At 38.4% G+C, this 144,179-nt stretch overlaps 4 protein-coding genes and 1 long non-coding RNA gene across 7 annotated transcripts in view; 3 read left to right on the top strand and 2 right to left on the bottom strand.

Moving 5' to 3' along the window:
• Nucleotides 1-7,115, bottom strand: part of slc35f6 (solute carrier family 35 member F6) — an 18,292-nt gene extending 11,177 nt beyond the window's left edge. The window contains exons 1-2 of the mRNA XM_042503418.1: nucleotides 7,052-7,115; nucleotides 5,370-5,481 (exon numbers count right to left, since the gene is read on the bottom strand). The gene's annotated coding sequence lies outside the window, so the exon portion shown is untranslated. The remainder of the gene's footprint in view (nucleotides 1-5,369; nucleotides 5,482-7,051) is intronic.
• Nucleotides 7,116-25,993: 18,878 nt separating this feature from the next.
• On the bottom strand, nucleotides 25,994-69,177 carry kcnk3a (potassium channel, subfamily K, member 3a). The gene is made up of 2 exons (XM_042503775.1): nucleotides 68,820-69,177; nucleotides 25,994-27,486 (listed from the first exon to the last, which is right to left on the bottom strand). Exons 1-2 carry the CDS (start codon nucleotides 69,100-69,102, stop codon nucleotides 26,567-26,569), a joined length of 1,203 nt encoding a protein of 400 aa, XP_042359709.1. The 5' UTR covers nucleotides 69,103-69,177; the 3' UTR covers nucleotides 25,994-26,566.
• Nucleotides 69,178-73,337: 4,160 nt separating this feature from the next.
• On the top strand, nucleotides 73,338-74,995 carry LOC121955142. The gene is made up of 3 exons (XR_006106605.1): nucleotides 73,338-73,560; nucleotides 74,387-74,739; nucleotides 74,831-74,995. It is a non-coding gene; the product is annotated as an uncharacterized LOC121955142 (long non-coding RNA).
• Nucleotides 74,996-86,080: 11,085 nt separating this feature from the next.
• On the top strand, nucleotides 86,081-119,866 carry enpp1 (ectonucleotide pyrophosphatase/phosphodiesterase 1). The gene is made up of 23 exons (XM_042502944.1): nucleotides 86,081-86,302; nucleotides 92,213-92,285; nucleotides 96,266-96,326; nucleotides 97,857-97,954; nucleotides 98,035-98,114; nucleotides 100,101-100,220; nucleotides 101,140-101,249; nucleotides 101,359-101,424; nucleotides 101,526-101,598; nucleotides 102,934-103,042; nucleotides 104,021-104,152; nucleotides 104,248-104,279; nucleotides 104,417-104,544; nucleotides 106,743-106,812; nucleotides 108,793-108,880; nucleotides 110,728-110,912; nucleotides 111,283-111,322; nucleotides 111,407-111,567; nucleotides 113,597-113,732; nucleotides 115,210-115,284; nucleotides 117,235-117,367; nucleotides 118,909-119,053; nucleotides 119,210-119,866. Exons 1-23 carry the CDS (start codon nucleotides 86,168-86,170, stop codon nucleotides 119,360-119,362), a joined length of 2,403 nt encoding a protein of 800 aa, XP_042358878.1. The 5' UTR covers nucleotides 86,081-86,167; the 3' UTR covers nucleotides 119,363-119,866.
• A 1,821-nt stretch (nucleotides 119,867-121,687) lies between these two features.
• Nucleotides 121,688-133,647, top strand: sytl3 (synaptotagmin-like 3). 3 transcript variants are annotated; one of them, XR_006106602.1, is made up of 14 exons: nucleotides 121,688-124,925; nucleotides 125,579-125,794; nucleotides 126,519-126,586; nucleotides 126,922-126,973; nucleotides 127,069-127,135; nucleotides 127,226-127,298; nucleotides 127,581-127,708; nucleotides 127,980-128,102; nucleotides 128,694-128,866; nucleotides 128,972-129,068; nucleotides 129,160-129,330; nucleotides 130,003-130,069; nucleotides 131,823-131,972; nucleotides 133,251-133,647. XR_006106602.1 is itself a non-coding variant. In XM_042502946.1 (13 exons), exons 1-13 carry the CDS (start codon nucleotides 124,804-124,806, stop codon nucleotides 131,828-131,830), a joined length of 1,365 nt encoding a protein of 454 aa, XP_042358880.1. In that variant the 5' UTR covers nucleotides 121,688-124,803; the 3' UTR covers nucleotides 131,831-133,237. The 3 variants fall into 3 exon arrangements, 2 of the variants coding, with proteins under 2 accessions (XP_042358880.1, XP_042358879.1); XM_042502946.1 differs by lacking the exon at nucleotides 133,251-133,647 and having other exon boundaries at nucleotides 131,823-133,237; XM_042502945.1 differs by lacking the exons at nucleotides 131,823-131,972; nucleotides 133,251-133,647 and having other exon boundaries at nucleotides 122,656-124,925; nucleotides 130,003-130,422.
• Nucleotides 133,648-144,179: the final 10,532 nt, after the last annotated feature.

Here is a 144,179-nt window from a genome sequence, read left to right as displayed (position 1 = left end):
ACAACTCATCCTCAACAATGACTTTGCCGTCCACAGTTTTGTATATATCTGGTTTTAAATGAGGGCGGCTGAAAGCTCGAGTCGCCGCTCCTGCTGAATCCGCCATCTTATTAATTATTTATTATTAAAGAACAATGGGATTTCTTTTTAAAACTTTTTTAATGACACTTGTAGACCAGTTTTATATCAGCCAAAATTGAAGGAAGATAGATCATAAACTGATATTAATTACTTAAAATACAGGAGAATTTAGCCTAACATCTGTTGTAACGTACTACATGACTTTTTGGTGACGTTAGTGCAAGAGGCATTCTGTAAATTATCAGGGGTCGATATTTGGCATTTTTTATTTCTGTTTTGGTGTTTTATTTTAATGATCGCTGATAAAATTAATCAATTAAAAAGTGCAAAGAAAGTGGCAGCATGGGAGGAACTTTTTCTTTGTAAAACCTCAGGGAGCTATTTCTATTTATTTATTTAGTTTTTGTTTAAATGTTCACTTGACTTTATGAAAAAAATGCTGGGAACTTGCTGTATATGATGTCTAAGGTTTCAGTTTTGATTAAACATTTGCTAAAGGAATTTAAACAAAGTTTTGTGTTGGAGTTTGTTATATTCCAAATTCTAAATATTTTGGTATAAAGATTTTCATTTTTATTGTAAATGCTTATCGGTTCCAAATAAAGATCATGGGTCTTATTAACTTCTAATAATCTGTATTGCCCTTGAGAAACCAGTATTGGTCGATTTTATTATTTTTTCAGTTAGCAATAATTTTGAGCTTTTACAATGCAACATCAGAAAAACAATTCCTAAAAATCCTACTTACCATGTCTTAGCAGTTTTAAGACTTTTGAAAGACTGATTTAAAATATTATAATACCATTTAAGGCCTTAGTTTTAAATAAATAGATTCAATGTCTTTTTATGGATCCGCATAAACCCTGTACAATACAAGGCAGCTTTTAATGACAACTCAAAAAGTCTCTTTTGAATATAGCTTGTAAGTAGTGGCTGTCTGTTTTATCTTATAATTTCTCTAATGTTTCTGTTGAATGAGTGTTGTATAGTTGTATGACTTTTAATTGATCTATTTGCTGTTTGTTTCTGCTTCTGATTTGCAATTCTGTGCATGCAACTGCAATGCATTGCAAATTGCAATCTTGCAATTGTAGTTCATATTTTCTGATTTTGTCTGTAAAGCACTTTTTAAACTTACTTTTGAAAAGTGCTTTATAAGTAATATTGATTATTATGATTAAATAAAAAATAGTGAAACTATTGGGAAAAAATAATGATGTTATAAAACTAATATTGTTACAACTGTATTGTCAACATCACTGGCTCAACAAAGACAATATAAGGCTACTATGAACTTGTGTGTGTATTGTGTGCACGATTTTTAGCTAAAGTACAAAGTTTGACTCATGCAGTCAGCAACAGTTAAGAAAACATTTCAGCACAAGGTCCATCCAGTGGATGTTCTCGTGCTTTTAATCACATCACATGATCACCAGAAGTACTTGACTTTTGCTCAGTTGTTGGATTTTTTAGATGTTAACTTGAATTTCAACTAATTCCATTAATTTCCGAAAGTGCTCATAAAAATGGAAACTTAAACATACAACTTCATGACAAACACCATCCGTGATTATGATCAAAAGTTCCACAGGGGTTACTGAATTGATTTAAAAAAAAAAACTCAACCAGGTATTGTTAGTGTACAATCTGTGATATATGATAAGTTGTATGGAGTAAACTGATTTATTATACAAAAAAAAAAAAAAAAAAATCATGTATTGTGACGCATGACATATTGGATCAGGACCAGATTCTTAAAGCGACCTTAGCACATTTAATCCACTGTATATAGGCTATAACCATATTTAAGTCCAAAACAGTGGCTCTAAAATCCAACTAAAAAACTGATGTGAGAAACTGCTGCAGTAGTGCACTACATGATGCACCAACCAATGCATTTAAACACAAGCTAAGTCTGCAGATAAATTAAAAGCAGTATGATATGCACGACCAATAAACAGCAGGGGGCATCACAGACCGCGCAGACCATGTTGGATTTGAAAGTGGGACCACAATAAATTTTCCCCTCAGTGGCCTCACATTGCTTAAAATTAGAACACGCACTCTAGTTTCCATGAGGATGCCGTCCCTCAGCGCTTATGATGCCAATGTTAGGCTTTTAAAAACCTAAAAATGAAGGGTCAATATAATCCAAATTAGGGATGTGCAAGTTAAATCATGGAAGAACCCCCAAATATGACATTAGAATGAACTGAAATACTCTGACACCTGCACTGCAATTAGGCTTAATCCTCTGTGGAACTGCACACAGCAAACTGGAGGAAATTAATATATCACACTGATTTTTCTTTGCTGAAGAGAGAGGCTTATTAGGAGCTATTCTCTTTCTGCCTTGTTGCAGGATGCTGCACTGCGTCCCAGACAGCAGATGAGATCAAGGAATCGTCTGTTCTGTGACTCTTTGTGAGACGTGTCATCTCTCCTCTCACTGCAGACACCAGTAAGACCACTTAACATTTACCCATCATACCTCTGTTCAACTGCTGGTATGAATGCAAAAAAAAAACAAAACAGGGCTGTCTGACTGCAGCAGATTTTCTGCACATGTATCTGACAGAATTTGTTAATGAGGATATCTGGGAATCAGACTGGTTACTGCTGTTACTGGTTTACTGCAGAAGGACAGTGACAACACAGACAAAACCCAAAACATCCATACTGCAAGGAATGCAAAAGTATTTAAAGTATGTAAAAGTATTTATGTCAGGGGATCAGTAAAGTCTGCAGGCTTAATATATCTGTAATATATCTAAATAATATCTATTATTTACTTAGAGTATAATAATAGATATCTGTTCCAACTTTGATGGCAATCCATCGTACCAAAACATTTAAGTAAAATTCACAAATGTCAACCTGCCTGCAGCGTTGGGTTAAAAGTCAGGAGATCACCAAAAACATTAAGATACATCCTTCAGGGACCATGATTGTCTTTCAAAATATTACAGCAATGAAGCCAAAGGTTGGGATAATTTAGTCTGGACCAAAGATTTGGACCAACCAACCAGCAGAGCATTTGCCATTTCTTAACAAAATATATGAAGGGTTTCTCCTCTTGGGAGCATGAAAAAGGACAGAAAATTCAAATCAGATTGAGTTATTGTTGCTGCAAAGTTGACATTTTGACTGCTGCCCTCTTGTCACACAACAATGAGATCACAGAGCCTATTTGCCAAACAAGTCATTGTGTCCTTCTTATCATTAGTTAATACTCTGTGGTTGCTAGTATGGAGTCCAGTTTTTTCATCCTGTGCAAGATTGATGTGAAACAACGGAAAACATCGGCCACTGCCGTCGGTGAATGTTGTCTTACTCACTGATAGACTGATGACGGTAGTTAACAAGGCGCTTATTGTCGGACACCAATGTTCAGCCGATAAATCCTTGCATCCCTAGTTAATACAGCCTTTAAAACCAGGAAAAGACAAAACTCAGATGTTACGATACCCAAAATCCAAGCTGATGTCTAGTTTAACATCACAGTATCGATATGTCAGTATATTTCCCTGCTCCTAGTGTCAACAGAGTTTTTAATGCATGTGAGTGATTCACAGAGAATAGTAAAAAGAAAGGTCGAATGTTTGGTAAATCATTTAGTGGTGATGAAAATGTATTCATTAGGCCATTTATGATACATTTTTCTAAAAGCATGACTCTACCCTGCATGTGTTAGGTGCTACAAAAAGTATCAGCATCGATGCTTTTGTGGTATCATCCACCCCTAAAGGTGCCATAGCAGACAAAACTAAGGTAAGAAGCAGCTCCATGCTACAAAATCAAGTCGTTATATAAATGTACTGAAGGAAATGTGCTAAACATATCATCCGAAGTGAGCCTGTAATTCTTTAAATGTGCCCTTGAAGAGTGACAACATCTGTGGCAGCCATGAAAAAAATATGAGTGCCCAGCAGCGTTATCATTTCACGCTGAATGGCCTGGAAACATCTGATTGACAGACAACCTCCAGTAGTGTGAGGTTGGACCTGCGGGAGGGGAAAAGGTGACGGGGAAGCACTTTATGAACACGCAGCTCAGCCGAGGCCACCGAAATGTCACACGACGGGGTCAGCTGACCAGACTGAGGCGGGTCACAGCGTGTTGGAAAGCTTCATGTGAAAACTGTCCACCTTTCTGACTGCAGAATTATTCATGATCAGCGCTCAGCGATGCTCACCTGTGCATACTTTACATAGACATCACAGGTGACCCTGTGACTCCGTGCTGTTATGTAACATGTACATCTGCTCCGTGCAGAACAAAGGCAGGACTGCTCAGATCAAAGATCAGCTGCAGACAAACGTACTCGGCAATTTTACTCAGCGGGAGGCTTAAATCTCTGTCGTAAGCTACTTACCTTTGATTATGTCTGGTTTGACGTTTACAAGATTTGGATCTTTGTTCCCTGTTGTAAAATGTTGTGTTATATGAGTAACAACGCTATATACTCTACAATATTGTATATAATTTTTATTATTGTGAGGCAAACTAGTTTTTACTTCTTAAAACTGAATCTAATCTGATTTTTAAATGAAGGTGTAAGGTAGCTTTAATACTATTAGGTACTTTTTGTTTTTTCTTAAAAAAACATCTTAATTCATTCACATAATTCATGAATCATACCTTATTAGAAAAGTAAGATCAGCTCAAAATACAAGACAGAGGAAACTAAAATCTTTGACAATTGAAATCCACAATATAAATCATTCCATTGATCTATTCATTGAGTAATCTCCGTCTTAATCGGAGGTCCTTCAAGGTACTAGGTACGAATCAGGGTACTGTTATCTTTAAAAATATACTTTAATCCATTTTTAATTAAGGCCAAAGTTGTAGGGTGTTACATTTTTAGGGATTTTTAACCATTAAAATGTGCCCATTTTAACTGAAACCATGCAGATGAATTATTAAGAAGCCTCAATAAGTCAAGTTTACTGTATAATATGTAATATGCAGGTGAAGGTCATATGATCAGTTAAACAGCCGGTATATTTAAATATTATCTATAATGTAAGGTGGTGACAAAAAAAGCCCAAATGGCTGTCAAGTAAGCTGGCATGCTGAGATAGTCTGACCCACCTGGGCACGATTGGACTTATTTGTTCTTTGTTTCCTGCTTGTTGGTCGACGCTGGAATTTTGGAAATTTGCAAGATGAAACTGATAAAATATGGACGTCTTTTTGTGATCAAAGCATTTTCAATGTTTAGTTTTTTGGAGCATATTGATAAAACCACACACACATTTATCACACACTCCCATGTGGCATACCTCAGGTGGGGGTTGAACCCGTGTTTAAAGTTCCTCCGGCATCGTTAAACACAAAGAACCAGAGATGGAAACGAGGTCAGACTGAAGCTCCAGAAACTTCTTCTGCATCAACCTGCAGAAACAAAGTTTGCAAACTGATTTTTTTTTCAAATTGACACTCTGACAAAGTCTAATATCTGACTGAGTCCTTATCGCTAAGTTGCCAGCAAAGGAGCTTTTTAGTCTGAATATTTTGAGTATAAATCCCTTGTTTATTGTTTGTGTTTTCCTTCTGTTAACCATCTTTGTTTTCCTTCTGTTAACCAAAAGGTGTCTCTTATTGTGAAAAGCCTGTCTGGAATGCACCTAATGAATAACTGTTTCAGAGCTGATCAGAGCCCGAATTCATGAAACATCTCAGAGCAGAAAATCAGTCAAAAATGGGACAAAAGCTGTCAGAGTAACACACGTTTGGTTCTTCTTTTGGGATGAATGGCAAAAACATTTTATAAACTTTCCTGTAGCAATTACAGGAAACAAAATGAAAGTCGCTGAGAGGCTGAGGCTGGGCCTGGTCTATTGTCTGACACGCCAACAACAGATTCACTGAGATCCAAAAATACATTCACAAAACATATTAATGGAAAGATATCAACTTATTTTATGGTGCACAAAGTTCGAGTCAAAACTATCACAGCAAGCAAAGGAAAAGTGCGGTCAACAAAATATACGGCGACCCACCCGCATCACTTTCTAAAGATACAGAAGCATTTTGCCTAATATCAATTGTGACAAACTATGTGACTATTTGGTGATGTCTGTAAATTATTATTATAATTATTTTTCAAAGTTATCAGTTATTTTGAGGTTTTACAATGCAACGCCAGGAAAAACAAATTCCAAAAAATCCTACTTACCATGTCTTAGCTTTTTTAAGATTTTTGAAAGTCTGATTTGCCCCACTAACGCCAAACATAGGCATCTTTAGGTCTGAAAAATTCTCACTTTGAGTGATTATTGTCACTAAAGCATGGCTACTCAACTTGCCCATACAAGTTTCTAGGATTTAGAATCATTTCTAGGATTTTAGGATGTTTCCGGGATTTTAGGACATTGCTCTGATTTAAGGACACTGGGGACAATCTCTATTTTAATGCTGTTTTATGCACCAACATCTCTCACTGCTCTCACATTCAACGCAGACTAGAAACAGACCTGTTTGGGTTAAAAGCAGAACACCTTCTATGTATTTATCCATAAACAACTTTGAGTCATCATATTTCCACATCACCAGCCACAGGGAGAAATATCAGAAGGTGAAGCTTCACCTTCATCAGCCTGCAGAGAAACAACAGTTTACTGCAGAGGCCCTAAAGTGCAAAACACAACTACAAATCACAAAACACAACTGTAAAAAAACAAAAAAACAACTGCAAATCAGAAAACACAACTGCACATACATAAACACAACCACAAATAAGAAAACACAACTGCAAATCAGAAAACACAACAGTAATTAAGTTAATGTTGTGTTATGTTTTATGATTTGTTGTTGTGTTTTGCACTTTAGGGCCACTATAGTTTACAATGAAACTTCTTCACGCTGCGAAACGTTTTCTGTGTGAGACTTTCAGACAGCTTTGTGTCATAACACTGTGAGCAATATGCATTAGTAAAGCGTGGTAAATTTCTGTCCATCTTACCAGCGCCCAAATCTTTCCGCTCCTCTCTCAGCTCAGACTGCAGGTTTCTCCAGGTGCTGCTGTTTGGACCGCTGATTGTACTTCCGCATTTTCGTATTCCCCCTCAACACAAAGAGTATGAGCGGGTCGAGAGGGACACCCGCCTCTCCCTTAAATTTACCTCAAACTCAGACCAAACGGTAAAAGTAGGCAGTGCGAATGAAATATAGCCGAAAACAAGATACTGCGACTGCATTGCCTACGCATCACCTAAAGTGTCCCCAGAAACATATTTCAGCGCACTTTTTGGCTGCAACACGAAAATTTACGAACCGCACCATACAGTTCCCTGTATTGCAGATACAGATAGATTGATCATATGGTTTGCTTATTAATATGTAGGACAAATTGAATGTTCCTTAAAACCTGAACTTTGCTAATGATGTTCACTCTGTAAAATTATAAAAATATTTGGACATATATATGGGTGTGTGTGTGTGTAGCCTATGTGTGTGCGTGTGTATACAGTTAGCCTGTTGAACCTGCCCATACAGCTACCATTTGAAACTGAAAGAAACATATAATAGAAACATAGATTTTCAATTATTAATTTCATTTGAGGGTTTTCACTCATAAAGTGACTGTTGATGGAACTGCGGAAAATGTATTTTTGTCTTCCAAACAGACAGTCCTAATTTTACAGTTTATTGGTTATTGGTATTTTGGTTACTGTTTTACTGTTTAAATTACAGTCTGTAATGATCCAGGCGGCGCAAAGCGTTCTGGTGCTTGTAGGTTATTACAGCCCCTTTCCCTCTGTTTTCATAACACACTGATTTTAAAAGCATTTCTGTCTATTTACTGCATAGACATCTTAATTTTCTGTAATAATAACAACCATAGACTGATGAAAGATCTATTTTTTAATGTACAGTCTATGGGAGTAAGAAAACAAGTTAACCTAATTGCCCTACAAGGCTTGCTGAAAGTTACCAACACTAGGCTAATTGAAGGAACCCTAAACACCAGTCAAAACAGACAAAGTCAGATTAAAAGAGATGTCTCATGATTTTAAAAAACAAACAACCCAGCTGCACCACCCCAACAGCTCTTCTTCTTCTCATGAGTTTGCAGGCTGTAAACTAACAAAGAATAATGCTGCCCTCCACAGACAAATGTAGGCCCTACTGATCAGCCAACAATTTTTAACAGGCCTACAGGCCAGAAGAATCAATATCAAAATAGGCTGACGTTCAGGAGTAGGTGATTCACTCAGATAGGGGAGTGACTTACCTGAAACTACAGCCTTAAAGTCAGTGGATGTTACAGAACAGAAGATGCTTTATAGCCCTTTAGTTGTGTTTTAAAATCTCACCTGAACCTTTTATGGTTTCTTTCTGACAGCTCTCAGAGGATTGTTTCCTAAAGGTATCTTTTATTTAAAAAACAAACAAACAAAAAACCTGTTTAGATATATAACTTGACTGTCAAATTATGTGACCATGCAGATTAAATGCAGGTTTGTCGCTGATGATGCGCCATAAGGTTTTTGTGAAGTTTTATGAGATTTATTGTGGAAAACAGTCTGCACTGAAGTATTGACGGGAGCCTGGTACAGTCGGGGCAGGGACTGCTGCTGGATGTGGAAAATAAGCGGCTGGTGGCTGTTTAAAATAACTTTATAGGTCATTTTCATATTGGCAAATGATCTCAACTTTTTTTTTTAACATTTGGCAGAAAGACAAGCCTCAAGCTGATAGAAAACACAGGAAAAAATGCTTTGTGTCTGTCCTAGTACTGCTGCTGAACATCAATGCCACACAAAGGCACTAAAGCACAACAAAGATTTACATTCAAGATTTTTAAAGATTTACATTCAAGCCGATATGTCAATATGATATGATTCTGGTGTTCTTATATAATGTAATTATCATCTCACCCCTCTGGCACTGAGGTCACCAGAGACCTGGAGACATATTGATAAAGAGCAAACAAGTTAATTAACTACCAGAATCACAGGATCAGCGGTTATGCAACATTATCAGATTGTTATTTTATTTTATTATTTTTTAAAAAGATGTTTTGCCAGGATGTGCTTTCTAAGTCACTTTTTTTTTTAAACCTGTCATTACAGACGAATGTTTTGGCAGGTGAAATTTTAGTTTGTCAGCATCATCATATTTTTTATGTTTTTGTTGTTGTAATACTTATTTTGTCCACAAGAGGCTGAAGTGCACCACCACCAGATGTTCTAAATGGGACTAAAAGCAGAAATGTTTTCCTTCGGATGAGTTTTAATATCTCCATGCACTCTTAACTAGCAGATCCCAGTTTTTTTTTCTATAACTGACGACCTCTGAATAACTGACATATTTTATGGCTATTTCATATTGCATTCAATGCAAAACAATAACAATTTCAGAGTTCATTTTTCTCCCTGACTCTTGGTTATTGTTCAGCTCTTTGGCTGTTTTAACTGTGTATTTTTCTTATTCAGCGAGGCTGTTTGTTTTCAGGTCTTCAGAAGTTTTCTCAAGAAGTTTTTATCTTGAATGATAATATAAACTTAAAAATAATAAATTAATTTGCAGTAATTTTCCTCATTCAAATAAATGAAATGCAGAGATATATGTCAAGTGTATGTCTTTTTTTTTTTTTTTTTATATACTTTTTTTCTACACCCCTCAAAATCAAGAAGGCCTCATGTCCCCTATGGAGCATTAGCGACCCCTAGTGGGGATTGGAACCCCCATATTGGGAACCACTGCTCTGAACACAAGGTAGCCTACATATTGTGTGTTAGAAAGTTATGTAACATCACTGTCATGAATAACAGCTAACATCAGTGTGGCAAACGTTTATGGCAAATTGGTGCTGATTAAAATACATTTGGACAAAAAGAAATACATGACAGTAATGTTAAAAAAGAAGTAAGAAACAAAGAAAGATTATTCTGGCAAAACCTTGAATTCTAACCTGTTCTTAAGTCATAAACAAATGACAAAAAACCCCCAAAACATTTAAATCATACCTAAAAACGGGTCAAAAGATTCTCCTCTCACTTGACTTTTCGGGCTTATGTATTTCTCTCATATAAAAGCCAAAAAATTGACCTATTATTGAAGTAATAGCTGAATAGATGATTGTCCGTTAAGAAATCAAATCATAGCAATGGAGAAACAGGTAATACAATATCTGAAATATTTACTCTCTGCAATTCATCCGAGGCTTCTCATCGTTAACATAAATATGCAAATTGCTTTTTCTTATTAAACCAGAATTTTATTTATTTATTTTTGTTAGGTGAGCTTTCCATGGACCCCTTGGTAACTGCAGAAGCACCCCTGCTTGTGGATCACTGTTGAGGCGTGGCTGCACCATAATTTATGAAAAATCAGTCAGTTATTCAGTGCGTTTACTCTCAGATGCTTACTGTCATCCTGTAACAGCAGCATGAACTTCCCTGTTGAAAAAAAAGTGTCTCACCATTGCTGGCTTTGTTTATATTTTGATTTACTATGCTGAAATTTATTGCATGAATGTTTAATACCAGAACAGAATAAACAACAGCTTCCATAAACTCTGCAGACACAAAGCAAAGACTTCCAGGCAGAGCTATTGTTTAAATATCAGTCTTTCCATTCAGGAAATTCTTATGTGTCAGTGAAAGTTGAGCTCCTAACAGGAGGTGAGGTAATTCAGGGATGGGGGTCAGACTAGGATTGCACACTGGTTAACTGACTGATTTTTCATATTTTTTTTTTTTTTTTTTTTTTTTTTTTTTTTTTTTTTTTTTTAATCTGTAGGGAAGCTATATATATATATATATATATATATATATGTATATATATATTTTTTTTTTAAAGGATGTTTTGAAATTTAAATAATTGAGATATTATTCACCATTGTTCCATGACAGATGAGGGCTCGTAGCAAACCAAGAGAGGTCAGGAGCTCGAGTCCATATTTGGCCTCACTAACACAAGGACAGATTCTCTTTGTGTGGGGGCGAGATGCAACTGTAGCTGCTGGACTGTAAATCTGTCTCTATAACCCCACACTACTTGGATTAAAAAAAAAAAACACAAAAACTTTCTTTTTATGTTTTTGATTAAATACACACAAAAACATTCCAACACACAAATCCCACCCTCCTCAGATACCCGAAAAGTGAATGATTAAAAAAAACATAAAAACTCAAAAATATCAAAATACTAACAATAGTGATAATAGTTCAAATATTAAAAAATACATATAAATAAAATAAAAGTTAATTATACATTTTGTGAAAACAAAGGAGCATTGGAATGCTGTCACAATTCGAACCAAACTAAACCAACTAAACCAACCAACTAAATAATTTACCTCGTATGAAAAAAAACTCCATATAAACATACATACATATGTACACACGCAAGCAGCATACACACATTTAAAGAAATGTACATGTCCAAATATATTAAATACTGAAAGATGTCTTCTCTCAGCAAGTGTAAAAACAGGTTCATCGACAATACCACATAAGTAAGGTACTTATTCCAGTCAGAATATCTTAAGTTATTAACAGGCACATCACTTGTTCTCAGTCCAGAAAGTCAGAAGAGATTTTAGTCAGAGGGAAGTGATTTTACTATTAAACTATAGCATTTATGAGAAAGAGTTACAGTGAATTTTATAGAGGAGAACCAGGTATCTATATTTCTGACAGGACGACTTCTTGGACACAATGATGGATAACAGCTTCTTTAATTCATAATAACTGCAAAACCTGAACAGAAACTAGTGTGTTCAATGTTAAATAGATAAAAAACAACAACTAGAGAATACTTCCTAAAGCATTCTCTAATGAGAATACTTGCAGGAAGGGCATCACAATCATTCTCTGTGGCAAGAAACTAAATTAAAATCTCGCCTAATTGCATGTTTTTTCATGTGTGACTCAAACTGCAGGCTGTGACCTTTCATCTCTTATAGTACAGCAACTTAACTGTCGGCTTTGCACAACGTTAATAAAACAAATTTGATTTGCTGTGTATTTTAAAATATGACGCAGACACGCGTGACCTGTGACCCCCTGTCTCCCCTGTCCACTTCTCTTCTCTCTAACCATTATCTACTGTATCAGCAACACACCAGGACAGTTGTCGTGATTATGCATCAGCCGCTGAGGGCTGTCATTGGTTACGCAATCACTCTCCAGTGGTGCACAGTGTGCCAGAGCCGGTGCTCTCCTAAGTCCCTGCCTGGCTTGAAGAGGCCTTCAGACACTGGCTTTTGGAGGAATTGTTAAGTAGTTCGTGTCTTTGAGAGATTTCAGACTAACATTGATAGGAAAAGCATTCTTGAGACAGAAAAGTTGTTAGTTTTTCACTTTTCTTCCACGTTGAGCCCACTCAATTATTTAATGAAAGACTTCAGAAGTGTAGTGACAGAAAGTTTGCATTAATCAAATACAGACATTATGGTTGTCCTTTTCTGTGAGAGAACAGCAAAACTCTGGAAATAAATCCTTTCAAAATGAAACTCTAAGCCATACTTCACCCACAAAATCATCATTTGTATTTCATTTACTCACCCCTCATTATGTTGAAATCTTGAAGAAAATTTTCTATTTCTCGCATGCCTTCAGTCAGCTAAGAATCCCAAACATGGAGGAAATAATTAATTAATTGAAGGGGGCCACATTTAACAACAGCGAAACTAAATTAAAACATCCATTTACAAACTCTCACACAACTTGTGCAGTAAAATCCAAGTCTCATTTTTTCAGTCGTATGCTCAGTACAGCACATGCATTTTTTGCTCAAAGTGTGCAGTGAGCTTTTTATTGAGTTCTCACACCTTGCTTTAAATAGTAAGAATGTAGTCAAAATGCATACATTTGGTGAGTAGTCAGCATATGACTGGATACATGAGACAAATTGCTTGGGTGTTTGTCAATGGATGCCTGTTTTGCTGTTGCATGCAGCCGCATTAATGAATCACGTGGCACAGGGGCCCTACGAGCCGCCATCTACAAAATTTTACTCAGATTAGCACATAAGCACATTGTTTTTGGATTCTGCGTTCACTGTGCAGGCGTAAGGGAAAACCAGGTTTTATTGCTTTAAAATGTGGTCAAAATTATTCTCATGACTAGACATTTTTTATACGTAAGGTTAATCAAAAGTAAAGATACAAACTTGTGCACATCATTTCTACCAGGCAAACAGACAACCAATGGAGGAAAGAAACATATAACCTCTGCACCTGAGAGAGGCGGCTCCTTCCTCGTCAGGAGCGCTTGTTTAATCTTCCTTGCCTCAGGTGGGTCAGGTGACTTTAGGGAGACTTTTAACAACTACGTTACTTTAAAAACCATTGACGTGATATGCACGACACATGCACATGTAACATATTAGTAGTTTTTTAGAATCATACAATGTGAACATTTCCTCCTGGTGACTGGGCTTTTAATGAGGGGACTCTGAGTGCAACTTTGCTGTTAACCTAATTCCAGCAGATATACATTTTAAAATGTAACTGTTGATTAATTAGCATTTTTTCCTTGTAAAGAAACAAATAAACAACATGATTTGAAGAAATCTTTCCAATTACAGAAAACATTTTTGTGCTACATAATATGATGATGTCCCTGTCTCTAATAGAGAGATCTTAAAGAAAACTTGAACGAGTATCAAGTTTGTGTGTTTTATCTGTTGTCAGAGTTGAGAAACCTCTGAGAAGCCTAAGAGCACAGCAGAAGAACTCCTGCTGATTTATTCTTTTGCTCTTTATTTCTCCTAAGGAGGGTTTAGGATAAACAGATCAGAATTTAGTAAGCTCCAAGAAGAAAGACGATTTATTTCTCAGAGACAAAGAAAAGGCTATTGCAGCCAAATTTTAAATGTACATTTATCACTGAGTTTCCTTAATGAAGCCTTTGTTATATCAGTGCTCTGTATGATTTAGCTGCTGCATAATGAAGATTTTTATTACAATCCAGAGATGATTATTGGTAGGCCAAGTGTTAATATCATCATTAATACTGCCACATTTCACTGTCTACAGTATCACATTCCTTGTTGCGTATGAATTTCACAACAATCACTTCAGCTCATATCTGAGCTGATTATCTAACCAACGGGGAGCTCTGCGACATGGCCTGGGTGTGTGGGGTACGGGGGGGCCTGGCAAATTTTGCCGCAGATCTTCTTGGAGGACACCTAATCACAAGTGACATGGGAGCAGCATTGCAGATTTGATGTTAATCCAAGCTGAAGTCAGAAACATTTCCAAGGCTCTCAGCAGTTCTTTCTAGATAAAAGGGCACAATTGAAATTGTGCCATGAAGGCTGTGATGTGATACCTATTTCAATCATTCACACACACCTTAGGCAAAGTGCAAGAAAAAAAAAACTGGACTATATGCATCCAAGTGATTTACAGTCAAGATCTGAAATGTGCCACAACACACAGCAGCTTGTGTCAGCGCAGGGTTTCCCTGTGGCTCTACTTGGCATTGACTATATGCATGTTACGATATAAGTTGTCAGTACGACCTCATGATGCACTTTCTGAAATTTGCAGGCACATTATAGTAATGAAACAGGTGGAAAGGATGATGGAAAAAAATGATGAAACGAAAACACATGACCTTTTTTTTGGGGGGGGGGGGGGTGGGATGGGTGCTGTCAGAAGCAGAGTTGGGGCTTCAAGGTTGACGTATGACAGAGCCTTCCTGAAGCTCTGTCTGCTCTGGTAAAAGAGGGTGTTACTCTGTCAGTTTTGAACTCAGTGCACTGTGATGCGGCATAAAGAAAAGGTTTAAAGGAATAGGTAAGAAGAATATTAAATAAAATATAGAAAAGAAAGATATTTGGTGATATAAAAAAACAGTGAACCACTTGAATTCTTCCTTCAAAGACTCAGTCCTGAATAGAGATATTGAATAACTGAGTGATTGTAAGGCTTCTGAACTTTAATGCGAGATTTAGTTAATGCAGGATGTACGTGTTTTTTGGTGCGTGTTGGCTGTGACGCGCTCCTTTGATTGTCCCTCTGCAGTGCAGCTCTATCAAATCAACCTGGCAAACCTCCCCATTAGTCACTTATTATGTCTGATTACACACAGACCAAGTGATGGTCCGACACCCTCATCAGCAAAAGTCTCGCATGAAGACCTGCATGTATCTTTTTCCACAGCTTTTCTTCACCTTTTTGTTCTGCTGAGACAAAGAAAGTCTTACTTGGCAGAACATTTACAGACAGAAAAAAGCCAGCAGTTTATAGTTTAAATAAAATATTGAACAAGGAGAAAAGGGATCAGCAGCACAGACACTCCTTTAAGAGCTTAATTGTTGTTCCCTGGTGTGTACACATTTTTAGTCTTTTAAGAGATTTAAATAATTTGCAGTTTCATTCATTTTGCAAGACTTTCTTGGACTGCTTCACTGACACTGTAGGGTAGAGCTTTGATCAAACCCAACACCACATAAAAACCAAACCTGATTCAAGCCTGTTGAGAAACTATGGCTGGCCCAAACTGTTAGGTTGGGTCATCAGGTTTGGACAGAGAATAAAAACTCTTTTGTATGGTAATGTTGCTATAAACAGAAAGCCAGTTATGAATTCAATTAACCATAAAAAATAGAGTTCAGCTGACCTCATACTGTAAAAAAGAGCATTAGCTGGAAACATCACGTACAAATATGCTGATAATTTGCACTCGGACCTTTCTTCATGTTGTTTAGAAAAAGAAAGAGCCAATCTTGGATACTTCTCAGAGATTAAAACTCACAAATGTACTGCCAGAAAGTCAGGTTATAAGAACAACACAGTCCATGGGGCTAGTAAGTCTTGCTGGATGCATGGGCTCACCTCACTGAGGTCTCGGTCCTGTTTGAGTCATTGTAGGCTCATTACTCTTAGACGTATTTATTATTTTCAGTTTTTATGATGTATTAAAGCTGCTGAATGCACACTGTTTTTTACATAAACTCTATTGAATAGCCATATAAAGGGTTAAAGTCATATGTCAGTGGTGCTAAAATGCCCAGGAATACACACGCAGGTGTAAAATAGCCACATTCACCATTTATACCTCAGATGCAAACAGCATTGTTGGCTATAGACACCTGGGTGCTAATAGAGCTAGCTAAAAAAAAAAAAAGAAATAGACCACTGACAGCAAAAGTGAAACGAATCATTTGATTTGATTTCTTTCAAAAACATGGGGAGAAGGCAATGAGCAACTTGACAAGACATGTCCCAAAAATTAACAAAAATTTAATGGAGAAGTGAAAAAAAAGAAAAGTGCTGCATATGTACATATATATATACATATATATATATATATATATGTATATATATCCTTTTTTTCCCCCATTTTTTTCTTTTGTTACTTCCCTCTTCTTTTAAACAAATTTTAGGGTAATTTTCTTGTCATGTTTTGTAATTTCCTGCAATTTGTGGGACATTTCTAGCCAAGTTAGTCATTGCCCCCCCTCCATGTTTTCTAAAGAAATCAAACTACTTTGCTCAGGTTTAAAAGGTTCCAATAGCTCGTGAAAGGTGTCCAAACGCAGCACAAGAAAACTGATATCAATCCAGGTTTCAAAGGGTTAATCATTCCGTAGGCTATTTTCTGTGCCAAACATCAACTCAAAATCAAACAAAATAAAATTGTCTTCTGTATAATTGTAGCTGCTTCACGTTGGCCACAGACCGGAGACACTGGCACACTGTCGTCCTCCCAGCTCTTGCTGCAGCGTATCAGTCACAGAGAAATCAGTAACATGGCTCCCGGTCTGATTCTGCATGTTCTCGCAAGTGTTCCCGCCCGTCCTCGTCTCAGCTGACGGCATCAACTGATCAGAAGAACATCTCGCCAAGTGCCAACAGCCTGTTTGGCCACAAAGCTGGGTTCATGTCTGCAGCCATGCGAGCACAATGATTACAGAGGAGACGGGAGGTGGGGTCGAAGGGGGAAGGAGTCGGCGACTGGAGAGCCGGAGGTCACAGTTATGTAACACCACTAATGTCAGACCATCACATAAGATGAAACCCTCCCCAGCGACCCTGTTGCTGGGTGCCATTTTCTCTTTACATCAGTTAAAATAATCACATTACAGCTGATCTGAAACGTGGAGGCTAGCGGCTTCAAACCAGTATGTCCAGCTGATTCAGGTGTAAAATGAAGATGAAACAGGGTCAATGTGTTTTGACTTCTATGGACAGTATTTTTTCTTTCTTTTTTCAGTCTTTTTTCTTTTTTTTTTTAAGTGTGCTGCTGAATCTTATCTCTCATCTCTGCACAGGGCATGTAAAGCATCTGCATGTTGATGTCTGTGAAATAATACAAAATCTGCTGACAGAGAGAAAAGAGCTGCAGGTGCTACTGGGAGAAAATGAAACACATTTCAGTCTTTCTCAAATTTGGGTCTTTAAATGTCACCAACTATGACAAAAATTATCCCCACTGAGAATAGGAGTGCAGATTTTGTCTGATTTTTGTCTTATTATAAAAAACACCACCCATATCTCCTCTAACACCACATACTGTTGATTTCAGATGTAATGCATGTTGTCCAACACCTGAAAGTCCATTGACGGCTTTATTTAGGGCACATTATCATTTCGTTCTAAGAAATCATGTTAATCATGTTATCAAACATCAAACTTTGCAACAAAATCACCTCAACTTAAATTCAACAAAGCACATAGCTTGACAAAGTAGGCAAGTTTTAAATATTTGGACCATGGTCTGACGAGTAGTTTCCTGGGGTAATGACGAGGGATATGTCGGGTTAACATATGAGACATATGTTGGTCATTTTGCTGACAATGAGATAGCCCCCCCCCTCGTGTCACCTACACGCTTGACCAAAAAAACTCTTGATGCAAGACCCAACTTACTGTTTTCAAAACTTTCATTCAAATTGTGTGTTCCTCGTCCGCAGGTGGAGTTCCCAGTTGTTATGAAGATGGTTTCATGTGATCTGAGTGTGGAATTTCATCAAGCTGCTGTTTCCAATGTTAAGGATAAATCTTCAAGCAAAATAAATAAATAAAAATGTAAATGTAAACAAGGACCTGCCTCATGCTCTGAGGAAGGCCTGTGGCTGAAACATGTCAGCGACGATATTTCAAAATGCCGAAGCTCTGCAGGCATCAACTGCTTTGATAGTGTTTCAAGCTTTTCTACTTTTGAGCTGGTTTAGCAGCATCTCATAAATGCTGTAATGTTCATGTGCGGCAGTGAAGAATGGTAAGAAAGAAGCACAATAAAGAGAATAAAACATTTTTTTCAGCATAAAACTTTTCAGCAAAGATGAAATAATAGTTAGACAAAGAAACAGAGAAAGAGAAATGCCCATGTCACAGTTTAGGATGGATGCGTTACATTTTGTTTGACAGCTGACATCCTGAGTTTTTCTTTCATGAGTGGCAACAATTAGAGTGACATGTTAGTGTTTCTTCGCTGTCAATCTCAAGAAAGCAAATAGAGTGACTTGAAAGATTGAGAAAGTGTGCAATTTGGAAATTTGCTGCGTCAGTAATACACAACATCTTGTTGCATTCCTCAGGAAAGATGGTTTTCAGCTCAAAAAAAGACATTTCTTCTCAATGTGATTAAAGGCAGACAGTGGAGCAGGCCATTAATGGCATTCTCTGCTTGTGAGATAAAGGTCTTGGCAGTATGTTCAGTTTCCTGTGAAAAATGAGTTGGTTTAATGCAACGCAATGGGACTAAGTTGTGAGAAAAAGTGTACACTGGACACTCAGGAGGAGGCTCTGGGGAGATTAGAAACCCATCACCCTCTAAACAACCGCCGTCCTCCGCTCCACTTTCATTTCTTCCTGTGAATATGCTCTGCTGCCTCTGAAAAGGACTCATCCAGAGATTATTCTGTGGAATAATGTTGGCATATTTTATAAGCTGCCAATCTTTGGAGACAAAAGAGTGAGAGGAAAAGCCTGAAGGAAATGAAGGAGGAGGTTTTTGCAAATGCTAAAGAAAAAAATACAAGAATTCATAGTTTCAGCACAGATTCCTCCGATTTGACAAATGGCAAATCCACTGTAAAAGGTAAAGATTACCCTTTTCAGCTGGTCTCTTGGTGATAGAAATGGCGTTTAACATGTTATTAGCAGCCACGCTGTAGCAAAAAATTGTCCCATATACTGTAACTACTGTCTAATTACACATTACAATACACAAACATTAGGTCTACATGTCATCTTGCATATTATTTTTCCACTCATCTGTGACCTCTAAGAATCTTGACTTTCATCTGAAGAGAGGAAAGCCTTATATAAGAAGATAGACCAAATACGTCAACCTAATCACCAGAATAAAAGTTGGCACTGAACGCTTCTGCAAACCACCGATATGTCATGTTTGTATGTTATTATGTAGCCGATAAACTAAAAATAAACATTTCAACAATGTTGTAGTTAACATGTAGTTCGGTTTGATCAATAAAACCACATTATTATTAATTATTATTGTCAGGAAAAGATCATGTTTATGTTTATGTTTCATGTTGGTTAAGAATACCACCTTTGGAGGGAAAAATCCCAACAAGAAAAGCAGCAATGTGTCAGTGAAACAAGCCATCAGGTTTTCATGGCACTAACGCCTCTAACACTGCAAAACATCCATGTTTGGAGCCTAAAAAGCTGATGGAAAAACTGACAGGATGTTATGAAATGTCCATTGTAGGAGCCTAAAATGCTGATCAAAACTGGTTTAACGTAAGCGTCACTCCAGATTGAATTTTTCCTCAGTTCATTTTGTAATGCCTGGCTGTCCAAGCATGAAGAACTGCAGCCTGTCAGATGTCATTTGTGTCCTCAAACTCAAAGATCCATGCATTTTCTGGTTTGCTCAGCTTCAGCTTTGAAGAGGTGCTCATCAGCAGTTTTGAAACAAGACTGAGACATTTTTGGCATTGCAATACTTGGAAAAATGCATCAGAGATTAAATAAACTGACAAAAACATGCCAATGATCGGGGCTGCAGCTACAGAGGACATGGAGGACCAGATGTTCTAAGTCCTGTTTCAAGGAATTTGGCAAAGAAATAGTTGACTCACACAAAAGTACTCATGATATTTTTAAGCCTGTTTCTTACAATTTGTTCGAGTTAGTGTTATTAAAGTTGTCTGTTTTGGTTCCTACACCAGGATTATATGATGATTATTATGACTTTTTGGTGGCTATCAGAAAGGTTTGGGTAGTTTTGCACTGGGGGACTGTAAACCTTTTACCTCAGCATTTCCAAAATCCTTGACACAGTCCTGCTTTTGACACTTCATTAATGAAATACAATAGTGATGGCAACCATCGTGTTTGATCTATTAACACTAAAGGATGAGATAATAAAACGAAAATCAGGCCTGCATCCTTTCTTGCTGTTGGAAACCAAGGTATTTGGTAACTGGCGCAACTCAGAGGTAAATCCCGGTGACCAGTGGTGAAAGGAAATATTTTACAGCACCAGTTTACATTTACATCCAGATCACAGATTTTTCCTTGAAAATGAAATAAGGATTCAGATTCAGGTTCGATGCATTCAGGAGTGTCTCCTTTGATCATGTGTTCACACTTCGAATCTGAATCTGAACATGGAAATGTAACAGTTTTTTTTTGTTGTTAATATTTTTTTAGGCTCAGATTCCCAATCACAATAAAAACAGTGAAGAGGACCCAATGTCTATATAAAAATAACACTTTTTATTCATAAAATTAGTTAAAATCACACGTGCCCATTAATTAAATTTTTCAGATTATATATAACTGTTGGTCATCTGCATAATGGTGGTAATTAAAAATGTGGTGCATTATGTTGCTGACAAGATTGAGAATGCACTGTACAAGCAAGACATGAACAAAATTAAAGGTAATCAAAAAATATTTTACAGTTACACTCTTACAATGTTCAAACATTTATATTGTTCTTTACTCTAACCGCTATATTACATTACTGTATTATTTTATATGGGATACTTTGTTGTTTGTCATCAGTGCTGTGGTGAAGGTGCTGGGAAACACAGCGATGTGCTGTTAAAAGACAACTGTTGCTGGTTTCCAACAGTGTCTGCAGCTTGGGGTTTTTCTTGCCTAGGTGACACGCCATCCACAACTCTCTCCACCTCCCCATGACAAAGTCAGCTCGTACTATGTAACTTCAGAAATGTGGATGATATGAATGTACAAATGTACAATTCGAACATTTTCCTCAGGCGACTTGGCTGTATTTGTGCTTTGAAAAAAAATCCTACATCTCTAAAGATTGTTACTCCTCTATGGTTACAGTATATACGCATAGCTGTGGTATAAATCAAAGCGACAGGTGATGTAAAGCTAAAGACGGGCTGTACAGGAACACTGTGTTTTTGTGTCAGGCCTCACTTGGTGAACGATGAAAGGTAGGACATTGAGATCTTAGCTGATCATTTCTCCTTAGAAGCGGAACGGAAGGGTTTATGCTTTGCAGCTATAAAGGTGCGAATGTGACAGTTATATAATAAATATCATAACAGGGGTGAGTAAACTTAGAGTCACCGCGTCCTAACTTTGGTTATGTAATAGGGGCTTCACTGAAAAGTTAGCCATGATGAAAGCAGTGGTGACACATCCATCCGAAAATTTGCTGCAGCAGTGTTCGAACGGGCCATGCCAAATGGTACAGTAGGTATGTGTTTCAGTTCATATAACTTTAAAGATTCATTGATACACCATATTTTCTAAATTAGAAATCAAGTTCTTGTGTTTTACCGGAGCATAAAGCAAAAAACAAGAAAAGAGACTGACAACAGGAATTAGAAACAAAAGCAGGAACATGTCCAGCAGAAAAAAGAAGATAAAAAGAAAAAAAGACAAAAATAGTGAAAAACACTGATATTAGTAAAACGATGACTTAATGTAAACAGGGCCAAAAATGTTTTTTGAAAAACATTCAAAATGCACATTTTTTGAAAGCAATTCTGCACTAGAGCACCTTTAGTCTGTAGCACAGAAATAAAGAAATCTTTCTTCAGTTTATGAAAGGTGGTTTTCTTCTGTTATGAATTACAACGAGCTCCAATCTTCAGCCGAATGAATGTCGGCTCTGTGATTGCTGTTGAAGTCATCTCCATTTGTCCAATAATGCCCTGATGGAACAAAAGGCTGTGATTGCCTATTTACCTGCAACCTGTGCAGAATTGAACATTAAATGTATAAAGAATGACATATGACACACAGCACAATCAGCTGTCTGTAATACTGTAAGCAATTACTGAACCACTGGACCACATAAATGCTGCATTAGGTGTGAAGCTAAGAACAGTCTCTTCTTGCAGTTACTGCAATGGCTGAATTCCAACTTTTCCATCTATGATGTAAACATTTATAGTTGTGTATGTCACAAATGAAGGAAAGAGTCTCTTTATTGGTAAAGCCAAAGGAGAGCTATACAAAGCCAGAATTCTGTTTATAATTTTGAACACCTTTTGTATCTAAATGCTCACTGCTATGTCAGTTTTGAGCCTCATTCTGAATTTTTTTCTTATTCAGGACACAATATTTTCATGGGACAAGAGGAACCTGGTTACTCAAATCCCTGTTCATGTGCACAGTCATCTGTTTGCAGGTGTGTGAGAAATCACTCACGAACTGATGCACTATGTTCTGAAACCTGCATCAGGTGTTTACATGCCACAGTATCCTGGATTTTATTTGAGTATTCCAGGTAGCATACCCACATTTCCTCGAAACTGGGATGAGGCCCTAATGGAATACTTTGCCTCCCAAAATAATCATTTGTATATCAATCATCCACTCTATCTTATGTTGAAATCCTGAAGAAAACACAGTTTTTTATTGCGTACCTCAATAAGCTATTTTACCTCGCCAAACACAGAGCTGCTGGTCTACCAGAGCCTCAGTCATTTACTTTGTTTGTGGAATTGTGTTTTAAAGGTTAAGTTTCGATTCATTGTGGTTTCTGAAACTACTTGTGAGATTTGGTGTGACTATCACCCAAAAAATGGGGTCAAAACCATAGGGTGACCAGATGTCCTACTTTATGCGAGAATGAACTGCAGTTTTATCCCTTGTCCTGTATCCCACATATTAAGACGATGTCCCACATTTCTAGTTTTCAAAAGTCCAACAACTGCAGGACAGAGGCCTTTCTGAAATCTAGCCTTTAACCAATAACTGTGAAGATGCAGGGAAGGCTGCCATCACGGGGCTGTGTTTGATGTCAGTCTAGCTGTGCACATGTGGATCAAGTGCAGGTGACAGCGCTGTCTTTGCTACACTACACCCAATGGGAAAAACTGCAAATCACCGTGCAGTCACAGCGTTATGTTGTACATGATGGGAACTACTACAAGGAAAAGGCAGCTACAACAAAGATTGGGTAAAGCAGGTGGAAGGTGTCTTAGTTTTTTGGGTTTTTTTGTGAAATTTGTGAAGTCATTATTAAATCCCTCAGCCCTCAGTTTGTTAGTAGATTGCATGTTAACCCAGCAGTCAGCACCATTATTACTGCTATTGTGTGATTATAGCATCAATGTTTTCTTGTGGCATAAGTTTGTACTTGTAGAAAAATTAGATAATAGTGGGAGAAATGTACACAAAATTACCGATAATTAAGCTGTCTTTTTATTAAAAAAATAGAATAAAATTAACCAGCAAATGAATGAACGGTAAATTATTTATATTGAATTAATGAATATTAAAATGAATACAAAATGACTTAATGCATATGTCATTCCAGTGAATTATTCAGTTATCTGTTATATTTTTCATGTACTTCTCAGCAGGCCTTGGCTCTACTGAACTCCAACTAAAGTAGATTTCTCAGCAGAGTTAATGAACAATAAGCCTTAATGAAAATGCTTCACTAATTATATCAAATAACAATTGTCAAAATTAAATGAATGTATATTTCACCAGTCATAAAACAGTTATTAGATAAGTTCACACTTAAATGAACAAACAGTTGTTTTAAATTAAATCATATTTTATTATGACTGAAGAAAAAAAAAAACATACTGTTAATGTATAGCCACACACAGAGCCAACTGCAGTCCCTCCTTCAGTTCATGACAGATGCTGAACAACATTATTAAGAATGTTTCAGTAGAAAAAGAAAGTGTGACTGAAATTAATATATGAGACACTGTAATGTAAAACTACAAAAAAATCATTATGTAAGAAAAGGACTTAGAACAAAAATGAACACTGCATAAAGACCTCAGTTGGCTGAATCAAGTGTGTTTAGGAGGGGCCGGAGCAAAGACCCTCTAAGTGCATGAGGTGCAAACTCTGAGGCCATTTATTAGTAAGGTAAACTGCTATTATTTTCAATCATTAATAACACAGAGTCAAACATCTCAGACTTATAACACAAGAGAGAATTATTTAGGGCGTATCATTGTCATAACAAAACACAATGTGATTCCATTAAATAAAAAAACAAAATAAAGTAGTGCACTGAATTCCAGCGCCCTGAAGCGTATACACCAACCAGTCTTCTAAGGTGCAGCAGTGAATAAGATATGACTCTTTACTACGCACAAAGTGAGCTTACATGCTCTGAGTTAAACTATTAGAATATAGTTGTGTTACATGAAAACATATGATGATAAAATAGTTTTATGCACAGAAAGAAACTATGAAAAAAAACTTCATAGTCATGAGGTCTGAAAGGGTCGGCAGGGAGGCCTAGTGGTTGGTAGGGGTGTTAGGACACATGAGGCGATATGTTGGTTCACTGGTCAACGATCCTATATCATTGATGCAGAGTGACAATACATCACCATCTATAGGGTACGCCTTTTATTTTGAAATTCTGTGTCACCATCAAACAGTGGCAGGCAGATGATGGCAAGCATCTAAGACGTTATTCATTTGGAAATAAATCAGGATTGTGGAAATATTTTGGATTTGGGGAAAATATTTTCCAACAGACAGAGCACATGCTGAAAACAATGTCTGATGAGATAAAATACTCAAGAAACAAGACATACCTGCCTCCTAACTCATCGCTTCAACAGTATCAAGCTGAAGACACATGCATGCAGGCAGAAATGCAACCAAGCTGTCCTGTCTGGAAATGCAGTGACTTTAACCAATGCTGATTACGAAAAAGTATAAATAATACATGTAATTTGTCAGCATATCCTCAGACAATCGTGCAATATCCTTTTAATTAGTGCCCCCCAATGACGTTACGCACGTTCATAGAGTTATGCTCCCAATGTAAAATTTTGTACTTAACATAAAGTTATGGAGGTTTGGATTAGCAGAAGAAACATGGTGATGACACACTTTGAAATGACTCAGAGTTCATATGGTTTCAAACACCAGTCTAATGTAATAGAGCCAAATTTTATACCTCTGTTAAATTATTTTATTATTAATCCTTGTTTCATGGCTGTTGGGACAAGTTTGCCTTCAGGGTTTGAGTGTCAATTTGAAGAACTTAAGTGTACTTAATCGATATAAAATCATATCGTGATGAAAGTAGTGATTAAACCCTTTGTGGTTAGAGGAACTGTGCGTAACGTAACGTAAAGAAACATATGCTATGGCATGGCATCATATCGCATTGCATCATATCGTATTGTATCATATTGTAGCAGACTTTGTGACAATAACAAATAAAGTATCCTTGTCCAAAAAATCAATATAACGTTATATCCTGAAGAAAGTAGTGATTTACACCCCTAGTGGTTAGAGGCAGTGTCACGGGTTTGATCCCCACAACAGTGACAAGTGTCCTTCAGAAAGATATTTAGGCCAAACCTGCTCAATCATTCACCATTGTCATTTAAATGCCATCATTATGAGTTTTCTCATGGAAGAAAAAAAAATAAACAGACCAAAATGTGGCTTGAACCTGAACTTCAGTTACAGACACACAGGATAAGACACAGAAAATATTTTTTGAAACCTTTCACTGAAAAAATAAGCTTTCCCTTGTTGACACCTATGAGTGAAGTGTCCAGATATGTACACCTTTTTAATTTCACCACGGTGAGTATAATACAACCAAAGATTCCTTTTGGAGAGTCTTTTTGGAAAAAAAGTGGATCTAAGATTATTCAATAAAATATCTCTCAGTGGGGCATTATGTACAATCCCTCTTAAAAACAGGTCTCACAGTGTGCTCTGTCCCTTTTCATATTAGAACATGAAATTCTGTCTAACAAAGAAAATACTGAATTCAATATTGTGATAATTAATTTTAGAGAGAGCTGCAAGTTTTTTCCCCGTCCTCAAACAGCAACAGTTTGTGTAACAAATGCTTCTTAAACAACCATTAGCATCATTTCTCAGTGACATCAGTAACGATGTTAGTCCAGAATGGTTTGTGCTTCGCTAATGGAAGTTAAATACACAGAGTCTGGAGCCTCTTCAGTGCCAGAAACCTCAGAAGGACTGCGTCTCTTTAAGACAGGAGCTATGTCCCCTTGGTGTCCTCAGATGATATCCTACTACAGTAGACGGGCCCTCCTGTGTGGACTTGACCTTAAACCATGAAGTCCTCGGAGTTTAGATGGAGCTTCTGCGTTTATTGAGTCTTCTGTAGGTGTTGATGCTGTGCAGGCCAGTGGAAACTGAGCTGATGCCCGAGTAGCGTTGCAGGCTGCACACGCAGCCGTTAGAGTGCAGCAGGTTGGAAAACGCCTCCCCCTGCTCCATGTAGGTGTCTGAGGTGGAGAGGTCACGTGGGATGATCATGGGGATGGAGTATTGCAGCTTCTCTCTACTCTTGTACCAAAGACAGGAGCACATGGATTGGAAGTGGAGCACTTCAGCGTAAACGTTACGTAGACCCCGACTCGCCGCCCCTCCCCCACTACCTCCCACTGCACTTCCTCCGCCGCAACCGGACGGTGTGGACGAGGAGGAACCCGGGTCTATGGAACAGTTGATGTGTCCACCTGCCTGGCCATTGTGAGCAAGGAGAGCCCTTTGCTCAGCATCCCGCTTCTCATCCTCAGCGTTCATGGTCATGAACCGCAGCACCGCTAAATTGAGGAAGGCTCCGATCACGGCCAGGCCCGTCAGGATGTAGATGAAGCTGAAGGCCACATACTCTGGCTTGGTTTGCAATGCCTGCTCATTCTGCAGTGCCACATAGTCCCCGAAGCCGATGGTGGTGAGCGTGATGAAGCAGTAGTAGTAAGCATGAAAGAAACTCCATCCCTCAAAGTGTGAGAAGGCCAGCGCCCCAACGCACAGTGTGCTCATGCACGATATGAAGCCTATGATCACCATGTTGGCCATGGAAACCTCGGTGCGCCTCATGCCAAGGCACTTCTTCAGGCGGTGGAGCAGGTACCTTACGAAGGTGTTGATCCGCTCACCCACGCTCTGGAACATGACCAAGGTGAGCGGGATGCCCAGGAGGGCGTAAAGCATGCAGAACACCTTCCCTCCATATGTGCTGGGGGCTGCATGGCCGTATCCTGAGGGAGAGACGGAGAAAGGAGCAGGGTTACTGGGGCAGAACTAATTAAATCTACAGTGCAGAGGACAGGGGTCTGAGAAAAGAAGGCTGCAGGCTGGGAAAGATAGTCAAACCCGAAGTAGACAGATATAAATGATTTGTATTCTTTGAGCAGCACTCCTTATAAATTCAGAGACTCTTCATTTCACAGTGGCAATTGAAGATGAGAATGCACGGCAGTGTGGCGCGAATGGCCAAGTATTGATGTCGTGCATGGGAGAGAGAGCCTGAATAATTCATTGACAATCGGTCTCCGCAGAGTGACTTCACCTAATGAGTATATTTGCACCTAATTACTCTTCTACATTTTTTTCCCAGAACAAATAAACAGGACAGTACAGGGCAAATAGCAAATATTGGTCCTTTTTTTGTTTATGCAATAAAAAACACTCTTTGTCCTGCAGTCCTTTGCATTGTGGGATTACAATTCCCCCACAGCAGAACAGAATAAGGCAGCAGTGTGGTTTGTGTGCGCTCCAGTGAGTCTTCTGAACAGTGACGCAGCACTGAAAAAAGGAGACAAACTCCCCACAAATACTCTGAGTTCATTTACCCTTTTGACCCTGGATCGACAGCAGTTTTCTTGTGCTTTGTTCACAAGCATTTAAACCTTTGAAACATGAGCAAACTTGGTTTAATATCTTTCAAAAAGACAAGTGACAACTTTGCATGAAATGACCAGCAAACTGCAAAAAAATAGTAAAAGGTGACAAAAAATGACCTGAACATAAAAAAATACAGAGCAAGAGAATTACACTGCAAAATTAAATAACAAGGGGAAAAGTATCAAGAAAACTATATTTATATCCATTATAGTTATATATTTAAAATGAGGTTACAATAAAACATATATTATTAATTTATACTTAATATTTTACTTCAGCGCTTTTTCAGGTAATTTTCTTGTAACTTTTTACTCATTTCTTCATATTTACTGGGCCATTTTTTGTTATGTTGCTCATTGCCTTCTTTCCATGTTTTTGAAAAAGAATGTTTATCAGGTTTAAAAGGGTTAAGCAGCTCTGTGGCACAGAACATGCCACATCAAAGTTTGAAAAAAAGAGATTTTCACTAATTAATTTCCCATAAACAGATCTGCTAAACCATTTACTGGATGAGCATATTGTAATGTCAATGTCTGAAATGGCCAAACTGAGAATACCAGTGAGCACTCGCCACCAGCCTGTTTCAGATATGACTCATACTGAGTGATTCTGCCTGCACTCACACTGTAGAGCTCATGAATTTCAGCATGGATTTGAGCCTCCTTCCGGCACATTTCAGGTTAAGCGCTAACCTTTTGCTTGATCACGTCATCCTCTCACTCATATTGTCCCACAGGATACGGCGCCCTCGCATGCAACATCATTACCACCTGAGATTTAACCCCCAACATGCGGACCTGCTGCGCACGGGAGCCGAGAGATGATGTCCCTGATAACAATGTGATCAGCAAATGGAAAAGGTTGACCAATAGTTTGAATTTAATTACTCTCGCGGTTGATTTAATTCTTTGGGCTCTGGTTTTATTATCACACTGATCGGTGCGGTTGAGCCATCTGTCTGTCTGGTGCCAAATCTGTTTAAAGCTTTCTCAGTTGGGCTGCCACAATGACAGCCATTACAACTGATGTATCTCCTCGTGGAAGGAAAAACCTGACCCCTGCACCGAGGAAAGAGACATTTTGCTACTTAGCAGCATTGTCTATTTTTAATCTCACCCACACAAGACATTTATCCCATTTTCTGATGACAGAGAGATGACTGATGAGTACTCTGTTTTGATGAGTAGCTAATTTATTACATCCACTTTACCAGAGAGACTGATTCTCTGGGCAAATAAAGACATTAAAGATGTTCCTAATTTGTTACACTGATTTTTAACTGGATGATATTTCTCAAAAGTGTGTTAAATTGTTTCTCCCATTTAAAAAAAAAAAAAACAGTTTAACTCCCGATTTGTTTCAGGTCACTCCAGCTTTCTGTTTTAACTGCATGTGAAACAGCTAAAAGTTTTTACTTTTCTAGTTAGTTATTTCAACAATTTCAGCAGAATCACTATCAGAACTACTTTACTGAGCCTCATGGGGGAACCATGATACACCAGTAACACGTTACACTCACTCTGATATATTGTATCGAAAATAAAAGGAAGTAGAGATAAAAAGTATGAGTAAATAAAATATTAAAGCTATGTGCATTATGCTACATTGTTTAACACTAGTATGTAAAATATTTAACATTATAAAAACGTTATGTTGTTATGCTTTATATGTACAGGATGTAAAAACATAAAAATTAATTATATATATTATGCTACAATGTACATCACTATATACATTGGCCATTGTATATTAAATACACATTCAAGAGTTTTGTAAGTAAGAATAAATTAGGATGCTGAAAAGAATATTGCATAGTGAATAATTATTTGGAGTATGCGGCAGTTAAAGTATTGCACCAATTACATCAACAATATATCTGTTACTTCTTTCCGTTTAAACTATAATTTTATGACTTTTAGCAATCTATTTCAACCATTTAATTGCTTTTACTGACCATTTATTAATTGCTTTAGCTATTTAATTTCAGCTGTTTATTCATTACACTCGGCAGTCTATTTCAACCCTTTATAATGAGCTAATTGCAGTGGCGGTCCTGGACTCTGGGGGCTCTTGGCAAAGAAATCCATCAAGGTCCTAACTAACAACATCCACCCATCATACAATAATAAGAAGGTCTAGGGACAACAGCTTTGCATTGTATAGTTCCTTTATGAGAAGTTTTTTTCAAGGGTGACGTTGGTTAAGGACCCAAATGCAGAACAAAATGAGCAGCCATATGTACAAACAAAAAGTGAGCTTTAATGCTGATTAAGTCCACACAAAAAAACGGCAAACAAACAAACAAAAAAAAATCAAGCAGGTATGCAAAACATAAAGTACAAATTAAACACAAAACTGAAGTGAAACCAACCAGGATAACAGGGAAGCAGTGATGACAGGAGCAAACAACACAGAGTATCACAGGGAGGATCGAATCACAGCAGAATAACAGCAACATAACAGACAAACTGACCAGGAACAAAGGGAACGTACACACGTATTTATACACAGGGAACTAATCAAGACAACAGCACACAGCTGGGGTAGGTGGACACAGGGAACAGGAGGGAAACACAGGGATTGGCCAACAAATGAAGGTGTGGCAGGGAACACACAGCATATACACATAAAGACAATGGGTAAAACCAAACATGACACACGCGGAGTAATAACACAAAATAAATAGGATAGGAACTTGAGTAACAAGAAACAAGGAAAACATAAACAGAAAAACCCCCCACAACAGTATAACTCAAAACCTAAAATCATGACAGGTTTAAGGGGGTTTATAATGGTCATGGCAATATGTGCTATATGAGTGCCCAGTGGGGGCCCTTTTCTCAAAACATTTGCTTGTCCTGATGGTACACCACTGGATAATTGTCAACCGTGTGTAGGCTGACTTTTTAGCCAAAAGAGTGTAATCTTAATTAATACTTCATTTTCTGCATTTTGGTGATTTGTTTTTCACCAATTTATGGTGAATTGTCATGGTACTTCCTGCTTCAACCCTGCACAGTTCCTTTTTTCTCTGTCTGCTTTATGACAGATTGAAAATGCATGTGTTCTAAATTTTGAGGGGGGGGACTTGTCCATTGTTTTCTTTCTTTTTTTCCAGATTAGTTGAGCTAATCCACAATTTTTCCACCCTGTGCTGCAACATCAGAAGCACCTCCTCCTGGGGTCCCAGTGCCTCTGAATCACAATATGCCCAATTCTTAAAGTAATACAACAAAAACATGAATCACATTTCTTTGGCATTTATTTAAAAAGACGACTGGCTGCTTTTCCTCCAGCGGATACCGCCAATCAGAAATGCATAAGTCTATATGGTCAGTCTGTTCCCTCACATTTCAGCACAGGTTTGTGAATATAAATGTGTTCTATTGATCCATCATGAATATATATTAAAATCACTACTCTCTGAAGAAAATTTGCATTATTACTTTCATTTGAAGGTACAACTCTCCCCTCAAGCACTGCATCAGAAAAATATTATAATCCTAAATTGCATTTACTTCAGCCTTGGAGAAGTATTTACTTCTGACTGAACTCCAGGCTGAATCCATCGGAAAAACTGCTTCACATGAAAACAAATTTTCCGTGTCTTGATTTGTCTTCCGTCATTTGCCTCTGATTAGGAAACTGATCACAACATTTGATATCAATGAAAGTTCTAATAGTGTTAACCAGCAGCCAAAGGTTCCCATAATTAACAACTAATATAGGAAGTACTACAAAAAAACTTACATTCATCCATAACAAAACAATAATCATTTTCATATCATATCCTCCAAAACATAATTATAGTTCACGTTTGGTGTAAAGGTTATAGTGTAAGTTTGTGTACATCGTGGTTAAGGTCAGGGCATATTTGGGTTCTGTTTAGCAGAGGTATGACCAAGTTATTGGTCATACCTCTGCTGCTAAGTCTGACACAAGTCAGTCCTAAGTCTTTGCACTCAGGTCCCCAAGTCTTTAGGCTTAAACTGAATTCCGAGTCCTAAACAAGTCAAAGTGGATCCTTTCACAAATGTAATGCCATTTTAACGATTAGAGTAATAAAATAATTTTTACAAAAATCATGCATACTTTTTAAATTTGTATGTTTTCAAAACAGGTTTGTTGGAAGTTGTATCTCTGTAATATCTGTCCTTCACGCTTTGCATATTGCAACTTGTTTCTTGTCTTTAGTATAATTTATTTTCCCCAACTGGCAGCCTGTAACTTCAGGTTAGTTCTTCAAGGTTCTCCCCTTGATTGGATGTTGTGAGATTGGTTCAAACAAAGTGGATTTGGGTTAATTAAGTGCCAATTTGAATGGGAGTGAATAGCATTAATGTTGATTCAGGAGACAACGGCACACTTCAATAAGTAAAGTGATGAGTAATTTGCGTTAAAGTCCAAGTTATGTCACAAGTCTTGACTTAAGTTGAAGTCATGAAACGCGAGTCCACACCTCTTTGGTTAAGATATAGTCCTTTTTTAAAAAAAACAAAAAAACAAATCACATACAAACATGCTTCTTCTTTGTAAGATGGATGAAAAAAAATACAGAAAAAGGTCCTGCACGCTGTTGATCATTAGTACTCGTATATTACATATATAGGTATTTCTGATTTGTCCATCTGTCTATTTGTTTGGAAAAGAAACCTATTTTTAAATGTCATGCTAAAACAAAGCACAAGTACATAAGAGTTATTGAATTATGTAATGTCAGTTACACAGCAATATCAGTGTAACATTGGTTGACCCGAGCCAACATAAGCTGCTGGTCATATCAGACTAAGTGAGGTTGTAAGAGCAAAAACCCCAGAGTGCATTCAGTTGAACATGAGTGAGTTTTATTGCCTTTGAATAAGACATTTACATTCTAAGAGGAAGATTGTGTTAATTAAAGGGATACTCGAGAAGTATATTCGATGTCCATAATGCACTTATTGACTGTTCATTACAGAGAGAGCAGGACAGTGTGTTCAGGTGAGCACACAGGCCGAGCTGCAGGCCTGTCACGAGCTGTCAGCAGCAGGGAGCAGCTTATCGAGACACGGGGACGACTGGAGTGACAGCGGCGCTCGTCAACAGCAGATGCAGGAACTGGAGGCGACAGGGCCAGCAGTCCCGCCGCCGCGTGAGAGAGTGGAGAGACCCGCATGACAAGCTCATCCTCCCCTCTCCTCCCCGAGCCTCGCTCGCTCCCCCTTAGCAGTGACAAAGTTATCATGAGACAGGACGTCTCCGCGGCTTGTCCTGGCACGCAGGGGGAAAGCCACCAGGGCCACTCGTACTGTTTACATGGATTACAGTCATTGCCACTGGCAGAGCAAAAAATGCAGCCTCACCGCTCTGAAAGGTAAAAAAAACAATCGGCCAATGAGGTTTGACTGACGTCTGAGGAACCCTTGACTCTTGCACCAGCTGAAGTATTTATACTAAACACATTTAGACTGCCACTATTTCAGTCATTTCTCCCTCCGAAGTATTCAAACACCAACGCGTTCTCATCCCAAATTATTACATTGTCATCTGCGTCTATTTATCACGTTTTAGGTATCCTTCTGTGTCTACTGTTTACCCTCCAGGATGGCGCTAAAGTGGTCAACAAATGCTCATGTTGGAACGACGCTACACGTGGTTATGTTTGGACAATATGAGCACGTGGCAACAAACGCACATGCTGGCATGGATGGTTAGGATTAGACAACAAAGTCAGAGATGATTAAATTTAGGCATGAGAGGAACATGGTAAGGTGTAGAAAAAAACCTTCACATTCAGACAGAAAGCAAACACCGGACTCCTGCATCAAAGTCTGGGTATGTTTGACCCATCCACCTTTCCTCTCGCCAGCCTTATAAGCAGACTTGTTCTCCTTATATTTCGTCGTTAAAAGTCAACATTTCAAACTGATGCTGTCCTTCTGCGTTGCATGCACATGTGACTGGTTCCATCCAGCTGTGTGTCTGTGTGCCGTCTGGCCATCCTCTAGCGTGTAATAACAACTTTGTCCAGCTGCGTTCTGAGCTGATACCCTCCAGCGCTTCCATGTGGACGCGCATGGTGCTTTTTGGCATCACACACTTGTACGGTAAGCACTGACAAAGCAGAGATATTGGTCAACTTCTGCTTCGACAGTGCTTTGCGTAAGATCCAGACACCGAGAGCCATCTTTTGCATCTGCATGATACAGCCCTGGACAGTGTTAGCTGAGAAGACGGTTTGGCAGAGCCAGTCACAATGTTATTATATGCTGTCAGACAGCATCTACCACAGCAGCCTGATACACAAACGGACTGCATCACTTGAGAAAGCATGAGGATGGAACCTACCGTGTCTGCATGACACGCCACAGAATGGCATCAGGTTGAAATGCTGTAATATAATATACAGAGTGTGTGGGCACTTATAGGGTGTGTGGGAGGGACTGTGGATGGATCCAACAAACCCCAGACTTTCATGCGGGAGTCCAGTGTTAGCTTCCCGTCTGAATGTGATGTTGTTGTTTTTTTACACCTTTTCCTTTCCCTAAATCTTACCATCCCTGACTTTGTTGCCTAACCCTTGCCATCCGTGCCATCGTGTGCATTTGTTGACATTCTTGCGTTGGTTGCCATGTGCTTTTGTTGCCCAAACATAACCTGGTATAGTGTAATCCCACCATGTGACGCAGCAGGATACTTAGAGCATACTATGCAGATGTGGAAGTCCACACCAAAGAAGTAACATGTGATGGCTATGTGTGCATATTACATTGATAAACAGGGAAAATCACAGAGCAGACATCTGGGAAGGGAAAGTTTTTTCCTGTAATTCCCTTTAAAATAAGCGAAGAGTCTGAATGTGTGTGAGGATTGTTTCAACATTTAAAAGCAGAATCACAGACTTTCCCACAACCTGGGGCTAATTGTCTCATAACCTTATTTCTGTAATTATCACGTAAAAAAAATATGGAAATTGCATAACATTTACAGGGGATAAGAGCTTTTTAAAGACTTATTAGGCAAAACTAACAAGCAGGGGAGGCTTGGGCGTATAAATGCCAGCAGAACACAGGTGCACCATATTATAAACTCTCATCCCCGCCTTGCTGCTGCCTCTCATTACAGAAGTGTAATTTACAGCCAATCATTTATGTTAAAGCCTTCAGCAAAAGGCTAATTTCAGTGCCTCAAAACACATAATTTCACAGAGAGGAGACATATTCCCCAGTGATATCTTTGCCATTCTCAAACACTGTTAATGTAATTTGGAGATTTATTTTCAAGTCATTTTTTTACCCTGTAATTCAATTCACAATTTTCTCATTCAATTTAGCAGATGGGCCATATTAACCTTCACACAGATTTTCTAATTAAACGTTATCTGTCAACACTGCTTATCTGTAGCAATGCAAATAATATCACTGGTGCTTATTTCACTCTTTGGTCTTGTGATTGCTAGTTTGCCTCCAAAGATGACAGCTTAGTTCCTTCCTCGTAATACTTGCTTCTGAAACACAGCATCACACACTGCACTCAAAGTCTTCATTACACTGATTAATTAGGCGGGAATTAAAAAAACAGGCTTTGAAAATACATCAAAGAATAGCATAATGTCCCTGCTAGGGCTCCAGTTCTCTGTCACTCAATTAAATTTTCATTGATTACCAGGCACAATTTGTTCTCCGCAACGAGACAAGGAGCGCAACCTATTCATCAAGCACATCACCTCAGCTAATGGGGCAGGACACTCAAAGAGACGGGGCATTTATCAGAGGCTAATGATAAAAAGAGAAGCTGTTGAAACCCATGTGTGAGTAAACAAAAAGAAACACTATGCAAATAAAAAAAATACACAAAGAAAGAAAACATATATAACATGAAAAACAAATATGTGCACACCACTGGAGCACAAGTCATGTTTTGAAACATGGCATGTTACCCACACATATAGCCAATGCAAAGTCTCTGCAGGGTCTCTGGAGAGGAGACTTCAGGATGTGGACTCTGTAACAGAAATGCTGGTGGCAGCGTTGCTCTCTGGGGTTCAGTGGTGACTGATAATGTCCTCAGACATCTCTGCACCCTGGAGACCAACCAGTGCCACACTCTATAATACACTCATCAGTGTGTGTGTGTGTGTGTGTGGCGTGCAGAGTTTCATTCTAGACTGAGAGGCAAAGGTGAAAACAGAAGCCAGCTGGATATTGTTGTCTTTGTGCACGTGTAAAATAAACAGAGAGCATCTTGATAAAGTGTTTGCTGTTCTGCAAAAAAGGGACAGGGCTGTTTTTTTTAAGGGGCTCTAACTAGATTGTTATTGCTGTAAAACAAATAATTTCTACGTGAGGTATTCTGATATGATCTTTTTGATAACTCTCGTGTAAATTTTTCTTTAGTCTTCTGCATTTAACCCCTTGGAAATTCATGCTGTCCATCTAAACATTATTCAAACCTAAAGCACTTTATTTCAAGCTTTAGAAGAATTTAAATCTCTCCAAAGACACCAAATAGATCAAGGTGAATTTTAAAGAAATTTGCATAAATGATGAGCAATTAATATAGATTCTGTATAACATTGTTGCAGACAACCCATGGCTCCGGAGCCACATCCACCTCTTTTGCCCCCTTCCAGTGGCTCTCTATGGCTTTTACAAAAAAATCATTTATTTAAATACCCAGTTTGAGAGGTGCAATTATGTCAGTGTGTATCACTGTAGTGTTCAGTAAACAAATTCCTTCTGCAATGCCAAAGTCCGCTCAGAGGTGTTATACACAATCACAATATTATACCATAAATGGCTAACCCAGGGCTTCACCGTACAGGTGGCCTGAGCAGCCAACCCAGTGTGACGTCACTCTTATCTGGGTTTACGCCATCCCTAAACTGCTGCTTAGATCGGGGAACGTTCTGTACAACCATCTAAATAAACACAGATCACGTCGTGTGTTTTGATACAAGCTGTGTTTGAGCAGCAGCCCACTCGTCTTCCCAGCATGCCTTCTCCACAGCCCGCTTTCATCTCCAGCTGCGTCTTATCATTACACGACCTCACAAACTGTAACTCTTGTCCACTTGTGAGCATCAAGCATTTCCACAAATGACACCCAAAGATGTTACATCAAAAAGTCACCATTTATCCTGTATTTCCCATGAATGATGTCCGCTCTGTATCTTAAGAGTTGGACCTGCAGAACCCTATCAATTCTCAGTCACAGACACCTCAAACTCCAGACGACCCCATCATTGTTTATTCAGGCACTAAAACACAAGCTCTGGTCCTCCCACCTCCCTCCATTACTCCGTCCGGCTTTTGACCCACAAGGCCTTGCTGACAGCTGCTGTGTAATGTCCATGTGTGTGAAAGAGAAGAATTTCTAGGAATACATTTTATCGAGAAAAAACTCAATATTTAAAGTCAATGTGTGCAACCATGAATCTTGAATGAAAGAAGCATACTGTAGTTGCCTCATTTATGGAGTTATGGATTAGAAAAGGAAGCATTTTGTGCTGTTTTAATGACTTGATGTGCAGTATTAGCACAATACTACAATAATACTGAATGCCTACATGTAAAAATGAAAAAGAAGTGGCACAGACAAAGTGAATGTCAGACTAAAGAAACAAGGGAGGCAGTGTAATGAGGGACAGGTGAAATCAGGGCGAGGGACGGTAATCAGGTGAGCTGAAACACAAAAAAAGAAAAGGTGAACAAAACTGAAATTAAGAACATTCAGTCTTAACAACTGAACCAACGCAAGACATCTGTGGGGTAGAAGATAATGATTGCAACCACTTTAGTGCGACTTCTACCTCCAAGATCCCAGTAACAAACAGGACCAATGTTGCACATTTTCTTCTTTTTCAGAGGATTTTGCTGCACTAAAACATCATGTTTCTTCCACTTTCTCTACTGACATCAGAATCTTCACCTAGATATCAGTCATTATTCACATTAACACAATGCTCCTAAAAGATAAACCAAGGATACTCAACGTGTTTTGCTCAGGGGCCACTTTTACAAAATGACAGGAGGCCAGGGGGTACTTGCAGCAGCCCCATACATGTTTCTATGATTATTAGACATTTCTGTGATTTCAGGATATTTCTAGGATTTTAGAACGTTCTGGGGATTTTGGGACATTTCTAGGATTTTGGGATGTCGCTTGGACTTTCAGACATTTTTTGTATTTCAGGACGTTTCAAGGATTTCAGGACATTTCTCAGATTTTGGGTTGTTTCTTGGAGGGGTCCTCCACTGGTACTTTTTTGGATCAATAAGCTCTATTTTGTTGCTGTTTTATGCAACCAGGCATCTTAAAAGTACAAAAGTAATTCCCAATGTGAAACACTTTATTTTGATGTAAACCTATTATACTATTATGAAGTATCATTGCATCTTGTCGCTTAAGGAGCTGAAATTATCGTGTTTATCCAGGTGTTGTATTCCCATCAATGCTGATTGGAGCCGGAGGCGATAAGAACCCATGTCTGTGCAAAGTCATTTGACCCGGGTGTGAATGCCGATCGTATGCATTCCCATTGCATTTAAAAGCCAGATATTAGCTGGTTTTTGTCTTGTGGGAATAAGACTTTATTTTGTCATGTCTCTCGACCACAATCTTTATATCTTACCTAACCAAGTAGATTTGTTGCCTAATGCAAAAGGCTTCTGCTCAGGCATCAAAATATGAGAAGAAATAATAATGATAAGAAAAAAGAAAAAATGAAATCATGTTGGTGTGAACAAATGACCAGTCCTGCTCTTAGACAGTTTCTAACCAAGTGTAGATTATTATTTAACAGTGTTTTTAAAATTGGCATGAATTAAAACACGCATGTAATGGATGAACCAGCCCATTCCCATTCAGAAATCTGAAAATAGTGTCACTTTGTCAGTGCTTTTGGAGAAAATGCACAACGCTGAGGTTCAAAAGTTTAAATACTTGTGAAAGGTGCCTGAACACAGCACAAGAAAACAGATGTTGATCCAGGTTTCAAAGGGTTAAATGACATTACACATCAGTTATTTTGGCACTCTGTATGACACACAGTATGTATATTAGCTTTTCAACTTAGATCACATTATTTGTTATATTCAATATTTGTAATGATGTCAGCTGTGTCAACATCGACATTACTGTGTTGTTTCTGTCAGCAGATTGTAAAATAGTAAGAATAATGTCTCTAATCAAACTTTCATTATCAGCCCCGACAGTGAACAACGAGCCTGTCCAGCCAGTACAAGTGAGAGAGAAAGTAAAGGGATACGGGATGTATTCATCACAAGCAATCTGATGCAACGCCAAAGGAGACAGCACATTGGCAAAGCGTCTGTCTGGGTTCACTTTAACTCGGTTACCCTTGTGTGGGCTCCAAATCGGGCCTGGGAGCATGAGCTCTCGTCCAGCTCACAGCTGAGGCCCAAACATTAAAGCATCACAAGCCTGAAGACCAAAGCGACCAGCAGTTAGATCAGAGAGCTATGAGTCTGCTCCCCGAATGCACCTAACCCTGTCATCATTATGCAACATGCACATGTTATCTGTAGAAGTCCTTCCATCAAAAGCCCCAATCTGTGTCTGCGTGTGTCCAACCATCCTGGTCCTATGTTTTGCTTTCACTGTGAAAAAAAAAAAAATCCCTATCAGGGTCTATTTCCAAAAGTACTCCGTAGGTTCCTTTTTAGGGGATATGAGAGGAAACCTTGGCAGGCCGCATTTTTCCATGAGGTCAGTAAGCAAGGCATTCCAAGCAGAGTGTGAGATCTCTGGGAGGGTTAGCTAATTAAATAAATCACGTGATTTATGTACCTGATACACAGTTGATATGGACTTGTTTTAAAACTCACAACACAGCTGCACTAAAATGGGGTTCACATACACAGAAACTGTACACAATGGGGGTTAAGAGGGGGGTGGGGGAAAGGGTAGGAGGGGACATGAGGGATGAAAATATTTGGGAAATAAAGCAAGATGAAAGGATAAGAATTAAAGCTGAAGGGAAACAGATTTCGGATACATAACTAAGGCTCTACACGATTTACCGCCGGGGGGGAAACTCGGCCCCCCACGGGGGGGCCCGCCCCCCCCCCCCCCCCCCCCCCCAACCATTTCTTAATTCACAATGAAAATAAAGTGATCCAAATCTTTTTCTACTTTTTGTATACATAAGATGCATAAAACAGCATTAAATTAATGTTTGTTTTTCAAAAAAAACTGCCAGTGGAGGGTCCCCTGCACCCCTGACATAGGTTCTAGCAAAGCCCCTTATGTCCTAAAAATGTCCTAGAAACGTTGTAAATTCCTTGAAACATCCTTAAATCCTAGACATGTCCTAACATCCTAAAGACACCCTAAAATCCTAGAAATGTCCGAAAATTTTGGAAAAGCCCTAAAAGAAACTTAGAAATGTCCTAGAAACATGTATGGAGCTGCTTCGACTGGCCCCTGGTCTCTTGTCATTTTGCTAAAGTGGCCCCTGAGCAAAGCAAACTGAGCATCCCTGCTTTACACTGTTGTAAATTTGTAAAAAGATCTACTAAAGAAGGCACATCCAAGGCTTTAAAACTTAATTTAGATGTTAGGAAGTCTTTAATTTGTAGTCACTACTGATGTAAGATGTCTTTCCAGGCGCTTAGGAGGTCAACTCAAATAACAGATGTATCTGTTTCAAGTGCTCCATTTGGGCTTTAAAAGTGTGCCTGTGTGGGCACTGCGGGAGAAAGAGTGAAGAGAAAGCCATGTTGTTTAATATGATGCTGGAATTTGAAATAGTTTCTTCAGGGAATAGATATTAAAACCCTGTGGTAAACAGCTGGCAGGAGCGCAGACATGCTTTCCTTTCACTGCCAAGAATAATAACAAATTAAGTCAAAACAAGCAGAGATACACAGAATAATGACGTGATTGCTGAGCCAATGAGTCCTATTATCTGACCACTATCTCCATAGTGTGCCTGGACTGGTGATTCCCAACCACAGACACTGCAACCCCTGAAAACACTGTGGAGCAGCTCAGCTACTTAAAAACAAAATAGCTAAGCAAAATAAAATTACGATAAATAGGCCTACTGAGCTGAACACCATGTTTTGCAAAAGAAAATTTGAGCTACAGAGAGCAGAGAAGTTGAAACGGTTAACTAAAGAAGGCTAAACAATGAGTGGTTGACACAGAAAGCTAAAAGTAAAGGAAAAACAGTACAAATAAGTAGCCCATTTAAACCAAACAACAACCTCTGAGGTTGAAAAATGAAACCAACATCGGAGCGCCAAAAAAACTGCTGCAGTTTTACTAATGACCACTTGAGGCTGGCTCAAAATGGAGTAAATCATCATAAAGAACCTCAGTAATGAGTCCTAAAACTCAAAAATCCGCAATTCAGCACCTTTTTGAATGGGTTTTTGGTTAGAAACTTTTAATAAGGTCTGTTGTCAACGCAAGCTGAAGAGACTGTCATGTTTTGTTCAATGGCATAAAATACATCAGCAAATACTCGACGTGCAAACTCTGAAGCTTTTATGTGTCTTAAAAAAGACGGTTGCTAAGAAGTGGCTAAATGAGACTACAGATCGTCATGAACATGGCGTTATAGTCTGATGGCGGTGGTGACGCAACTGTAGTATAGTTTGTTCATTGCCAGATGTTATCTTTTTACTTCTGGCAATTACATTTAGGCTTCAAAAAAATTCGGAATTTGTGAAGACTATCTTGCTGAACTAAACATGTCAGTATTATAAAGTTTGTTTACCACAGAGCTCATTTTCTGTAAATTCGAAGTAGATAGCTGAAAGCAATTAATTCCAAAAGTAACATAAATAGATGGCTGACATAGCTTAAAGAAACTGTTAAAATAGTTGGTTAATGGTAATAGATTAAACTGTTGAAATCACCAATGGATAAGGGGTTAAAACTAGAAACATTAAAAAAAAGTTTTAAATTAAATTACTCTCTTTTAAATTAGGCTAATAGTTGAAATAGCTATAAGTAAAGGATTTCTAAGGGATAAGAGGTTGAAATTGTTTGCTAGCAGTAGGCTAATGGGTAAATGTTTGAAATAGCTAATGGATAGACAGTTTAAAACAGCTAAAGTTAATGGTGAAATTAGTGTAATAAGTGAAATAGAAAGTATAGGCTAATGGATAAACAGAAGATCTTAAAAGTAATGACACATCAGCATGCCACTCTAAGTCATACCACCGATACAAAAGAAACCAAACTGAGCAAAATATTGAGAGTTCAGTTGTTAGTAACAACATTAACTTTTGATGATTGGTTTTGTTAAATATCATCCAGTTTGAAATCAGTTCAAAAGAACAAACTGGGAACATGAGTGTCGATGAAGGACTTCATCTGTCGGGGCTGTGGGGGTGCGTCAGACTAAAATGTTTGGGAAGCACTTGCCTAGACTACACTGTGCATAATTAGTCACAGATGTCACTGCTGATGATGGTGGTGAGGATGACGGAGATAATTTTCGGCAGAATATAAAAAGAGCCGAGACACACTTACATCTAGGCTAGGAACTGGGCCAAGTGTGAATCAGGAGACGATTGCTAAAATTCACACACTATTAACCGCCTCTGATCCATTCGCACTTTGAACAAGTGTTTTGTTTTTGCGCACACGTGACAGTGGCGAGACAGCTGATACTGTGGGGCATAAACATTTCATGGTTGTTAATCCTGACATACTGGGGGGGGGTCTCAGCAGTCCGGCGTATGAGAAATTGCATGAGAAAATAGTCCAGCTTGGTGCCATTAAAAAACAAAATGTATGTGACAAGCTTGCTATAATGTGACATGCTTATTTCGTGCCTGCCTTCTGATTTCTGGTAATTTGGACTGCAGCCGGATAATGTTTTATTCAGTTGGATGCTTGTTTTAAAAATAGCTGCATGTCTTGCTATTTCTTTTCCCTCACCCACATTTATTTTCCTTCCAGTTCTGACTTCCCACCGTCCTCTCTCTATATATTTCTCCGTCCCATCCAACTGAGATATGTATTTGCTCTGCAGCCTGTGCAGCACAGTCACCTGCCTCTGTCACCTGATGCCTCTGATATATGCATACATGCTCTGGCCCCAGTTCAGCTCGTTCAGCTGCTTTCAGCGAGCAGATGCTGTCCTAAACTGACGTGTGCTGGCGAAAAGGGACGCACCACGTAACACACACACACACACACACACACACAGACACACAGATCGGTTTACAAAGCAAAAAGGAAGACAATGTGGAAAAACCCCGGATTAAATGAGAGAGCAGAGGAACACACGTAGGCACGATGATAAACATCAGTGCCTGGTTACACTGAGAATTTTAATTGGAAAAAATATGTACAGAAATTACATCCTGTACATAATGCAAGGTACATAATGTCCTTGTTGTCCTTATGATTCATTTTTTAATTAGAGCCCAAACGTTAATCAGCACAATTGATAAATAACAAGTACAGCAATGCCAAATATGTTTGAAGAAATTTAGAAACAGTACACGGTTTGTCCACCAAAGACAACTGACTTTTTCTTGCTTGTTTTATTTTTCTTTTTCAACTGTATATTTAGAAATATCTTGGCTCCAATTATTTAATGACAGCATGTAATAGGACTTTTTTAAGAACATTTGATGAGAGGAGTGAGAAAGGAGTGAGATGAGGTGCAAACTTATTAATCCCTTCCCTTCTCCATAACACATTGATTTATAATTAACCAGCTTCCTTATTGATACTCTAATTCCTTTTCCTAAACTTTTCTAAATATAATAACTATCACATTTTGTCTGTTTTAAACATATAAAGTCAGTACTGATACAATGTCCATATCAAAGATATACATTAATTATTTTCATATTTATATCAATCCAAAATACAAATTAAGTACATATTGATATATTCATAATAGGCTAAGCTGATATTGGTATCAGTATATTGTTCTTAAATATGCAGCATTGGCAAGGTTATATTAATAACCCATGGGTGGCCACTTGAAAGGAATACCCAGAGTTGGATGAAAAGGTCAATACCGTTCTCTTGTCATGTGTATGGACAGTATGGACTGGAACTGGAAACCTAAACGTAAAACCACAACTTGTCATTTTAACACTTGAGTTTTCTATGGATAATAAAACAGGATGTAACATGTTGTCCTACAGTAACAGCCTCCCACAGGCAGCGTCATATATCATTTATAATAAAGAATTTTGTGCGTGTAATCAGTCTTGTCATCTAAAGCTAGCCATACAGAAAACTGTTGTTTAATTCCAATGATGCTGTGCGAATAAATCATTTGCAATCTAAAGGCAAAGGTCATAATTTATGTGCTCATACTGTGCAGTCCGATCGTCAGGCCATGACCCCACATTACACATCTAAAATAGACAATTGAACAGCCTGTTAACAGACGGTTTTGGCAACTAACAGTTGTTATCAAAGACTCGTTTGAGAGCTCCGAGGCAGGTAGGTGTTACCGGAGGTCTGTAACATTACACTAGTACGGTTCACACACATACATTATACATTATTTCTCTTATCAATATCTGTCATGATAGGAAGAAATATCTAGGAGGCCAACATGGCCGACACTCTGCAACTTTGCTCAGGCGGAGTGAGAAAAAAAAAGGAAATGACCTTTGGGAATCAACTCCTGACACTGCTTCAACTTTGTGAGAGCCTGACGACACATGCCAGAAATTCATCTGCGGTCGGGAGCAGGTGATCAGGCCATGATAGGTCCTCATCCACACCCCGTATACTGCATCGCGAACAACGCCCGACAAAATGAAATGAACAGTTTCTAACAGTACTGTTAGAAACTTAATTGGCTAAGATCTAAATAAATCCTCAGAATAAAATGAAATTATTGAATATTAATACATTTAAAGTGTATTTCTTTTTTTCTTTTCTTTTTTTTTTTAACTCATAGGGTTATGTTCCAGCTTGCCAATAGCTGATTTCCTCAAATTAAGAAAATATAACCATTGAAATATGTAAAAGAAGCATATTTTTTTATTGAAGCTAACTACATATGTGGAAGGAAACATCTTATTTCTTTACTCCATGCATAAAATTTCCAGATTAACTAAAATAATTTGTTTAACTATTATTTTAACTTGAAGTCTAAACAAGTTGAGTCAAATGCTTTAACATAAATACTTGATCACAGAAGACGAGTCCAATCAAACTTATTTGACATACGCACATGGCTACAAACCCATATGTGGAAATGTTTGTGTGCTTTGCAAAACACACAGTGCACACATGAACACTCTCACAAAGAGTGTGTGTGGTCCTATAACAATGGCTCTCTACTGCAGACATGAGTGCCCATCACTGCCCTGGCTGGGCTGTCTGCCTCGGCTTGTTGCCACATTGTAAAGCTATCATATGTCATGTCATGTGATGCATGAGGGTAATGCTGGCACCTGGCTTAATGACTTAATGCAATTAAATCAAGTAACGGATCTTATTAATGTGTTATATGAGCCCCCTAACTGCACTGCCTGCCGCGCCTGATCCTCCTGTGTACGGAACAAAATGTTCAACTTCTGATTATTTATTTTTTCTGCTGCAAAACTGACAAAAATAGAAAACTTTCTGACTTAATGTTGATTCATGAAGAAGCTTCTAGAGTCTTTCACAGCAATGCCTTGATTGAAATGGAGCCCCGAGGTGCTTAAATTGCAAAAAATATTTTCTTTTTCAAGCACAAAATTATTTGATTTTCTGCTCTTTTGATCCTTTTTCCTTAAACTTGCACATATTCTTAAAATTAAGAGTCTTTGGTGTATCTGAACAACCAACACGTTCTCATTTCAACTCATCACATACTGCCTGCTCTTTCAGTGGACTTGTGCCTCTACATTTTATGCTCTAGATATCCTCCCGCGTCTGTTGTTGATGTTCCGGGATGCTGCTACTAATGCCAGGATGTCAGCCAAATCTCATGGTTAGGATGAGGCTACAATGGCATGAGTGGTTAGGCTCAGGAAAAAACCTAATTGTTTGGCTCTACATTCATACGGTAATCACACACCTGGCTCCTAGATGAAAGTCTGGGGTTTGTTGGACCAATCCACTGCCCCTCCCGCCCTCCTTCTTGGGACCCTTATGCTTTTTATATTATGTCTTTACTGGCAGTGTTTCAACCTGACGCTGTCCAGCAGTGTATCATAACAGCGCCACAAAGGTGTCTTGTGGTGTCAGTATCTTATGCCGAAATCACTGACAAAGCAGCAGTATTTGAAGACTTCGGAATGAGAATGGTCACATTGTCACTTCCAACTTATCAAATAGTGACACATAATCTGTGGGCTGTTATATCAAAATATGATGACCTGGATATCGCTTCTGCGCCTGTTTTGGATGTTCAGTTGTGTCAATGTGTGCTTTTTACTTATATTCTCTCTTCAAAATTAAACTTCTGTTTTCACAATAAATACAGTTTTTGTACAGTACAGTTTTTGGTTGATAAACACATCTAGTCCTTTTTAAAATAAACTTTAAAAAAAACCCTTTACTTTTAGGTTTAATTTCTTCAGTTTAGGCAACAAAAGCTTATGGCTGGGCTTAGCAAAAACTCCATGGTTTGGCTTAAAATAAGTACATTTATTATGAATGTCATGTAAATCACATGATATACATCACTAGCATAGTATGCAGCACTTACTAGCACACTATGCTCTTACTAAAATAAATCAATTGAGTTTTGGTTTGACACCAGACATGGACAGCAGGCTCCCAGGTGAAAGTTTGGAGTTAGTTTGACCTATCCGACATCCTGACCCCAGGTTTTCCTCATAGTTTCTTCCCTGATTTATTCTGAAGCTCACGCTCCTCATGTGTCACGTCTTGTCTTACGTCCTACTTTTATCTGTTTCCTGCCTGTTTCCTGCACTCCTGCTTTGAATCAGTCTTGTTAGTCCCTCCCTATTGTAGCGTTTTCCCCGCACACCTGTCTTGTATTCATCTTGTTGCTCCACCCCAGTTTTTCCTACCACAACCTTGTTGCCTTCATCGTAAGCCAAACCCTGTGTTTCCCTCCATTTTCCATTATTCCAGCTGCGTCTTGTTCTTGTGATTAGTTCTCTGTGTATAAATGTACCCGTGTCTTTCCTCCAGCTAGTGTTGTTCTCTTGTGTTCATCATGGTTTGTTCTCAGTTTTGTTTTGGTGTTTCTTTCTTTGGCACTTTGAGTTACTTCAGTTTTGTTGCCTGCCTGTTTTAGAAGTATTAAAGCTTTAAAGTTTTCTTTTTGTTTGTCAGCCCTGCCTCCTCAGTGTTTTGCACTTTAGCTCTCTCTTGAACTTTTGTGAAATGTGACATCCACCTCCCCTTCCTATGGCAGTTGCCCACTAAAGGTTTGTAGTGATTTGTTTATAACAGTCCTTAAAATATCCATATGAACTGGCTTCAGCAGTTACACTGCATTGTCTAAAGTGCCGTTAGCACTTGCACTGGTGTTGTGTCAGCATGCTGGGTAATTTAAACTGAGTGACGCTGCCTGTTACAAAAGTGAAAGGCACTCAAATTCAAGTTCACAAGATGCAAACTGATGCGTTCAGTTCACCAGAAATTAACCCTGTCGCCTATAAATTATGTTTATTTAGGGGCGACATGTCTGTAATGTCACAGCCTTAATCTCCATAACAATCAGAGAGTGAGTGTTTGTCCTTGCTGAAGTGACCTTGAAGCTGTTTCTGTTCTTTAGCACATAATATCACATGTAAACATGTGTCAAACACGTGGACGGCTCCCTCATCAAATCATGCAATCTTATGACTTTGTCCAAACTATTGCTGAATGACCATCCAGTTTTAACTGTGTGTCGGATCTCCTTGTCACCTTGGTGAGGTAACCACTGCCTCGGGCTGCCCATATGGCGGGAGCAGACAGACAGCGAGCATCAGCTCCACCTCCGCTCAATCTGCAGGTTCACCTCAGCAAACCTGGGTCACACAGTATCTGCAAACCCATCCGTAGCATTTGTTTTAACCTACTTGGAGAAGTGGATGGATGAGGTTTTTCTTTGAAACCTGACCAAACTGTCCAGATTTATTTCAAAAACATTGGAAGAAGACAATGAGCAAGAAGAAATGACTCCCCCGAAATTAGCAAGAAATTAGTGAAAAGTACAAGAAAATTATCTGAAAAATAGTCAAATAAATAAGCTCATTTAAGAAAAAACAACAAAGAAACTTAAAAACAATCATGGAAGTGACCTGGGGCAGTGCTTAAAAATTATAATAATCCTGTAACCTAATTTCAAATTTGTAGCTATGATAATTATAAATATAGTTTTTCTCTAGCTTTTTTCTTTTTTCCCCCCCGACATTTTTCTGTAGCATTTAAAAAATAATTTTCTAAATCTACTAATGTCTTGCAATTTGTGGAACATTTCATACCAAATTTCTCAGTTTTTATTGCCCAGGATTCAAGGTTTAAATACTTATGAAAGGCGTCTGCAAGCAGCACTACAAATAGTGATGCTGCACCAGGTTTCAAATGACTAATACAAAAACCACTGTTTATTACAATGAGTCTTGTCTGGAAAATGTTTATAAATGGCTTCTTCTGTTTGGAGGGATGTCTTTATCTCTGTTATTTGGTGATATTTCTTATGTGGCAAACTGACAGTCTAGAGGATAAAACCGCTATAATAAGGACATGCAAATGTCACTTCACTCAAGTTTATATTTCATTAGGAGCCAAAAGAGCCAAAGTGTCCCACTGATTCATTAGATCAGGACACAGTAACAATCTCTCTAACATGAATTCAAGAAATGACAGTGATGAAACTCATCCTGTGGCACACTACAGTTATTTGCAATTTTCTGTTTCTGTGGGGCAAAAACACAAGCTTGTATAGGGGACACATGAAGGGTACAGTGGGATGGCATCTCCTTCCACTCTAAGACTAGACTACCTCTATGTTTTTTTCTGAAGGGTGACGCAGCACAGTAACCAAAGACTATAAACATCACTAACCATTACTTTTTAATGCTGCAATGATAGCCGGCAGGTTTACTGGCAAGCTAAACGTCTTTTTGTTCGAGCACCAAAGAAGGAGTTCAAAAGCTCCCTGCTTTGTATTTGGATCTCTTCAAAGTGGGAGGTGCTGCCTCATTAGTGTGGTGTAGTAAAACAAACAGAAGGATTACTCAGAGCTTTATCAATCGAATCTGACCAAAATTGGACCGAGGAAAAAAATATCCTCTGACTGTAACTTTTTCACAGTAAAAAGCCTTATTTTTAGAATGCATCCATTAAGTGATCTACAGTTTACTGGAACATACTGCGTGAACCAACACTGGGCAGAGATGAGTCAACTTCCTGTACTTAAGAGGACATTTTTCACTGAACTGATGAAGAGTAGTAAACCCACAATCAAATCAGTGCAACAACATATAAAATAGTTGCTGCCATGATAAGAGTTGTGAAATTCTTTGGAATAATATTATAAACCTATGTGCAGCGCCTGATATGCCTTCAAACGCTTGGATCTGTTCCTCAAACTGGACTCTGACGGGCATCCAGTGTCATTGTTCAGCCCAGAAGTTGTAAAATGCTGCTGCTTTGGCAGTGAATTTAGCGTAAGATCCCCACGCCAAAAGCCACCTTTCCCATCTACAAGATACGCCACTGAATGGCGTCAGTTGAGAATGCAGCCAGACAGAACCGTTTGCAATGTCATTATAAGCTCATCTCTGACTGTTAGTATAACAATATGAGCACTTTTGATGGACGAACCTTTGCCGTATGTAATAACCCCACAGGATTACGTTAAAACTGCTGGAAGATGTGTCGCGGCTCAGCTGATCTACTGGAGTGATTCCAAGACCTGTGGAAAGTATGAATTCCCCTTTAAATGCATCTTTAACATCTCAGATTGCTTCAGCACTGATCAGTGCAAACTGTCATGAAAGATAAACACTCCAGCACTGTTTCCCACCACACAACCAGCATGTGAATGAGGAGCCGACACGTCACCACTGACAGCTGCAATATTGGGATTATTCCACAGAAAATAGGTTAGCAGCCTGCTGTTTTAGCCCAAGGTTGTCACAGGGTGCTTGTGTTTTTTTATATGGATATTAAATGTGTACTCATAAGCTCACACTCCGATAGCAGCCCTCTGGGGTAAACACAACTCACCTATCACTGTTATTGTTATTATCATTAGGCGTCGGTGTGTGACAGTCCACTTCATCCAGGTTGGCTTGTTGAGAGATTAAGCAGATGCTGGAAACAAATTGGAAGACAAATTCCCCTTGGAGACAGTATATATGCCAGGCGAGCTCCAGTTGCTTGGCGCTGTCTGACCGAATCATTCCACTGCTCTGAGCCAGTTGGAGTAGCGTAAAGTTAATACAACACCCGGGTTACCAAAGCATTCAGCGCGGGGAGAAGGTTGGAGCCGTCAGGAGCCAGTGAGTTGTGAGAAAATCACTTCAGGTTGTTATGATAAGGACGGCAATGAAAGGGGTCCGCTTTGTCTGTGAACCATAAACATACAGGATTAGCTTCTCACCCCTCACCTCAGTGTTTAGACGCCTTCCACGCTGCCGAGGAGCCTACCATGCTTGATGTGGAAAGATTTTTTTTTTTTGGCACATGTATGTATTGAGGCAGAAAAGGCTCTTCCAGCATCTCTGGGCACTGGGGAGATAGCTCGCTGCTTTGGGCACATAATCAACACTCCTGTATAAATCGCACTCTCTCCCGTCTGAGAGAAATGTGTGTGAGTTTCATGACATTGTGAGTTCCTCAGGGAGAGTTTCTCTAGCGTGGTTGTTTGACTAGCTGTGTATTGGCATTTTATTGCAGTTGTGATTTTGTTTTTTCGTTCCCCTGTGATGCAGCTTCAACTGGTATTTGGTTAACACCTGGATCAACCACAGAAGCCTTTCACAAGCATTTAAACCTCTGAAAACTGAGAAAATTGGTTTAAATTCTTTGATGATTCTGGTATCATATGAACTAGACCTGAAGAATCCAGTGGTACCAACCATGTCATGCCAGCTTCTCAGTATGGGGGTGGAATAATATTCCAAAGTTAGGCTTAATTTTGGCAATGGAAAAATGACATGACCATTCGACAGGGGTCCCTTGATCTCTGATGTCAAGATATAGTGAAAATGGGCTCTGTTGGTACCCATGAGTCTCCCCTTTACAGGCATGCCCATGTTATGCTAGTCTCATGCAGTTTTAAACTATGTCTCTACTGTGGCTCTATACAGTAGCTTATGGAAGGGTTAAAAAGAGCTCAAACTGAAAAACATACATGGAAACACAGATACACACACCACTGGCATAACAATGTACACATAATGAGCTCCTCGGTGCAGATTTCCCATCAGCATTAAGACATTTCTCCAAGAAATAACGCAGACAATTTGCAGCTCAGAGTGGGCTATAACGGTCTGTCTCTTAAGCATCATTGTGAAAAAGATGCTTTTGTCTGTGCCGTCTCCCACACTTCTGCATAATTTGCCAAACACAATGCACATCACTTCATATGAAATGGCCTGCATGGATTGTTGAGATTAATGCTTTCATAGCCTATGATCTGCAGGAGTGTCGGAAAACAAATGCGTTTAATTTCTGAGTGACTGAATCTCTGGGGAGACATGTTGAACATGAGTGTGAGTTTGACAAGTGACCTGCAGGCAGTGTTTCCAGGTTTGACTGACACAAACCTGCCCAAATGTGGTGACAGTATTCCAAGTCTGTAGTCAGATATGATAATATTTTATTGAACTTATGCAGCTTGGATGCAAACATGCCTTTATGTAGACCTCAGTAAGATCAGTGCGAATACTTCCTTAACTTATGTTTGTTCTGGGGTGCTGGAAGGGAATTTGACCTGCGGTTACAATAATGCAAAATTTTGAATAGAGTTTCTTTTGAGCCCAATAATTATATCTAGATAAAGAAAAAAATTGTTCCGACTGTTTCAAAGCATAGACTGTATGAATAATGGACGTAGCTACTGTGACATCATGCATTGGTTTATGGACTGCTGTTTTGAAGCCTCAAATTTGGCATTTCTGCCATGGTCAACTTGTGTTTTGGGAGACAGAAGTGACCTTATTTGGGCGAGAAGCTGGAGCTGTGGAGGAGCGAGAAATGGATCTGACTTAGAAGTCGAGGACACTATCAGCAGACAGCCTGTCACTGAAGCAGCTAGGGGGTCTGTGGGGATTTACTCTGTTTTTGTGCCGGCTTAAAGTGGCCACTGAAGGAACTGCAGTTTTTGGCACTTCTGTATCGGGAGAAATAAATCACACTTGTATCAAGTCAAAGTCAGAGGTTGTTTTTTTTTTGTATTCATTTTTTTCCAAACGTTGATAGGTTTAGGAAACAAAAGCACGTGGTTAGGTTTAGAAAAAAAAAAAAAAAAACATCACGGTCTGACTAAACATTTATGGAAGCAAACAGCTGGCTTTGACGTTTCTTCTTAACTCCCGTCAGCACATTGGTTAGCTACATGATTGCAGCCTTCCAAAATATGTGGGTTTTGCACAGATTACCTGCTCATAATTAGACCTACATAGGATATGTATGAATTTCAGTACATTACTTTTGCAGTAAAAATGTACAAACAGATAAACGTACAAGGGCTTGATCATAGGGGAGGAGGGGCCGTCAATAGCCTTTCTTTAAATGGTGATAAAAATCACCAAAAGGCACAAAAAGTATCCCAAGCTGCAAGATCGAACGATCCCATTTGATGGAAAATCTTCCTATCTGACAACACTGACTGTTGAGAAGATTAATATTAAATACCAAATTTCACCCATACAGCTTTTGTCTCTGCGGTGTACTCCACTGCAAAGAGCCACAATAGCCACAGCCTTGTTACCAGCATTGTTCCTGGAATCACTTCCCGACTGAACTGTCTGCACACCGAGCAAGTTTCCAATACCTTTCCTTTTCAGGTCAAGAGAGGAGAAACACAGTGACACAGCCGCACTCGAGAGACAGTCCAATGACACTTTCACAGCCGTCTCAGTCTGCTCTGCACAGAGGTGCACGCTACATATCTCATTTTCCTTTTGTCCCAGTCAGTCAGTGGATACTCATGATCTGTCTTACTGATCACAGAAAAAGAAATAGATTGAGCTCATCGAAATGACATATCATCCGTACAAATGTAGACCAATGAAATACTCAAAGACATCCCAGCATGAAATATTATTCAATAATAAAGGATCAGTCAGGTAAAAAAACAACAACAAAAATAACAGTGAACTTAGCTCCCTCGTTGTCCAAACACTATTAAAAAATGTTACTATAAACATGGGCACTGTACTTTTAATGGGAGTTAATGTCTTATAAACCAACCCGCTGCTGTGAATATTCACTAATATTCACAAGAGCACCAAACATGTGTTAATCCACTGCTTAAAATAGTCCCCAAACAAAACCTCTGTTTATTCCAGTTTTAGTCATGTTTGCCAAAAACTCCAGTGCCCAGCTGTTTATGTATTAGCTATTTAAAATAACTAAACCACATGTTTATGACTTATTTTTTAAAGATTTACTTCTTCACCAAATGTTGCATGTCTTGCAACCGAGTACCTTAGTTAATGTAGGGAAGACAGAAAGTATTGGGACATGGAGTAACACGTTTTTGGTTTTGCTCTTCACAAGGGATTTGCTGACAACATGCAAAACATTGAATAACACCTCAAGCATCATTTAAAAAGGTCTAATTTTAACAAATCTATCCCATGTAAATTAGCAATGTTGGTGTCTTACCTGAACAAAAAAAAAAAAAATTATTACACTACCTGTTATATTACTTTTGTGTTATTTCACAACATCGCCTGAGATGTGTGCTTACATAATGTATGTATTTGCCAGTTAACAATACAAAATTGAACCCTACATATGCCCAAATAAAAAATACATGTTATCCTAATAAGGATAAGACATTTATTTGATGGTCTTTATAAAAATAAAACCACACAAGTGAAAAGGTGAAAGCAAAATTGGTGAAAACCAGCCCAAAAACCACTTCACAGAAACATTTTGAATAAGCCCAAAAGAAGAATAAAAACAACTCTGCAGTATGCCAACTGCCCCCTCCTAACACCATGACATGATTATGGTGTTATGTTTTCTAGTTACTCATGCTCTGTTTCCTGTTTTATTTTGTGGTGCCACTCCTCATGTGTCATGTCTGGTTTTACTTCCTTTCTTTGTGTGTTTCCCTGATTAGTTTCATTTGTCTTTTATTGTGGTTTGCTCCACCCTTGTCTTATCCATGCTGTTATCCTCTTTATTTTTGCAGGTTTCTTCCCTGCGATCCTGGTTGGTTTCAGTTTAGTTTTTTATTTGTGCTTCATTTGTACTTTGTATTTTGGATACCTGCTTGTTCTTTCTGACATTTTATCAGCATTAAAGCTCGCTTTCTGTTTGTACAATTGACTGCTTGTTTTTGTTCTGCGTTTGATACAACTTCACCTGTGACATTTTTAGCACTAAAGCAGCAGTTACACCTCATGAGGAGATGTTTCTCAGATTGTTTGTCAAATAACCTAATCCTTCTTGGAGTCAGCACAAGACTGACCAGGGAGAGGAGCCTCTCCATGGGTGAACTGATCAGTCAGTCTGTACTCAGTCCCAGTGTATCAAAAGATGCCGTTATGTCGGTGTGCCTCAGTGTCAGATACAGACGTACAATGCACCCTTTAATGTCTGTATGAGACGCAACAGGCTTTCAACCAACTCCAATGTAAACCCATTCACATCATTATTAAAAATTCAGAGAAACAGAAGTAGTTTCAACAAAACAAAAGTTCTCTTAGGAAGGGCTGAAGCGGCAATGGATGGGTCCAGCAAACACAGGACTTAAACCCAGAGGGCCGCTGTTTGTGTCCTGTGTGAAACTAAAAGTGGGCTTTGAGACATTTTGTCGTATGAGACATTAGTCAGTTGTAGGTTGCATGAGACGTTAGTCATGTGAGTAGACATCAACCACAATCTTTTCCCAACCCTAAATTAGTAGTTTTGTTGCCTAAACCTAATCACAACCTCCTGCCTCAAGATGCAACGCAAAAGGCTGACACCCGTGTCATTATACTAATGCTGAGGGCCTCTGCTCCAGTGTCAAAATATGATGAGCTTCACTGTTGTTGTCACGTTTGATTTTTTCACTTATGAACTTATGTAACATGAGTAAAGACTAAACTTTGATTAGTAATTGTAAGGTGTTTGCTGAATTAAGGAACAGTAACACATTAGATTAGCATTTTAGAGACAAATGTAATACAGTTCCAATGCTGAAACTGTAGCTGTATGTTTTCTTCACACGATTTCACTGATGACAGAGTTGTTTCATATATTTAGTGTCTGGAGTGCTGGGACACATCTCAGTTCAAATTTCCGACTGAAGAATTAGGGCATTAACAGAGCAGCTGTGTCCAGTGCTCCACACTAAAAGCTCTGGGTTGTAGAGAGACACATAATTCAATATTCCAGGACATGAGACTATAGGCACTTTCCCATTCAGAGAAAAAATATAGAAAAGAGTTTTGATCTAATAAAGCTCTCAGGAGTCAGTTTGCCACAGTATAGCAGAGACTTTACACGTCATGCAGTGTATATTTATACTCTGGAAGAGAATCAGTAGGAAACTTCAAGTGAGGGAGATTCAGATCTCACTACTGTGTACTATTTTATTTGGTTAAACTCCAGTCAGCCCCCACTGGATTATGAAGTCTAACAAATACAAAGTCATGTTATGTTTAGTGAGTCAGGCGAGCACTCAACTTTCCATTGAGGCAGTGGAGCATAAAGCAGACGTACAATAATAGGTAAACATTCGCTGGTCATGTGAACGGAGCAGCAGCAGCAATGAGAGTCACTTCTGTCAACTTTCTCAGACGTTACTCCTTCAGATCCAGAACAGCAACAAGCTCCCTCAGCCAATAATAGCTGTAGATGTTTCTCTCTGTACACGTACTTTGGACCCACCACTCAGTGAAATTGGGGCCTTTGATACTAAAAAATGTAAGCATTATTGTTAACGTGTTTTTAATTAAGGAGAGTGAACGCTGCAAGTGCTAGAAATAGCATGCAAAATCCATTAAACACTTTGACACAGGGATTTGTTTGCTTTGAGTCTAATTATTTACACAGCTGTTGATGTATGGAGGTGTCGGTGTGTTTTACTTTCCCTGGTGGCTCTGTAATATTTACCCTATTCAATAACTTCAGTGTAATAATTATGATTACAAAACAAAGATCCCATTAAAATCCACTTTATTGGAGCACTGCCGTCTTCATTAAAGTTTGTAGCTCATTCAGGTCTACTTAGTGAACTAGGGAACTTTAGTGAACTTTTAACAAACAAATACAGTTAAAAACCAAGGAACTTCACAAAATTTCTTTTTTAAAAGTTGCATAAGCCAAAAATGTCCTTTATAATTATAGTCTGTACAGCAGATCTGAGCTCCTCCTCAAATTGTTTCATGAAACATGAAAAAACAAGAATTTCCGGGAACAGTCAAATGAAAAGAACATCAAACCAAGTCAGGAGTTATACAAGTGCTGGCTCACACAGGTGGGTTTTTCAAAAGCGTTTTGTCCAAAAAATGTCTGGTTTCCGGTGTTACAAAAAACAACATCCAGTGTCTGTTATTGGGTCAGTTTTTGGCTTTTACATGTATTAAATAGGACAGGTTAAGCAAGAAAGGCAGAAAGACAGATGACATCCTGCAAAAGGCTGCAGGTTGAGGTAACCTGCAGCTGCTGCAGTACTCTTCATACACAGGGCCCCTGCTCTACCAGGTGAACAACTCAGCACCCCACCTCAGCCAATACATGAGTGGACAGGCATCACATTTATCTCTTTGCCACTGCTAGTAACATCTTTGAGCATTGTGCAATCACAAATAATTATCATTCACCACAGTGTGACGATAGTGTTGAAAATGGTGTGTCTGTTTCTTTCTATAAAGTCTGGTCATGGTACAGCCCAATCACTGGAGGAAAATGTTTGCATTGTATGTTTCTGCAAATAACAAATATGTTGCATTTGCTTGTTTTGTATATATCATATCAACATTGCTAAACTGAGATATATATTACCTAACTTTAGTCACCAGGAGACAGTGGATGGTGTCTGAGCTTGGCGAGACACCTACCTTTTTTTTATCGCACCCAGGTGTTTAAAAGGCACACCATGACGTTTCTTAATGTTGTTTGAGCTACAGAACCTGGTTGGCTCTGGAGATGGAGGGGATGGTGGATGGTGTGTCAGCTAGGCAAGACGCCTGCCAAGCTGTAGACCACTTTTCAAAAACAACAACACTGGTTGTTTTCGGGCAACCCTTTGTGACATTTTTCAACAGTGTTTGAGCTGTCAAACCTGGGTGCTTTTCACAGCACATCGCAGCATTTACCAGTGGTGTTTTAGCCACCGTGCCTGAGTGCTTTTCATCAACACATGGCGGCGATTCTCAGCAGCATTTTAGCCACTGCACTTGTTTTGTTTTCTTCCACTTACCAGACCCTGCTTTTCTAGCAGCATTTGAGCAACAACACATTGGGGTTTTAAGCCAAAACAATACCTTTCCCTGCCGTAACCAAGTGTTTTTTTTGCCAAAAAACTGACCACATCTTCCTTCACCACAGTGTTGATGAAAAACATAAAGTTTCAATGTATCCACCTCAATATAATTTACAAATGTTAACGCATTCATGGTTTGCAAAAACATAATCTGAACATTTCTTTGGCATCTGTGTTGCATGTTATGTAAATCCAATAAAAAAAGATGTGTCTTTTTGTTATAGGCCACCTTCTCTCTCTCTCTCTCTCTCACACACACACACACACACACACACACACACACACACACACACACACTTGACCTCCATGCCAAATTTCAACCTCCTAAGGCAAAAACTGTGCCATGAAAGGGCTCACCAACATGTAAGCAACTTATTGAGCTGCTGGTTGCAGCTAAAAACCCAGCATTGTGTGCTTGTTTGAAATGGAAAATTATTCAAAGTAAACAAGAGAATCCTATTTGTCACTTTAAGTGCTCACATCTTGTAGAAATACTGCGTGTGACCTTTAACGAGGGGTTATGAGTCGACTGTGTTTCATTTTAAAGGGTCAGAAACCAAAAAGGTTGGGAACAGCTGTCCTGAACAGCAGCGCTCCATCCAGCCAGAAGCTGACTTATCGACCCACCTGGACCTCTCACCTCAACCGTCCCCTCTATATGTGCCTGTTGTGTGCAGTGACATTTACTGTCATCACAGTACATTTCGTAGTTAGTTTTTCAGGCCTGAAGCGGATGAATACCTCCTTCTCTGACCTCTTCCTACAGTCAGCAGTGTGTCTCTCTCTGCTGCACACTTACAGCTGTCTTTGTTTTGAGGTTTGTGATCTTCTGGTAACCTTAGTGACACAGACACCAAAGGGGCAAATCAAACAAAGAGTCAATCAAACATTAGTCATCCCTTCAGCTCTTTAACGTTGCAGTGACAGTCCTGAGGCAGCACTACTGTGCAGCGCTCCGTCTTAATTAACATATGGCTAACATGGACGTATATGTCATGACCAGTTTGTCCTCAGGCCTCTGAAATCTAAAAACCTGCTCACACTGTTGTGTTCTCAAAGATTACATCTCAGTGTGTCTGCATGATGAGTGAGGTGGGCAGAGACTCACTGATGCAGAGCACAACTCCAGGTTATGCAAGGTCATTTTAGGGCCCTTTTTTTTGCCAGCAACAGGGAAAGGTACAGTTACCTTATCTCCCAAATCACTTTAAATGCAGCAGCAGCTCTGCAGCAGGGCTCGGATCAATTCTCCCTAATTCAATTAAACCGTAAACTGAAACGGCTCCGGTTGATTATATCCTATTAATTCTCAATTGATCCATTAAAGATAGGCTGTGTGAAGAATTTTGCTATTTTTAATAGTTTTTTGTGCAATTTTAAACATTGAGTTTTGAGAGGTGTCACTGTGAGAGCGCTGCTGATATTGAAGAAGTTTCATCGAAGACAAAACAATCCAAAGCCTCTGCAGTATTTCTTGGCTGGTTCAATTGAACATAACAGCCTCAATGAGCAGCAGAGCTCTGGTCTTCATCACAGAAATCCAAAACAAACTGCACAGAGAACTTAAAAAAACAAGGAAAGAGTCTAAAGTTGTTTTAGTAGCTCTGTGAAGCTGTATCCAGGCGCACACTCTTAGAAATACAGGTGCTAACTAGAACCATGGGGTTCTTTGAGATGCCTCCATGAGAACACTTTTTTCATTCCTAGTAGAACCTTTTAGAAAGGTTCGACCTGGTAGGACTTTGGTGGCTCCTTCCACCTGGTATGACCTTTTATAAATGTGTCACCTGTTTTTCAAAAAAAGGGTTCTTCGGAAGCAAATGGTTCCAGGTAGAACCACAGCTGTTTAGAGACAGCCCTTTTGGAACCTTTATTCTAAGTGTGCACTGTACACTGTACAGTATACAAGGCATGTGAATAGAAATCATATTTATGAATATTAAACAACTGCAACAGTTAGAAATTTGACATTCAAGCTTTAATTGGGCCTTATTATTGATCACAGACAGCAGCAAATCAGAAAGCCGTAATGTGGAGCCAAACATGCAGCATCTTATTATTGTTCCTAAGGAGAACAAGAGCAGCCTACCCAGAAAAAAAAGACTGAGGACAGTTGGAAAAAAAAAGCAGAAGAATGTGTAGGCTATACTGCATTATCGGTCTATTTATCTTAACTCTCAAAGGAAATGAGCTAAATTGCTCTGAAAGTTTGTGGGAGCCCTGTGCATGATGGTTCTCTGCCAGAAAAGTGGAGAAATTAGTCTCAGCCTTAGAGGGACTCTTGTAGTAGGGTGTAGGTTCAATGTTCGGGGAGGCATGTATTAAAGATATTTGTGGTCCTCCTCAGGAAAGCCTGAATGTTGAACACTTCATTTCCGCATTCAGGTGAATTTTATGCAGCAATTTATGTTGATAATGCTTATCTATGAAAAGGAAAACACAAAACTCAGGCTGCAGATTACAATTGAAAATATAAAACTATAGTGGAACATAAAGAAGTAAGGCTCTCAGGCATTCTGTACTGCTTTACTACATATATTTGTCTGATTTCATGTTGACTAAACACAGGCATGATTTACTCATATGCTCACTTTTGTTTGGGTAAGTAACCTCTTTAAAACTCCCAGGTTTCGTGCCCCAAACACTGGTGAAAATGCTGTAAATAGTTGCCAAAAAACAACCGGTGTTGTTGGTTTTGAACAGCGGTCTTTAGCTTGGCAGGCGGTTTCCCTAAGTGACTTGCCATTCATCATCATTGATCATTGATGACGAAAGTGTAAATGAGATGTATTTGAGGTTTGCAGAAATGTACAATACAAACATTTTCTTCTGGAAACCAAGCTCATTAAAAAGACCTCTTTGTCTTCACTGACATGCACTAGGGTCAGATCTGTAATATCTCAGGCAAAACCAGGTTACAGAAAGATAATAAAAGTCTTCGAAAGCTTGTAATATTGTTTGATGTTATTATAACCGATGCATGTTTGAGTTGTTTTTTATGTGTTATATATGTTGTGTCCGATGGGGGAAAACACGCTGCAACTTAAGAAAACACATGCAAATAGAAAAAACACAGACAAATTATGAAAACATTAGCATCAAGTCGAAGACACGTGCAACATTTGGAGAATGCGCTGCAAATTCCACAGCATTATACACTAAGAAAATGCACTACAATACATCACAACACATCAGACAAATCTGGTCTGGTCTTTATTGTTAGTGAGAACAATGATTAACAAAGAGTGCTGTTTTTGTCCGAAATCCTGGTTTCAGGCAGTGTCACGTCCTGTCCTGTTGGATAGTTTTTTTCTCTGTTTCCTAGTGTTTCAAGTCTTGTCTTTCCTGTTTTATTTTGATACTCACATGTTGTCTCGTTCCAGGTCTCTTTACTTCCTGCCCTACTGTGTTTCCCGCCTGACTCACCCTTAAGTGCAGCACCTGTGAGTTGTTGTCTAGAGTATTTAGTCTGTGTCTTCACCTCCCTTCCTTGCCAGTTCATCTTGTAGTCTTAAGTCTTTGTAGTTTTTGATCAGTTTAAAATTTTTGACCTTGCCTTTTGCCCCGTGGACTTTGTACTTTTGCCTGAGTGGACAGATCTTTCGTGTACCGACCCTTTGTCTGATTGAACGACTGCTTTGCTGATTTGAGTTGAGCCTGCATTCTTGGGTCTTCCCTGTGGCTGAGGCTGGCTTGACTGCAGTAAACACCTTCATTTAAGCTCATTTTCCAACACCACCGATGGCTCGCCGACTCGAGTAACAAAAGTCACAAACCGTGGCCAAAATAAGTGCGTCCAGATGTGTGCATCGCTATTAAATGTCCACTTTTGTTGTGTTGTGATGTATTGTAGTGTGTTTTCTTAGTGTGTTGTGTTATTGCATTTACAGGGTGTTCTCCAATGCATCCCACATGTCTTTAAACTGATGGAGATGTTTTCGTGATTTGCTTGTGTTTTATCTATTTGTATGTGTTTTCTATTTGCAGTGCTATCATCTCACTACTGATATCAGCAGGTGACTCAGTGCAACGCAGCTTTATATCTAAAGTAGTCACCTTCACGACGCTCCACCAGCTCTCCTGCCGAAGGATCCATCTCCCTCCGTCTGTGTGACAACAGAAGGAGCCCATGTGGAACAGCAGGTAAGAGTTATATTCTGTGTGCACTCAACCACTTACTGCATTCACCTCTTAAGCAGCCTGAATAATAATGATGATACTAATGTAAGTAATTACCATTAATAATTCACAATCTGACCTCTAAGTATGCAGCGACTGACGATGGAGTCATGCCTGATGCCAAATCAAAGTCCACGTCGGCAATGAAAATAAAAAAATTATCACATATTTTATTCATATTGAGTCTACATATAGAAACATTAGATCCACTGACCCAGAGAGGATTTGCTGCTCCCTTTTCTCTGCTTTGCATTCACACACTAATGTGCTTCCACACGCTGTAGCTTCCCAGTTCATCAACAACTGATGCGCTGCTGGTGGCGGAGCAACTAAACCAGAGCTGGAAGGGCTTCAGCTCTCTGATCCAAGACACTTTTAATATGATGGAGTGTCTGTCTGCAAACCAACCAGCAGAATTTCCTCACAAAGCTGAAGTGCTTTAACACTGACTGGATGCTATCTGTCGGGATTATCGTGACTCGTATAGATTGCATGCCCTGAATGCTTTTGTTTTAACATCCTCTATACAATTATAAAGTCGCAGACTAAAAACAATAAGCTCCTCTATCGAAAAACTTAGTTCATGTCTACTGAATCAGCAAGAGAAAAAACAACCAAATGAACTTTGAACAAAATCTATTTAACAAGAGTGATTCACAATAATAAAAATCCAGGAATGAATGTTTTCTAACTACAACCATATGGCGACTTTAAACGATCCTTTAAAAAAAAAAAACTATATTTATGAGCCTAAGCGGACGGTTAACAACTTTAGAGATTAGATATTAGACAAAAGGTCAGAAGTTAAAATGTATTCCCTTGCAAAGTTAATTATCCTCAACTTTAAAGAACAAGATCAGTTCATAGATAGTGGGGCAGTTCCCCCAAATTAGTAAAAAAAACATTTTCTCTCACTTACATTTGGTGATATCTGGTTTTAGTTTTATTTGCCCAGGTTTTTTGACATATCACTCTGAGATTTCTGCCTCCACACCAAAAGAATTTTCTTTAAAAAATTGTATGTCATTAAAAAAAAAAGATCAACTTCAACATGTTTTCCCACTAAAAGGTTCCTCCTTAATCTTGATAATCCACAGAACACACATTTTGTAAGAGACTATTTTTCTGGTTGAAAGTCAATCCAATGAAACTGCACCGCAAACAAAATTCTCTTCACTGCAATTTAATTGGGGTGAAGGCAAAAATGTCAGATATCCAAAAATGTGGACAAATAATGACAAATATATATAAATGACTGACACAGTTTTTTATTAGGGTGAACTAGTCCTTTAAATTTGCTGTTGTGCAGGTATTGCACAAATCAAATTGTCCGGTATGTCTGTTTTTACTGTGTGAATGGCCATCTGGCGTACTGGGCACTTTTTCGGTGGCACAAAATACTTTTTTGGCTGATTTGCCCATCAAACAGGTAGATTTTCCAACTATTTGTTTGTTTTTTATTTAATCGGCACTGGGTTAGCCCAATCACATCTTTAGGCCCCCAGACCTCACTTAATATGTGTCCCTCCCAAAAGTTGAAAAAAACCCCCCAAAAAACAAAACTTAAGCCCTTGTGCAATCTATAATACTCACGTTTTTGTGATCAATATTGGTGAGCTGGTCTGGTATGGGGCTGATTATTTTTTTCCCAGTTTAGCCTGAATAATACACCTTTACCTTGACCTTGACCTTTAACCACCAAATTCTAATCGGTTTATCGTTGAGTCCAAGTGGGCGTTTGTGTCACATTTGTAGAAATTCCTAAGGCCTTCTTGAGAAATCATATTTACTAGAATGAGACAGATGAATGGACGGACACACCTGTCGCTGGTGCGGAGGCATAATAAAATAAAACTTAATACATGACTTGATACAACCACAAGTAAGTGAGAAAATACTTGTGTGTGTGTTTGTGTTTCGATTTAATTTAGCTCGTGTAAACACACTGCAATATCATAATGTGTGTTACACAAAGACTTCTGTATGTCAACATGTAATTTAAAAAAAAGCCAGCTGCCAGAGAAGAACAACATGTCCCTGCAGTTATCAGATGTCACACAGCACATCAGATAACACACAGAGGATATGAGCCATTTCTGATTCGTACAACGCTGTTTTGATGTTGTGTACTTGTCCTCTGCATGGTCCAAATGACCTTGAACTGTAGTCTGGGTGAGCAGTGAGTGCTGCAGTCACACACGCTGCCGTGGCAGTGACGAGATGTGCACCCCCGGAGGAGGGTGACTGTTTGGAGACCCCCTGAGCGGTTTTCCAGTGGCAGCTGTGCAGTATAGAAATATGCAAAGCTCTCCAAGAAATGATGTGTTCTCATAGAATCGACAGCTTACATGTTATATACAATATGCCCACACATGGCGAGTAAATGGACACCCTGCCCTCTGCCTCCCCTTTCCTCTGTGGAAAGTGATGACTGATTACAGATTGCGGCTTCTCCTCCCTTCTTCACTTATGTTAAATTATTAGTAGAGCATGCTGGGGCCAGATCTTGCCATGTGTTAGAGGTTTTCCAGTGGCAGCTGTGCAGTATAGAAATATGCAAAGCTCTCCAAGAAATGATGTGTTCTCATAGAATCGACAGCTTACATGTTATATACAATATGAATTTGAAAATACTCCGCTTCAGACTGATTTTTTTTCCTATTTTCCTTGAATTTTAATGCAGAGGACATCATGTTTTCATATCAATTCTAGGTCCTCATGTTTGTTATGTTAAATCTGAATGTCCTGAGGCCTTCTCTCTACATTGACTTAACCCTTTTAACCCTGGATCAACATTAGTTTTCTCGTGCTTCATTCAGATGACTTTCACAAGCATTTAACCCTTTGAAACCAAAGCAAATTTGGTATATTTCCTTTCAGAAACATGGAAATAAAGGCAATGAGATGAAAGGCATGAAAAGGCATGAAATGTCCCACAGAATGCAAAAAATAGTAAAAGGTGACAAGAAAATGATCTCAATGATCTATCTTTAAAAGAGAATGGCGGGAGAATTATTATGACATTATAAAATAACTAGGCACAAATACCAAAAAATAATATTTATAATTATTATAATTTTATATTTAAAATGAGATTACAGTGAAATATATTATTATGTATTCGTATTTATTTTTTTGGTCATTACCCCTTTTTTTTCTTTACTTTTGCTGATGTAAAATTCTAGCCTCTCTTTTATTATCAGAAATGTTTAAATAAATCACAACCTTAGCATCAAATAAAAGCTTAACAAATTAGATATTTCACCTTCGTACTGTGGCTCAGTGGTCGGACTTCACTGTAAGTCATGGCTACTTGATATTGCGTGTACAGTACAGTATCTACAGTGTTAACATCGTGTGCCAAGAGGCCAGCGGAACAGCGAGGGTCTGGTGTTGTCATTAATACTTAATGGCAGGCTGCAACGCCAATCACTGTGTTTGTAGCAGCCGCAGGGCTCACAATTACAGAATGCAGTTACAGACACCTGGGGTTGGGTTAGTGTGCAATTAGTCGCCTGCATCTGATAGGGTTACAGAGTCACAGGTCACCACTGACAACTGCCGCGGTCCCTAAACACAGGCTCAGAGAGGAGGTTGCGAGAAGGACGGCTTCTTGGGAGATGGAAAGAAGATGGTAAAGGGAGACTGTGTCTTCTATGAGAGTAAAAAAAAGTCCCTCTCTTACAAATATAAAGTTGAATTAATAAGCAGTAAAATGCAATATTTTTCAAATACAACTACTCAGCCCGTGACAGCCTTAAATGGTCTGATATGACCTGTAGATTGTGGTGGCTAATGTTAGCTTATGCATGCAAACTTAGGGGGGATGCTGACCTTATGATCCTTTTTCTCCTGTGCTCCTGTTGAACCATGTTTTAGCATATTGCAGATTACCACAGCCTCTTCAAAGCAACTGAGACTCCATTTTCCAATGTTTTGGAGTCTAATACCCATTTGAAAATGGGTAAACCAAAATGATTGCTTGTATGCAAAACCCAGGGGATAGACTGCTTTCCCATTGCCAGTAGACTGGTGCCATGTACACGGCTCTGCAGTGTACATGGCACAATGGGCAGTGAAACAGGTTACATTAGAAAGCAAAATGGAAGTCATTGAAAATGTTGTGGTGGTTATTTCTTTTTCACACCTGTTACTTATTTAGTCTAAATCTTAAACTTGGTGTGGACTAAATTTGGAACATTGTTTGAGTGCTACTTGCCCAGAGACTTCAGCCCATTATTATTTTGAAGCTGTCAAATACCGCTGCTTTTTCAGTGATTTCAATGTAAGATACAGACACTGAAAGCCACCTTTCAGGGTGTTATGATACGTCGCCAGTCAGGTGGACGGCACCTGGCGTGACAGTTTAATACGCTGCTGTGTAGCATCTGGTTGAAACGCTGCTGGTGACAATGTAATATAAGAACTAGGAGGGTCTCTATAAGGCGGGGAGGAGAGGTGGTGGATGGGTCCAGTAAACCCCAGACTTCAACCAGGAGCCCGATGTTCACTTCCTATACGAATGTTGAGCCAAACTATAAGGTTTTTTTCCTAAGCCTAATAGTGGCCTAATCCTAATAATGGGCTTCTGTTGACATCCCATCATTGGTTGAAACATTTTGGAGCGTCAACAGCAGACACAGGAGGTACATAGAGAGTTACGTGTCGATGCAAAAGTCCACCAACAAAACTGTGATGTGTGACGAGTTGGGATGAGAACATGTTGGAGGCCTATACTATTTTGTGGCAGCCTGTCATTGCAACATGTCGGCAAAGCAGCAAAAATTACCAGGTCCACCCAGGTGTCGTATTTTTATGACTGCTGATCAAAACCAGTTGGAGCTGGAGCTATTAAATACCCATGTCTACTGCAGAATCATTTGACTGGGAGTGAATACCGACTACAACCTCCCCCAATAAATAGTAAAAAAAGTATTTCTTTAGGTAAAATCCATTGACTGTAATTACCACTTTTGGCCACAGTTGCCACTGGTAGACAAAAGTTTCATAGAGGTGCTTTAAAACTACAGCCTTAAAAGTGACAAAATTATAAGACAAATGTAAACAATGCATTCTTTCTTTTTGGTCATATTTTCCAATATTTAAAAAACCTAACTAGGTTTGGCTTGGAGTTATAGCTACAAGCAGAGTGTTATGCAAGGAGCTGGGTGAAGTTAAAATTAAATAACAAGCGGGCTCATGATGAAGGCTGTGTGATAAAGTTAGCAAAGAGCTGAGAGCCTTGTGGTGTTGCAGGGTCTTTTGGAGCAGGAATAATGAGTAAGAGCACAAGAGAGGAGGCAAATTAATGTCTCATAACTTCAGTTTCCCCGAGCACTCTCTCTTAAAAAAACAACCTTTATTTATAAGCATAACAATTTCATTTGACGAGAAGTTTGTCCTTCATACTCCTTCACTTGGCGGCTGCAGATTTGACTTTGATGCGACCCCATTTTCTATGCTGTGATTCAGAAAAAAGCTCAAGCACAAAAGGTTCTGATGATAACCTGTCTGTCCGAGTTCTGAATCAGTGGTGATCATTATTTACACTATGTAAAATAATCTAATTTATCTTATTTTTTTGCTGTCACTCTAATAATCACATAATCATACTGTAAACAGGATGTTAAAGATGTTAGATAACTTTGAGGTGTCATCTATTTTTATGACATAAGGATCATATTATTAAAATACAGCTGCAGGGGATTTGTGGTGCACCTGTTGTACTTAATATTGAGTTTAAAAATAAAATGACATTTGTTGGTATTTCCTCCATCTGTGGTATCCTTTTAGCATGTCATACGGTGACACGTACTTATACACATGTTTGTTTCTTTGTCTACAGCTGCTGGGGGAGAACAGTGCTGGTTATCACACTCATTCTGTGATACTGAAATATCAAGTAAATAAAGACACTAATTTCTCTCTCTCTCTCTCTCTCTCTCTCTCTCTCTGTGTGTGTGTGTGTGTGTGTGTGTGTAATTATCAGAAGTATGAAGGAAGAGCCATAGTTTAGAGTAAGATTAGTTTTTTTTTAGCTTGGCTGTGGTTGTTAGCTTGTTTGTCTTTGTATTGTTACCTAAGGATGAAAAACTCACAAAAACAAATTATTTTTTGCTTATGTACTATCGATGCATGAGCTGGTTAGGGTGTTGCATTTCAATGAAAAAAAAATTAAAATGTAACTTTGTAAATGTATTTTTAAGATTCCTTCAATTTTTCCATTCCGTGTTTGAGATGGTCATGACAAGTTCCCAAAATGTTTTTTACCAGTCCACATCTCAGAATAGATGTGGACAGAATAGGCTTAAGGTGAGTAAGGTTGCACATTCCTACCTGACATTTTATGATTCATTTGAAAGGGAATCTGTGAGGGATACAGGTTTGAGGGAATTAAAATGAAAATAATATTGCTACTAACCCTGCTCTCCCCTACATTTGTAAGTATTTGAAGTACTTGTACTTAATACTTCTACTCTTTCTACTCTACAGGTGCTAGTTATTTACACAAAACAAATGGTGATTTTACAAAATAAGATGCATTGTAAGCCATCCAGTAGATACAACTGCAAGAGGAAGAAACACCAAAATGCTACACATGCAGTAGCACTAAACAATATAATATATATTGATAAAACACTCACTTCTGCCATTTTTCTGCATTATGAGTCATTTTATATATCTAAAGTTGTTTTTTTTTATGCTTCCACAAGTAGGACTCTTACTTGTAATGGCGTATTTGATATTGCAGTTTTGCTACTTTTGCACTGGTGAGTATGTGTAGTATGAGACTTTTCACCACCTGACACTTGCTGTGACGTTAATGTCAAAACAGCATGCTTGGCTGTCACTGCAGTTAGCCTAAATTTGGGTTTACAGTCATGGATCTGTTAGACAAAAACTTACGTTAACCCAGTATGTCAACTTAAAGCCAAAGTTCAGACATGATCTGTCTCTTACCTATGGTAGTGATCACAGTGATGGCGAAGTAAAACGAGCCGGCGAATTTCCACTGCACCCCGGCTTTGTGCGGCTTCAGGTCCAGCACCACCTTCTCCAGCACGTCAAAGTCCTCCGCGGTCAGGTTGAAGGTCCTCAGCAGCTGCTTTTTCCGCATGTCCAGCTCCACCCTCCGGCTCGTCTCCTCCCGGGACTCCAGCGCGTCGAAGATCGCGGCACCGACTATCAGGTAGGTGAAGGTGCAGATGATGAGGGCGAGGGTCCGCACGTTTTGCCTCTTCATGGTGGTGTGGTGCGTGTCAGGGGGACGGGCGGAGAGTGAGCTCGGGTCTGGAGGACGGGGAGCTCGGCTGGCTCATGGCTGTGCGCTGCTCTGACGGAGCAGAGAGGAGCTCTCTGATTACTTTATGAGGAGCAGAGGAGCTGTTCATTCAGCACCACGCCTCCCTCCCCTTACCTCCCTCCCTCCCACTACAGGAATCCTCCCTCTCCGCCCTCACACCCACCCACCCCTGTCTGCCCCCACCTCTCCCTCCCATCTTACAGAAAATATCTGTGAATCCCAGTTACACCCTCTCTGCAAAAAAATACTGCGTGGCCCAGTGGTGGGGTGTAACTAAGTCTTACAATTTTAAGTTGCTTGTTCTTTATTTAAATATATTTTCATGCATCTTTATAGTTCTATTCCTCTAGATTTTGGAGGCAAATATTGTACTTTTTTAATTCACTGGGTACATTTCTTTGACAACGTCAGTTGCTTTGCAGATTTAGATGGATTTTTTTCCCTCAGTAAAGGGTTTTTCTTTATCTGCAGTGAGGGTCTAAGGACAGAGGGATGGGCGAATGTTGCACTCGCTAGTGTTGGGTTATTGTGTTAAGCTTTTCATTGTGTTTTTGATATGATGTGCTTTTTGTGTAGTTTTGTGTTGGTGTCTTCTTTTTATCATGTGCTATTGTGTGTGTTATTTGTGTGAATTATTTGTCTTGTGTGTGTCTTTTATTCTCTCTTTCTCATGTGCAACTTTGTATTGTTATGTCATTGTGCTGTGTTTTTGTTCTGACTTGCCAAGGTACTGCAGATGTGAATTAGCTCTAAACTATAATCTGGTACAGTACATCATATGGTACAATGGTTTAAACTGTACATGATCCCTTTTGAATGAAACTAATTTTGATTGGTGACATTGGACTTCAAAGACCAAATTTAAATTGCATTTGAATTGAAATTACTATTTGTACAGCCCTATGGGGCATGCTTTGTGTTTTGGCAATAATAAACTTTGACTTGATCAATCTGTAAGCACTTTGGATTGCCTTTGGTTATTAGATGTGCTCTATAAATACATTTTCCTTTGCCTTTTGCCATTTTTAATACCAAATATACATTTAAACTGTGATGCAATATTAAGCTACACAGCAGTAAATTAACATAATTACAGTTAGCCCCGCCTTAACCCATTCACCAGAAAAAAGAAGGTGTTGGCATTGTATGTTTTTGCAAATCCATGGATATGTTACATTTGTAGTTATTTCATGTATACATTGGGACACTATTGTAGCATATTGTAGCAATGCTGTGGTTAACGTGGTTAGGTTTAGGCATTAAAATCACTTGGTTATGGTAGGGATACGGAAAAGTCATGTCATGTTTTGGCTTAAAATACCCAGTATGAGAGGTAATATGCTGGCATGAAAAAGCAAAAGAGCAACAGTGTCTCATTAAAAATCAGCTGCTTTATCCCAACAGAAAAAGCAGGGAATGCAACTATGTACGCATGAAAGCACTGATCAATTATAATCCAATAATGTAATATACAGTATGTGAGTCTTCTGCATGATGACTACTTTTACACTTTTGTATGTACTTTTACTCAAGAGTTGCAGGTGCTTTACTTGTAACATCAATCTAAATATTCTGAACTCCATTCATCATTTTGAAAAAAGAACACAAATGTAATTGTGTTTTGTGAAACCAACATTAAAGGACCTGTACACATGTACACATGCATTCATGGAGAGATGTCAAAGCGAGGTGGGGCGGGCCATGGACAGGCATCCCGAGCAGCTGGTGTGCCTTGTTTAAGGGCACCTCTGCTGTGCTGAGTAGCATGAACTAGCACAACACAGCTATGAGTCTTAACTCTGTATTTAGTCTGTATGGGGACTTGAACCTGTGACCCTCCACTTCCAAAGCCATGTCCCCATGGACGGAGCTATTGGAATAAAGCCCACAAGAAGTTGAGTGACCCCTCTGCCTTGACCATAAGAAATATGAATTAACTTGATCTAAAACAGTAAGTTGATTTAAAAAAAAAACCAAAAAAACAATTTGCAGCCATTTTGATTATTAATAGATCACTTAAATCTTTGTTTTTCTTTTTTTAGATTTTGTGAGAGGGTTTTATCCTTAAATGGAATGGACAGTTCATGAAAGAGGGAGAGAAAGGGGGTGACAAGCAGCAAAGGGCCAAGGCCAGAATCGAACCTGCAGCAGCTGCAACAAAAAAAAAAAAAAAAGCCTCTGTACATGGGGTGCCCACTCTACCAACTGAGCATCCCACTTAAATCGTTTTAATGCCACACATTCTTCTTTTGTAGTTTCTCAAATGTGTGGATCTGCTGTTTTTTAGTTATTGATCTCTCTTATCTATGAAAACAAGTAATGTCAGGTATTTCCTTGAGCTTTAGGACATTCTAGGGGATATTTATCTCTTCTGTTCAATTAAAATGACTTTTAACTAACTGCAACTCCCTTAAACTTGGCCAATAAAATATCACATCACAGAGAGGTCACGTTTCAGTGGCCATAACATAAACTTTTTGGAGGAAATCATATAAATTCCTGTGGGACTCTGTTGGATTTGGTGACCACTGAGCTGCTTGAGTCGAGCAGCTGGGGGTAAAAAGACACGTTATTCATTCACATTCACTGCTGTGAGAGGTCGTTTTTTTTTTCAAATGAAAGGAAACTTCTCCATCTATGAGTGATGCTCTCAACATGACTCACTGCTAAAAAAAATTTACAGAATCCAGCTGTTTTCTTGGTTCAGAGGAACTCTCAACCGTCTGCTCTTTGACCTTATCTTCCCCCGATGCATCGAGGCAAGACTACATGCAATTCTTCAAACTTGAGAGTAAATAAAAAGTCACATAAAAGTTCCCTATCATGTTTAAATTCTGTGTGTTTATGTTTGTTTTAAGTGTTGAGTGAATTAAATGTGTATTTAAGCTGAAAGGGAAACACATGATGATGATGATGATTTGACGCAAAGAGACAAAATGTCAAGTGAAAGTCCAACTGGGGCCAAATCTAGTGACCTTAAGTGTCACTGGTTTCCAGTCGGTGGTTCCCTGATGCGTTGTACGTCAGTGAGAGACAGAGACACTGTTTGCCAAGGACATCGTGGGGAGGTCAAGGCAATCCCAATCAGATTTCACTGCCTTTAAGTATAGTATTTTACAGTATTTTAACTCAGAATTTCACACATCTAAACATCTCTATAACCGTACCTTTACCAACCTGTGACAGGTGCTGACATCTGCACTGCAGCTCACCTGCTCTATCTTTGACTGATAGATCCTGGCCAATCTATCCAATGATTCCACACTGTGAGCCAGGCCAAAAATAGCCTTGGCTTTAATAACCAGGTCAGTCAAGTCAACTGTGACTGAGCCTGCATAAATCCTCCCTTCACTAACTGGAGTGCTGCAGTCCTCGGTCCGATCAATATGTCAATTAATCTGTGAAACGTTGCTAAAAAATGTGACCTTTCATAAAATGCTCTTTGGCAAGGTAAAGATTGAGGACATTATAAATAGCATCTCAACCCATTCTCCAGCCCATAACTGCCTTTTGATTTTGCACAATATATGTATTCCTTAAAATCATCCTTATGAAAAAAAGAGTTTTAAATAGTTATTTGCTTGATCAAGATACAATACAGAAAGATTATGTCTCTATTATCAGCCCGTACTCATTCTCAGGGTGTCAAATACATCAGCTTGATCAGTGGCTGTTTGTGTCTGAGTCTGATGCACAAGGCACCCTTTAGTATCTGTGTGAGACCTACGAGGCTTTCACATAGCTCCAGTATAAATCTGCTACAGTGATGTAATATAGAGAGTGAGAAAATCTGAGTATGGTTTGACAGAGTGATGATGGATGGATCAAACAAACACAGGACTTTCAACCCCAAGACCAGTATTTGTGTACCATGTAAATAAATCAAGAATGAATAGAAACAGTAGCAAATAGGCATGCGTTTGTATGGGAAATGACTATTTATATTCTATATTTTTGGTCTCGTCAAAAAAACTGTCATATTCTGCTCCTGTCTTCACCTGCTGTGTTTTAGTAGTTTTCCACTCACACTGCCTCACCAGTGGTCAGTCTCTCCTACCTAATCAGCTCATTACTCTCACCTGAGCTCCCAGCTGCATCTCATCACCAATCAAGCGGGTATATAAGCCTCTCCTGTCCGCTCACTCACCGTCAGATTGTTACTCACTGTCCCCAGCACTCACCTTCAGACTGATCTCCCATTGCTGACCTCGCATGACTCTGACCTACCTGCCTTGTTGTAATCCTGGAAGTCACCTTAGCCCTCTGTCCCTGCAAAGAAAGTCTACTGCCTGGTTTCTGTTGGCCTCCCACATGGGCTGTTTGGTGTCTTCCAACGACGTCTCCACAGTGTCCTTCCTGCTCCCCTTGCAGTCTCTCTGCCTCCCATTAAACTGCAGTGTGAGTATGTGTGTGAACTTGCATGAACTGTATTCACCTGTGCCCTGGTTTGGCCTGTCCGGGTCGAGCCCACGAACCAGCCCAAAGACTCTTGAATCTTCTTAGCGTGATACTGGAACTGAAAGGTGTTATTACTTACCTGTTTACACTGGTTCTTGTGAAGACTGAAAATAAATGTCATTACCTGCCTGTAATTTTGATGCATTTGGGTCCATGCACCACCTGTTACATTACTTGGATTCTACTGAAGATGCAAGTATTTAAAAACAGCTCAGTATATGTACTTTAATTTTTTAAAAGGCCTCATTAATTTCCTGAGCACTTTTAGCAAATGTTACTCAAATTTGTTTGTAGCTATTTTCAGCTATGGATTAATACACGTTTGGGGCTCTGAAGCAGTTCATCAAGACTGCATATGTGAAATAAACTACAGCGCCCATGTCTATCATAATGAAGGAATATGTCACCCAGCACAACAGTGTGTCTCAGTGTTTTTTAAATAGTTTTTAGACAACAATGGAGCTCTGTGGCACTGAAGAAAGGGATACGTCAGTCTAAAGATACACAGGCAGTGCTTATTACTGAAATTGTTTATGGTATTTTCGTTGGTTGACAGCAATGTATCAACCCCACACATCTTTTAATTGTGATAGTCAAAATCTGCTAACTGCGGTGACATCCAACAGGTTTTAATGTCATTAGAAACAAGCCATCCTGCATGTCAAGGAGGTCAAAGACAAAGGAGGATACACAAAACATCAAAAATGTTTTTAATATCATATTAAAAACATTTTTCATTTTTCATGCTGTGTTCCCTGTTTTTCAGGTTGCTCCTGAAATGAAAGTGTTGGTCTCAGCTGTGGAGTCCTGCAGACCTGTGGGGCTTCAGCTTCAGGCCGCTCAGTTCTCTGCGTATCCTCCACTGCGTGATCACCAATACATCCTCATGAGCTTGAGCACTTCCTGCAGCCACTGACCCATCAGACAAAATTTTCCAGTGGCAGGTTCTGACCCGCGGCGGTTGGAGCTGGGTGTCGTGCCTGGACCCTCATTACTGCGATTTTTGAGAAGCTGCAAAGTCCACACTGAAGTCAGAGCTTTGATGTACTTTGAACCTAGTGGGGGTTCAGATTGGAAACCTCCAAAAAGTACACTGCTGCATAACTAAAGTTCCCAATGGTGAGTATCCTCTCAGGACAAATGATAAATAAGGGGGTTAGATAGTCTATTGACTTTATTGTTTTATTCATGTCCTGGTGCTTTAAAATAGGTGGCGGAAACCAGTCATCAGTTTTTAATGACTCAGGTGAGAGGGAATCTCCACAGTGCACACTGTAAATCACTGAAAAAATGGCATTCATTAACTGTAATGGTAAATCCCTTTGCAATATGTATTTGTGACTTTTATCTGAGACCACACAAAAACAAGAAAACCCAGCAGACATAATAAGTGTCACAGTGTATTTGTTGTGCATCTCTAAACTGTGATTCTAGTGGTGATTCATCGCCTCTCACATGAACAGGCCTTCGGTTTGATGACATACTCTTCTGAATGTGTCCTCTGTGATATGCGGACATCAGGTAATAAAGCACTCAGTGGAAAAAGTTTAAGCAGGAGAAACAACAGATACAGGCAGGTCACCGGTCACCACATGTGACTCAAAATGAGCCAGAGGAAAAAGTGAAAAAACAGAGGCGTGTCCACAAAGAGTGTTGGTTTTTTTCAACACGGGAGGGTACATACGAGAAACGGCGGATTTAGGGGTTCTCCGCCATAAAATTTAGAGCATCAAGTACTTAATTTTCTGCATTCTGGTTAATTTTTAATGCACCAATTTGTGTTGTTTTTGCATGAATTTAGAGTGACAGGTAGAGGCTTGAAGTGGCTTATGCTGTTTTGTAGCAATTTTAACAAAATGTCATAAGCCACTGAATCAAAAGTGGTAGATCGATAAAATACTGGAGCGGTGAAAAATTATACAACCTGGGCCCTTGATAAAATGCAAGTGTAGAATTAAATGGAGAAACAAATTTCACAACTTCATTCACCATTCATTCATTATCTGTAACTCCTACTCAGGGTCATCGGGGGGCTGGATTCTATATCTTAGCTGATACTGAGAGAGACGCAGGGCACACCCAGGACAGGTCGCCAGACTATCACAGGGCATTTTACAAGCTCCTCGATAAAATAATGAAGACTGGAGCCTATTGAGATTGTTTGAAGCTGCTGGGTTAGTGGCTGTTAACAGCTATGAATGAGAGTATTGACAGTGAGCTCCAGGCTGCTGATACATTATCTGCAGACTCTAGCCACTGTTGAAATGTACAATAAAACTAAATTATTCTACATCATAAACATCATAGTGAGAAAATATTTCAACATCCATCATATCTAAATTATGCTCGTAGAGAATCAAAAGCAGCTGTAAAAGTAATGCACACTGATTTTGAGACAATCCAGGTGAAAATAACCTAAAATCTGTAACCAACATACGTATATATGCTTACACACACACACACACACACAAATACTTAAAAACAATTAAAATGAAATCAATAATATACATATACACACAGTTTCATGTTATCTCTTGCACTCGTCGGCAGGGCTGAGGGTGTTTAAGGTTGACTAAACATTACTGGAGAGCATATTACATAATGCAATGATATGAGGACATCATTAAGGCAATGCCAGGGAGATAGGAGCCATCCCAAACCCACCCCAGTCTGCACCCCCGCCTCTTTCCTACCAGCGAAACATCCATAGAGGGGTGCCCTTTAGCTGCCTACATCTCATTATGTGAGGTTCAACGTGGCCTGCAGATTCCCGCTGGCATTCAATTAAAGTCTTTCATTTTTCCATCATTTGCTCTGCCTACGTGACTCTGATGCTGCTCCTGCTGTCTCTTGATAATTATTCCAAACATCCCTCCAATTAGAGAATTTATTCTTTAGCCTCGGCACCCCGGTGAGTGCAACATACCTGCGATGCTCCTCAGGATGAGAGGATGGCAGTCAGTGACGGAAAGTATAATGTAGATATGACAGGGAAGCAGGATAAAGTGGTAACCTGACTAATTCGGGTTCATGTGTCTTCACCTCTAACCTGCAGACCTTTGGATATTTTGTTATGGTTGAGTTGTGCCACCGCAACATGTGACATCGGGTCAATCCTAAAATCATTGTGCATGAAATTGGCTAATTTCAGAATTGATTGCTTCATCTGAAAGGTTACAAATTCTGTCTGTCTAATTTTGTCAAACTGTAGATGCTTCACTTAGTATCACAGCCCACACTGTCTTAAACAGTTGCTGACTTGTTTCCTGTCAACATCCACTACTCCTTTGCTGCTTTAAGGACACACTTGTTTTATATACAATTATCCTTTAACCTGTCATCCCAACATCCTGTCACCCCTGCTTCCTGCATTAACTCCGTCCACTCTAATCAACACTGTCACATCGTTGTTGTGATATTACATAACACCCATCTCTCTATATCAATATTTCAGCAATGATAACTCACCCTGTCACCAGCTTTTCTTCACATAGATCCACAATAAACATTGACAGCATGACCCTCATTAAACCTAAAGTGAGAAAGGTCATGTATCGGCTATGAGTTATTGATTTAACTCGAAAATAAAATGGATCAATGGCACATAAAATACCAAAGATACATGAATAAATCATTAGCAAATGATGAGACCTTTAGGAGACCTAAAAATACACTTGTGTAGTAAAAGAAAAAAAAACTAAAATTAACATAGCTTGTTATGCAATGAGGTATAACTGATGACAATGTAAATTAAAATGAGCTTGATTACTCACTATTACCTTAGATGCCTTGAAATAGAAAATATACTTAAACATAATCAGATGTTGAAAGTACTAATATTAGCAAAACTTGATCATTTTATATGTGTGACGAAGCCATCATCTTCCACTAACTATTCCTTCAAACGTTTTGTCACTTAAGGTCTGGATTTTGAAACACTACTCTAGATATTCTCTACATTCAAAATGTAAGTCTCATATAGCTCAGTTTAATAATAAATAACAAAGCAAAAAAGATTGAGTGACAAATGTATCACCGTCTCAGAAGGTAGTCTGAGGTTACAGTGTTTGATCTGCTGGTCCTGAAATATTGATGGATGCTAATGATTAAGAGAGTAAATTTGGGGTTCTTGCTGCAGTTCAGCGTCCCATTGAGTGACGCATCTGACACCCGGTAATGAGACAATTAACAGTTCCCTTGATTCCAGCTGCGTTTCCTGTGGACTGGACATGAGGCTGTCTGAGGTTATCGCCCCAATTTACGTAAGGTGTCAGATAAAGCGAATAACAGAGCATTTCTCAGTAAGGGATGACCTAAAGAGTTTGTCTTGTATTCAAATCACAAGTGTTGTTGTTGAGAACTTGGTGAAGTGTGGGTAAACATCAAAAGCTGTTGAATGGAAGTTGTCTTCGCCATCCTGTTTTTTCTGTCCATTAAAGACATAACGCAATAAATAACACTTATTTAAACAAGCTCTTATCCTGTGTGTGTGTGTGTGTGCGCGCGCATGTGTGTGCGCGTGTGTGATATTGTTCAGTCTTATGCACCCACTGTAAATGTTATCACCTAATTTAATGGGTCTTATTAGTGGTTATCGGCCATATGGTCATATGGGTTAGCAAATGAATGACACCAACTAATAGTTTGAGAACACTGTTATCAGCCTGTTAAAGAAGTATTTCACCGATATACAGAGAGCCCTCACATAAAACTAGGCCATCTTTGCAGTAGAAAGAAGCAAATACTTTTGAAATTGGCGCTTCATGACCAGTGAAAACAGAGAAAAAGGACTCTTTTGCTCAAGGAGTAGAAAACCTCCAACTACCAGACGCTTCCGCTGGTGGGTGACGTAATGTGTAATGTTCTGTGTGAAACAATAGCAACCGGCGATACAGCCGGCAACTCAGTAACAGAATTTTAGTTACAATAAAAAGTTGGTTCTCGGATTTATTCATGTTTCCAACTTTGAGCTGAATTTCAGAAAGCTCTGCACAATCAGCTGTTTTCATTGAAATTGTCATTTCAACATATTTCACAATTCAAGGTGTCAACATTTTTCCTCATGATGCATTGCATCAGTCTCTTAAAATCCAACAGAAAAAATACTTAAGAATCTGCGTTTTTCCAGCGAATATGACATTAAAAAGGAGGAAGTGGGTAGTATCATTCATCAGCATGATAAGCAAAAAGCATCATTATGGCCAAACTGACAAAAATGGGATGTCTGGTACATGTAGTGCAAAAATGTCAACAAACTAAATTACATCAAACCGCAAGTTTCCTTGATAAAATCTGTATAAATCAAGTTTAATACTCCTTTCACTGATCTTACCTTTTTCTTTTTGCCTGAGCTGACCTCTGTTCTTGTATGTTCTTTACTTTACTAAGTCCCACATGCACTGGTCACAGGGGGCTGTGAGTGAGTCACACTTGTTGGTGTGATCACTGTCTGCACATGATTGCACTGTTGTCCTGTTCCCCCCTCATGGCAAACAAGTTCAACACCTCACTTTTTTTTAGCATCACCTAATGTTCAGAGGTCACATATAACAACAATACTGTTGCATTTCAGGCAGTAAACCCTCATGTAACCTTAATGCCACTGCTGCTCTCAGGAAAGCAGATGAGATGGAAGAAGTTTTCTCATACCAGGTTCAGGTTCAGAAGAAAGAGGACTGAGGAGGATGTACCAAGAAAAAGAACTATGACTGCAAGGTGTAAATAAAAGAAGGTTCTGTGTTGCTCATGATCAGGGTTGGCAGGCCGCGTGATTGAATTTGAAATCCTTGGCTGAAAATCTTTGCAGCTGCAGAAAACTGACCAGAACTCTTCCACAGATACATTTATATGTGGAGAGATGGGACCACTGTCTGTCAGTACATGTCCCACAATGTCTCTGTGCAATGTATGGCTGTAGAGTCCTGCTGTTCTCTCTGGACTAGGGAACATTTCCCAAAACAGATAGAAAAATAAATACTTCTTTTTCCAAAAGAGAAGGGTTCAGTTTATTCTTTCATAAAAACAATATATATGTAACATACACTGAAAATATTCACACTAGACGAGAGGCATTACAAAAAAACATGGCTATCCTTATAAAAATCACAATATGCAGGACACATGCTTGCATATTGCATGCATGTTACATAGGTTAGGCTTAGACAAGTAACGTTATTTAGGTCAGGTTAAAGAAAAGAAACTTGGTTGAGCATTGTAACTTGATGCACATAATTTTGAGTTACTTACTTAACATTAAATTGCGTTGGTAAGATTTAAGCAAGTAAAGTTAAGACAAGTAAAGTTACGTAGGTTAGATTTAGGCAGGTAAAGTTATGTCGGTTGTGTTTTGGAAAAGTAACATGGTTGGGCATTGTAACATTATGCACTTAACGTGAATTTATGTGGGTTGGGTTTAGGAAAGTAAAGTTACATATGTTAGGCTTGGGTAACGACACATGGTGATGTAGTACCTTAAAATAACTCAAAGTTCACTTGTTTGCACACGGGACACAAACAGCAGTCTCCTGGGGAAAAGTCCTGTGTTTGTCTGACCCATCCACCATGCCAACCTACCTGCCTCCACAGACTTTAACTATTTGTAGTACTTGCTTCTTTACTCTTCTCTTCGCAATGGTCACATTATCACAGCCTTCATGATTACGTGGGTCATACACAAATATTGCTACATTACTTTCATAGGTATTCATGCCAACATTGCATGAGAACAGTTTTCAGCCACACTGGCAGGATTGTTCAGAACCAATGTTTTTGCAAAGTTAATGATGTTTGCATCAGCCTCAGTAATACTGTGTGCTTAGAGCTGACTCCCTAAACTAAGCTGTTGAACATCGCTGCTCAACATCAGTTGGCATTGACAGTGTGTGCATCTTGACCTTAGCATCTAGCTGTAAAATGTGTCAGTAAATAACATGAAACAGAAACAAGTAAAGTGCACAAAAGTGAAGCATGATAAAGGATCAAAACATACAAATTATATCTCATTTTGGAGCTAACTTATTCAGTCATATTCCAATTAAATATAAAAGTAAGGGCAAAGTTTTAAAGGACTCCTACGGTCTCTCACAGCCATTAAAGAGCAACTTTGGCAACATCCACAGCTTTGTCTTATTTTAACTGTCAAATGCCACCTCAGCATATTCACAGCATCATTAGAAGGAATAAAGTTTCCTCCTAAAGCTGTAAACCGCATGCACCCGAATTCACTCCCACATTACATTCTTGAGAAGAGTGATGTAGGTGTGAATAGGCTTTTTTGGGACTTCCTTTCCCATTATACAGAGCAGTAACTACATTTGTGCTGATCTTAACAAATACAAGAAATGTCAAACAAATCTTGCACAAGTCAAAAACGTATCTTTACTTTTACAGTTACTACTATGCTATGAATTTTTATTAAGAGCTCAATACATGTCAAAAACTGAAAAAAAAAACCCACACATACATATCACACAAATTCAGTAGGTGGGCAGCACTATTTTATTTGGGTGAGTGTATATTAGAAACTTTGAAAGGTGCTCATTATTTCAGGACAACAACAAAAGCAAACAGACCAAAGATGCTCAGCGCTACAGTAAATCCTGGTTGACAGGTAGTCAGTGACAGATATGTCCAAGGAAACAGAAGCTTTCAATATAATGTGCTGAGGGTTGTGACATGTTGAATGAATAATTCAAGGCAGAGTTACAAGCGCCTACAGTAAATCTCATGGGGAAGATGTGCCTATAACTGTCACCCGAATTCTTTAAGCACACCTACTGCTGCTTTTCTCTGATGTGTTATTCATAAGTCGTGGCTCGGTCTGGGTTCAAGCCACTTCAAGTGTTGCTTTGAGGGCTTTGAATTGTTCCAGCAGTGACTGATTTAATTGATTTTACTCCAGCAGACTCAGACAGCAGAGACTGTAAAATTAATAAAAAATGCAAAACTTGTTGACGTCACTTGTTGCTGATGGAAAACATCTCAATACTATGTGTTAATTATGGGTCTCAGAATTAATAACGGACTCACTCTGGACTATAAATAAACAAACACATGTTGAATTGCAATAGAAAATCTACATGCAAATGTTTCAAGAATAAATAAACTGCACAAAAAAATATAAAAACCTGCCTGTTAAAGTGTGGGTCTTCAAAGGTGGGTTTGCAACCTCTTAGAAGTCTTCAGAGTTACAGAAGGGGAACTACTGAGTTATTGTTTGGTACTTAAAGTTTTAATTTAGTTTTAATTTAATTTTTTTTGTTTGTTTGTTTGCTTTTGTTTTTTATGTATCAGAGTGGGGATGGCTGGGTTTGACTTTGGTTTTTTTTTAATATATATTTTTTAAACGTTTAAAATGTTATGACCCTCCCTGATGCAACAAACATTTTTACTTGAGCATCCCTAATGGTGTTATGTTGAAGATTTTCAAAGAAAGCATGCCTTTCAACCCAACTTGCCAATTTTGGGATTCTGATGGTAAATAAAGTTGAAAGTCCCTCCTCTAAGCCAAACTGAAAGCATAACTCCCACCCCTATCTTATGTGCCTCCTCCATTGTGCACCATCTCCTCATCTCTCACAAGTAACAAACAGTCCCTTAGCTAAAATAAATACTGGATACTATATTTCTTGGAAAAAAATGTGTTTGCTGATTTGCCCTGCCTATCCTCATTGCTTAAAATGTAATTTTTACTTCCCTTTTGCTGTCTGTTTTGATATTTAATGTAAATGAAGTGCTGTATGGGCCTCTTGCCCACAACCAATAACATGGTGTGTCTATTTGGATATGATGACTATCATAATACCTGGCAATGTTTTTTATTCTGTTTTCTTGAAAAAGGGAACCAAATTAAATCTATGTATCAAAAAAATGTAGTCTGCCAATGACAAAACTAACGCAGTTTGTAACCTAGCATTGTTTAAACTCACTTCACTGCACAGCAAACTGCATTCAAGGCCATAAAATGTATCTTCTTCTGGGGCAGAATGTGTCAAAATTATGCATAACACATCTTCATATTATGCAGAAGTGCAAACATAAAACCTGTATATTTTAAGGTTTTCCTGGATATGCATGTAAGCATCATGTAGTAGCTTCAATGAAGTGTTGGAACAAGCAGATACAGGGTATACAGTATGTATAACACTGCTCCTTGGGGGAAACTGTGCAGGGGCAGTCAGGGTTCATGTTGAATACAGCAGCTTTAAAGTTTTATAAATGTGTATTTCCTGTGCACTGTATGAAAAAGTTGCATAGTATATTATTTTTCTTCTTCTTTTGGGGATTTTTTTGAAGTAATGCACATACTCCACTGAGTAAAATGAGAAAAACAGAATGATCTTTTCCCCTAAGTGTCATGATTTGGACTAAAATTTAGAGTTAACTTCTGTATGTCTGAAAAATGCTTTGAAGCTCAACGTGACGTTTGTGCATTTGGCGATATCTCCAGGCCAAGGATTAGTGATATCCTCGTGAAGTGTTTCTTTAAAAGACTTAAAGAAGTCTGGAGGAACATGTGATGAGGACAGTAAGTGCTACATGTGTAGGCCAACATTAAAGGTCATATTTTGAAGTCCAGCTGGGTTGAGGACAGCTGTAGGGAGACACACCGCTGGGAGACATCAGTTCACTGAGCAGCACACACACACAGTGTCCTGCAGTCACAGTAACCACAGCCAGACACGAAAACACACACAAAGAATGCATCACCCTTGTAGCTTAAAATGACAACACAAAACAAGGTTTATTTTCATATACGGACCCACAAACCCATGCAGACATGCACACACATTTGGGGAGACAAAGACAAGTTAACCCTGGGCTGTTTTTGAGTGCAGGACAAGGAAGAGGTCAGAGGTCAGCAGCTCCAGCCACATGTGATCTCCATTATCACACCACATGACACAACTGCATCTGAGGGGAACCTGGACCTCACAGAGCTAGAATATGCCTGTGTTGAAGCTGTTGGGGATCAGGAGCAGTTTTATTAATAGCTTCATGAAAATATCTCCACAGCTAAGTAAATTTAGTGTTACTTTCACAGTGTCACAACACCACCATCTTGTGGATGCTTTTATGTTGTATTTAACTGAATTACTACAGTGGATGCTGTTTTTTTTTAACAATAACTGTAATGTACTGAGTTCATTTTACATAATGGATGCTTTCTGATACAAACATCTGTCATGAAGAAAGCAGCAACTGACTGTAGAATACAATAGAAATGCATGCAAAGTTTCATTGTGTAGCAGACAAAAAGAGGGTAAAAGGTGCAAAATTCAAGGACTGGCTAACAGGCCCTTGTCATTGGGTAAAAGTGACTTCCACAGAGAATTTGAGATGAAAATTTGCCTTAGGCCAATTTAATTACAGTTGTTCTCAGCACCGTTATTACTGGGATGAAAAATAATGGAGAGGACCCAAAGAAAATCCAGCAGGATTACTTTGATAAAAGAAGTCCTGGTGCTTTCTTCCGTGGCATCCAGCAACAAGGCTGCTCGAGAGGGCACAGAGAGCCAGAACTTATTTAATTTAAATATTCATCGGCTGAACTAGTCAGAGAGCAGGTAAAATTTTAATTTCTTGACAGTGTTTGGCATGATAATCTTTTGTTAAGGAGTTGCACGTTCAACAGATGATGATGGATACATTCTTAAAACATTCTGAAACAGCTAAATATAATAATATGATATAATAGTTTTAAAATGATCTCAGTCATATTTTTATTGGAGCCTAATTATTTCTACTTTATATCAGTGTCCATGTCTGTTGTAGTACTTTGCTTTTTTCCCTATTGCTCTTAATATGTTTAATGTACGCAGCAAAAAGCCAGAGCAAATTTCTAGTGAGTGAAAATCATCTTGGCAGTAAATCCTTCTCTGATTCTGATGCTTGTACATGAAACTCAACAGCAAAGAACTGCAGAACTGGCTAGGCATTAAAATATTACTGTCATAAGAGCTGGCAGGAAACAAAACAACTTCATACATATTAATGACTGTTGTTATGTGCCATTCAGGGAATAATGTCACTTTCACTGCAGTGTTCCTAATGTTTATCATGACAACTTGACATTTAGCCTACTGGGAACAAATAATCTGTTGTAAAAATGGCACAGGAAGCTCAAACTGGGTGTGTAAAAATAAACTGTCACATGGTTGATATGTTTAGTGGTAAGGTTTGGAAGCATAGTGGAGATATTATTACTAGTATGAGCAAAGCGTTTGTTAAACCACATATATTAAAATAGGCCTTTCCAGACCTTACTTTCAGAAACGTATATATAAAAAAAGTCATACAAACTGACACCAGACGACAGTATGTATATGACATCCTTTATATCTGGAAGTAAGTAAAATATTTGTGTTTTGGACAGCTGGTTGGAGAAATCAAACGTGACTTCCGCTTGTTTGGAGCGCGGGGTAAATTAGCGGAAGACGGTGTTCTCAACATCCGGTTTGCGATCGCTTGTTTATCGTCCATTTTCACTGTTTTCTGACCGTTTACGAGCCAAAGGAATAGAGCCGCATTGGGCGAAATGTTCTTATAAGCTTTCTGGAAGAGAGTTAGATGAGACAACTTACACCACTTTCGTGTCTGTACAGTGAGTGTAAAGAAACGGCCGATCAGCTCCGCTTAGCTTATTTTAGCTTAGCTTAGCGCAGTGACTGGAGACGGTAAATGGCTAGCAGGAGCAGTAGAATTGGTTGCCTGGCAACTAAGGGCCGAGAAACAGTATGGCGCATAACACCAACAACACGATTTATTTCAGATACGCAAACAAGTTATATCCTCTCAAGTTGTGAGCGTTACAGATGGGGAAAGTATTTTTGTCTCCTGTTTGAGTGAACCAGGCTAACGTTAGCTGTGTAAGCTAACCAACTGCTGGCTGTAACTTTAGCAAGACGGGTTTTTAATGGGACTTCATTTTCCCAGACGCCAAAATAGACTTATAGGAGAAGTTTGTTTGATTTTATGGTCGAAAGCTCTCTATGAAAACCTCCTCAAACTAAACCGACCTCCATGGAAATGATCAGGAATACAGCGCACCTCTTTAGTCTGACCACAGGATGGCGGCACCACTCAGTCACTGAACAGTAAGTTTTTATTCAAGCTCTTTATCAGCTGTTTGCTCTTCAAACGCAGCCCAGAAATGCAATGTGAATGAGATTTTGGAGGCACGTGTAAGCATAAATACCCTGAAACTGTATATTTTTTTTAATTGTTAGATTTCAACTATTTGCTAAAAAGTCCCAGCATCAGATTTATTGGTGAATAGACTTCAGTGGAAAATGACACTTGAGCCAAAATAGCAGAGTGTTGAGGTCGGCTCTGCTTTTCGTTAATCAGCCTCCAACTCTCTCAGATCAATCACACACTGCTGCGGCTGCTTTGTTGACTTGGACACGTCAAGAAACGAGGCGGTGCTACACTTGAGCAGAGGGTCATATCCCACACAACAGTATATACTCCTCAGCCAGGGTGAAGCTCAGCCTGCCACTCAGTCCCTCCTGGAAAACACTGCCAGGAGTTTGCAGCGTTCAGCAGCATGGACGTAACCAAAGGCGAGGACCGCTCGGCTGAACAGGCTGCGTCTTTGTTTGGGACACCAGAAGTGGAAAGTCAAAGGAGAAACACTGAGCGAGGAAAGAAGAGGAAAAACCACTGTAAAATCATCACTGCGGTATGTTTAATACAACTAATAGCTGCACACCTCCACGTCTGACCTCTTACCTACCTCTACACTACAAGAAGTGTTTGAAAGCCCACATTCCTATGGTAAAATTTCACAACTGTTTTTTAAAGTGCTTTTTATGATTATTACTGAAACAAATTTGGTTTTGCTGCACCTTTTAAAACATTTCGTCAAAACCAACTGTAAAATACATTATAGTGTGTATATGGTGCTTAATAGACTTTGTATAGTCACTTAAATACACTTTTAAAAGGTTTTATTGTGTTACTGTAGTGCCATAACATGTGTCCGTAAACTCGGTGAGATTCAGAGTTTATAGTGACAATTAGAGTCAGGAAAAAAGCTTTTTAGATAATGAATTAACTGCTTCAGTCGTTTTTCAAGCAAAAAGAGTGAAAAGTGTCAAACATTCTCTGGTTCCAGTCGCTAAAATTTGAGGATTTGCTGCTTTTCTTTTTTTAAATATTATTGTAAACTGCATGTATGTGGAGTTTGGACCTTTCTTCAAGCAATACAAGACTTTTCCACAGTTTTTTGACATTTAATAACTAAATTATTGCTAATTCAATAAAATGTTAATGTAATTGGCAGATTTCTTCATAATGAAAATAATTGTTAGTTGCAGGCTGAGTGACTATATGATTTTATTATGAGGCAAAGGCATTAATCACAGGATGCAAAAACACACAGCCTCCAGTCTACGTTTCTACACTGTTTACTCCCGGTGTAATTAATCCCATGCTGTCAAACAGCCCAGACTGTCAGTGATGCCAGTGTGAATGTGCGAACCAAATGTTTTCACTCCAGTGCAAAAAGACAGAGGCCAGAAGTGTCTCTGCAGGTGAAGATGATCCACTGTTATTTGTGTAAAGCAGGAAGGGACCTTTAAGACCACAGCGCCGATTGTGATCCAAAAGAGTCAAGTTTCAGCTGAAAGTTTGGGGCAGTCGAAAAGGTAGAAAGGGCACAGAATAGTTAACTATTTCAGATGAATTCTGGATGTTTGGGGTGTTGCAGGTGTTATGCTGTTTGTTTGTTTTTATTAAAGATGGTCACCAGAAGTTAGTTTTCAGAGCTGCAACTTACTATTATTTTCGCTATCAACTAATGTATTGATTATTTTCAAGATTAATAAACTGATCCTCTAATTGGTTGGTCTGCAAAATGTCAAAAAATGAAAAATGGCAATCATAATGTTCCTAGAGCACAAGATGTTTCTTTCTTTCTTTAAATAACTTGATTTGTGCAGTGAACAATCAGAAACCGAAATATCTAGTTTATTTTAGTGTAATACCAAGAAAAGCAACAAATTCTCGCATTTAATTCATCAAATATGTGCCCTTTATGCTTGAAAAATAACAAACAATTAATCAATTATAATAATACGTTGATGAGACAATCAGTTAAACATTGCAGTTTTAGGTTTATTCATACAGTAGGCGTGTCCCCTTTCACTGAACTATTGTGTTTGTCTTGTAGTTAGTAGGATTTTAAAAGCAAACACTGTATTAGCTGAGTCATTAATCTGTGCTACTTTAAAACCAAACAACAAACCAACTGCCTTTCACCTTCTGCCTCTTTCAGACTTTTTACCTGGGTCAGACTCTGCGTGGACATTAGAATGACTATTTTGTTTGTCTTCTGCAGAATTTTATTCTTGTCACAAAAGAAGAGCATAATAAACTACAACAGCCCTGTTTGTGTCCTCAAGGCATTTAGGCAAACCGCACATACGCTGCAGAGAAACTAAATCTGGAATGCATTTGAGCCTTTACATGAAGACTAAAACCATAATTAAAAAGAAAAATGTGATTAAATGCATTAGATACTGCGTTAATGTAGCTTTGGTTTGGACTATATCAGAAAAGTATGAGTATAATGCAGAGAATGCAAAGAAAGACATTTATTGATATATTAGACCAAATTGCACATTTTAAGTGAAATACTGTGCTGTATGTAGCTGTGTACCCACCAGTCTACCTCATCACTGAATTCTGAACTGAACAGTCAAAAATCATCTGACAGTAAACACCTTTCAAACTGTTTACTGGCAAACTTCAGCCAAAACCAAAGGTACTTCTAATCTGCTGTCTGATTTATACTGATTTTATCCAGAAGTGGCAAAGTCTAGACGATAATATATGCTGTCTGTCCTACCATACATCAGCCACCAGCCAGCTGTTAGTAATTGTGATTTTGCTACTTTTACACTGCAGTGATATTTAAGGTTCTGCAAAAGGATGATTGCAACATCTTGGCAATGAAGCCATAAAGCAGGGCTATTTTACTCTAACTACAGGGTTACTTGTTCTGTCTTTTCGAGTCTTAGAAGACTTTTCGTGTCTTGATGTGGACTTTTTTGTGTTGTCACAGTTGTGTTTTGACTCCTAACAGTTTAATCAGGTCTTTGCTGTGTAGACAATAGAGACAAAACTGAAGGTAGTACTGGGTTTCAGTGTCCCACAAGTAGGATTCCACCAGACAGACTGTTTACTTTCACAACCCACAAAGACCACGTCTTTCCCAAGGAGCTTGCACTATTCAGGTCTCTCTCATTCTTCACCTATAGCTGGAGAAAATAAGTGCACATACCCAGACACCACACACACACAGCAACATATTTTCATACCCGTCTAGGAATTCTCGCGTATGTGAATCACACTAAATGGATTACTTGTGGGTTGATGATTCGCACAATCCTGCTTTTAAGACTTACTGCGCACTACTACAGCTTTTATTGTGATTAAATTAAAGGGCATGAATGAGTACGGCATGAAAATTTATAATCTAGTTTTGAGTCAGAGGGTTGTGTTTGTCGTAAAAACCAGTAGAATATCAGCCACAGCCTAATTTGTTCCCTGTGTATGTCAACATGTTATAAACATCCTCCTACAAGTGAGCTTCTGTTGATTTATGTGTTATATCTATCTTCACTTTTGAAAACAGAACAGAGATATGTTTGTCTGCATTGGAAACAATGGGGATTTATATTCCACACATTAGGTGAAAGGAAATATGCCACTACTACAGATAAGATAAAGAAAGAAAATATAAATAAGCTTCACTACTATAAATAAACTCCTCTACATTGTTTAGATACAGTGAGATAAGATAACAATTTTTATGACTGATGTGAAGAAGTGGGATTCTTGAAGCAGGGCAAGATGAGTTTATTTATGTAGCACATTTTGGCAACAAGGTTACTCACAGTGCTTTACATGAAAACATTAAAAGCATTAAGACAAAGTGCACCAGAAACACATTATAAGAGGACATCTAAACACAATGAAAAGCTAGTGAATAGAATATAAAAGCAAGCTAAAGCATACCAAGGCAGTTATGAAATAAAGGTAACTGTGCAGTGTAAGAAATTAATAGGCAGTGGTAAACAAGCCTTATTTAGCCTTTATTAAAAATAAGTCAGGGTTGCAACAGGCCAGCAGTTTGGGGGAGTTTGTTCCAGGAATGTGGTGCAACTAAATGCTGCTTCCCCATGTTTAGTCTTTACTCTGGGGACATAAAACAGACCTGTCCTAGATGACCTTAGAGGTCTCGATAGTTCATAGTGTAGCAGAGGGTCAGAAATGTATTTGGGCCTTAAACCATTCAGTGCTTTATAAACCTAGAATAGTATTTTGAAATTGATTCTCTGATGGACAGGAAGCCAGTGGAAAGACCTCAGAACTGGAGCGATGTGATCCACTTTGTTGGTCATAGTGAGGACTCGAGCAGCAACACTGAATGCTGCAGATATCTGATTTTCAACAGCAGTCAGTAGTTAACATTAACAATAGTCAAGTTTTATGAAAGAGAAAATGCGTGGACAGATTTTTCCAGAGCCTGCAGAGACAGGCTGCTTATGTTCTTAAGGTGATAGTAGGCTGACTGTGTAATTGTCTTAAAGCATCTCTTGAAATTCAGGTCTGAGTCCATGACTACACCAAGGTTTCTGGCTTGGCCTGTGATTTTGAACATGACCAAATTAAGCTGAGTACTGACTTTGATCGTTCCACCTTGGCTCCAAAAACAGTTGCCTCAGAAAAAGGTTACGACACAGAAAAGATGTCATGGAATATTTTTTGCTGAACGAGATAATTTTTTGTTTTTTCGGAGAAAGAAAGGAGGAGGATGTCATCACCATATGACGAGGAAGCATTTACAGTTCTGCTTCCAGCAGTAGCTCATAGCCCTCTGATCAGGCTCCTGCAACTGGCACCAAGATAGATCTGAGGGGTCACAAGATGGTTAAAGGGAAGATGGTTATTTAAGGTGCCGCATGCTAAACAGTTTGAAAACAGTTAACTTAAAGGACAAGAGAGATGTTTCAAACAGGCTGGGCACTTTTTTCAACTTCACTACTTAAACACCCACTGCAATAACTGCTGCAGGCCCGATGTGGGTGTTACAGGGCTTCAAAACAGGTGGCAATGATTGCTTAACGCCCACCTCAGTAAATAAACTAATTCAGAATTCTTTGAAACGCTCCCTTTGAAACACCCCTTTAATTTAAAACCCCAAGTGAGCAGAAATTTCTGGGCAAATATGAGCTGAGCAGCTGATAAAGAAGCAGCTTGTCCTTTGACTTTTCAATTATAGACAACCAAGACCAACATTTGGACAGTTGGAGATGGTGTATGGCTGAAACTGGGAATGATAAGATCACACTGGGCAGCCTTAAAGAAAAAATAACAGGCCTACCTCCACTCAGCGCTGCTAAACTCTTATTCCATCGAAAGTAAGGATTGATTAAGGATCACAAAAAAACAACAAAAAATATTAAATGAATTAAAGAATGGATGATTGAACAAAATTAAAAATAAATAAATAAAAACAAATATAAAAGAATACATCTATTTTCTTCGAGGCTGTGAGCCGCAGTGCTGCTGTAAGTTAGCGTCAGCATGACAAAATGCTCACAATGGCAACATGCTGATGTTAAGAGGATAATGCTATTTAATAAAGGCTGGATCACACTCTTTTGACCTCATGGGTGCTAAGGGCAGTTACACATGCACGGTGTTACTGGCACTGCAGTGTGTTCGCTCATGTTTTTTTTGGGTGTGTGTGGGCTGACAAGAACATTTTGGGTACGCTTGAATGGATGGCGATCGTATACAAGAATGTTTTCACATAGAAAGCATTTGGTAATGTTTTTCTTCATTAAAGATCTTCAGAATGATTGCTCTATTATAATTATTACTGACATCTTTATTTTTTAAATAAGATATATTCTGGCCCACAGACAATATGGACACCTCACTGAAACGAATCAATCCCCATATCTCATTATAGTGTGTGAGCTATAGGGCCTTTCGGCATGCGTACACCAGGATTTACTGTGCACATGTTGTACCCCGATTAAAAGACATGATATGACACCATGTCCCAGCCTTCGTTTAATAGACCTAGGTAATGATTACCATTCTCACTATCTTTGTTTAGCTTGTTTACATTTGCTAATCAGCCCTTAAGCACAAAGTTCAGCTGATTATTATGTAAATTATATAATTCATTTTAGGTATTTAGTCATAAACTAAAGTATTGGACAAATCAAATTTCTGATGCTACACAAAAAGTCAGGGGATCACAGAACCTATTAAAAATCCTCCTGAGGGAAACATGTATGTCTGAATCAACTTTCATGGCAATCCATCCAATAGTTTTAGAATGATTTCACAAAAAACCACAGTTGTAACCTCATGAATTATTTGTAACAAGAATGCACACACAGAGTGTTTGACTTTGTGGAGTCTTAACTGTTGTTACTTTAAACTTCTTATCAGTGGTAGGAGTTCAACCAAACATTTTTGGTCAAGTTTTTGACAGCTGCATGTGATTCATGAATCGTTATCTTCAGTAACTTTAACAAACATCCTGACATTTGTTCTCTGTCTTTAGGTTCTGCTGCTGCTTGTACTGGTGGTCGTCCTCGCTGTGGTATTTTCCCTAACACAGAGCAATAATGGGAAAGGTAGGCACTGATAACCTTTTTATTGTCTTCATGTTACAGCTAAAGCATGTTTCTAATGGTGTTTCCATACTTATCCAACAGCACAGTCTACAGCAGCAGGAAGGATTTTCAGTGGGTGACATGATTTAGTTACAATATAGTTAGGCTGCAATTTAAATGTAACCAGTGGTGTTTTTGACCACTAGAATCACAATAGAGCAATGTTTTGTATCTCATGCACACACACAAGGACACTCATGAATGTAACATGAATGTGAACAACAGTGATCCAAAAATGTCACTGTTTTGATACATTTCACGGTATTCCAGTGACTGACAGGTGTTAGTAACCACCTTATTCAAATAAAAATATACAAATATGTACTTTAATTCAGAAAATCTGTGCAGTGCTGCTCTGGGAAATGGGAAACTGCACTATATATTGCAATGCCAATTCTTTCCTTCTAATTTTAGATTTCATTCTCAAATGTAACAACGTTGATCTCTTGCTTTCATTCGTCTGTGAATATTAAAGATACCATTATTATATTTTTTGGCTGAGCTCTTTGTGAGCCATAGTCTTCACTCTGCAACACAGAGAGTGTATGGGGATACTTTGGTTGCAAAAAGAGAGATGGACAGAAATAACCATCTCAGGTTACATTTTGGAGCAGTTATTCAGTTAAGGCTGGTGAAAACACATACTACAAGTTGTTAGACGGCAGAGGAACAACTGCATCCTCCCACTGTGAGGCTACAAATTTGCTGTTTGTGCTACCAGAAAGTGTACTTAATGTAGAACCTGCTAACTGTAGCTCCCTTAAAAAACTCTAAACAGGAAGTATTTAAACCAGCAGTGAAGGAGGGTCAGGTTACCAACCAGCCAGCTGGTGAAGAGCAAAACAGAGGCGAATGTTCCCTCTTGGGACTGCATGTGATTTATATCACAGGATATGTTTCTGTCTGGGTGGTGGTGTCAAAACTTCTTTTTTTTGCCCCCATGTTACAAAACACGTTGTAAATGCACATTCAAGTGAGACAGGAATGCTCACCCGAGGTTGGCATGTTTTCTGCAGTTATAGATTCCCTCTGGTTAGACGTGGGCAGCAGCGTCAGTATGCTCTTTGTTGCAAACCGCTGTGCCAAAACACCCCTCTTCCATTTCGGAGGCAGTGGTGGTGACTGTGGGCAACTGTCCCCAGCCCTGGGCGGGGTGCTCTCTCTCCTGTGGCATTTCCCTTTAACTTATATTTCCCACCCAGCTAACATGAAAGCCATATGGGAAGAATAAATCTTGACTTTGCACTCACCCAGACTCTTTTTTTGGCTTTTTTTTGCATCTATGGAGCTTTGTTGGAACTTCTTTCAAAATGCTGCTTTCTTGGTAAGGCCTTTGGAAGAAGATAAAAAGAAATAAAAATAACCTCAGGACTCTACTTCTTCCTAGAGGCTGACAGTATGTAGTATGAAATTCTGAAAGCGGGTTTTCCTGTGGATTACAGACCACAGCAACTTGTCTCCTGAGACATAGCATCCCCGTGTTCGGTCCAAACCACACTGCTGGCGTCGAGAGGCAGTGAAGAGGGGCTTTCTCACCGTCATGCTAACCCTCCCTCTGTCATGTGTCCAGTCAGCAACAGGCTTGACAAATGTTATTGGGAAGGCAGTTGCTTGAAAGGTGAAAGAGGTGGAAAAACACTTCCTGCTTTTGAGACACCTTGTCTGTGGGAATGTCCTCATGCAAGACAAGTTTGTTTTCAAATGCTGGGGGAGCTGCTTGGGAGAGAACACTAGAGTATATATTGTATGCTTGTTAGGTTTATGTTAGAGTGCTTGAAATCACATGTCATTGCAACACCAAAATGAGACACACTCGTTTCTTCCTGGACATTTATTTATGTGACCCCCTCTCTCTAATTTTCTTATCCAAAAACTGAGCCTGGTTCTCTGCTAACATCCCTCATTTTGTGTTTTTAGTGCATTGTCACACAGAGCTGACATCTGTTGAACTTCACCCACACCTCTCACACCTACCTCCTCAGATATGAAGGAGAAAGGAGTGAAAAGGTTAATGACTAATTTAGACCTCATCTATATTCTTCTAAAAGCAGACTAAATATTAGATTTACCTTTGTTAGATAGTCAGAAACAGGACTTCAAGTGAATTAATGACATGCAATATTGGATTTTTTGCCAATATCCAATATGCTGATATGAAATAACAAACTAATGAAGTTTCTTCTGTAGCTGAATTAAGATCATATTATGCATACTGTTATCATGGCAGTATGTGTAATATTCATACACCGTTACAAAATAAGTGAAATACTAAGGGTCGACAGAATTTCGGACTGGCAGATTATTGGGGCGACATTTGGCATTTTGTTGATTATCTGTATCGGTGTTTTAGTTAAATGATCGCCAATAAAATAGATCAATTAAAAAGTGCAAAGAAAGTGTCAGCAAGGGAGGAACTTTTACTTTGTAAAATTGCATGTTCATGAATGGTCTCAGTGGTGATGATGTGGTCACAAGTTAAATGATCACCCCTCTTTAAGTAAAGCTGTGTTTTCTATTGTTTTCTTTTATTTCCATGAGAACAAAGTCCAGATGGTTTCGATTGTTTGAGAACACATCCTGTCCGGCACAGAATCTGTTTCAAAAATATGACGTATTTTGTCTTTGTTCATGGAGTCTGTCTGTGCTGTTATTCATTTATGCTTTTATGCAACATGTTCATGTGGTTTACAGAGTTGTGCTCTCTCTCTTTGCTCTGAAAAATAGTGCAAAGAGTTCACAGGCCAAGAGGCAAAGGAAACCCTCAGCCTTCTTCTGTCATCTCATGAATCTGTGGATGACAGTATGGCATTTCTGCACTTTCACTTCCTCCTGTATGCCACTGAAATGACTTAATAATCCTATTTAATTTAAATATTTAAAAACCCCAGAAAACATATTTCTCAGACCATATCTTACTATGACATGTAGACAAGATCTTCTGCTAAAGTTTAAACAGTATTGGATGTTTTACATAAGAAATGTCTGTATCTCTGTTTTTGTCTTTGCTTTTCTCACTGGTTTTACGTGAGCAGGGCTCAGCTGGACGGCTGAATTACTGAACATTACTGTACCAGGCACAGGCTCAGAGATCCAAAGTGTCAGTGGCCATGGCTTTCACCTCTCTCAAATTAACACGTACTGACCTGGAAGAGACACAAAAAGACCACAAACAGATGCAAAACCATTACAAAGTCTTTGTCTTGCTCCTATGAAGGAGAGATGTGTTTGGGCCTAGGGGGCCATTGCCTCTTATCTGACCCATGCTCAGTTGGAAAAATATGATGTCATGTACTTGTATGGGTCATACCACGCCCACACAGGCTGTGAAACAGATTAAGTTCCTTTTTCAGTATCAAACTCTTTGCACAGCACAGATAATATCTGGTATTTGTCTTGGCATATGGTATTTACACAGAGGATTCTTCCAACAAAAACAATACTGAAAAAAAAGCTGAAATTAGCTTCTATTTTTCTGCTTGGTTTTGAAAGTTTTGGGCCCGTCTAATCATAGTGAAATGGGCAAGACTCTGAGATTCATCCCATAAAATGACCCCCTGACTGATAGCTGACATGCCAAGTATAAAAAGCAGGGAGACACGGGTTAACCATAGTCCCAGGTTGTAACGCACAGAAAGATGTTATCATACATGGACATAAATGATATCCTTTACAATTCATTGTTGCTCATTTAGTCTTGAATATTTAATGTTTGAAAGATACATTAAAGAATTAGAACCAGTTTTCAGTGGTTTTAAAGGTTTCTCGGTATAGTTCCATCACATCGTATCATCCAGCTCTCTGATTTATTTGTTTTTTTAAGTCATCTTGTGTTTCTCAGCATCAGTATTGTGTCTGCACACTTACATTAGGTCAAAAAAATATACTGTAAGCAACTGGAAACATACTTTTCTTTGACTGACAATATTCCTCTTTTCCTACAGGAGGAGAGCTCTGGTTACAGCAAGTACAACAGGAAGTTCAACAGTCACACTGTCCACCTGGGTAATATGATACTCTAGTTCTGCTTTTATGATGTGAGAACTGATGTGGTTTTAATGGAAAATTATGCCTGAAATCTCAGCTGGCCTAGTTGGGGTTACACCAGCCCCTCCCCCCCTCTGTGTGATATCTGTCTGCATGTTTTAGTGCCGAGAATGAAGCTTTTCAGCTGTAACTCCCACAGTTTTACTGAGTTAAATCCATTGTTCCCAGTAGACAGTTTTTAGTGGAAATGAAACTGTGACCACCAAGAAAAAATAAAAGCTTCTCTGTCACTGTCATTATAAAGTGTTTAAAAACAAATACATGATTCTTGTTTTTTATGACAGTGTTGATTTTGTGGAAAAACACAGTAGTGTCTATGGAAACTAAGCTAATGACTCTGAGTAATCAGGCATGTGTTGGTGAGTGTGTGGTCACATGTGTGAGTGTTTCTGCTTTGGTGAGGGAGGAACCCCAGACAGAATCATTAGACGACGGAAAAGGAAAAACCCGTGGCTCCAAGTGAAGCTATTTTTGGGATTTAAAACATCTTTAAACAAATGAATGTTGTCTGTATTTTTTATACCAAAGTCACTCTATGTCCTGGGTGTGTTTGTATTGTTGGCAGGACCTCAGCACGTGAGGCCAGCCCTATAATGTGTGTCTATAAGTGAGTGAGTGACTGAGTGATAAAGTTGCACCATTGGTCAGAGAGCCTGATAATGTGATATTGCTGTTTCCTAATTGGCTGTTGTTCTTTCAAAATAAATCTGCATGGATGTGGTGGACACGCTGACAGACGCTGACAGTCCTGTATTATTGTAACATTGGTCCTCATTCTCTGTGAACAGTATAACATAGCAGCATGGTGGAAATGGCAAGCTGGAAAGCTAACTAGCCATCTGCAGTTGTTGAATAATTTAATTTATTCAGCCTACTAAAATAATAAAATCAATTGCTTTTTCAGTCCACTTGATGAATTTTGCTGCAATAAAAATGACTGAAGTGAGTTGAATAGACTGAAATTAATTGTAACAGGGTGCAGCTGATAATAATTTCCCACCCTACTTGACACTATTCCATGCATTTGGTCAATATATACGTACACAGCCCTTTGTACAGTTGCTGTAATATTTTGATAACTGTAAAAGTAATCAAAAGTTATGAAGTACTGACCTGTTGATCTTGCAGATTATTAAATTAATGTAGAACTCTCACTAAAAAACACCGTGCTTTACTGTGGGCAACAAACATATCAGCAGGGCCTAACAGGGCCTCTAAGTCTTTGATTTATCATCAGTCAAATTTCTCTTCCTGATCTCCTCCGCTGTGTGTTTGTGTGGTCTGTGATTTTTTTTTCTCCTCTTGCCCGCTCAGTCAAAGAGCTGCTTTGTACTCTCTCTACACAGACCTACTGTACTGTACAACATTTAGTGCCTCACTACTGGTGCCAAAGACGTCCCCTGCTGAGTAATTATTCCTTTTCTCTTCGACAAACCCGTCTCAGTGTCCACTTAAAGCATCACTCTTCCTCTCCGTCTTCCCACCCAGTTTCTCCAGGTCTCCTCTCATCCTGGTGTCCTTGGATGGGTTCAGGGCGGAGTATCTGAAAGATCACAGCAGCCACCTTCCTATCATCAACATGTTACGTAAGTCACCAACAGTGTTGACTCCACAGCTGTTCATGGTTTTACAGTACATCCTCTGAATGAACATCGTTGTGTTGCAGGTAACAGTGGAACAACAACTCCATACATGAGGCCTGTTTATCCCACAAAGACCTTTCCCAACCATTACAGCATTGTGACTGTAAGTGTTTTCTGGTTAGTTCACAGAGACGGGGGTGGATTTATAGGACAGCTTGTTTTGACTGAATTGTTTTGTCAGTGGTGAAGGAAAAGCTCCTAAAAGTCCCATATTTAGAACAGAAGTGCTTTAAGTAAAATTTACTTTCAGTAAAGTATCAAAGAGTACTTGTTCTACAGGAAAATGTCCCCGTGATTTATTTATACATATTATTTATTACATCAGTGGTGGACTCAGGCTGTCTGAAGGGCAGGGGCAAAAAACATGAAATACAATATGTAGGGGAGCCTGCATGTCACTGCATCTGGTTTTCTAAATTTTAGGGCAGTGTTTCCAGCTCTTTTCCAATTAAAGTAGCTTGCACTAGCTCCAGAAGTCACCAGATGATGTCACATACTCATTTGAGTAATGCTAATGCCATTGCGCATAAGTGGAAGCATTAAAACGTCGCTGAATTAGATTCCATAGAAAAACCCTCAACCAAACATTTAAATAGCGTAAGAGTTATGATGTCTTATACTGTAGTACACTACTTTCCTCCAATCCATTGAGCAAGAGCGTCAACGTAACCATAGAAACTCACTACAACTAAACTCCCTCTGCAAGTGATGGCTGATGGTAGAAGGGCCGTGGACTGTGATTATTCAGAGCAGCATGCATGGGAATGAATGACAATATATATTCTCTCTTTTATCTGATGTCTGATTAGGTTGCTAAATTTGTCACTTGCTACTTTTAAGAAATTAAATTGCTAAGACGGTCTGAAAAGTCACTAAATATAGCGAGAAAAAAATTGCTAACTTGGCAACACTGTTTTAAGGCCACCTTAGAGGGTTCCTCATCACAGTTAACAGCTCAACAGGAAAGGCAACCCCCCGCATAACCCCATAAGTCTAGTCTTGCAAAGTAGCTAATTTAAGCTGCTGTATGTAAAGCTACGTAAAGCTAGGGGTCACCAGGTAAATCTGGGGAGTTGTGAGATGCTTAGAAAGAAAAGAAGAAAAAAACAATGATCTGCACATATTGATATTCATTTTTTGGACTTGAATCTTTTTTGTGAAATATTGGATAACTTTATCTCTTTTGGCCTTAGGCAGGGAGGAATTGTGTCTTTGGTGGAAATACTCATAGACATTGGAAATTAGTGTGGTGGCTGTCAGCCTAGGTGTTCGTTCCACTTCAAAGAGTCACAAAATGAATCTAAGGGATTGTGAGATAATTAATGGGGCAGAAAAGAAGAAAAACAAAGCTCTGTAAAACAAATTTTAATTCATTTTTGTAATATTCCCTCATCTTTGCCTCTGAGTTTTACATCCTTGGGTCTTGAACACTGATTTAAAAAAAACAGAGAAGTTCTGAGGACAGCTGTCTCTTTGGTGGTTCTACCAACACCTTATACAGTAAATGTCTGAAAGTTAGAGAGCCTCTTGAGTAAACACTGCTTTTATGTAAGAGGTCACAAGCCAAAAAAGAAAGGTTAGAAGCAACTGGTTTAACCTTTAACAAAGTATTGCATTTCATTAACTTGTTATAGTTTTTATGTAAACGTTTACCCGTCAGAGTTACTCTAGCTGCCAACTAAATATAGTGAGGTTAAAAAGTAAATACCTCAAAATTCTTCTTGAATAAATGCAATTTTTTACTTTCCACACTGCTGCAGATTAGTGTAACACACTTCAACTGTGAACTCCTGTTTTTGGGGGCATTTCCTGCAATTGTAGAGTCAGCGTCTCTCCACAGTAGTATAGAGATTACTGTGGAGGCTTAATAGCTTACATGTGCTTGTGAAGAGGAACAGCAGCAGAACCAAGGGGCTTACCAAGCGGTTTTCACCTCTCCTGGTTGAAAACAAACCCTGCAATTAAAATAAACTACTGCGGTTACCAGTAATATTCGGGTTAGAAAGACCGGAGAGACAAGATAATCACTTAAATCCCTGCTGCCACAGAATCATAACAGCTCACCTTGACTGTGTGTTTTTATCTGCAGGGTCTTTATCCAGAGTCTCATGGGATTGTGGACAACAAGATGTATGACGTGACTCAAAATGCTTTCTTCAGCTTGAAAACTGGAGAGAAATTCAACCCAAAATGGTACCAAGGAGAGCCAGTAAGTGAATCTGTGAGACCACGATATTGTGTGCAATAGTTGCAATGTGACTGTTAAGTAAATATTAGTCTTTAAGAAGTGTTTTCGCTTAGCAAAGTCACAGCAGGGCAACTCTGAGCAATGCTTTCCCAACATTTCCTTCACACATCCCAGAGCCAGGCAGTGCTGTTATATGTGGGAGTTAACACACCCTGATTTTGTGGAAAACCTGACTTGAATCCAAAAAGGCACTTGTCTTGTGCAAGAAATATGAAGCATTGTGCTCAGACTATGCTGTAATTTGCTGTCTGCATTTGTTTTTGACAGCGTGGAGTTTCATAGCTAAGAATCACGTCTCCCCGCAATGAGCTTCTTCATATAATTATGGACTCTGCTTGTGCTAAATGACAGCTTGTGAGGGCTGTGAGTTGTGCTTGTTTAGACACTTTGTGGTTCCGGTTTAAATGAGATGCCTCTTAAATCTCATTCCTCAACTGCGAGACAGGCTGCTCTCCATGAAAATACACCATGCAGCAGATATATGGCTTTCCATGAGGGAAAAATGAATAAACGATGACTCCTGAATGCATTCTTTCATAATGAACTAATACAACTAAGTGCATCTGCCAAAACATGCTTACAATCCTGCTGCATAAATGAAACAATTTGACCTGACGAATAGGTATCGATTCAACACAATACTATGCAGTAAGATTTCCATCAGTCTTGGCTGGTCTGTGAGGAATTACACTTTCATCTTAATGGACTAAACACGTCTGCTGTGTGATGAATGAATGAGGTTTTAGTCTGCTACAGCTTTAGTGTGTGTGAATTAATCATGAACCTAGATGACACTCTCATCTCCTCTTCTCTCCTCCTTTGTCTCCTCTCCTCTTCCATTCTTTGTCATCTCCTCTCCTCTCCTCTCTCCTCCCCTCAGGTCTGGATCACTGCCATGCGTCAGAAACTGAAAGCAGCAACTTTCTTCTGGCCCGGCTCAGATGTAAGAATCAATGGCACGTTCCCAGACTTCTACAAGTCTTATGATAAGTAAGAGTGAAGCCATCACATAACATACCGTTAAACTTGTGTCTGCAACATTTATGGTGTAATATTGCGGTGTATTAACTTGTGTATGAATTACATGTTTTTTTTACAGGAGCATAAAATTTGAGCAGAGGGTGTCAACAGTGTTTGAATGGCTTAGTTTACCTCAGGGAGAAAGGTATTACATGTTCTTTATTATCATAAACAAAACATAATTTGATGAGTTCACATAATATAATGACTGATCATCACTTTTAACGGTGGCTTTAATGATTTTAGACCCGACTTCTACACTTTGTACCTGGATGAACCTGACTCAGCAGGACATTATTATGGGCCAGCAAGCAGTCAGGTCAGTCTGTCAGCAAACATTAAACCTGCAGATAGAACCTGTTTGTTAATCATCTGCAAGAACACCACACACGAAAGAAAATAATGATGAAAAAGTTTAGTCTTCACCCTTGGAGACAGCTTGACAAAGTCTTACACTAAAGTCATCTAATAAGCTTTTCCAGAGCTTTCAGTTGCAGCACACTGTCTTCATCAGCAGTTTTGTTGTTGTGGAAATTGGTTAACTTTTTATCACGTGACCGACAATACATATGAAACTTTTGTCATTTGATGACAGATGTTTTTACTGTATGGTATTTGTGAGGTAAGGATTGTGGAAAAACTCCACCCGCAGAAGAAGAAGAAGGCTTCAAATTATTTATTTTATTTGACCAACAATGTTCACATTTGAAAAACTGAAACACATTTTCTTGCATTTCTGCTTGAAATTTAAAAAAAAAACAACCAATTATCGACATGCTTGCAAATTAATTTTCTTTGGATCAATTCATCCACTGATAATTACAGTTGCATATACCAGTGTAACCATTAAGGGAGCAGTATGTAAACTATGGGGGGATTCAGTGAAATCTGGCGGTGAGAATTGCAACCAGCTGAAACTTCTCCCGTCAAGAGTTTCTTTAGTGTTCATTGTTCAGGACGTTTTTACCAGGGGCTGATTTATCTCAGAGGTCTCTTTCCCTCCAAAACCAACAGACCCGGTAATTTGAACTAGTAAAAACACTGAATAAAACAGTTTCCGGTTACAATTCAGAGGTTTTCTGACGCTAGTCGTTGTAGATGGTCTTGTAACTTGGGTGGCTGCTGTAATAATGCCAGTGACCCTGTCAAAAGCCTGTTCTGGGCTTGTGTAGAAACAAGGTGGTGCAACATAGTGATCTCCTCAGACAAGGACCTGCTCCCTATGTAGACAGATGGTTTATTCTAAGTTATAGAAAACACAGCAATTCTTATTGTCAGGAAAGAAAACATACTTATTATATTATATTTCATTTCTTGCAATAATTCCCCCGCAGTCCTACACACTGCACCTTTAAAGAAACACATTTGAATAAAAGTTAAAGCATCTTTGTTAGCTAAAATTAAACCTTGTTAGTTTTCAAAAAACTTTTAGATGCTCCTTGGGTTGAGACTGTTTTGGTTAAATTATTTTATTTTTCATTCAATATCTTGCCTCCATTTCAACTGTTATTGTTATGGGCCATGCTGACAAAACCATTTTGGTCCATTAAATGTTTTAATTATGTGTTTTCTAAAGCAAGGTTTTCTTAATGTGTTTACATGGTAGCAGTTTTTTTTTTCATTTACTCGGGAATAAATGCTGCTGTGTCTTTAGGTTGTGGCGGCCTTGAAAAACGTGGACAGGATTTTGGGCCTGCTGATGGATGGACTGACAGAGAGAGACCTGCACCACTGTGTTAACTTAATAATCATATCAGACCATGGTGAGATGACTACACGTGTGTGATACAGCTGACACTGTAATTTTACAGATAAAGAGGTGACAAAATAAGCAGTAATACAGAAGTCAGTTCTTTTAGCTAAAATGATATCATAAACAAATCCTTTAAACTAAATGAAAAATAATTTCACACTTTTCAGAGAAAGTGGTATTTTCTGTCCCTTTTATTCAAAACTGTGCATGTGCTCACAAACAAACATGATGCATGTCTCCTTAATCGCTGGGTTTTCACAGTGCTAAGACATCGCCGTTTTAGAGCCTGTGTGACACTGAGGGGGACTTTAGAGGCTTAGTGTCATTCTCAAATGTTTGCCTTGGTTGAGTCACTGCACCTGTTACAGGAGGAAACAACAGGTTCATACCAGAGAGAAAGCTGATGAAAAATGAGTCTATTATCTAGAAGTAAACTGGAGAAACAGTTCTCAGTAGGATATTAGGAGGATGTTTTGTGACATGAAGTTTCTCCGGGCATCTGGAGGCCATATGTGTAGTCTTGTAATTAGGTATATTAAAGAGCAATGCGTGGGAGTAAATGTGGCTCAGGGCGATGCCCAGATATCCTCATCAAAGACGTCATTTGAAAGTAAGATGTTCAATTTGACCTGCTGAGCTAGTTACTAGTCTGCTGTGAGCCATCAAGGACAAGAAGCAAGGAGTATCATCATGTCACACAACAAATGTAACACTGTGATGTAAATTTTAAGGGATGTGAAACTGTGGAAATGAATAGTGCATTTCTGACTAGATAATCCTTTGTGCCTCTAAAGGGGAAAAACATCATGGGGAAAAAAACAAGAAAAATATACATATAGACTAGATTTTTTTAAGTTATGTTAAGGTGCACAATCTTTACACAATTCATGCCATTATTCCTTTAGCTCCATTTTTAAGTCTAAATTCAAACATCTTCTCCATTTATGAAATAGACAGAGAAGAAATTATTATTTTTCTTTTTTTGCAGGCATGGAGGAGGCCTCCTGTGACAAGGCTTCATATGTGTCAAACTACCTCACCAACACTGACAGGTTTTCTGTCATCCAAGGCCCGGCTGCTCGCATCAGACCTAGCAGGCTCCCAGAGGATTTCTTTTCCTGTGAGTTTGCGCCGATTTCCGGCTCTGCAGCATCACTCAGTGTCAGTTTGTTTGTAGCCAGTGTGGCTGACCTTGTCCTGTGTCTCTTTCCTCAGTCGACTACGAGGGCCTGATAAAGAACCTGTCGGTATGCGAAGTATTCCAAATGTGACTTTTGTATTGATAAGAAGAATGAAGAATTATCTGCTTGCTTGACTCCAGGTCAAACAATCCCATTCTCCCTCTGCTGTGTGTTGATTCTCCTCTTCTGTGTCTGTTCTGAAGTGCAGGACCTCTGACCAGCCAATGAGGCCGTACCTCAAAGAAAACCTCCCCAAAAGGATGCACTTTGCTAACAACGAACGCATAGAGAGAGGACACCTCTACATGAAGCAAGGGTGGCAGGCTGCGCTGTAAGTCACCTTTTAGTCCACTGTCTTTAAGTTTTCAGTGTTAGGTCATTAAATGTCAAGAAGACTTACACTGGATTGTCTGGGAGTAAACCTTATAAAGTCACGGTTCAAGACAACATTAAATTTTAATGAAATCAAGTTTTAACTTTTGAGCCAAACTCATTTAAAGTGTTTTTAACTGACAACAGTCAGTTTGAGTTTGGAAATATTTTTTCTTGATCGATGAGAAAAGCATATGGAATAAACACATTAATGAGATAGTTTAAAAGCTGTTCACAGTTTCAGCTCCCCATCTGTGCTCTCGTCAATGCCACCAGACTCCATCAACCAAAACAGTAATTTTAGCTCAGAGACACTGAGCTGCTGGACTTTTTTTGGTAGCTTAAACATTTTTTCTTGCTGACCCATCTACAGCAGTTGATTGAGTAGCTTTCATGTTGGACTACAGCGTGTTTTTTCAAATTTGGGGCGTGCTGACAGACATCTACTATCTATAATATACTTTCTAGGGATAAGTACCCCATACAGCCCCACTTCAAAAAATCTGAACTATCCCTGTAAGAGGAAATTAAAATAAAAGCAAAGTACTGCAGAAGTCAAGAACATGATTATGGACTTAAAAAGTTAGTGTAAAAATTTGAGAAAGACTTTATAAAAAATACTTTTGCAAATATATACAATATAACTTATTAACTTGTAAAATTTAACATATTAACTTATATAACTTCGCACACATACATGCGGGCGTGTTGCTTGGGAGATGGAGCGGGTCATCCACCAACCGGACGATCAGGTTCGATTCCTGGCAGGTAGCACCTTGTACAGTAGCCTTGGCCACCATATGAATGTGTGTATGTGAATGGGTAAATAACTTGACACATTGTGTTAAAAGTACTTTACGAGTGCAGGTCCATTAACCATACAACCGCTGACCATTTCTAAATGTCATGCCACATTAACTGGAATTCTGCTTCTGCCAAAACACACTTAAATGTCTCTTCAAAGATTCACAGAGAAGAGAGCAACTATAGGGTTGCAAGATCAGTCAGACCTGCCCTAAAATTATTTTATTACATGTACTCTGGTCCTTTTTTAAAAGGACTCATTATTGTATAAAAGAACATTCTCCAAACTGCTTTCTTTACTTTAAAAATAGCTAAAAATGGCTGAAACATAAGGTTTGTAAGCTTATGCTGCTGATAATGTATTACACTAGATGACTGAAAAATCCGTTTCCAGCCTGCTGGCCAGGAGAGAGGAGAGCCATGCAAGCACAACAAGCTCTCTGATTGACTGAGAAGAAGAAAATAAAACAAGCCACTTTTCAATAATGCCACTGACCCTGGTCATGGGGCATTAAAGTGAAGTGAAGCAAAGAAAAGCTAAGTCAAGTGAAAGAAAGCTCATCATGTTGTCCAAGCCTGTTAATTTGGAATAACTGGTTATTTTGTGTAACATTGATTGAACTGAATTGCAGGATTGATTTAACATTTACATTTAATTTAATGGCAATCTTGAAGTTTAAGGAAAATTTAGAAAACTAAGACCTGAGAGTGTTCCTTGTGCTTCGCAAAGGCATAAAATGTCAATTAGTCATTTAATTACTATTAACTGTAGCACTCATGTAGCCATAGTTCTGCATTAATGTGTTGGGTGTCTTTCAGTAATGATAAAATGTCATTGCATTTTGCAGAATTGAAATGCAATGTTTGACAGACCAGATTCACAGCATAATGTGAGATTAGATTCTTCTTACATGCAATGTAAGATAACAAAGCTCTTACAATGATTGGTCAGGAGTTGGCCAGTCTTTCTATATGTAAATGAAAGTATAGTTGGTGTCATGGAGATGAATGCAAATGTCTTATGATAAAAAGAAAAGTTTCTTTGGCCACACAGAAGTTGAAGCATTCACAGTAATTAGTGTAAGCGATCATTGATAATGAATATGGCATGGCATCTTGGAGAGTAATAGTACAGCTCCTTTGATGGAGCACAACCATGTAATCATGGAAAATTGTTTCAAGCTGAAGAATTCAATCAGTCCACTAATGTAGATGCAGAGCGATTCAGCTCACTCTTAAGGATATATAGAGTTAAACTCGACTGACCCTGAAGCTGAGGTTTTGGGGATGAACTTCTACCCTTAATTTCTCTGTCTCTGTCTTTGTCTTCATTTAAATTTTTTTATTCGACAGTAACCGCAAGGAACTCAAGTACTGCACGGGTGGATTCCACGGCTCAGATAACCTCTTCACTAACATGCAGGTCAGAGGAATGAAAGATGAGTGTGCTCATTCACACCCTGATAAATATTAGTCACAATATCCTGTTCAGATGCAACAGACAGGAAGGGTTGTAACTCACTGACACACTGCAAAAAATGTCAGGAGGTCTGATAACTCCTGAGAGTTTGTTGAGTTTTCGTCTTGAACTTGTAGGATGCTCGTACGGCATGCAGAGTTTAAAGGGAAAGTTCAGCCAAGAATCAAAAATACATATTTTTCCTTATACTTGTAGTGCTGTTTATCAATCTAGGTTGTTTTGGTTTAAAATGCAGAGTGTTGGAGATATAGTTTTAAAAAACTCAATAGCAATGTCTTTTTTCCAGAAATTATAGAGTTGTCAATATAATCCACAGACCATGTTGTGAGCAGTCTCATGTAGGAACTTTCTTCTTTCTAATAAACTAAACAACCAGATCACTGTGCAGTAGAAAGCTTGCATTTCTTTACTTCTCTGCTAATTTCTTTGGTCACAGCTAAATGAATAACTGTATGTAACTGAAGCAGAAACACTTCTTCTCAAGTAAAATATCTTCATACTCTCCATTTTGGCTGAACTGCAGCATGTGAGGCCAGCCCTATAAACACGAAACTCCACGAGTGAGTGACTGAGTGATGAAGTTGCATGGGTCAGTGTGACTGATGGTGTAATGTTGTTGTTAACCCACTGGCTGTTGTTCTTTCCAAATAAATGAGTGGATTTGCTGACAGATGCTGACAGTCCTGTAATAATTCGTTCCTCATATTTTGTCACCAGTGTAACATGGTAGAGCGCTGGATAGCTAACTAGCTGTGGTCATTGTGTCAGTTTTGGAGGAAGGAGTGAGAGGGTCACCTCATCAGTTTGTTTGAGGAACAGCGGTGTCTGTAGGACACGGGCCTTACATTTATGTAAACATTACTGAATATTACATTTTACAAAGTCAGAACGGGTGGCGCTGCCATAAGAAAGTGAAGTAGAAAAGAAGACAGTGTTTAAAGTAGTACTCAGTTTTCACACAGTCTTGTTATCTGTGTTTTCTGGAGGTTCGTTTTAAGGGACAGCATACCCAGAATACAAAAATACATATTTTTCCTCTTACCTGTATTGCTATTTATCAGTCTGGATTGTTTTGATGTGACTTGCTGAGTGTTTGAGATATTGACCGTAGAGCTTGGAATTTTTATTTTTTTGTATCTATTTCTCATACAAGATCTTATACATCATTAATGCAGCAATAACTTTTTTTTGGATGCTTCATAATTAGTATGATATCAGTTAATTAGCCACTGTTGATTAAGGAATTAATATTTTAGTTTGAAAGCAAGCTATATCAGTATTTGATGTTTTATTTCTGGGACTGAAAACAAAGTGAAACGACTAAAATATACATGAGAAACACAACAAATACTGTGGAGCTCTAAAACTGTACAGAAAACTGAAATTACACTTGAAGTTAGTACTTGCTCTCCACTCACATGTTCTTTGACCTTGGATTGAGTTTGTTTAAATTGGAAACGTGTTTGTGTCTGTCCACCATCATGTCAGTCATCACAGTAAGTCATTATGTTTCGGGACATGGTTTATCACTGGAATTCAACATGGTATAATTAGCTTACATGGTTGCTGATTTCTACAGAAATGTCTGAGTCAAGAAAAATGACAACACACAGCACAGAGACAAGTGCTGCTTGAAATAGTGTTTACTCACCCATAAATATCTCCAAAAGTGACCCAACCAACGCCTTTCCCAGAATTAAAATCCCTAACTTATTTATTCAAGGTAATATAAGGTCAATTCACCGCTTTGGTTATTTTCAAATATTTACATGTTTGGCTTATTATTTACAGACAGAGTTTCCAGAGTTTCCACTGCACAAACTATTTTGTTTGGATAGTTCACTGTACTCATTAATTTGTATCTACATGTCTCCAAAAAAAAGCACAAATATCCAGTATATTAATGTATATCTGCTTTTCCAGGCGATCTTCATTGGCTACGGTCCAGGATTTAAAGAAAACACCGTTGTGCCTCCTTTTGAAAATATTGAAGTGTATAACCTCATGTGTGGTAAGTGACCTGCACTGTGTCCTCCTGTACTGCAGCTGTAGCCTCTTCTGTATTATGTTGTGTTCGTATTTAAAGGAATAGTGCAGCATTTTGGGACCTTATTCACTTTGTTGCTGATAATTAGATGAGAAAGACCGATACCATGTCCTTGAGTCTTGAGGTAATGTGAGGTTGTCAGGCAACAGGGAGACCTAAGTATTGGTCTTGTAGGTGGATGTTTGTACATTTGGACAGAACCAGGCGCGTAGTTTCCCTCTGTTTCCTGTCTTTATGCTTCATTAAACTAACCAGCTGCTGGTTTTAGCTTCATATTTGCACCTGAGAGTGGAATTGAGCTTGTCATCCAACACACTTTGTAAGAAAGCAATAAAGCCCTTTTTTTTTTTTTTTTTTTTTAAAGGTCAAACTGTTCCTTTAATGAGATTGTCAGCTGTTTCCAGTGACTTTGAAATAAATTATTTTTCAGCAAACTTAAAACTGATTTTTCTTATTTAAAGTGTTTTCCTTTATTTTTGACGTAAAGGAATATTTTGCCTTTTGGCCTTCGCCATCCTTTTTTGTTTTTGTTTTTTTAAACAGTACTTTTGCACCCCCTTTTGTTTTTTGTACCAGGCACTTATGGAATCAGCCTCAAGTGGTCATTAGAGGAAATGCAGGTTTTGGCACTTTGTGTTGACTTCATTTTTCAGCCCCTGAGGTTACTGCTGGGTTTTTACCCGGGCCTAATTTTCACTGTTTTACTGAAGCCATCATTACTCTTAATTATGACAGAGTTCAACTGAGTAGGTTTGGATAGTCAGATAGACTCAGATACAAAAACATGGTTAAACACAGTTCAGAAGAGGAAACCGGTGCACTTATCCTGCACTGAAGTTTAGTTATCCTGCACCTCCAAAAATATAACTGCAGGAAATAAAGAGCAACCACATGAACCATATTTCAGAAAATAAAAAGAGGAACTAACACAATCAGATAAAGATCCCCAGTTTGACCCAGGTGTTTAAATCAAAGAGAAACACACAAAATGTGCATGACTTCACAGATCTTTACAACAGACACATTATGTTCATTGTTCAGCTTTTCACTTCAAAATAATATGTGCAGATAATAATAATGAACTTTAACTTATGATTTAATAAAAATATGAAATGTGTCTGGCTGATAGCACAATAATGGATATTAACAAACAGATAAAGGGCGATTAGTTTCCTTTGTTTAGCTTAAAGGTCCTGTTTGTAGGATTTGGGGGGATACACAGGAAGAAATGGAGTTTAATACAATAAAGTATGTTTCCTTTAGTGTGTGATCACCGGAAATGAGAAACGTGTTTTTGTTTTCTTAGAATGAGCCATTTTTACCTGCATAGGAAGCGGGTCCTCATATGAGTTGTTTCTACTGTAGCCCAGAGCAGACAAACTAAACATTGGCTCAAGCTTATTTTATTTCTAACTGTATTCCGTTTAAATTTTTTGTTTAGAGGAAGAAACCTCTGTGGGTATTTTGGCTCCTTATAAAAATCTCCTTAGCAATGAACACTGATGGAATTACAATTTAATCTGGTTGCAATCTGCAATTCTCACTACAAGATTCGAACAAATCGTCCTAAATTTTACTCACTGGACCTTTAAATGCAGTAGTTTAAAAACGTGTGATCACTTATTTGCCTTAACTGGTGTTGGTGTCACTATGAAATAAGATGTTATTTTTGTTGTCAGTAATAATGGCTGTATTCATGACATAAAGGTTGTTAAAAACATTATTTTCTTGTAATATCAAATGCACTGACATGCTGTGTTAATGTCCAGTTTGTGACACAAATTTACAGTTTTTCCCTCTTCCTCCTCCAGATCTCCTCAGTATTCGCCCCGCTCCAAACAATGGGACTCATGGCAGTCTGAACCACCTTTTGAAGGATCCCATCCACCTGCCAGTTCACCCAGCTCAGCTCTCCCATGCCGATACTTGTGAGGCCAGTGACCCAGTCCCCACTGACGACCTGAAGTGCACTTGTTCATCACAAACTAGGGCAGCGGTATGTGCCAACAAATTACAGAGGTCACGTGTTTGTTTTTGGCCATTCAGTGTTTGTGTGTTTGTCAGTTAGTCCACCACTTTGGTTGAGACTGACAAACCTTAAAAAGACTTGATAAATTACCATGGACCTGGAAGCAGATATTTTTATTCCCAGAAGAGAAATGCCATTCACTTTGGCGATCACCTAACTTTTTTCTCTACCACCACCAGCAAATGTACATGTAGACGTAATCTGTACCACCACCTTCAGTTTAGTATCTCAGGGTGCAGATATTTTCAAACTTCACAGGTTTTATATACTGGGTGATGAAAGTGTGGTTGATTTTAATGTATTTAACACAAGCATAATAACAAGAATTTCTTTTTAGGAGACAGATATGAACAGAGTTCTCGTGACAACTAATTTCAGTGAGTATCTTTTTAGATCCTTTTGCATTTCTAATGTTTTTTCTAGAAGATTTTATGTGACATTTATCCATTTTTCCTTTTTAGGTGTTAAAGCCAGCTTACGCCGCCTCCACCATCCCTTTGGCACTCCTCGAGTTGTCCAACCAGATGCCTCATTTTGTCTTCTCCACCAGTCAGACTACCTCAACGGGTACAGCAAAGACCGCCTTATGCCCCTGTGGGTGTCGTACACAATCCAGCCTCTGGTGAGTCCGCTGCTTGGAGCTGTCTTTCATCTCTAAACATAGCCTGTGCAGCTGAGTTGTCCCGGCTGTATTTCTTGTGTGGTTAGGGTATGGCAGGAGATTGTAAGAGGTTGTTTAGTATCTGAATATCTTCTTTAAGCAGCTGTTACTCATCTTCTGTGCTTATGTTGCCTCAAACTCTTCTTGTCTTGTTATTATGTGGTTGAGCTTTAGTGTAAATCATGACTTCAGGCAGATTGATACATTCCTGGGAGAGTTTACACTGTTGTGATACTCGGTCTGATGGATTTGTTTTCATTCAGACTTTATGTTCATTTGAGCTTCAAAAGGATTAGATATTTTTATATGACTCATATGATAATATACAATGCTATGCTCACCCCACTTTTACGCCCACAGAAATTTCACAGCTTGTCAAAGTTAACAGCTCTATATAAAGCTAGATTCAAGGTAGTTTGCCCACGAGAACGTTCCATTAATCAATGGAAAGCGCGAGGCCAAGCTGCTGAACAGATGAACATTTCTATTCTTGTACATACAGGATATTTGAAAAAATGCAGTACTTTTTTTCTGCCTTTAATCAGGGACAGAAAATTCAGTAATATTTTATTCTACCAGCCTATTACTTCCTTTCCATTTCAACACACATTTCTTTTAGAGATACACTTTTTAGGGATGAAAATGGGAAAGTTATTGAAAGAAAATCTCAATTTAAAAGAGCAGTGTGTCTGATTTAGTGGCATTTAGCGGTGAGGTTGCAGAATTCAACCAACAGAACATCTCGCCGCACAGCTTTCCCTTTCCAAGGGTGTAGAGAGCCTACAATGGCCTTTAATAAAACGTAGAAATGTAAAAGGCTCTCTGCAAAGCCAGTGTTTGGTTTGTCTGTTCTGGGTTACCGTGGAAACGTGGTGGTGCAACATGGCAGGCTCAGTCATTTTATACTAACAAAAACAAATTAGTTTCAAGTGATTATACACTGATGAGAACAGATGTTATTAATTCTACATACCATTTCTGCCAATATACCCAAAAGCCAACACACTAATAAACAGACGTGCATTTCTGTAGCACTAGTCTTGTGAAATCCCAATACATGTTTGTTTTCAAAATGAAACTGCACATTTTAGAGTGGTGTTTGTTGGTGGTGTTGAATCCCAAGGCATTCCTGTGTGGTAATAAAGCTGTTTCAGTATATCAGCATCTTGATTTATCACACCTGTCAGTTAGATGGATCATCTTGAAAAAGGAAAATGCTTGCTACACGGGTTTTAACTTTTTTTTCGACCAGGATTTTAGTCTTTTGTGTGCATGAAAAAAGTTTTTCACTAAATCCTAATGACTCTGGTGATCCACTGAATTTTCCTCAATAGCCATAAAGAAGACATTTGTAGTCTTGGGGTAAATATCTTAATAATTGCTGAAAGGACTGTTATGAAATGCGGTTCAGACATTAATGCCAAAGTGGCAGTGATAGCTGCTCAGTGGGATACACATACAGGGACTCATATGTACAACATTCACATATGGCCAGACCATCTACCATAACAATAAACCAAGAAACTTGGATTAAAACACACACAGAGGTAGCGTGACTTCATTCCCTGCTCAGAACGCCATTACTCCTCTATGTCTTTACATAGCAAATAGTGGTTTGCTGCTATATCAAACATATACATGTTTTATGACTCAGTTGATTAGATTTACTCAATTGGAAGTTTAACAATGTCTCTGTTTTTCCTGTAATTTCCTTATAATTCCTACAAAATGTAATTGTCCCTATCAGGAAACCTTTTTAGAAATAGGAACCCTAAAATGTGTTACACAAAATTTAGAAATGGCACATTTTGTTAAAAAAAAATCTCTAATTTTCTTCTATGAAAGCGGAGAGGAGCAAGAAAGGGCTCTGCAAACTGACACAGCTCAATGCCCTCGCTGACCCATATACACGGCCGACGCAAAACCAAGCCAAGTGATCTTACACAACACTCACACACTGTCCACCACTGACTGATCTTCTCTCTCTCAGACCAGAGTCCGACCCCTGAGCCCAGAAGCGGAGGAGTGTGTTCGTGCTGACGTACGCATCCCACCGGCCAGCAGCCAGCTGTGTCTACGCTACAGAAATGACCCCACTCTGTCCTTTGGCCTGCTGCATCCCCCCAGTGAGTGTGTGTGTGTGTGTGTGAGTGAGCGTGTGTGTATATATGTGTTGGAGGGATTTATAGCACGCCGTCCCCAGCCGGGTGTTGAATTCAAGCTGACGTGTTTCAGAGCCACATTCTCATGTAAAAATGCAGCCGTGCTTTTGGTGTGCAACAGTAAAGAGTGTCCCATCCCCCCTAATGAGATGCTGTAGATTCAGTGTATTTTTAAATGAATTCGGGTTTCTAATTGCTCCACAAAAGGAAGTGACAGAATGAAAGAGAGAAGTAAAAACTCCCCAACAGCTGTGAGGAAGTTAAACTCACCACACTAGTTTTTTGATTTCATTCAAGGCCTCGGTCGAAAGTGATTTCCAGCTGATTTGTGCAGTTTAGTGACTTTAGAGTGGTAATGATTAGCTGATAAATTGATTAGTCCATTCCCCCCAAAATTAATCTGCAGCTGTTTTGACATCTGGTTTATTGTTTTAATCACTTTTGAACAAAAATGTATTTTTTTTTCTTGCACCAGCTACTTTAAAGTCCAGTTCAGATCAAAGATTTGCAACAACGCAAGTTGAAACATACAACTACTTTTAATGCACTGGTCTGCAATGTTCTAAAAACCTGCCAGTTCACACCAATGCAACTCGAGACGACACTGTATCATTTCCATAGCAACAGATCTCTGTGCTTCTGTTCTGCTTTTTTAGATTTTTGGTCTTATTTTGTAAATGGATATGATTTTTTCCTTCTTAAACTATTAATGATAAGAGTGAGACAAGTACTACAGTTGTATTTTATTGATGCAAAAACAGAAACAAAATGACCAAAGCTATGTGTGTGTGTGACACATACGCACATACAGCGAGCAGTAGAGACCCACCAATAAACACCGACAGACCGTGAGGACGCCAACCAGCACACCTGTCAACAGCCACAGGGATGTAAATGAGACGGGCTCGGCGAAGAGAGTGGGGGTTGGGGAGAATACCATAGCAAGTAAACATGTTGTCCGCCGACAGTTTACAGACGTAGCCAGCGGACTTTACTACAAGCTGATTGATTAACATGAAGGTCTATGAGGATGTACTCTGTTTTGGAGCCAGCTTCTAGTGGCCATTCAAAGAACTGCAGTTTTTGGCATTTCCTTATTGGCTTCATTTTTCAGACCTGGAAGTAGCCACTTGCCTAGGACTCAAACGTATATTATTATGAACATTTTGTCTGACATGTTCAGACAAAATTATGAATTGAAAATAACAATAACAATAACAAATTAATCAATAATGAAAATAAATGCTAACTGCAGCTATAAATGACCACTTTGTACTGAGCTCCACCAACATGAGGAGTTTTGTTTCAGCCAGTCAACCTTTATTCCTTCTCTTCACCGTGCACGTCAGACTTTTAAAACACGCAGTTTATATTTATACACAAACTGCAAACACATTACATTTTTCCTCACTATTAATTTTCACTCATTTTCCCTCTGTAGATCTGAGTACCAGCGAACACGAGACAGACTCTCTAATCACGAGCAACATGGCACCAATGTTCCCTGCATTTAAAGGTGAGTCAGTCCTCCAAATATGCATCGGCTCCTGGTTTTTATAGTTGCAGCCAAAGCTGGAAACAAGAAACATGTTGATGCATGAATTAAAAATTGAATTCCCAAGTTGATAGAAAGGTTCAGTGGCCAGCTGTACAGGAGCTTTTGAGATGAGTGGGAGCCAAACAATTGAAGTGAACTGAATAGATACTCTGGATCACAACTAGACGTTATGTCACTCTCAAGTTTTCTGAGAGCAGGTATTGTGGTTTGTCTGTTCTTGTGAGCCATTTTTATTGCTCAGTATTATACTTTTTTTCTAAAACAGGCTATACTTTTGGTTCTTAAATACACATAACAGAAGTCCAAAGATTTAACCGCTGTGATTATGTGGGACTACTGTACTTTAATTTGAACTCTTTCTGTAAAAGCACAATTAAAGGTTTAGTTGGTGGAACGTTTCCAGAGTTAATCCTCCTGCCCTCCCTCTGTCCGCTCTGCAGTGTTCTTCACAATAAGTTTTACTTTTAAGGTCTGATTCACCACACAGCGCTCTAAAAACACAGTAGATGGGATACAAAAGAAAAGAGTCTTTGTGTTTTAAATGATCTGTGTTATATATTGAGTGAGATGAGTGTTCACTCTCGACATTTTTTTTCTTTTGCTCAAACAGATGCTTAATTCTGCTGAGGAGTAAGTCTGCACTCACAGCACTACGCAGCTTTACTAAACCTCCTGGGTCAGAGGTGATTTGGGTGTTTGGAAAGATTTGGGGATTCCACGCTGTGGTGTGCAGATGAGCATGCTTTTTTTTTAATCTTGTTGATTGTGTGTGGTGATAAATGTATTGAAAAGCTGAGTGTTTCAGAAAACACAGCAGTGGGTTACACTGGGACCACCCACACTATAAATGGAAACTCTCTCTCACCACTGAGGTTCCATTCGAAGGAAAACCCCGACCAAGATCTTGTTATTTGTGTATGTTGGAAGCTCATATATACATTAATCAGCTACCAGATGCTGCCCCCTGATGGCACATCACTATGCCTACACTGTACCTGCAGGGATGAGCTCGTGTACTGACTTAAATAGTACAATAAAAACATATAAAAGAAGTTGATATGATCAAATAAAAACAAAAGGTCCAAACAATATTCCATATACAATACTACCATACAAAGGCTAATATCACAGTAACTGTGCTCCGCTGAAACTGAGAAAAATTGCTTCTAAGTTTTTTAATTGTCCAGCCAAGTGTGTTGTAGGTAGAAAATTGGTAATGCACTTATTAAATAGGTATTCTTTAAGTATTATTCTGCCTAAAAACCATGATAAGTGATTTGACCTATTATCCCAAAATATACTCAAATTGTACTTACCGCACTCTGTCACTGTATTATATTGAACAGCTATATGGGTAATGCAAAGATAAGTGCACTAACTAAAATAATGAACAGAATTCAGTCTGTATTTCTTTTATCTAGAGATGTCTGTTGTGCGTAAACTTTGTTGTAGAATTCATTCATTAATCGTAACCACTCATGCTGTTAAGGGACTGAAACCTGTCCTACCTGACATTTGATGAGAGGCGAGATACACCCTGGACAGGTCACAAAAATATCAAGGGGTTGACACATTCACACTTACATTCACACCTATGGGCAATTTAGAGATGACAGTTAACCTGCATGACTTTGAACTGTGGAAAGACATTTGGGAACCCAGAGAAAATGCACACTTACACAGGGAGCTTATGCAAATTAAACACAGAAGGGCCAATATTACCACATAAAACAAAACAAGATATAACAGGTTTGTAAGTGGACATTAGAGGTGGTGGCACATTTTTCCTGTCAGTTTTATCTGGTAATGATATTATCATTGGCTTCTTTTTGTAAACAACAGTCGCATTAGTTTTCATGTATTGTTTGAAAACCTAAAGGTTCTTGTGGATATTTTTTCTGACTGCAGATGTTTGGACACATGTCCATGAAGTGCTGCTTCCAAAATTATCACAAGAGCTGAATGGCGTCAACGTCATGAGCGGGCCCATATTTGATGAAAACTACGATGGAAACGTTGATGCACTCAAAGCAATCTCAGGGTGAGTCAGAGACACATCAGCTGATCGGGGATGTGCCCAACAATCATTTACATAATCAGTTAATCAGCTTTTTTTAACTTTCCAGGTCATTGTATGTTATAAAGGTTGAAGTAACTCCTATTATATCTTTCTAGAGCCCAAAATGACATTTTGGAATTCTTTCTTTTTTTAATAGTCTAAAACTCAAAGATACTCAAAGAAAAAATGCAAATTATCACATTGAAAAGCTTAGAGTGGTGAATGTCTGTTGATTTTACCTGAAAAATAACAAAAAATAGAGAGCATCTTGTAACAGGATCACTCATGTCGCAATTCAGCGATGCACGACGTGGAACAAATGTGGTCCAATGGCATAAAGTGAGGTGGCCTTTAAACTTGACCCTCATTTTTATCTCAACTATTAATGCTGCTGTTACACCCCTAACCCTGATAGATTTCACACTTATGTGATACTTTGAGGGTACACTATGTTGGATTTTCCTAAAAAACTAGGTAAGCCCAACAGTAGCCGACAATTCCTGCTTTGTACACTTTAAAGAATCTCTGTCATCCTACTGTGAGCAGTGACTTTCCACATGAACACACAGCATTCTGCCGCAATAAGAAAAGTTTTGGTGTATTTCACTAGAGAGATTTCTGTATTTTTATCTGCCACAACATTGCAGCAGCTTGTGTTTTTCCTGAGTCTGTGTGTGTGTCATCATGGCAGAATGTTGTCTTGGAGACATTTATTGTAGCAGAAACTACACCAGAAGATGTTTCAGGTGTTTGCCAGGTGTTTGTATGTCCGTCTTGTGACACAATTTGTCAACACATTGGTTGGTGGGTTAAGTTACTGTTAATCACACTAAATATAAAATCTGAAAAGACCCCCCACATAGTCCTGGTGAAGCACATTAGCTGAGTTTTTAAGTATTTATGGCTGAATAAATGGTTATTTGTTATTATTATTATTATTATTTTAGGTTGTTTCCTTCGTTTGTTTTTGTTGTTTTGTTTTTATTAGGGTATTTTTTTTGGTACAATTTAAACACAAAATGACAAAAAAATAACACATTATACAGTGCAGGGAGAGGCAGAAAAATAAGTGGGGTTATGTGAGACCTTCACCTAAAAAAGGGTTAAAATTTAGAAATATTATAAAAAAAAAAAAAAATTTAAAACACACAAACGTAAACACTTAGAAATTTAAATGATAACATAGAAGTGATTGCATATTAATAACACAAATATGACAACAGCAACAACAACAATCATTCAAAAAAAGTGGGCTCAGTCCTGAACAATAGCAGTGATCAGCTACATGTCTCCAAAAGGTCAAATCAAGATCAAATAAACATGAATGTATTAGAAATAAACTGATATAAAAAATACTTACTGTTGGCTTTAACATAACAAGCAGTAAATTTGTCTGAGACCGGGAGCAATCACCACCTTATCTTAGGTTTTTATAAGTTTTAAGTTACTTTTCTGCTCAAATAAGATAAAGAGAAAAAAGGAGGCAGCAGTTTCTTAAACCCTGTGATCTTATGTTTCTCCAGGAATGAGGCTCCTATCCCGACACATTTCTTCGTGATCTTGACCAGCTGTGGGAACTCGACCTTCGGCCCTGTTAACTGTGAGGGTCCGCTGCGGGCCAAGTCCTTCATCCTGCCCCACAGACCCGACCACACTGAGAGCTGCGCTGTGAGTAACACTGCTGACTCCTCTCCTACTCGTTTACAACGCAGCCTACTTCTGCGGAAACCTACTGACAGATCACAGTGGAAAAATCGATGACACACTTTTATACATTTTCTTTGCTCCTCTTTTCATTTTCCCGTCAACCTACTTTCCCCACAGGATGGGTCGGACTTGACGTGGGTGGAGGATTGGCTGCAGTTCCACGCGGCTCGAGTCCGAGACATCGAGCTCCTGAGTGGACTCAGCTTCTATCACGACAGGTTATCAGTGGAAGAGACGCTCCAGCTCAAGACGTTTCTACAGACTTCTTAAAGAGAGACCTAATCAAACAAAGCTTTAATTTCCAAAAGGAAGCCATATAGGTCTGCACAACAGGCCTCAGTCCACGTGGACACATTAACAGGTGCCTCGCTTAAAAAAGTCCCATCTGTTCTAATCAAATTGGTGCCTACATGAAGCTCCATCCAGGTTTTTTTTTTTATGATAAGTCTGATTCCCTGAATTGTCAATGTGTGAAAGCCTTTTATGTGTTTTTTAATATGTTTTTATGAGCTGCGGAGCTCCGAACCAAAGATGCTGTCACATCTGCAGAGTTGCTCCAAAGTATTTCCTCAGATGGGATCAAAATAAAAGGGAAAGGAAACATTTGTTGATGAAAAAGGATCTTTTTATACTGCAGCTGCTTTTATTGGAAGGGGCACTTGAAGAAACACATGACAATCTGGAAACAGTTGTGTCCGCTAGAAAAACACCCGACATAAGAATTTAAGAAAAGAATATATTTTGTTGTTGAAAAAAGAAAAGTTTTACCTGCCAGATGTTGTCTTTGTATGTTTATGGTTTGTTTTTTGTTGTTTTTTTTATATGGCGCTAGTGTTGTCTTTAGTATTTGTAAATTTTTGGTTGGTTGATGACATTTTGGAGATTTTTTTTTTTTATATATAGTTGTTAGTTTGTTTACTGTATGCGTGGATAGATAATGAGTCAAATTTGACGTGGGACACAGACAGTAAACACATCCCACTTCTACATAGTAGAGTTGCAACATTTAATCAATTTGTTGTCAACTATTAAATCTACTAATCTGATAATAGATTTATTTTTTATTTTTTTATTTATTTTTTAAGACAAGAAATGAAACATTTCTCTGATTCCAGGGCCATTAATGTAAGTATTTTCTGGTTTCTTTCTTCCTCTGACAGTAAACTGAATATATTTTGATTGTGAACAAAACAAGACATTTGAGGACGTTACCTTGAACCTAACTTTGGTAAACTTCGGTAAAATCAACATTTTCACCACTTTATAGACCAAAGAGCTAATTGATGTATTAAGAAAATAATTAACAGATTAATCTACAATGAAAGTAATCATTAGTTGCAATTAGAGCAAAATCCCTAGACTCAGACAATATTACTACAAACAAAGAATCTCGTTTTAGCTGTTTGGTGTCTTTCCTTGACTCTTTGTTGTTGTTTTTCATCTTTTTGTGGCCGTTTTGCATCTCTGGTCATTCTGCATAGCTTTTTTCATTTTGCATATATTTGATGTTGCTCATTTTGCATTTCTTTATGGTCACGCTGCATCTCTTTTTATCTCTATTTTGTGTATTTATTGTTTTGCACCTGCGGAGGCGCTTAAAATCTCCTCAATTTACATTTCTTTGTAGTCATTCTGTGTCTCTTTAGTCATTATTTGTCATTTGTCGTTTTTTTATTTTGCATCTGGAGGGACTTATCATCTTCTTGTCAGTTTGCATCTCTTCAGTTATCCTGTGTCTCTTTGTAGTCATTGTTTGTCTCTTTGTAGATATATACTTTTTTGTGGTAGCTTTGCACCTCTTGGTGGTTTTGGTCTCTTTTATCATTGTTTGCATGTCTTTTATCTGCTGCTACTCATTATCACCTGCTAGTCATTCTGTGTCTTTTGTAGGCATTGTTTGTCTATTTGTAGCCCTTTAAGTTGGTTTTTGGTAGCTTTGCATCTCTTCATGTTGCATATTTTGTCGTTGTTATGTGTCGTGTTTGGTCGTCTCTGGAGACGCTTGCAACTCCTTGTCAATTTGTCTCTCTTTGGAGTCTCTCTGTCTCATGGTCTGTCTCTTTGTAGACATTTTTTTCTGGTAGCTTTGCATTCATTCATGGTTGTTTTGTTTTTTGTGACATTCTGCAGGTGCAGCAGAACTGTCAGTTTTGGCTGTTGGTAGAAAATCTGCACTTGAATTTGAGTATATAGTTCCTGGAGCTGCAGAGAGGCTGTCTGTGCCCGTCTGTGTCATCAGTCCATGCCCCTCTCCCTGTCGTTCTCCCTCTCTTTCTCTCTCTCTCTCTCTCTCTCTCACTCTCTGTGTGTGTGTGTGTGTGTGTGTGTGTGTGTGTGCATTTGTTCCTGGGATCAACACAATTTCTGTACAATCTTTTTATCTTTGCTATTCACAGTGACTGTCTGAAAATTGGCAGGTAATGTGTGGGAAATAAAAGTTCGGCAGATTTCCATCACGTATCGCAGCAGTCAAACACAATTTTGTATAAAAACTCCTCTACACTGCCACTGTGATCTGTAGTTTTTATTACACTACATCAGGGCTTCACAGAAACACTTCAAGCACTCAGCATTACACCCTAAACAAAACATGAGACTGAACTAGCCAGCTGTCGCTGCATCGGCCCGCTCCAGATTGCAGCAGTATGTGCAAACTCACAAAGGAAGGAAACTGAACCCTGTATGTTTCTCTTTGTGCATAAAATCTGCCACTTCCTTAGGTTGACCACTCTGGTGGTGCAGTGAGCCGGAAGGTAAGAACTTTCAGCTTTCTACTCAGCACATCTTTATCTTTGCAGTGACCCAGTTCTCAGGTCACAAACATGAGCTTGTGTTTCTCTTGTTGTCAAAGAAGTGATGTCTCAGATAAGATTTAGTAACATAGAGGTGGTGTTGAGTAAAAGTTTTGTAATTGCAGCTCAAAGTTTAGTCATCATGAAAGGAAAAATCCGCAGTCACTGCTGTGAATGCACTGCAGAAGTGTTTTCTGTTCTCTGCTCCCTTCATTGTGCCGGCTGTGAGGTGCGTTCTGTTCTTTTGTGTCACATGTTGACAAAAGCATGTGTGTAAATTTGTACGTGTCGACAAAGTTTAAGTTTTAGTTCATCCGTTTCATGTAAGACTTGAATCATTATGATGTTTTTCACTTAGAGACGGTGTATTATTTATATGAGAGGAGCTGGTGTTGCTAAATGGGGGAGGCAATTGAGTTGGTTTTATTTTTTTGAGCAGGGAGGGGAGGAGGGGAGTTATGTTTTTTGATTTGGCTTTGTTGAGGGTCAGTCAATGAGTGGTTTTAAAAATTCACAAATGTCAGCACCCTGCAGATGAATTCCTGTAAGGTATTTTGAGACACTTTCATGGCAGAGTTCGGGTAGCCATTCTTTCTAAAATAATAAAGGACCCTCAGCGTGCAAGCGTGGCCGTGACACTGGCTTGGTTTTAATTTGGAATTTGTTTGTGGTGATGAGTTTGGTTGTGAGCGCAGACATGCTGCCAGAGCTGACTCGAGGTATGCATACGCTCTCACAGGTCTTCCAGGAAACAGTGCTCTGGGTGGGAAACGCATCAGAGACCCCGTGACTGGTTTGTTTTTTCTCACAGCTCTCAGAGTCCATTTTTGGGTCCTGGTGTAATCAGTCAGGTGTCCCTTACTGTCACTGCTGTGGTGGGCTGATACAAGCTCGGTTCTCGGATGTTACCCACAGTCACCACAGCCTGAATCATTTGGTCCTTCACATAGTAGAGGCGTGTGTGAAATGACTTGCACTGACGTGATGATGATCCCATGTGCCAAAAAACCCTTCTATCAAACTGAGAGCTTGAAATCATGAAGAAATGTCTGCTGCATCACACCTTCCTCTAGCAGCACATTTCTCATCATTGCCTCATTTATATTTACAACTTGAGAGAATCCCTTCAGGCACAATGCACGTCAGCAGAGACAGATAACAGCTGTGTCCCTCTGTGTGAGCCATCAGGCCTAATTACAGCTGACGCTGATTGTTTTCTCCGGCCTCCTGGCAACTCTGGACAGTAACAAGGACAGGCTCTTATCTTCCAGCGCAGGCTGGCATCCAGCTATTCAACAAGCCACTTCCTCTCTGTGCTCCATGCCTCACTTGTCTGCTGCTGAAGAGCCAAATGTATTTAGTACAAATTGAGATGCTTGAAAATTGGACACTGTAATTAAATAAATGATAGCTTAAAGGAAAGGTTGACATTTTGGGAGATGCGTTTTACCACATGTACATTAAATACAAAGCTACAGCCAGCATTTGCTAAGCTCAGCTCAGCACAAGACAATTAGATAAAAATACTGTTATACAAAGAAGTGTCTTCCCTTGTTTCTGTTTTTTATGCTGCCACATGATCGCTCGGAAAGTTCAACCCTTGCATTGCATGTCATGTTATAAGGAACATCCAAAAACTGCAGTTCCTTGAATGGTCACTTGAGGCTGACTCCAAAACAGAATAAATTCCCAAAAACTTCATGTTAAAATGCCCAACTTTACAACATAATACATTGGCTTATCTATGATAGGGCTTATTCTAATAATAATTTTTGAAAAACAAACAACTGGACAGAACCTCACCTTCATTTTATTTATTTACTTCAAGTTTAATTTGTAGTATTGAAAATTTAGTTCAACCAAATCCAGCCTCTTTTAACCAACCTTTTTATTCCTTTCAGTGTTATTCAGACAGATAATAATAATATTCTGTAATACTTTGAAACTGCTCTGTTTTCTAAGACTGTTTTCATTCTGTGATGATCTCATACCATTGCAACCCTATAAGTCATTCAGCTAAAAGAGTTAAAAAAAAAAAAAAAAAAAAAAAAAATCATGGGCATATTTCCCAAAATATTTTAACTGTATCTCTGAAACAAAGCATTATGGTCTGCCTTGATATTCTGAAAACAACTTTCAATATTATTTACAAGTATGTAAAGCTTCAGATGATGACATTTTCTTTGAAATTCATGTTTATCCATTTTATTTGAATAAGTCTACTGACCTGCAAAAAAAAAAAAAAAAAAAAAAAAATACAACAGAAGCTAGAGCACAGACGCACGTCAGCCATCAATAATGCAAGGGTTGGCATTTGGTTTGTTTTGCAGCTCTGCCATCAGTGAAGCATCACTGCTCTTCCTGCAGCTGAGGAAGCGCTGCTGGTTTTCCAAGCAAAGGGGTTGAATAATGGGGGAAAAGATTAGTGATACTGACACAGGAGGGGACATGAGGACACGAGTAGTGTGAGAAAATCAGGAATCGAAGCTTAAAATATTGGCCAAATGTATTTTGTTTCAACTCATTAGATCCTGTGTTGTCTGAGGTTATTATAACTGACTAAAACATCTGCGTCATCAAGGTTTTATCTTTAGAGAACAGAATGTTAAAAGAGGGTTTTCCAGAGTTTAATCATTCAGGTGAAAACACTACAACTGTCTGCTCAGGAGGTTGTTATCCGGCTCTGACGTTGATGGAGGCTCTGTGGAGATCACAATCAGGAGAGGGGGGATTTTAACAAGCACATACTGCAGACTAATCTTCACTATCTCACCATCGACTGACTCAGCTCCAGAGGAGCAAAGAGGAGGTCCTGTCAGGGGGGAGGGTCAGAGAGGAGTGGAGGAGGAGACAGGAACAAAACAGAAGAGAGTGAGGCAGAGCAAGACAGAGAGAAGAGGACCGGCGAGAGACACACAGATGATCAGAGACGGCTACTCAGAGATGGATTTAAATTTTCTTCAAGCTCTGGAGAGAGAAAGAGTCCTGGAGGTTCTTCAGAGAGACAAACTGCTGCGGACCATTGAAGAGGACAGGATACGGTGAGTCATTTTTCACCACTTTCATACTTACTTTCATTGATACTTCTTACTGATGCTGAAAGGTACTCAGGGGTGGATTATGAAGCAGTGGGTGCTTGGGCACAGATATAGAAAAGGCCCCACCACCTCTCCCGTTGTGCATATAGCAAGATGCAAGTTGGTGGTCGTTCTGCTTCTTTTTGTATTGTTGTTTAGCATCTTTGTATTCTTTATGTATCTTGTAGGTTTGTATATAGTTTGTGCTCATTTTGTTTTTCTTGGTAATGGCTTTGCACATTTTTTGGTCATTTTCTGTTTATTTGGGGTGTTAAGTGTCTCTTTTGAGGTAATTTTCTGTATTTTTTGGTTGCTCCGTGTCTCTGGTGTTTTTGTTTCTCTTTCTAGTGACTTTGTGTCGTTGTAATCATTTAGGGTCTTTTTGTGTTTCTTTGAAGTTATTTTGTGTGTCTTTTTTGTGTTTGGTGTCTCTTTTTAGCCATTTTGAGTCTCTTCCTGGTGGGTATGTGTTATCTTAAGTGTCTTTTTGGACCCCTTAAACTATAAAGAAAGGATGTTTGCTTCTTCACTGAAAAAAAGATCTTACACTTAAATTCTGATTCTAAATTTTCTTTATGAAAATTGCTTTAAGATGTTTTTCTCCATCTAAATCTCAGGAGGATGAAACATGAGCTCCAAGAGCTTCGGAGGAGAGGTGCGAAGAGCTCCGTGCGGCAGTATGGTGAGCGGACCTGCGCCCGCTGCCAGAGGCCTCTGGGAAAGTTCTGGAACTCGGGTGCAGTCTGCCGCGGCTGCAGCCACCGCATCTGCAGCAAGTGCCGTGTGGGAGCAGGAGCGGCAAACTGGAAATGCACAGTCTGCCATGCCTACAGGTGCAGTAGAGAGTTACACCTCCTGCTTAATAAAAAAAATATATCTGATTGAGCACAACTCAAATCACTGTACATGTTGAGTTTTATAACTCACTCTGTTTTTTTACTGTTTAAAACTATAATGAGACATTTTATGTCAACTCCTATTTTGTCCCTTTAAACTTAAGGTTCTAACTTTATTTAAAGTGCCTATAGCATAATCAGTATTTTTAATTTCACAATATAACAGATGACTGTGAAAAGGGTTGCTGCCAATAATTAATTTTAAGAAAATTATCTGGACTTGTAGCTCCCCTCCACTTCATTGAACTTTATTTTGGGTTTAAATTCAGAGTTTTGGAGTCCAGTGCTTGCTTGAGTTTTTGTTTCACTGAGGTGTTTCAAATGTTTAGTTTAAATTTACCAAAGTCACACAATATCACAAGCAAACTAACCAGCTGAGGCAGTAGTAGAACAGCTGTTCTGCAAAGTAAAATTACTGTTTTGGTCAAAGAATATCTGGTGGCTGCAAAGACAGCAATATATTATTTAGCAGCTTGAGAATATTTCCCCACAAGAGTTGGTGGTGACTAAATTTGAGCTAAAAGAGAGTGATTGCAGAGTATACCATGACTCTAAAAAGTAACATCAAATACTAAAATCTCTAATAAAAATCAAACTCAAATGTAAAGAGGCAGCAAGAAGTATGTGTGTTAATAATGACGCTATGTAATCTTCATCACAGGGAGGTGAAGTTCAGATCTGGAGAGTGGTTCCTAGAGGAGAGGGCAAAGAGATTTCCTGTCACCACAGGTTTGTTTACAATACAGCACACATTCACAAATGGTTTCCTTTTTGTAAATTCATCATTATTAAATATTAATACTCCCTCAATATCATCCAGTTTACCTGTGCCGTTTAATAAAATATGGATGATCTAGGTTGTGTTTATTGAAGCCTTTTGCTTCATATTAAAAGTTACTGAATTATTGAGTATTTATCATTTGACTGATTATACAGTCACAGTAAAGTAATATTTAGTCTCACTGTATGAATCATCCTCCGTTCTTCTCTCTGTCAGTGTGTAAACACGATGTTTTCATACTTGTGGTGCCTTGTTTCATTCATAATATTTATTTTCATTACAGACAAATGTGAGATGGTTGGAGAGAAACTATTAAAGACCTACAATGTGCTGAGGTACGAGGATCTCAACCTGTTTGTTTATTTTTTAATGAAAACTAACTTGAACATGAGACACATTGTGACATGTTTTTTTCTCTGATGTTTTTCAGTTATATATCCGTCGTGCCTCCCACTCCTCCACCATACATGGATTATCAGTACCTGAGCAGATCTGGGGTATAACACTGAAATATTTTCACCATTATTTAAATTAGTACCTTTAAAATGTAGCAACTAAGCACCAATTAATTCTGTTTTGATCTGCAGGATCTGAAAAACTCAAAAACTTTTGCCAAATCTATGGAGAATCTAATGGTTTCGATCACCAGTAATATGAAAAGTAAGTGTGTGCATCATTGACTGTGTCCTCTTTACAATTTTGCCTCAGAATTAGCAGCTTCCTCTGGAAGTTATCACAACATAATCTGAGTTAAATATTCGTGCAGTAATAACCACAAAGGAAATACGTCTGAAATATTATGATGCAATTTAAAAAAAAACAACCTTCCGAGCTCTTCACACTAACTGCACCAGCCAAAGTTGCATAAGATGATTTGCACAGATAGCAATGATGTAAACTTTTAAAGATTCAAAGTGTCTGACTTCTTGTTTCTTAATGCAGAGATTTCCACCTCTCAGAGTGATGTGCGAGGAGAGCTGCTGAGAGTTGGTGACAGCTGGAGAAGGTCAGGCTCAAACTACAGCACCCAAAAGAGCCTCTCTGACACAGAGATCAACAAATACAGCAATGTAAGTCTCCTGCAACCCTTCACATATCAGTATGGCAGCAAAAAATCACTCAGTTGCGGGTGCACAGGGCAAACAAAACCAAAATCCTTCCCCTGAGTCATCTGCTGCACTCCTGATACCACTGAGATGACTTTCACGTTCAAATAGTCCCACGAGAACACTAAAGGAGGCCATTCAAAGAAGCTTCAAGTGATCAAAGACCTTTACTGGTCCCTACTGGTGCTGAGAGAGAATAACAATCAGTGAAAAAATGATACTGTTTCTCTTTCAGCTCCTCAAAGGCCCCAGTCTCCCAAACCTCTTCAAGAGAAGCAAAGACAGCGACCAAGAGGGCTCCTCCACCGGGGCGGAAGACGAAACTTCCTGCGGTTCTGAGTACTCTGGAGGAAAGAGAGTGAGTAGAAGCTGATAAAACATCCCCAAGTGGCATCCTGTGACGGCTGAAATGTCACACTATAGATGTGATCATTTTAGTATCCTAGCTCAGCGGCTACCATCAGACTGCAGGCAAAAGTGGCCCAAACATGTTTTTTTTTTGCTCACATATAGATATGTTTTTGTCATTGCAATGTAATTGGTACTAATCACCTGGAATCTGATTTTTTTTTTTTACAATTTTGATTTGAGACACTTTTGACACATGAGGTCCTAAATCAGATACACGTCTATGGCAAGTTTTAACAGTTATTCTCAATATATTATCTATTTCATTACATTCTTTTAAAAATATTTTTGTTTGTGTCATACAGTTGTATCTAACATGGACTACAGCACACTGCCCCCACGATCTCTGGTGGTACTGCTCCGTTTTTGTACAGAGAGAGGGCGCCATCAGTAACCATATTTAAGGTTTAGCATAAATGAGCCTTCAGGCATGCGGTATGAATGTAGCCAGTGACAAAATACATTTTTCTGGTCTTTGCTCCTGTTAAAGTTCATCCTTTCCTGCCCTTTTAACTATAGTTTCAAACATTGCCCCCCTCAGGGTAGCAGCAGTAGCAGTATCAGTACAGACTGCGGCCTCTTTGAGAGCATCAGCGTAGCAGGAGAGCTTGAGCTGGCTCTGGCCTACAACACCAGCACTTCCTGTCTGGAGATCACGGTTGGCGCCTGCAGAAACCTCACCTGCGGAGACAACAAGAGGAGGAAGTGTCACCCGTAAGGATGACAAATATAACGCTCTGCATACATGTACAAATGTGAGCCCATTTTGTTGTGTGATTCTCCACCAAAGCCTCATCATGCTGTTGTTTCTCTGCGCAGATACGTCAAACTCAACATGCTTCCGGGAAAAAGCAGCAAAATGAAGACGACTGTGAAGAAAAACACCACTGATCCAGTTTTTAATGAAGTTTTAAAGGTAAAAATGTTTTTTCACTTAAGCTGTTCTGACAATCAGTGTGGTGTTTGTTGCTCAAATTACACATTGTTCCTCGTCTGGGTCTTGATAGTATCGCATAGAGCGCCACCTGCTGTTTGGAAAGAGACTGCAGGTGTCTGTGTGGCATTCAGGGACCCTGAGAAGGAAGGTGTTTCTCGGTGAGGTTCTTGTCCCGCTGGATGGTTGGAGGTTTGAAGACAAAGACTCCCAGTGCTTCAACTGGTACCCACTTTGTCCAAAGGTAAAACTGCAATTTCAATAAAATATTTCTTATTCTGTTTCAGATGAACAACTCTGATGTTACACATAAGGAGAAACACATTAAAGGGACAGTTCACCCTGAAATAACATTTTTTTAAAAAATCGTCTTACCTCTGGTGCTATTTATCGGTCTAGAGTGTTTTTGTGTGATCAAACACAGAGATGTCTGCGTTCTCTTTACTAATGAAACTAAACGACACTCGGCTTGTGTTACACAAAGCAAAAACAAACAAACAAGCAAAAAAACGAACAGAACAAACTGTTTTTTTTACAGTATCAGAGTTTACTGGAGGACTTTTTTAATTTCTTGCAGCATTTTTTCAAATATCAAAATGACTATTTTGCAAAGTTTGATTTCATTAACTTCAAGACTTTGATTTTAATAATGTACAGAGCCAATTAACTCTGATTGATTTTTTTTGAAGTCTTGTGCACACAATTTGTTGTCTTATGTATACAGAAAGTATGCAAGAAAAGGAAAAGGGACATTTTAAAATAGCTTATTATATTGAGCTGAACTTATGTTGTTTATTTTGTCTGTATTTTTATATTTCTTCTTTTATAATGTTGAACACATTTGGTCCCCGTATTTGTCAGAGGGCTGCATTTGAGCTTATTTCTGTCCTCTTTCTTTGATTTCTGTGTCCATCAGGCTGAGAGTCCAGAGGGCGGCGCTGTAGAGCCTGACGGAGGAGTCAAGTTCAGCTTCTACAACCAGGGTGAGCTCCTGCAGCTCGGCTCCTTTAAATATCTGCAAGAAAAAGACTCACGTCGCAGGATAATTTAATATTAATTTACTGTTACAATCTAATAATGACATCTCTGCATTTTCACTTGAGAAACCCTCTGTCTTTTGTTGGTTTGCACAAAAACACTACACAATGTTGGCTCCGTACAGGAAATGAAAGTAGCCTTGTGTTTGATATGCTTTGTTGTTTATTTCTTTGTTGGTTGTATTCTTATTTATTGATTTATTTATTCTTTCTCATAATCTAATTCTCAAACCACACATAGTATTTTCTTTTTGTATTGTTTGTAAAATTGGGCTTTACAAATAAACTATTAAAGTTGACCATCAAATTTTTATTTTAAAAATCATTCACCAACAACGTAGTTTTAATTTTGAAATCAATGAGAATTCACTCTGATAAAAAATACCTCAGTTCATAGTACATATCGGCTTAATTAGTTAAATAGAATAAGTACTCTACAGTAATTTGTAGTGTTTTAGATCTAAATATATATATATATTTTTTAACTTATAACAGCTTAAAGGTTCAGCATTATGGATTTAGAGCAATATATCAGCACAAATCGAATAAAAATATAAGAACAAATAAGTACTATAATAACTATGTTTTTTTCAGTATATAATCATCTGAAAATAAGATTTTTTTTTTTATTTATTACATTAGAATGAGAATGAAACTATATAATATATAAACATATAGATAGATAGATACATAGATAGATAGATAGATATAGATATATAGATATATATAGATATGCTTCATAGATAAAAAAGACTATAAATTATAAGCTCACAATTAATAATGATAATAATAACTTTATTTACATAGCACCTTTAAAAACACAGTTTACAAAGTCGAGGCTGCAAAGTTAATAAGACAATTTAGTCAATAATGCTGACAAAGGGAATTCAAAGCAGAGACATATTAGATAAATACGGTAACAAAAAGGCAGTAGACACAGAGCACTGATGATAATGACAATAAAAATAATAATAAGCAGGATCATGGCAGAATAAAAAAAATTTAAAAAGCTAAAATTATAAGACAAAATGAAAATTTGAATAAATTAATTGAATTATAAGATGAGTTAAAAGACGAAAGAAGAATTTTCTTTTCAAGATATGAACTGAAACGCAGTGGTGGAGGAAGTATTTATAAAAGATATAAGTACATAAGTTAAAGTGGGAATATTGCTCTCTAAAAATACTGTGTCACAAGTGAAAGTCTTTCATTCAAAATTTCACCCAAGTACAAAAGTAAAATGAATGAAACGGCATAAAACAAAAATACTTGAGTACAAGTACCTCAAAGTTGCACTTAAAAACTGTACTTGTGAAATTATGCTCAGCTGTCTTTAAAAGGAGTAAAAGTTTTGGGCACTAGAGGTCAGAAGAGCGTATCTTTTGGACTCCTCAGTGACAGACGTGGTCTCGCAGAGGTTAACACGGTGTCACATGGCAATGATCGACTAACTGTCCTTATCAAAGGTGCCAAACACCTTCCCATTAATGCAAACACAGCTCAGAACACCTGCGTCAGAGTGTAAATACACCTCATTGTGGCCCCGCGTCTCTCTTTGTGTGTGTGTTTCAGTGTGTGCAGGCCTGCGAGGTGTGTTGTGTGTGTTCTGGTGTGTGTTTATGAATGCTTTAAAGACTGTAAGTGTTTAATAGGCGTGAGGGTGTGTTTATATAGCTATTTGTGTTTGTGTTGTGTTTAGGTGTCTGACTCTGGGAGCAGGAGGAGAGCTCATCCAGACAACAGCCAATTCTGAGGGCGAGGCCGGGTGAAGGACGGCTCTCTGAACCCGAAACTGTGGCCCCTTCAGCTCCTCTGAAGGACCCCTGAAGAGGGGCTCACACTGACCCTGGTAACAGCTGAAACTTCCTTTATCACATCCTACACAAATGATACTCTGGTCACTCTTTAACCTTGCCTGTTTCAAATTAATAAGTATACAAATAATTAGAACACACTATGACTCAAGCAAACATAAGACTTTTTTATTTAGGGGTTCTGAACCTTTTTTTGGGGTACATGAAAGCCCACCTGTTCATACTTGTATCGGGTCAGGGCCTATCTCGCGGCACATGTTCAAAGCGGCTGGCATCACCAATTGCTCTGCTTTTGTGAAGGCTTTCTTGATTTCTGGCTTAGGAAGGCTTCCATGGCTCATCTTAGAGCCAAACTCCACACATAAGGCTTTAGGATCTGCGTCACCACCGACAAAACCATATTTAACTTATTCCAGATTGTATCTATGAACTCTAATATTTTTAGCAGCACTACTGTTGTCTTTTTTTGCTTCAGGAACTTTACTGTTAATTGCAACACCACAGCCTACAGATTATTTGATATGTTAAAAAACATTTTTAAAAGTGAACATCGCATTAGCTTCAACATCAAAGGGTGCTCACAGTCAACACAGGGGCCTTGACCAAGTCCCAAAGGAACAGGCCCCAAGATTCAGTGGAGCCAGGTCATTTTAAACTGCATGAATAAAGCATTTTTGGCTTCATGCAGCAATGAGCAGCTTTTATAGGAATGAACAGGGACCCAACTTGAACATCAGCTCGTCATCGATTCTCTTTATACATCCATGGCCCCAACTCAGTGGTTGAGAAAGTCTGAATTAAATGGTTAAAATATCGAACTATTCCTTAAAATTTGATTGCAGCTATGTGAATCAGTTATCAACTCTTTTTACGGCAACTATGGATGCTTCGTAGTAGAAGTTATAAGTGCCAATAATCCTTTTTTCCAGTCTCAATAAACACCTAAAAATGCCCTGGTATTATCTCACAAACTGCATTATAGAGTGTTATAAAAAATATATGAAGCCTTCAGCTCATATATTTATGCATATAGAAGTAAAATGTGGTGTGGTTTTAAACTGAGATATCTCTGCAGCATTCAAGCTGTCTTTTACATTTAACATCCTCCACAAAATGACGTTCTTTCAGAGGAGTTAAGCAGCTAAACATCCATGCAAATTAAGTTACTGGAAAAGGCATTGGGATGATATTTCTCCCAAATGAAATTTGGAGCCGCACCCGCCACCTCGCAGGAAATGGTTTGCCTTAATTCAGAGTGACTCTTCAGCGTTTCCTTCTGCACAATGACGCCTTTCTTTTCTCTGACTTTGCAGTGTGTGAAAGACATGCTCAGTCTCTGGTTTCACTGGTTTTAGTGAAGAAGAAGGGAGAAAAAAACTTCCTGTGGAAGCTGCGGTGATGTCACTGACCTGGAATTCTCTGTTAACTTTGTCTTCTCCATGGTCACCATGGCAACCATGTTGGATGCCCCAACAGGTGGAGTGAGGTTGGCTTCCCCATTTCTTGCCAACAACAACATCAGAAGGACATGACGACATTCAATGTCTCTGCCCAACTACAGACTCAGCACTTTAACATGTGCACAGTGCTGCTGTATTTACTGAGAGCTGTAAACTAGTCATCATTCATTCAATTACTGTGTTGTGCACATTTGTAAAAAAAAAAAAAAATGTTTTTAATTTATTTACTTCTCAAACTGAATCACTTTATGATTAAATGTATTGAAGTCTAGTGCTTGAACTTCCTTCTTCTTGAATGTACTTGGCCTTAAGTCTGTGGAAACATTACATATGCAAACATTACTTTGAACCAAATGCAAACATCAGCATGCTAACATGCTCACTTGGACAATGATAAGATGCAATGCTTAGCAGGGGTAAAGATCACCATGTTCACCATCTTGTTTTAGCACAAGGAAACTACTATGGCTATTGTTTCCAGTTCTGTTGAAAAATCTGTTTCTAACCCATCATATGTTTGTTGTTTCAACTTTGACTGAAAAATCCTAGCACAAAATGAAAAATATACCTTACACAATGTTATCTAATGTTTTATATTTAAATGTACACCTTTATTTTCCTTATTATTGGCCTCCAAACACATCATGGCTGTGTCTTGCAGCTGCATTTAACTTCTTCTTAAACTCTTCTGTTTGCCCCAAGCTATATGATGTAAGACCCAACGGAGCAGGTCTGACTTTTATAGTGTCCTTGGTTTAGCGTGTTAGCCTGGTAACATTTGCTGTCTGGTGCCAAAGACAAAGAATCGCTGCAGCTGGTGGGAATGTCATCAGTTTTTCAGGTATGTTGTCACAAGCCATACTTTCTCAAAGTGTGGCCATCGGCCAATGGCAACCTCACAAATATCAAATGTCACATGCATCACATTGCACACCCCTAACAAGCATCCTTCAGGTTAGGAATGAAAACTTGTGGAAAGCCAGTTAAGTGTTAGCTGTCAGTTACGTGGCAGCTATAGTATCTTGTGAGTGTCGCAGGAATTTGAATGTTCTTTCATCAGTGCCAGTACTCTTAGTTAAAATTTGCAATTTTGGGGGACATCTTCTAAGTGTAATGGAGAGGTGAGATGGAAAAGACCTTTTGTTTTATGAGTACACTTTTGTGTGTGGCCTTGGATCATATGCTGGCTCCCTCAATTGTCACTCAGTTGTTAAAATCTTGAGAACCATTGGTATGATAGAAATATGACAAAAAAGTCATAGCATAATATGCCATTAAAAATCAGGAAAATAAATCATAGCCAAATATTTTTTTAAAAATTATAGAAAATATGTCATGATATAGCATGTCATCACAAATCATGAAAAATTAATTGTAAAGTAAAGTATGTTGAACAAAATAGCATTAAAAATTAGGAGCATGGTTTGTCCTCCAAAATGGCTTGAAAAATCCATAGTATACTATAACATCCAAAATAACAAAAAATGTCATACAACATTAGGTCATCCATAATGAAAAAACTCATAGCGTTATGATTTGAGGTTTTGAGTGTACTGTGTACTCTGTTGTCTCGGTTTTCTCTTAGTGTTTGATGTTTCTTGTTTTCCTTGTTTCTTGGTGCTTTTGTTCTCTTTCCTGTTTTATTTTGTATTTTTACTCCTCCTGTGTCATGCCTGGTTTTACCTCCTGTCTGCACATTTTTCCTGAATAACTTCACCTCTCTTTAATTAGTCTTGTCTGTCCCTCCTTGAGTCTTCCCTGCAAACCTATTTCTTATTAAGTCTCGTTTGCTCAGCCTAAGTGCTCCCAGCCACACCATCATTAATTTGGCAATCCCAGTGTTTCCCTCCTTTTCCTGTGTGCACCTACCTGAGCTGTGTGTCGTTGTCTTGATTAGTTCCTCATGTGTATAAACCTGTGTGTTTCCCTTTGTCCAATGTCAGTTCATCTGTTGATCCTGCTGTGATCCGGCTGTGATCCTCCCTGTTTTCTGATGTCTTCACCTGCATTCCTTTAGTGACCCTGGCTTTTGTAAGTTTGGTTTTTAATTCAAATTTTAATTGTCCTTTGTGTTTTTTGGTACCTGTGGGATTCTGGACTCTGTTTGGAAAAAAATAAGCATTAAAAGCTCCCTTTTGGTTTGCACACTCGTCTGCCTGTTTGTTTCTGCACTTGGGTCCTCCTTTAACTTAACCCCATGACATCATAGTGTAGGATGACTGCCAAAATCACAAAAGACAGCATAATATAGTGTGTCATCCAAGATCACAAAAAAAATGTCATAGCATTATATGACATCAGAGTAATGGAAAAAAAAGTCACATTATAGTATGTTGTCTAAAATTAAATAAGAAAACATTAAAGGATAGTATGCCATCCTAAATCATAATGGAGTGTGTCATGAGCAATCATAAAAAATGTTATAGGATGATCGTCCAAAATTATGAAATATTGTCAGTATCATATGATGTTCAAAATCAACAAAGACATAGAATAAAATGTTGTCAAAAATAAATAAATAATAATAAAAATTAATAAATCAGACATGTTGTACCGCTTTTTTTTTGTTGTTTTTTTTTTGTTACCAAAACTGTTTGGTGCTGTTGAGTGGTACTTTGCTGAAAACTATTTCAAAGGGGTGCGTTACAGAAAAAAGTTTGGGAACCACTGTCCTATACTATGATGTTATCTGTCATTTTTTGATATGCTTTATTATAATGTTGTTGGCCATTTTTTCAACATTAAATACAATGACGTGTCAACATACTATTTTATTTGGTTTTCAGCTGTTTTTGGAAATGTCATATTGTGACATCTTTTGCCATATTTTCTGTCATTTTTTGTCGACATGCTTTTTAATGATGTTTTGGAGCATTTTTGAAATATTCTAAATATTAAGATGTTTACGCATGCTAGTTTTATGTCACTTTCAGCCATTTTTGGAGCGTTTCACTATTTGAGAATTTTCGACACACTATACTATGCGATTTTCTGCCACATTTTCGACATGCTAAATTATGATGTTTTTGGCAGTTTTTTTTTTTTTTTTTTTTTTTGCTTTGAATGCTATGACGTGACTCTAAAACCTATAATATGTTGTTTTTGGCTTACCCTTGTAGAGTTGCTTCATGGCATACAAACTTGGAAAAAACGCAAAAAGTCATTATGAAGCATAACAAAAGTATGGCAAAGCGACATAGTATAGTATGCCGAAAAAAGTCAAATCTTTACATGTCCCAAAAATGTCTGAAAATGACATATTATAGCTTGTAGAGTCGCACCATTGCATAAAAAGTCGAAAAAAGGCCAAATATGTTATAACCGAGAATGTCCAAAACAATGGCTGAAAATATCGTAATGAAGCTTGTAGAGTCCCTTCATAGCATACAAATTTGAAAAACGGACAAAATGTGACTAACTTAAGCATGTCGAAAAAATGGCCGAAATTGCATAGTAGACAATAGTATGGTGAAAAAAAGTCAAATTTTGACATATCCAAATAATGGCTGAAAATGACACATTAAAGCATGTAGAACTGCGTCAAAGAATACAAAATTGAAAAAAAAAAAAAAAACACCCAAAAGTCATAATTTAGCATGTCAAAAGAGTGGACGAAAACCGCATAGTAAACTATGCATAAAAAAGTCAAATTTTGACATGGCCCAAAAATGGCTGAAAATGACGTATTATAGCTTGTAGAGTCGCACCATAGCAAACAAAAGTGAAAACAAAGCCAAAAACGTCATAATTTAACATGTTGACAAAATGGCCGAAAACCGCATAGTATAGTATGGCAAAAAAGTCAAATGTTGACATGTCCTAAAAATGGTTGAAAATGACATATTATAGCTTGTAGAGTTGCGCTATAGCATACAAAGTTGAAAACAAAGCCAAAAACATCATAATTTAGCATGTCAAAAAAATGGCCAAAAACTGCAAAGTATAGTATCGCAAAAAAGTCAAATTTTGACGTGTTCCAAAAATGGCTGAAAACGATATATTATAGCTTGTAGAGTCGCAGCATAGCAAACAAAAGTGGAAACAAAGCCAAAAACATCATAATTTAGCATGTTGAAAAAATGGTCGAAAACCGCATAGAATAGTATGGCAAAAAAGTAAAATTTTGACATCTTCTAAAAATGGTTGAAAATGGCATATTATAGCTTGTAGAGTCACGTCATGGCATGAAAAGTAGTGAAAAAAGGAAAAAACGTCATAATTTGACATGTCGAAAAAATGGCCGAAAACCGCATAGTATAGTATGGCAAAAAAGTCAAATGTTGACATGTCCTAAAAATGGCTGAAAATGACATATTATAGCTTGTAGAGTTGCGCTTTAGCATACAAATTTGAAAACAAAGCCAAAAACATCATAATTTAGCATGTCAAAAAAATGGACGAAAACCGCATAGTATAGTATGGAAAAAAATGTCAAAATGGCCCAAAACCACATAGTATAGTATGGCGAAAAATGTGAAATTTTTACATGTCAAAAAAATGGCTGAAAATGACATATTATAGCTTGTAGAGTCGCGTCATGGCATGAAAAGTAGTGAAATAAACCAAAAAAGTAATAATTTAGCATGTCGAAAAAATGGTTTGAAACGGCATAGTATAGTATGGCAAAAAAGTCAAATTTAGACATGTCCTCAAAATGGCTGAAAATGACTTATTATAGCTTATAGAGTCGCACCATAGCAAACAAAACTGGAAACAAAGCCAAAAACAACATAATTTAGCATGTTGAAAAAATGACCGAAAACCACATAGTATAGTATGGCGACAAATGTCAAATTTTCACGTGTCCTAAAAATGGCTGAAAATGACTTATTAGAGCTTGGAGAGTCGCACCATAGCAAACAAAAGTGGAAAAAAAGCCAAAAACATCATAATTTAACATGTCGAAAAAATGGCCGAAAACCGCATAGTATAGTATGGCAAAAAATTCAAATTTTGACATGTCCTCAAAATGGCTGAAAATGACATATTATAGCTTGTAGAGTTGCGCTATAGCATACAAAGTTAAAAACAAAGCCAAAAACATCACGATTTAGCATGTCAAAAAAATGGACTAAAACCGCATAGTATAGTATGGCAAAAAATGTCAAAATGGCCCAAAACCGCATAGTATAGTATGGCAAAAAAGTCAAATTTAGACATGTCCTAAAAATGGCTGAAAATGACATATTATAGCTTGTAGAGTTGCGCTATAGCAAACAAAAGTGGAAACAAAGCCAAAAACATCATAATTTAGCGTGTCGAAAAAATGGCTGAAAACCGCATAGTATAGTATGGCAAAAAATGTCAAAATGGCCCAAAACTGCATAGTATAGTATGGCAAAAAAGTCAAATTGACATGTCCTAAAAATGGCTGAAAATGACTTATTATAGCTTGTAGAGTTGCGCTAGCATAGAATACAAAGTGACAACAAAGCCAAAAACATCATAATTTTAGCATGTCGAAAAAATGGCCGAAAACCGCATAGTATAGTATGGCAAAAAAGTCAAATTTAGACATGTCCTAAAAATGGCTGAAATGAATGTCCTAAAAATGGCTGAAAATGGCATATTATAGCTTGTAGAGTCACGTCATGGCATGACAAAGTAGTGAAACAAAGGTAAAAACGTCATAATTTGACATGTCGAAAAAAATGGCCGAAAACCGCATAGTATAGTATGGCAAAAAAGTCAAAATTTGACATGTCCTAAAAATGGCTGAAAATGACATATTATAGCTTGTAGAGTTGCTTAGCATACAAAAGTGAAAACAAAGCCAAAAACATCATAATTTAGCATGTCGAAAAAAATGGCCGAAAACCGCATAGTATAGTATGGCAAAAAAAGTCAAATTTTGACATGTCCTAAAAATGGCTGAAAATGACTTATTATAGCTTGTAGAGTCGCAGCATAGCAAACAAAGTGGAAACAAAGCCAAAAACATCATAATTTAGCATGTCGAAAAAATGGCCGAAAACCGCATAGTATAGTATGGCAAAAAAGTCAAATTTTTAGACATGTCCTAAAAATGGCTGAAAATGACATATTATAGCTTGTAGAGTTGCGCTATAGCATACAAAGTTGAAAACAAAGCCAAAAACATCACGATTTAGCATGTCAAAAAAATGGACTAAAACCGCATAGTATAGTATGGCAAAAATGTCAAAATGGCCCCAAAACCGCATAGTATAGTATGGCAAAAAAGTCAAATTTAGACATTTCCTCAAAATGGCTGAAAATGACTTATTATAGCTTGTAGAGTCGCACCATAGCAAACAAAAGTGGAAACAAAGCCAAAAACATCATAATTTAACATGTCGAAAAAAATGGCCGAAAACCGCATAGTATAGTATGGCAAAAAAGTCAAATTTTGTCAATTTTGACATGTCCTAAAAATGGCTGAAAATGACTTATTATAGCTTGTAGAGTCGCAGCATAGCAAACAAAAGTGGAAACAAAGCCAAAAACATCATAATTTAGCATGTCGAAAAAATGGCCGAAAACCGCATAGTATAGTATGGCAAAAAAGTCAAATTTTGTCAAATTTTGACATGTCCTAAAAATGGCTGAAAATGACTTATTATAGCTTGTAGAGTCGCAGCATAGCAAACAAAAGTGGAAACAAAGCCAAAAACATCATAATTTAGCATGTCGAAAAAATGGCCGAAAACCGCATAGTATAGTATGGCAAAAAAGTCAAATTTGACATGTCCTAAAAATGGCTGAAAATGACATATTATAGCTTGTAGAGTTGCGCTATAGCATACAAAGTTGAAAACAAAGCCAAAAACATCATAATTTAGCATGTCAAAAAAATGGACTAAAACCGCATAGTATAGTATGCAAAAAATGTCAAAATGGCCCAAAACCGAATAGTATAGTATGGCAAAAAAGTCAAATTTAGACATGTCCTCAAAATGGCTGAAAATGACTTATTATAGCTTGTAGAGTCGTACCATAGCAAACAAAAGTGGAAACAAAGCCAAAAAAAGCAAAACATAATTTAGCATGTCGAAAAAATGGCCGAAAACCGCATAGTATAGTATGGCAAAAAAGTCAAATTTTGTCAAATTTTGACATGTCCTAAAAATGGTGAAAATGACATATTATAGCTTGTAGAGTCGCAGTCATAGCAAACAAAAGTAGTGAAAAAAGCCAAAAACATCATAATTTAGCATGTCGAAAAAATGGCCGAAAACCGCATAGTATAGTATGGCAAAAAAGTCAAATTTTGACATGTCCTAAAAATGGCTGAAAATGACTTATTATAGCTTGTAGAGTCGCACTTTAGCATACAAAAAGTGGAAACAAAGCCAAAAACATCATAATTTAGCATGTCGAAAAATGGCCGAAAAACCGCATAGTATAGTATGGCAAAAAAAATGTCAAAATTTTATAGTATGGCGATGTCAAATTTGACATGTCCTAAAAATGGCTGAAAATGACTTATTATAGCTTGTAGAGTCGCACCATAGCAAACAAAAGTGGAAAAAGGCAAAAAAACCAAAAACATCATAATTTAGCATGTCGAAAAAAAATGGCCGAAAACCGCATAGTATAGTATGGCAAAAAAGTCAAATTTTGACATGTCCTAAAAATGGCTGAAAATGACTTATTATAGCTTGTAGAGTCGCATAGCATAGCAAACAAAAGTGGAAACAAAGCCAAAAACATCATAATTTAGCATGTCGAAAAAATGGCCGAAAACCGCATAGTATAGTATGGCAAAAAAGTCAAATTTTGACATGTCCTTAAAATGGCTGAAAATGACTTATTATAGCTTGTAGAGTCGCAGCATAGCAAACAAAAGTGGAAACAAAGCCCAAAAAAGGCCAAAAACATCATAATTTAGCATGTCGAAAAAATGGCCGAAAACCGCATAGTATAGTATGGCAAAAAAGTCAAATTTTGACATGTCCTAAAAATGGCTGAAAATGACTTATTATAGCTTGTAGAGTCGCATATAGCAAACAAAAGTGGAAACAAAGCCAAAAACATCATAATTTAGCATGTCGAAAAAATGGCCGAAAACCGCATAGTATAGTATGGCAAAAAAGTCAAATTTTGTCAAATTTTGACATGTCCTAAAAATGGCTGAAAATGACATATTATAGCTTGTAGACGTGCGTATAGAGTTGAAACAAAGCCAAAAAACATATAATTTAGCATGTCGAAAAAATGGCCGAAAAACCGCATAGTATAGTATGGCAAAAAAGTCAAAAAACGATCATGTCCTAAAAATGGCTGAAAATGACTTATTATACCTTGCAGAGTCGAGTAAACAAAGTGGCCAAAAACATCATAATTTAGCATGTCAAAAAATGGCCGAAAAACGCATAGTATAGTATGGCAAAAAAGTCAAATTTTGACATGTCCTAAAAATGGCTGAAAATGACTTATTATAGCTTGTAGAGTCGCACCATAGCAAACAAAAGTGGAAACAAAGCCAAAAACAGGCATAATTTAGCATGTCGAAAAAATGGCCGAAAAACCGCATAGTATAGTATGGCAAAAAAAAGTCAAATTTTGACATGTCCAAATTAAAAATGGCTGAAAATGACTTATTATAGCTTGTAGAGTCGCACCATAGCAAACAAAAGTGGAAACAAAGCCAAAAAAAAAAACATCATAATTTAGCATGTCGAAAAAATGGCCGAAAACCGCATAGTATAGTATGGCAAAAAAGTCAAAATTTTGACATGTCCTAAAAATGGCTGAAAATGACTTATTATAGCTTGTAGAGTCGCAGCATAGCAAACAAAAAGGAAACAAAGCCAAAAACATCATAATTTAGCATGTCGAAAAAATGGCCGAAAACCGCATAGTATAGTATGGCAAAAAAGTCAAATTTTGTCAAATTTTGACATGTCCTAAAAATGGCTGAAAATGACTTATTATACCTTGTAGAGTCGCAGCATAGCAAACAAAGTGGAAACAAAGCCAAAAACATCATAATTTAGCATGTCGAAAAAAAAAATGGACGAAAAACCGCATAGTATAGTATGGCAAAAAAGTCAAATTTTGACATGTCCTAAAAATGGCTGAAAATGACTTATTATAGCTTGTAGAGTCGCACCATAGCAAACAAAAGTGGAAACAAAGCCAAAAACATCATAATTTAGCATGTCGAAAAAAATGGCCGAAAACCGCATAGTATAGTATGGCAAAAAAGTCAAATTTTGTCAAAAATGACATGTCCTAAAAATGGCTGAAAATGACTTATTATAGCTTGTAGAGTCGTCAATAGAAACAAAGTTGCCAAAAAAAGCCAAAAACATCATAATTTAGCATGTCGAAAAAATGGCCGAAAACCGCATAGTATAGTATGGCAAAAAAGTCAAATTTTGACATGTCCTAAAAATGGCTGAAAATGACTTATTATAGCTTGTAGAGTCGCACCATAGCAAACAAAAGTGGAAACAAAGCCAAAAACATCATAATTTAGCATGTCGAAAAAATGGCCGAAAAATAGCATAGTATAGTATGGCAAAAAAGTCAAATTTTGACATGTCTTAAAAATGGCTGAAAATGACATTATTATAGCTTGCAGAGACGTGTCATAGTATAAAAAACAAAGTGGAAACAAAGCAAAAAAGCCAAAAACATCATAATTTAGCATGTCAAAAAATGGCCGAAAACCGCATAGTATAGTATGGCAAAAAGTCAAATTTTGACATGTCCTAAAAAATGGCTGAAAATGACTTATTATAGCTTGTAGAGTCGCACCATAGCAAACAAAAGTGGAAACAAAGCCAAAAACATCAAAAACATTTATTTAGCACATCGAAAAAAATGGCCGAAAAAACCGCATAGTATAGTATGGCAAAAAAGTCAAATTTTGACATGTCCTTAAAAATGGCTGAAAATGACATTATTATAGCTTGTAGAGTCGCGTCATAGCAGTCAAAGTGGAAACAAAGCCAAAAAAAAACATCATAATTTAGCATGTCGAAAAAATGGCCGAAAACGCATAGTATAGTATGGCAAAAAAAGTCAAATTTTGACATGTTTGACATGTCCTAAAAATGGCTGAAAATGACATATTATAGCTTGTAGAGTTGTGTCATATAGCAAAGTAAACAAGTGGAAAACAAAGCCAAAAACATCATAATTTAGCATGTCGAAAAAAATGGACGAAAACGCCATAGTATAGTATGGCAAAAAAAATTTTGTCAAATTTTGACATGTCCTAAAAATGGCTGAAAATGACTTATTATAGCTTGCAGAGTGCATAGTAGCAAACAAAAGTGGAAACAAAGGCCAAAAAAGGCCAAAAACATCATAATTTAGCATGTCGAAAAAATGGACCAAAAACGCATAGTATAGTATGGCAAAAAAGTCAAATTTTGACATGTCCTAAAAATGGCTGAAAATGAATTATTATAGCTTGTAGAGACGTGCAGCATAGTAAACAAAAGTGGAAACAAAGGCCAAAAAAGCCAAAAACATCATAATTTAGCACATGTCAAAAAATGGCCGAAAAAACGCCATAGTATAGTATGGCAAAAAAAATTTTGTCAAATTTTGACATGTCCTTAAAAATGGCTGAAAATGACATATTATAGCTTGTAGAGTCGCATCATCATGGAAACATAGCAAACAAAAGTGGAAACAAAGCCAAAAAAGGCATCATCATATTTAGCACATGTCGAAAAAAATGACGAAAAACGCCATAGTATAGTATGGCAAAAAAGTCAAATTTTGACATGTCTTCCTAAAAATGGCTGAAAATGACATTATTATAGCTTGTAGCAGCGACTGTCATAGTAGTCAAAGTGGAAACAA

The sequence above is a fragment of the Plectropomus leopardus genome, chromosome 16, assembly GCF_008729295.1.
Source record: "Plectropomus leopardus isolate mb chromosome 16, YSFRI_Pleo_2.0, whole genome shotgun sequence".
In the NCBI taxonomy this organism is placed as follows: domain Eukaryota; kingdom Metazoa; phylum Chordata; class Actinopteri; order Perciformes; family Serranidae; genus Plectropomus; species Plectropomus leopardus.
Note: the sequence above shows the minus strand (reverse complement) of the source record. Positions and strands in the feature narration are given on the sequence as shown.

Bases quoted from the DNA above. Each gene is read 5' to 3' on its own strand.
- kcnk3a (XM_042503775.1), bottom strand. From the start codon at position 69,102: ATGAAGAGGCAAAACGTGCGGACCCTCGCCCTCATCATCTGCACCTTC. The intron at 27,487-68,819 runs GTAAGAGACAGA...TCTCTCCCTCAG, and splicing joins CACTGTGATCACTACCATAG to GATACGGCCATGCAGCCCCC.
- enpp1 (XM_042502944.1), top strand. From the start codon at position 86,168: ATGGACGTAACCAAAGGCGAGGACCGCTCGGCTGAACAGGCTGCGTCT. The intron at 101,425-101,525 runs GTATTACATGTT...TAATGATTTTAG, and splicing joins AGTTTACCTCAGGGAGAAAG to ACCCGACTTCTACACTTTGT. The intron at 104,153-104,247 runs GTGAGTTTGCGC...CTCTTTCCTCAG, and splicing joins CCCAGAGGATTTCTTTTCCT to TCGACTACGAGGGCCTGATA.
- sytl3 (XM_042502945.1), top strand. From the start codon at position 124,804: ATGATCAGAGACGGCTACTCAGAGATGGATTTAAATTTTCTTCAAGCT. The intron at 124,926-125,578 runs GTGAGTCATTTT...TCTAAATCTCAG, and splicing joins ATTGAAGAGGACAGGATACG to GAGGATGAAACATGAGCTCC. The intron at 126,587-126,921 runs GTTTGTTTACAA...TTTTCATTACAG, and splicing joins GAGATTTCCTGTCACCACAG to ACAAATGTGAGATGGTTGGA.